Below are 144,179 nucleotides of genomic sequence, written 5' to 3' on the forward strand. Positions count from 1 at the left end.
ATACATACTGGACAGTCTCCCGCACAGCAAAAAACACAAGGCGACACTGTTTTTCTCTTTTGATAGCAATAATAGTAATAACAACAACATCAACATTGTATGTTTTTTTTCTTCCTCGATTTGGATTTTCAACAGTTTTTTTCATTTGACATTCATGTGGTCTGTAAAATGTAAACGAATGAAAGGAATCTCCCTGCGTTCAGATGCACGGAGGTAACAATACGTACCATTACGGTTAGCAAGAAATAGTTTGTATTTATACACCAAGAATAACAAGTGAAAGAGGTCAGACGTTAAACTAATTTCATACTTTTACATAAGTGTAATATTAAAACAGAATGTTTGTACAGAGCTAACAGACAGTATAACTATGCTCACTCTGCGTCATTAAACAGAAGGATTTTGCCCTCTTTGAGTCCTTTTTATGTAGTTTTGTGCTACAAAAAAACACCAAACAGTAATACAAAATATTGTAGCGCCTTCAGTTTAAACATAAACAGTTAAGCACAAAGAGCCTAACAGCTGCGTTATAGCTTCGCCTTGATTAAGGTAAATCATGTCGAAGCAAGTGTCCTCGATGCTCTGGACATTTTTACTACACAAAGTCTGCTAAGTTGTACAAAAGACGACCAGTATTCATAAAACTATCTTAAGAACAGAACGGACAGACTTGATCATCAAGGATTCCAGGGGTATGGCAAAACTGTAGAGCTCCGAGAATTTATGAAACTTTACTTGGCAAAGACGAGCCTCACAAAGCCAGACTATTTTGAAAATAACATATCTTTAAATGAAGATTCAGTTCCTGATTTTGTATACCCAGTGGCCCACTTCACTTCACTTTTGAGTTTCAAAAGTTAGGGATTTGCAGGCACTATTAGACACTTAGTATGTGATAATGTGTGGTGAATCTGGGTATCAGAAAATGGCACGATGTGGAGGCAAAGCCGGGTCCATTATTGTCTATAGCTGAACACCTTGGAGTGTTGAAATTATCAGGGAGATTATGTTTAAACTACTGAAAATATGTAATATAATAATAAAGCAATTTTGCCATTTTCTACGGCCTGTTTTAGATATTTTTTTTGTTTTTTCAGAAACTGATTTAAATGGATATTTTAGGAAATTTGACAGCCAACAACAGTGGGTGGTGTGTTGATTAAATCAGGTTAACTCTGGCAATCAAATAGGTCATACTGATGTGTAGGTAAATGCTAAGATTTTCAGTCATCTAATGGGGCTTCTATTTGAAATAATGGCAGAACAAGTTTTTTCTATTGTAAATACCATAAGTCCAAAATGAATATTTAACTGGTTTTGTGTAACTAGAAAAAGAACAAGCTTGCATTTTCAGTCGTGGTGGAGTTTAATTTGTATGTGACCTCTATATGATGAAGTGAGATCAATACTATGACATTCACTGGCAAGTAATTAATGGTAGAATGCAATATATGTAGCATAATGTAGTAATCATGGTCTCTGCGTCGTGCACCTCTGAATTTCTGTAACTAGGCGCTTCCTGCATGCGCAATCAAAGCTTCTCAGACACGACTCTCACGAAAAATTTACTCATAAAAGCACTAATTACTTGTCTAACGATTTTACAGAAACGGCCAATCCATTTTTAAATACAATAGAAACCAAAACCTAAAATATCTTCATTTGAGTATATAAAGTAGTCTATGAGATACGAGTTTACAGTTAATTGCAATTTTATTCTCGTCATTGAGGAGGTTGGTTTATGGCGTTTTGCTGGTTACGCTCGTTGTTTTCTTACTTCTTCGTAGTACATTATTGTTCGTACGCCCTCTGGTGTTTCACAGAATACTGCAACGAATGGCGCATTGAGCACAAACGACATCTGTTAAATTTCCGTAGGTGTGCTTTACCTTCACACACAAAGGTAAGAACCAAAGTGACAGCATGCGGTTTTATTGTAAAAAGTTTAAGGAAGAAAAACAAAGAAAAAAATCACTTTCCTAAAATGCCAAAAGGGTCAATGACACTACTTTAACACTGATCTTTTAGCAATTAGTAATAAAGTAGTTACACCCTCAATGTATGGCTAAAGACAGGTATTCTAAGAAATACAAACTCAAAATTGAATTGTTCTCTGGCTTGATGGCTTCTGTCTTCAGAAGCTTTATGAATACAGGTCTGGACTAGTATAAACTAACAGCAAAGCACCAGTAAAAACTAGAACACATTTTATCCAGCCAGAGAGCGAGCTTCAGTTAGCAGACTTCACTTGATATTTAAGGCAATGTAAGTTCATAGAATGGTTCCTCCCAAACAAAATAAGAGTGTTTAGGATTTATATATGCTGCAAAGAGTAACTGCAGAAAAGAAATTGTTTGCACATAACTTAAACAATACAATCGACAGCAAACAACAAACCTTCGTGACAGTAAATGGTGTCAACATGCTAACGTGAAATTCATCAAAATATAAAAAAATGAAAGAAACAAACAAACAAAAAACATTTTAAATTAAAAGTAAAGACATCTGAACCAATCAGAAATTACCAAATTATATGAAAATCAAAGGGGACACCAACCCTAAAACAGAATCCACATGTTAATTCTTAAGGCCTGGGCAGTTTAACCGCTATCTGGCTCACTAAAGCTGCAGCCAAACATTTTACTATCCAAAGTGTGTAACTGCAAAAATGTGAAATTCAATTTCCATTTGTTTACTCCCTCAAAGCAAACAATGATCTTAACAAACAAAGAATTCAAACTAATACCAAAATTGGCCATAATCTTAAATATACAGTCGACTCAGACATTGAAATAGAACCAGTTTCTGCAGTGAAACTATTGACTGTTTATGAGTAGCTGATTTTATTTAAGGACCGATAACAAAAACTGATTTATAAATGTTAAGATTAAGCTATGAATCAGAAAATGCACCAACATTTCAACTTTTTTTTAATCTAAATGTTAAACAGTGAGATCATTTTGTTATTTGTAATGAACATTAACAGGAAAATGTGTAAAGACTTTTTCTTACATTTTGCAGACATTTAGTAAAACAATGTAAGGTAGGTAGGTAGTTTTTGGTCATCACAATAGGGCTCATATAAAAACTGCTACAAATAGAACTACGAAAAAGCCACAGTTAGACTTATGTGAGAGACACATTTCCAGTTAAGAGCAGACATAAATCATAATATATTCATCATTCCATCATAATGGTTCATATTTTTCATAACTGTCTATTTCTTTCAGTTCAAGTATCATGTCCCAGAAGATGTACAACAGTTGGAATACTGCATCTAGTCTAATGCTGTCAGTATTATTTCCAAAACTGTACAGGAAAATAAGAATACCTGATGTGGTTTCTGTTTCAGAGTTGATTTCCACTTTAAGACACGAAGAAGAGAGAGAGCCCCTTTGTCCCTTGAAGTGGGGTCAAAGCACTGTGACCCCGATATTATGCTTTGCCACTGTGGTGCTGGGAGTCAAAATGAATATCTCACAGCACTCTTTTCCAACCCCGCCCAATGTAATTGTTCCCACCTCAAAATATGTCAAACCCAGAGTTCACCGCCAACATTCCCAATCCCAACTTTGACTTGGAACCTCTGATTTCCCAAAAAGCTACAGACCTGGGAAAAAAAACTGCACACCCATGTGTATGATTTTTAAAGCTGATTATATTCCCTCTGTACGTTCAGTTTGCTTTTATCCAAAATGCCTAAATACCATGCAGGTGTCATGGGAAATGAAAACGCCAGCTGCAAGCATGCTTATAGTATTTCAACAGGATATTTCAGATTGTATCACAACTGTTTCTAGAGAAATATCTAATATTCTCATTATTATATCAGACATTTCCTTTCTACAGTGGGTCAGATTAAATGGCCTTAGTCAAATAGATGAACAGTGAACAGTGTTAGCCAGTTACCAACTGAGCCCGTAACAGATCATAAGGGCTGGATTATCAACATATGGTTCCAACTATACACAAATTTAAAAGAACCAGACTAAAACTCCTCTTTCCTGAAAGCAAACTTTGGTTTCTTTATGCTTATAAACTACTTAGTAATACAATTGAAAATTTTTTTTAGATGAAGAGCTGTAGGCGAATCATGCCGTGTGCAGCATAAAATCTGATGGTGGTTGTTCACAGAAAGATGGAAAAGACCAATTATGGCCTGACGTCATTATTGAAACAGCAATAGTTTGTTTTGCTGCCCCCAAACTTCTGAGATTGTTGTATTAAACAGCATTTGCTGTTAGGAATGAAATCTTAAGGATTGCAACATTACGTTGGTTTCTGTTTGTGCTCAAACAAAATACAAAAATTCAAAATTAGGATTCAATAAAAGCTAGAATCATTAAGCAGAATCCAAACACATCAAGTATACATGATACGCAGCCCTACTTCCATCACTACCATCATTACTAGCAAACATTCATGTTTTGGTTTTTTTTTTCAACTAACTGTGGAAATGTTGGATTCTGTTGGAAAATGAGAATTGTTTTTCAATTTTCATTACAATTAAGAAGAACTAATTCATTACAACTAATCTCATAATTGGTCTTCTGTACTTCTGCATTTCAGATTTGCTTGAAACAAATATTTGAAACAGCTTTTATGAATATGTTTTTTTGCCCAGGTCACGTAGATAAAATAAGAAAGATTATGTTTGTGGCAAAAATTCACAAGTCCTAGGTGCAAAATTGATATGGGTACATCTACCCTTAGACAGGCTAATTGACATTTAATTTGTGGACACACCACAGAGAGGCACTGTCATTCATCTTATGTAGCAAGAACAAGAAGAAGGATTAATACCCAGGCTGGGATTTTGTTGTTCACTTTTCAATATTTTTTTCAGATTATAATACCACCAGTTTTTCCCCGGCCCCAAGCCCCAAATTTCCCACATCCCACAGGTGATCATAGAAAGTTTTCAAAAAAACACAAAAACTCTCAGAAACTTGTTTGACAGGGTTTCTCGGGCTTGATTTGCTTCAGAATACATTGAGAAATGTTGCCCCTACGAGAAATAACATTCATGTGACCCATTCAGGGTCCATAGACACAGTTTAAGAAATACTGTACAAGAGCAGCTTGCAGCACATAGTTATTTTTCTTATGCCAGCTGTTGTTTTACATCCAACTTCATGTCTAAAGGCTGAAATACATCATACTTTGATTGCCCATTCCTTATAAGGGCTCATATTACAGCAGCATATTACCATTATCTAGACCCATCTTTAGAGAAACCAATATAGACCCCGTACTGGGATGAGTGTGGAACACAGTAAGTTGTTAATTCTGAAACATCAACGGTTAAAGATACAATTAACTGTAATGAAAGTGTTTATTCTCTATTTCACAGTTCCAGAAAGCTTAAGTCTTCCTTGTCTTCTTCAGTACGTGGTCTTTACCGCCAGAGCCAAGACCTGTGCTTCCAATGTTGTGTATACTCTTTCTAAAAGCACCAAGTAGGGCATTGTGTGTTTTTTTTTTAAATTTTTTGGTATATGCACCCACTCTATTATATCTATAATATGGTCTCTACAAATGTCTCTCCCCAACCTCTGCCTTCTCATACCCAAGTGCAGAGTCAGGCATCTTTCTAGAGATGCAGCAACAGATACCAGACACAGGCTTTTTTTTGGAGCTGAAGTGTCAAATAATGGTGTTACCTGTTTTGTGTTTACGTCCACCAGGATAGTTGGATCACCAAGATGGTTGGATGAAAGTCTTACTTTCCAAAATATCTGACTATCTCAGTGGAGTTAGGACCATAGTCATTCCTTGATCCAGGATCCAGAATGGTCTGAGCTGCTCCCATATCTGGCACTATCTCCTTCTTAGATGTCCACACCCATCCCACCAAAGCTTTCAACGTATTCCATTTCCCTCCACCCATATACTATAAGCACCCTATGCTTATCATCCTTATCTGTGTTCCTAAATTCTTTTCCTTTCAACCCCATCCTCCTCATCGCCCTCCCCCCCACCCCAAGCCAGTCTTCTAGTTGGTGGGCGGGGGGGCTCGTGCCGCTAGAGAGCTGTTATCTGAGTCAATTCTGTGTTGGAGTTCCCTGTCCCCTGGTTCTCTTCCCTTTGTTTGGGGTCTACCCCCACCAAGGGGAGCTCCACGTCTAGTCATGCTGGATTAGGCGTCCCTCCTCCTGACCCCCTGCCATCAGCCTTGCAGCTGTAAGCAGCCGCCACCTCCCTAGCAATGCTCCTCATCCTGCCCGACTGTTGGGTGTCGAGGCGGAATGGCGAGGGTTTGCAGAACTCCCGGAAGCAGCGCTTGAAGTTCTCATCCAAGAAGGCATAGAGGACAGGATTCAAGCTGCTGTTGACGTAGCCCAGCGCGATGCAAAAGTGCATCAGGACCAGTGTGAACAAGCTGCTCAGGTTGAAGCCCAGAGACTGAGCCAGGACCATTATCTGGATAGGTGTCCAACAGACGACAAATGCTGCCACTACCACCAAGACCATCCTGGTGATGCGCCGCAGGTTGCGGTCTTTTTCCTTGGAGCCAGACAAGATGCGAACGTTGCGCAGGCGCTTGACCATCAGGCTGTAGCAGATGCTGATGATAGCAACGGGGATGAGGAAGGAGAAGAGGAAGATACAGGTACCGAAGACAGGATCCCAGTGAGTCCTTGGTTCAGGTAAAACCATGATGCACTCAACACCTAGATGTATTGGAGAAGAGGAAGAGAAGAAAAGAGATGAAATAAAAAAGTTAAATATGTGGTGAGAAAAATTGTAATTGCAGACTGAACATGTAGGGTACAGCCTTGTAGCAACAGGATGTCTTTAGTCTAAGTCAGCATAAAGACTGGAAGAAGGGAGAAACTACTAGTATTGCTCTTTTAAAAGTGAAACAAATACTATCAATCATATAATCGGTTCCACTGGAGCTATTTCTTGAGCAGTCACTGACCAATAAAGCTGTAGTGACTCCTGGATTATCTGGTGACTAGTTTGCCAGTTATCAAAACAGCTGTAACAAATCCGGTCCCTATGCTTCTTGTCTGTGTGCTAAGCTAGACAAAGTATTGATGCAGAGGAAATTGATATCCGTTTTCTAATGTGACTGATGAGTATTTCGAAAAATAAACCTTTTATCACACACTTCAATTAAACCAGGATAACGCCTACATTGTTTATTACAGGGACTGAATAATAATTGTTCATTAAAAATGCAAATTACTAATGTAGATTAGGCAGTGATACTAATAATAGAAGACAGGCATGCATAATTACAGAGAATACAAACAAATTAGCATCTATAGTAGGCTATGATTATATAGGTACATAGAAGCAAACATGTGGCAAGATAAATTAACTATGATAGGAGAGTCAGTTTTCACATAGTTTAATCGGTTTACTCATCATCATCATCAATTCAATTAATGAAAACACATCTGTGCTTTCAGCCTAAATCATAACGGAGAACAGCATCCCAGTCCTCCTGATAACACTGAATAAATTCACCTTGTTTACCCAAATTAAACTCAGCTGTTGGACACTGTAGGGTAATCCTCTTATCATGCAGGAAGCAGAGGATCACAAATTAAAGAGAAAATATAAAGTTGACTCTTGAACAGCAGTGTGCGAATGCTAAAAAGTAAACAGTAAGTTTCTTCATCTCCAGATAATAAGAAGAGATTTCCTCAAATCCAAGAGGGGCAGTGTTTACCGATTAGCTCATTAGCTCTTTGGGATATGTTGAGTTTTGGACAACTTGAAATTTTGACCAGATGATGGTGCTAGATAAATAGTTAAGGTTTCATCAAAGTGATTACAGTTAATCCAAAGGAGGGCATGAATGTATGTAACAAATTTGATGACAATCCATCGACAAACAGACAATGCCATTCCTACTGCGATTTTTAAATTTTTTTATTAATTCTCACTTGCGATACAATGAAGTTTGATAAATTTACAGCTTTGAAATACCAGTCATCTTGGGTTATCATTTCATGACTTTAACAATCTTACATTGATTTGTTCATGTGAAAATGTTTCACATTGGCAACATTTTACAATATTGTTAAACTTTCATGGCTGGATAACATTTTATGAAACTTGTTTTGACAAAAAGCACAGTCATCAAATTAAAGAAACGGCTATTCTTGCACTTCTTCAAAATCTGCCATTTGGAACATTAAAGCATTGAACTGCCTACATCAGCAAATTAATACTGTCTTCCTTAGTGAGCCAGAGACAAATTAGACAAATTTTGTTTCAACCACAACTCTGAAGTGAGCGGACATAATAGAAAAACATGTTTTAATCCTGAGGCTGTTTGCAAGGCCAAGAAATCAATTGCCAAAAAACAATTGAAGCAATGAGGCTTTTAAGTGTAGCAGGGTGTTGAGAACTCTTCAACCACTCTCGGTGTGTCTTCTAGTTACTGTGATTATAATAATTATCCTGCACTAACAAGTGTGTCTTAAATTCATTTTACAACTTCCAATAAATCATTGTCCCACTTGAAGCGATACTTTAAAACCATAATCTTCTACCATATCTACAATTAGCAGTGATGTTTTCCATATTTTGAAGTATTAATGGTGCTAAACTCCAAATTCAGAGCGTTACTATTAGTGAGGGATTACCTCCACAAGGCTCTTAACTTGGCGAAAGCTGAGCCGGCAGCTAGCCATTAATCATGCTAGCAGTTAATCGTGCTAGCAGTTAATCGTGCTAGAAGTTAATCGTGCTAGCAGTTAATCGTGCTAACAGTGCTAAATGTGTAAACAGTGTGACACAGCCAACAGTGTTCATAAGGGGAAACCTGAATGTGGCTGTTACGCTTCTGCTAGGACGCTGTTGGTCGCGACGGCGTTAGCAGCGGGTGTGCACACACTGTTGGGCCAGCTACGTAAACAAAGCACAGAGAAACTTGGGTTACAACACACACAGACAGAAAGTGACTTCATTCTCTGCTCAGGATGCCATTACTATATCTTAAATATTTGTTTGCTGCCATATTATTAATGCTCGAAATGTGGAATGCTTTGAATTTTGAATTTAGCACCTTTAATCAATAAATAAAATGGTATTTTTGTCTTATTTTTCCTCCACCAAAGTAACTTCTCATACTTATGATGAAGTGGTTCTGGCTATAAAAGAAACATAAATGCATCTTGTATATGTATGTATCGTGTAAATTGTGTTTGCACCGGTAAGATAACAGGACATACCTACACACACCGCAGAATAGACTGCATAAATACTCAAGGGAGCTGGATCAAACAAATAGGAATAGGAACTGTTGAAAGAAAAAGTTGATCTATTATTCCAATTGGTGGATGCTTTTATCCGCTGCATCTCGCAGGGCCATGAGTGTGCATGATTTATAGTGTGTGGGTGTTCCCAGTAAAAATGGAAGCCGTAGCCTCCACTCCATTACTGCCACGTTCCAGCCATTGATCAAAAGCACAGTAAAAGTCTGTGTGAAAGGACAGGAATAGTAATAACTTGCAAGGCAGTGAAGTTTATGTGTTTTATAAAAATGGCTATAAATGGCTATCTGATCTTAAACCTAAAGGAAAGCAGCACCAACAAATATAATAATGGTATTCATCCCTGTGGGGAAATACTTCTTCCTCATGGAGGGTCCGAGGGCATGCCGACATGTTATAAGTAGAATATAAGAAAAGCAAAGTTGCCGCTCCATTTTTAATCCATTCAACAGTTTTGTTTTCTGGTGTGTAATCTACATGGGTCTGCTAACGTGACCAGATCCTCTTCTTATTTCTACCTTAATTTCATCTTCCCCTTCACACTTGTCTTGATCTTCAGGGAACTGCTTCCTCTTTGTCTCTTTCCCTCCATTCTTCAGACTTTGCTGATACACACCACAACATGTAGACCTGAATAACTACAGATTCAGCTTCTAAACAGCTACATCATGAGCATAAAACTTTTTACAAGGGACTTGTAAATCTCTGTGGAGGTTTTAGGCACAGGAAAGGGCTCTGGATTAACTTTGACCAATCTAGGCATATTTCTCTCAGGCTTTCTACTAGGAGGGAATGAATCAAAATTACTTTTTTTATTGTTTACCAAGTCTACCCGCTGTGTTAATGCACACAGAAACATGTTATTTCATGAAAATGTGTTAATAGGTCCACACCAAATACCTGCAGTTTTCAGTAGTTTGACAAGAGACGTCCAATACCGCATCTCTCATCTCTCTAAGGAGCTGGTACAGTAGAAAGAAATCTCAGAGACTGGATTTATTGCTGTCCCATTAAAGCTCCTCTGCAGTGCTAGGCGCTGTGAGCACCAGTCACTCAATGGCTATTTGAGAATATCATGGTTGATGGTTACAAAAAATCATGTTTGGATTTAACTTGACTAAAGACTCAATTGGCTAAAGTGTGACTTACAACTCATGTGACTAGCAAGTGCCTATTGAGTCACGTGACTGACTTGAAATACGTTGTCTTCGACTTACAAAATCTGTGTTTTTCATCAAATAATGACAAGATAAAATCTTACATGAAATAAGTACTGTTTTGGCGAGGCTACATATATGCAATATAGTCTGATAGAAAGGGACAGGACTAAAGAAATACTTGACCAAATTAAGAGATAAACCATGTTGACTAAGAGTAATGACTAAAAGTTGACCAAAATGTTTTTAGTGACAAAAAGAAAAGAAACAGCTTGAAAGTAATAGACTGTGTAAAGTGATCAAGAGCACGAATGGTTAGGGTCTGGTTAAGTTTACATAACTGAAACACTTGGCATAATGTTAGGGAAAGATTGTGGTTTTGATTTATCAAAAAGCAAACCCAACAGGTCTGTGGCAGGGGGAGAACTTCGGTCTCCAGCTTGGAAATCATTCTACATTCTTATCCACCACCCATACTTCCATACCCATGTCAAGGGCCCAACACATCCCCAATGTTGTCACTGGACACACATGATGTGTTCCAGATTAATTCCAAGGATACTGGGCTGTGCTAGAATGTGTGCATTGAATTTGGTTTGTTATAAACATCTCCCAAATTACTTTTTGGTTGGCGTTTCCACCAAATGCTAGTATACTCAATGTCATCATTTATTTCAAAGAAGTCAATGCATTAGGATGGAACTGAGAAGTCCCAACTGGAGAAGAACAATAATGAAACAATGATCTCAAAGGACATACTATACATGAATATTGTAACCAGCCACATGACTTTAACAGCTAAGTGTAGGCCGTCTCCGTCTCCAGAGAATAACATTCATATTGAAAGATTATAGAACAAGATTTAAATCAAAACCCCAAACTTTCAATAAAGACAGTAGTCCCCTGAGGGATGTTTGTTTGTCTTTTTTTTTTTTTTACTTTCAATTTCAATTATCTTTATCGCAAACTTTTTCCTGCCTCCTGTTTTCCTGCCTACATTATCTCTGTCATCAGTTCCCTCCCTAACTTTATTTATTCCTGTCGTTTTTCATATATATCCAGGGATGTGTGTCCCATCCTGGTTTCCATTTCACAGTTGGTGATTGTCCACCTCTGCTTTCGTTCTTCTCATTTATCACTTCTTTTCTCTCTTTTGCTTTTAACCCACCTGTTATTCTTTCTTTTACTCCAGCTTGAATCATCTCTTTGGCTGTGTCTTACTTTCCTCACTTCATGTTTTATTTCTCGTTGAGTTCATTTTGCTTAAATCTCTGTTCATCAGCTTTTTATTTGGGCTTTTATTTCCCCATTCACATTTATTTCATTTATTCTCTTGTTGATATGTTTTCTCATCTTTTGGACATTTTTTCTAGCTTTCTCTTCTCCTTTCTATGGATTTCTCTTCCTTTCCTTACCTTTTATTCTCTGTAGAACATAACTTTCTTCAATTATCTGCTCTCTGGCTTTTTTATTCTCCCTCTCTCTTATTGTTAATCCCCTGTGCCCTTTCCGTCTTTCATTTTTAATCAGAGTTTAACAGCATTCTCATATCTTTTTCCCTTCTTACTTTAATTTCTTTCAAATTTTCTCACTCATCATTTCTTCCATTTTCATTCCTCTCCTCCCCCTTTATCTTCCACTTTCTATCTGAGGACAATAGCTGTGGTCTGGTGGGTTGTGATTGGGCAACTGTGGGTGACTGTGCTAAGTGGAGAGCAGGGTTGTCCTTCAATCAGAGGATCGGCGTTTCGATCCCCGGCTCCGCTAGTCGCATGTCTTGCTCATGTCCTTGAGCAAGACACTTAACCCCAAAATTGTTCCCGTGGCTGTGCTATACGGTGTATGAATATGATAGAATGTGATAGGCAGGTGGCACTTAGCCCCTGCCATCAGTGTGTGAATGGGTGAATGATGACAAGTAGTGTGAAAGCGCTTTGAGTCGTCAGAAAGACTAGAAAAGAACTATACAAGTAATGTCCATTTACCATTACCATTGGATCCTGCTGGAATCACGGAAGCTTGTTACCTCAGTTAAGCAGCTGCCCCAGTAACTGCTGAGTCCTAACATTCTGATGCAATTTTTTATATTTTACCACAAGAAAATGTCATGGACTTCATGGCCTGGTTTCCACAAGGAAACAAACTTTCAGTATGACAACATTATAAAGAAAATACAGTATGGTCATGATTATACAATCCTACTGCTAATCTACTACAAGCTAAGCCTTTACAAAAATTAAACCACAAATGACAAACACATACAACTTCTCAATTCTGCTTTCTTGTTGAGATATTTCTCTCTGAAACAAAAATGTCAACTTCATTGTAGTTCTCTATTAAAAGTCAAGGGATTATCATTGTAACTTGTAATCGGAAGCGAGACGTAATCGAGACATGAGCGCCGCGTAAAGTTGTGTGATTCAATTAGATCGGTTCAGATAACGTCTCACTAAATGCGATTTAAAATAGACTTGAAGCATTAAAACACAGGGGTTAGGATGGATTGACAAATTGATTAAAATAGGTGCGTAATTGTTCCATGAGACGCGCATGTGAGGACGTCTAAAATGCTTCCAAAAGCGCCTCCTTTAAGGATTGGCTATAAGTCATTAGTATTCAACCTCTGGGGACCATGCATGTCTGTACAAAATGTCATGTCAATGTAAGTCATCTGATTCTAACAAGTATTGCCATAAAGCCAGTATTGCTGGCATCAATTTGGGCTCTGGTAATATGTGATGGGATACCAGTTTTCCACTGCTCATACGTCGAAGCTGCACAGTACAACTACTATCAAGTATTTCCTGGGCTACATAGCACTGTGGCTCTGTTCTCAGACAGGTATTTTAGATGAACTGTTCTTATGTTCTCCTCTTGCTCCTCCCCTCCCCCCTGCTTTTAAGAGAAAATTACACCCTATGTTGCCATTATTTAGGCCTAGAGCAATGGTAACTGAAGTTGTTTTTCAGACAAGCGATAAAATAAGTTTTTCCAGTGCCAAATAAAAAAAAAGTCCAAGGACACACATAAATAGAAAGTGCATTTGTATAAGCTGTGTTCATGAGTCTCAGGCTTGTACACAATAAGCCTGAAGCCAGTTGTTTGTATGTGAATCTATTCACATATAAAGTGTATCTCTGTGGCTTCCAGCTGTGTCAGCTTCTTAAGCTCCTGGTTGACAAATGGCTCCGACAGTTGCTAAGCTGGGCTTATACATGAGCCATGTTTGCTCTTGTTGACCTGCTCTTCCATGCAGACTTTGCAGCTCTAGATGGATCTTTACAGACACTTTCCTGTTGCCTATTGTCCCGACTCTAGGATGTTCAGTACAACCACTTCTTTATAGTTAACCACAGGTTTCATAAAGATACATTGAAGACATGTTCATGTCACCTGGACTGGGATTTGCTCCACAGCACCAGCTCTCTATGACTGATAGCTCTGCGTTCATTTCACAGTTCTCCTGTTTGTGAGAGGAAGAAGAGTTTTGATTGTCTGTCACTACATGTATTTTGACACTGATCCAGATGAAAACTTTCATTTTCTATGATTAAACATGTGGAGGTTTATGCAGCCTTGCTGGAATTTTGTGCGATTTCCATTCCACTATCAAGTTTGACAGCTCTAGGATTGATAATCAATGACAATCCTGAACAACAATTCCTAAAATCAGAGCCCAGACGATAACACCAACCAGAATTAACGAGACAATTTGAAAATAAAAGCTGTGTTGATAGCCTTCATAATCTGTTAATGGGAGTATATTAGCATGTTTTGTCCTGTGTATGACATTTGCATGTCTACAGGTCCTCACACGGTAGCTTCAGGCAAAACATGTGGTTAGAAAAGATGTTGCATGACTGTCAGAAAGCTGTCCGTGTGTGTGTGCGTGTCAGTGCGATTCAGACACTTCCACAAGTTGGCATGTGTTTGTAGGTGTTCCATGCGTGTGTCCTCTATACACTTGTGTATCCATGGGCATGTCTGCCTTCTCAATGTGTGTATTCTGAGTTAGTGTGTGTGTGTGTGTGTGTGTGTGTGTGTGTGTGTGTGTCCTTGGGCGATACAGCACTTGTCATAAAAGTTTTATCAGGTTGTGTCAGCAGTGGAGGGGGCACTCTATTACACAAACACACACACACACACACACACACACACACACACACACACACACACACACACACACACACACACACTCCAAATGGTGTTTCTCAGTTTGTTTGTGTGGGTTGTTATTCCAACAAAGCCAGACTAATATGTGGGGTTCCACAACGGTCCATTATTATTCAATTTTTAGCTCTGTGCTCTAACAACCTTGGTACCAACAGAACATTATACATTATGTGCATCACTAGGCTCTATTGAAAAGACAATCAAGTTTTAAAGATGATTAAACGGTGTGGTGAGGTCAGATCACTAACGTCAGCAAGGTTCAGTTCCTTTCTGAGATGATAATGATAATATTTCTTTAGATATACAGGAAGTCAAACACCCCAATGGGTAAAAGTCCACGTCCATGCTGTGGGCTTCTTGAAGGTATATTGCCTGATTCCCAAAATCAAACACACACTGCAACACCAGGCTTAACGAAACCATATAGCCGGCATTGCCATGCATCTTTTTGTCAAGCTTGTCTGACCTAAAAACAGTACGGGGCGTGGGACTTTGGGTCTATCAATTGACCATTTAAAGCTATATGTTCGATGGAGCTCTGGAGCAGCAACACAGGCACGTATGTGATGTAATCAAGGTAAACACAGTGGACATCTGTGTGTAATGACACTGCATTCTGGTGTGGCTTATCTCCATTCAAAGGTGTTGATAAGGCAGCTTTAATAACACGTGTCTTGCTGCCTTCAGATAGGCGCATGCATTTAATGAACTGAGCAAGAGTTTAGGGTGCAGAGTAATAGTGTTGGAAATTACCACAGTGCACACTTTAATGAATATGACTGGATGTTACTGGATATCTGATAGTTAAACAGCTCATGAATGAACCTCTGATTGTGCCTATGAATGAAACAGCTGATGCCAATCAGCTGATACAAGCTGCATGCTATGCTCCATGTGACATCTAATATATCTGTCGATCACACTTGGCAGGTATATTGCTCAGGACCCAAGGGAGTTCAGTGACAAATGTGGTGCAATTTTCCAGATGGCGGCGCTATAAGTTTTGGTCTGTAACAATGTCACTTGCTCTGTGCGTCGCTAGTTGTGCTACGTTACTAGCTCTGACTGAACGCAAACACGTCGACATCAAACCTATCTGTCGTCTGCAGAAACGTACAATGCCAATCTTTTTCCTGGTTGCTGGGCTGAAAAAAAAGACATTACAACTTTAAAATGTCAACGAAACCAAACCCGCTGTGTGTTGAAGCAGAACCAATGCTTTTCAAACCAAGCGCTATGTAGCTACTCAAACAGTGTAAATTATGTGTGCCTTAAAACCGCAGCACAGACTGACATTTCTGTGCTGCCAGGAAACACACTTTGACACATTCCCTCCAAGTCTTTTGGATGGATTAGTAAGAGCATCTATTAGTGACAGCAGGGTGGCTGCTGATTATAGCCTCCTTCCTGCCACCGTGTCCTTGGGCAAGGCTTTTGACCCCAATTACTGAGAGCGGCATGCCGTGACTTTCCCTGCAGCCAGACAGGTTATGAAGCTGCTCTGTTTGTTTAATGGCGACAGGAAGAGACGGAAACAGGAATAGAAGTGGAGTAGGGTGAACATTAATTATCCCTGAATGCATCCCCTAATTTGTTTGTACAGCTAGCAGTCACATAAACATATAGATGATAAACAAACAGCTACAGGACAAGACCAACAATTTGTTATATACAGTTGTGGTCAAAAGTTTACATACACTTGTAAAGAACATAATGTCATGGCTCTCTTGAGTTTCCAGTTATTTCTACAACTCTGATTTTTCTCTGATAGAGTGATTGGAACAAATACTTCTTTGTCATAAAAAACATTCATGAAGTTTGGTTCTTTCATGACTTTATTATGGGTTAACAGAAAAAGTGACAAAATCTGCTGGGTCAAAAATATACATACAGCAACATGAATTAGCAATTTTGGTGACTTAGAAAGTTGTGTCAATGAAATGAGCTTCATAGCATGGCCTCTTAACTTCTTGTGAGTGATTATGAGTGACTACAGCTGGTGACTTCTCTGAGGCCATTTAAATAGGGCTCATTGGATACAAACGCCCACAAACGCTACAATGGGAAAGTCAAAGGAGCTCAGCATGGATCTGAAAAAGCGAATCATTGACTTGAACAAGTCAGGAAAGTCACTTGGAGCCATTTCAAAGCAGCTGCAGGTCCCAAGAGCAACAGTGCAAACAATTGTTTGTAAGTATAAAGTGCATGGCACTGTTTTGTCACTGCCACAATCAGGAAGAAAATGCAAGCTATCACCTGCTGCTGAGAGAAAATTGGTCAGGAGGGTGAAGAGTCAACCGAGAACCACCAAAAAGCAGATCTGCCAAGAATTAGAAGCTGCTGGAACACAGGTGTCAGTGTCCACAGTCAAGCGTGTTTTGCATCTCCATGGACTGAGAGGCTGCCGTGCAAGAAGGAAGCCCTTGCTCCAAAAGCGGCACCTTAAGGCTCGACTGAAGTTTGCTGCTGATCACATGGACAAAGATAAGACCTTCTGGAGGAAAGTTCTGTGGTCAGATGAAACAAAAATCGAGCTGTTTGGCCACAATGCCCAGCAATATGTTTGGAGGAGAAAAGGTGAGGCCTTTAACCCCAAGAACACCATGCCTACCGTCAAGCACGGTGGTGGTAGTATTATGCTGTGGGGCTGTTTTGCTGCCAATGGAACTGGTGCTTTACAGAGAGTAAATGGGATAATGAAGAAGGAGGATTACCTTCAAATTCTTCAAGATAACCTAAAATCATCAGCCCGAAGGTTGGGTCTTGGGCGCAGTTGGGTGTTCCAACAGGACAATGACCCCAAACACACATCAAAAGTGGTAATGGAATGGCTAAATCAGGCTAGAATTAGGGTTTTAGAATGGCCTTCCCAAAGTCCTGACTTAAAATCCCATTGAGAACATGTGGACAATGCTGAAGAAACAAGTCCATGTCAGAAAGCCATCAAATTTAACTGAACTGCACCAATTCTGTCAAGAGGAGTGGTCAAAGATTCAACGAGAAGCTTGCCAGAAGCTTGTGGATGGCTACCAAAAGCGCCTAATTGAAGTGAAAATGGCCAAGGGACATGTAACCAAATATTAGCACTGCTGTATGTATATTTTTGACCCAGCAGATTTGATCACTTTTTCTGTTAACCCATAATAAAGTCATGAAAGAACCAAACTTCATGAATGTTTTTTGTGACAAAGAAGTATCTGTTCCAATCACTCTATCAGAGAAAAATCAGAGTTTTAGAAATAACGGGGAAACTCAAGAGAGCCATGACATTATGTTCTTTAAAAGTGTATGTAAACTTTTGACCACAACTGTACATAGGAAGCAGAGAAAAGGAAAGATGGGAAGAAAACATAAATTAGATGATAGAGGAGCAAAACATGGATAAGAAGAATGGAGAGTCTGCAAGAGGACAGTTGTGGCAAAGATAAGAGGATAATGGAGAGAATGAAAGAGAATAAAACAAGGGAGGAGGATGAGTTATGAATGAAAAGAATGTGATGACACATGAATTAAAATGAAATGATAGATATATCATCTAAAATGAGATGAGTATGAGAATAAAATGAAAGTAGTGACAGAAGAGACAATAGAGAGACTGATATGATAATGAGTTGAGAATAGAATAAATATGAAATGAAGGGGATGGAATAAGATGAGAATGAAATGGGAAAGAAATGCCAGAGATGAATGCAATTAAAATGAAATTGACTTGATGAGATTGGAACGAAGTAGATAAGACTGAAATGGATGAGGTGAGAATTAAATGAGAAAGTATTCAGATGAGAATGGAATTGAGATGATAATGGCAGTCATAAGATCACAGAGATCAGAATGAGATGAGAAGGACATGAATTTGATTATGTTAAGATGTAAATTAAAATAAGGTAAAGAGAATACAATAAAAAAAGAACAAATAAGAGATGAATGAGATAAAACAGGAGATGCATAAAGTAAACAGGAGAGCAGAGGAATAGCTCAGCTGCCGAGTCGACTAATAAAAATGATTATAGGATTAGGCTGTAGCTGCAGGCTGAGACTGGATCAATATCTAACCACTAGGCCTCTTATTCCCCTGCTAGCTGCGGCATATTACTCGGTTTAACTGCAAAATAGCCCTGATTATAGCCGTGCCATGTGTGGGCATGTGGAGAATCACTGTCTGTTTAAGTTAGTGATTTTCTTTATGTTTAGTGATAACATAAATATTAATAGCATTTTTTTTGGTTTTTCCCCTCTTTGTGCCAAACCATCCCATCTTCCAATCAGTCAGCATTTACTTTTTATGTGCAATAATTCTCAAAAAAAAGATTAAGATTACACAGAAAGTATAAATTAGTATTAGGAGACAGCTTTAAGCTAAAATGGCGTCTTAAGTATGGAGGTAAAAGAGCTTACTAACTGGGGAACAGTAATTGCTGCTGGAGGTTCTGAAATACATTCACGGACAAGCAAGAGCCTGTCCATGCAAACCTTTAAAATCCAGCTGCATGATCAATTCTGAAATTGACAGGCAGGCAGTGAAGAGCTGAACGGTGTGGAACACCAAGATGACCTCTCTTGGAGCATGTTAGAAATCAGTGTTTCTGGATAACTGCAATTAGAAGCAGGCAGCAACCTCCTGTTATGAAAAGTGAAGCCAATGTGGATGTGCCTTAAACTTGAATCCTTTCTAATGGCCAGCAGGAGAAGTTAGACTGTATAGAAGTCTATGAGATAATGTCCCTACTCCTCACTTGATAGATTACCTCAGTTAAAACTGTAATGATCTCATCTATATATGATCTCAATTGTTCGTTTCAAGTCCTCTTCAATGCAGCAAGATGTTCATTTCGTAAATTACGGTCCCATTTACAGTAAAATAGTTGCTTCAGGGTGTGGCAACCTCGTGAACAACAGGAGACTACCACTGCAGTGTTCGGTCTGGGAGTTGTCCGTGTTTTCGTCAAAGAACTTTAACCCTTTCACAGCGTGTTTTCAGTTGCTTTAATTGAGCCTGGTGGAAATAAAAGCATTGGTGACCACTTATGAAGTTAAATTGCAAGGAAAATATAGGTTTGTTTCCCCTGCACTGCAGCGGGATTATGGCATTGTCAGGATATCACATGAAAATAACGGAATCAGATATCACACAAAAATCTATCTTGTCAGGCTTCAGGTAATGCGTTTGTGTCCAGTCAGCCAAAGCACTGACCAATCAGTGTCCAGGGAGGAGCTAGTGGCAGCTACAGGCGTGGCTTAGGTGTGAGAAGAGACAAAGAGGCGAATGTTCGTTTAAAACAATAGTGACGACTCCTGAAGAGGTTTGCGTAGATACTGCCAGTTATTTCAGAAGTGGAAAGTGTTTCTTCATGCTGCACTGAAGGCTTTTTTATTGCTCTTCTCCTGATTCGCTTCGGTAATAGTTTAATTGACAGATGGTTCATACAATCACCTGCCCCGTATTTTTTTTAAACTCCTGCTCTTTTTTAAATAGTTTCCAATGACAGCTTCTAAATAAATTCAAACTATACTGGACATCTAGATGTATTTCACCTTCAAATTAAAAATCATACATATTGGGACCTTGCTCTAGACAATAAAACCCCAAAATACATTTGTATGAATAAAAGATCATGCTTTATTATTTATTAAGAATTTTAACAATTGTAACATTACATTTATCCTCCCCTTTCTAACTTTAACTAACATGTTATAAACAGTAAGGGCCCACACAACACAAATGAGTACTTAAGCTAAACAGGCAGTGTGTTAAAACTGCAGTGGGCAGAAGTTCTTTTGTTCCAAAACAGAATAGAAGCCATAAATGTAGTTTAACAAGCCATAAATCTCAGCAGCTGCTGGAGAGACGTCGAGCTACTAGCAGGCCTATCAATTAACAGCCCTGGCAATTAACAACTGAAAACATATTTGTTCACTTTCTACTTTGGCTTTTTATACACTCTACATATTTCCCCTTTGAGGTCATGTGAAATTCTTTGTGCACCTGTTACCATATAAACTGAGCAGAATCATTTGGATTTTTTGGCCTTTTTAGGAGAAGAGATGCCATCTGTGAGCCGTAAACTCCAACAGCAAGTGTGTCATGACATCCCCGGCTGCCAGCACGATCAGATCACACACACGCACACAAATGCTCATCATCACCCTCACACAACCCTATAAGGCAAATGCCCTGCTTTGAAGTACACACACACAAACACACACACACACACAGACACACACACACACACACACACACACACACACACACACACACACACACACACACACACACACACACACACACACACACAGCTTATCATGTGAATAGAAGAAGGACCCAGCTGGATCCACTCAGCAGAAACTGATAAGCAGCTATAAGAGGATAAATGAAATAAGTCTATTTCAAACTGAGAATGAAGCTACAGTTATCCATCAGGTGTTATCAGGTATCAAAGAGACTGAGAGACACAACCTAACCAAAAGATGTTTTTTTGGCATTGTACGTTCAAACAATAAATATACATTTCATAAATATCATATCATGAGCCTCTTATCATGCTTGCAGAAACACACAATGCAACAAAACTACTTATTTTGTGTTCAAATAATAATGCATCAACTGTATGTAACAACCATAACAATGTAACTAGTGTAAAATTTGACAAAAATAACAACCGCCCTTACCAAATATTCTTACGTTACGATAAAAGCGTAACAATGTTACGTAACAAGCGTTTTCTTTTGATTTCATGCAGGACAAGACCAGCAGTCTCCTGTGAAGGTCCTGTTTGTTTGACCCCTCCCACCAACCATTAGTGGACTTTCTTGCGTGGTATACTCGTCAGAATACCACATAACTTCTAATAGCGCTCGCTCAATATAGTCACTTGTTCTGCACTTCACTCGTAATACTACATAACTGGCTCTGACCGAATGTAAAAACATCCACATTCAACATATCTATGATTTGCATAAACATGCAAAGACAACATTCTTTTCTGGTGACATGGGCTGGTGATTAAGAGTCAAACTTTACAACAGTTACTAACTTATATAAACGTAAGTATTTGGTAAGAATGCAGCAGAAAGTTGCAGCAGCTTTTCGTTAGTTCAAAGGCAGTTGAAGCTCTTTTAATGTATGAAACATGTATCAGTGTCCATTATACAAATGTTCATTGTGCCTTTTTTCAGACATGGCAAGACATTTATAGAAGTAGCCTCAATGCTTGCAGAATATTTGGCACCTGGTGCATGGGGAGGACAGTGAGTTGAATAGTATGGAAGCAATAACTGTCGGAAGTGCGAGGGACTCTTGGCCTCATTGTAAATCCACGAATCAATTCTCATCAATTTTCTCATCAATTTCAACATTTATTAGAGAGACTATCTGCTGGCTGTTATATGATGTCTGTCAGTGCATAAGCATAAAATGTCATAACATTTATTGTGCTGATGTGGTTCGATCATCATTAATGAGAGCTTTAAATATGGTGAAGGAGCACTTTCTGATGAATATTGTGATTGTACAAAACCACTACTACCTCTTATGCCCTACGCCATTAGGAGAATAAAAAATTGTGATTTATTCATTACAGTGGTCTTAGACGGCAAGCAGTATGTGCAGTTAATCCTTTTCTTTGCATGTTTGACCTTGTGCAGCTGTAGCCTTTACATCAATCAGATCTTTATGTATAAAAGAGCTTTAATTTACATGTTTAGTACATTTTGGAAGGCAGCATTTGTTATTTCATTATTGAAGGGCAGAGATCTATCTCACCCTGACAACTATAGGCCAATATCTCAAATTTAAGTTTTCGGTCATACTTTAGAAGCCTTTATAAGTAACCAATTAAAGGAGTTTCTATAAAGACATAGCATTCTCAATGACTAATGCAATTGACTTTAAAGAATACTGTGCTGCATTATTCTAAGACCTACCTCAGACTTTAGACACAGTTGACCACTCTTGCTACAGAGGTTGGTGAACATAGGGCTGTCTTGAAAAATTATTCAGTGGTAGAACGTAAATTGTCAAAGTTGCTGGTTTATTTTCTAGCTTTTTAAATATACAAAATGGTGTCCCATAAGTGTCCATATTAGGTCCTTATAACCTAATAATTAATAATAACCTCAATAATTTGTGTTGCAATGTTATGCGGATGACACCATTATGTATAGTTGTGCCTCATCCTTAGCCAACGTGATTAAGGAGCTGCAATTTGCTTTTGATATTGATCAGAGGAATCTCTATGAAATGAGACATGAACTTCATGTTGATAAAATAAAAATTCTTCAGTGTTCAAGTTGTGTGACCTACAGAGACATTTTAAACAAGATTATTTTATAATCATGCAACATTTTAAAAACAGAATTAAGGATAATCTGAGTAGTGAATGTACCTGTCCTAACACTAATTAATATTATTTGATTAATGCTATTTGTTGGTTTCTTTTAAGTTTGTCATCTCTTTTAAATTATTTTTGAGTGTTTTTGCAGTTTTGAGTTTTAACTCTGTTATCTGTGTTTTTATGTTTTGCTTGTGTGAAACGTTTACGCTGCCATCTTGGCCAGGACCTCCTTGTTAAAGCGATTTTAAATCTCATTTGTGTCAGACTCTCCCACATTTCCATGCTCTCAAGCCACCTTTGAGGCAGTGTTTTTCACCCTTGAACAATCAAAAAGATGAACCAACAATGAGAAGGCAGACTTCATACAGGCTTTTCACACTTATTAAATTGAGCATACGGTTGATTTCCCTAAACAGTTGGTACCAGCTCTTATTGGAGGAGATGGCAATGAAACAGATAAATGAGCGAAAGCAGCAATGAGAATAGATATAGTTGTCAAGCATGGAAAGATATAGCGTCACCATGACAGTTTGGTGTTAAGGTGGCAGATTTATCTGTTCAATCATCAGTAACATAAAACCAGCTTAAACTTTGCCTTAACAAAGACACAATACAATGGGACATTTAGACAAGAGCAGAAAAGACGTCTTTGTGCATTCTGCGGGAGCTGCAGGTTCACAAAATCCTTCCTTCTACTCACAAAGGATGGAAACAAAGACAGGCATAATGTAAACATTAAAAGCCAGATGCCGGTTAGAGCAAATTATGTATATGATAAGTAAATAACAAGATAATATTACTTCTTGTAAGTGTTATAAGATCGCATACTCTCTGGGATATGTTTGGTACAATGGAAGCATTGCGAGCAGTGGTGTTTTTCTATGATGTTTTTCCTGATAGCTGCATCTGAAGTCTGATACATCACTAACTAAATTTGTGGCTGAGAAATATACATTCAGAAGCACAATAGTTAAAATTACACATCACATCCATAATATTGGAAGAGGCATGCATGTCTGAATTCCAAAACCTGTCTCCTACAAAATTATACTCCCGTACAACTTCGAGGGAAAACTATTTTCTCCAGGACTCTAGTCGCAGATTTAAACCACACGTGGTTAATGTAAAATTAAACAAAACAAAAGCGCAACAAAATCACTTGGTTAGGTTTAGTAAAAACAACATCATGGTCTCTTTAGGGAGGTGTGTGGAGCCACTGTCGCTCTGCATCAAGCTGAATTCCCCACTTTAATGTGTTATGGTTCTTCTTATTTGTATAATAATTCATGTGGAACTGAGTATAATTATAGGTTTCTGCTGAGTTGTATTTTCCTCATTCAGTTAATCTCAGTCATGCATATTTAAATAATGTAAATGATGATGTTACGAAGTTGCACGTGTGTTTTTCTACCTTCACTACATTTAATCTCCAATCCAACCCACTCAATGTCATCAAGCTTTTAATAATCAAAACACAACAGCTAATGGCTCATGCTGTTATCTCATTGGCCTGTCAACGTCACCTCTGCTGAATGTTTCAATGAAAGAGATCAAGAGTTGGAAATCTCTTTTTAGTTTGGTAGAAATAAATGTGCACCTGCTGTGTGAAAGTTCATAACAGGAAGCACCATGTGGAGTATCATTTGTCACATGGCAGGGACACGGTTTGAAATCTCTGCACTTGTTTGATAGGAAAGAGGCATCGTGTGACAATGTGTGTTGAGCCTATTAGCCAGATAATGTGCGATAAAAGCTATAAAAACTGGGACAGCAACACTTGTAAATGGGTTCACTAACATCACACCTTCCGAAACAATCTCTTGAAACGCAGCTTGGATATATATGCAGAAACTGTGTTGCACTGGTTTTTTTTGGACATTAATTATACATTAAAATGTATAAAAACACAATCGCAGAACAAATGCATGCAAGGTACAGTTTGTAAGGTGATATATGGCTATTTCTTTCAAAGGCACATGTGGTGAAGGTGCATGCACATGTATTGGTACAGGTCAGTACATGTACATGTAAACTGTATTTGTGTTTGTAACTCTGAAGTACTTACTGTTATGCTCTTGTTCCTCCTCAACATTTCCCAGGACCATGGCCGGTACGCCAAAGGCTGAAGCCAACACCCACACACAGATATTCACCACCTTGGGACAAGATAACATGATGGTGGTGGTAAAACTAATTTTGTTCACTTGAGCTTAAACATTTTAGAGGTAGTATTATTTTATTTTTTTTACTTTGCTGAGCAATTGTTACACTCAGACATTCAAGTAAGCCAGGAGAGTTAGCCGCATACACAATACCAGTACCCTCTTAACTGGTAAACCTCAATGGAATGCTTCTTTTTTTGAGTTTGATTACACAAAATGTGCCACCAGGAGTAAGGATGGACCAATTTTAGCAATTTAGCATTGTACACCTATTACATTGTCAGACTCATGATGAACAAGAACAACCTGGCCTTCATTTTCCACAATTCACACCGGCCTCTGACTGTTGTAGCTATAATGTAGAGTAAGTAGAGATGAGGAGCAGACTACAGTAAGCTCACTTCTGTTTAACTCAACACCTCTAGATTTGTTTTCATTTTCAAGCTTGTGGTCAAAGCTTCAAAAAAAGTTCCAGGCTCTAAAACCAATTTTTGTAGTGGCCAAACCGTGGAATCAGAATGGCAGGGTCCACCACGTGATACCATTGGGCCCAAAAAATACTTTTTCCCATAGACTTACATCTACTTTCCAATATGAAACACTTAAATATCCTTTATTTAAATCATTGGGTCCTAAAAGTTGTGAAATGCACCGATAGCCAGAAATATTTCCCTGTACAAATTGCTGTTCATGTGAGCGAGCTGAGGCCGAGCATCTGGGAGGCGAGAAAAAAACTGTTAAAACCCTGGTAATCATCTGCTGTTATGTTTTAATGTTTTCAAGTCTTCATCAGCACTTGAAAAGGAACAATTCTTAAGATAGAAACTGCTGAAATAGAATACACTTTCTTTTTTCATATCCTCATATGCAGAGATATTCACACAGAATACAGTGCATGGCAATATATAGATGTATAAATAGACCACAAACTTGTGGGTCATGTAACTCCAGATTTAGTCTTTATTTACCATAATTACTGCAAAAAAAATCAATTGTTTGATGTGCAGTAATTGCACAAGACAATGCTATATAGAAAATCTGCTTACTAGTGATGTCTGATTGTAAAAACTGCTAATACACATGCAATATAAAAAAAAAACTGCCCTGTATCTGTTTATCTTTTTTTCAGTTTCCCATCGTGACAACAGCACACACACAGTCAGGTTAAAGGATTGGTAAGCTGCTGTGACTGAAATCTGACCAGACATCAGCAGTCATTGCAGGGACAATAAGGGTGAATATCGCACTTTGAAATGAAAACGGTTTTACCTTGGCCTTGTGAGGAGTCCTCATGTCCAGCGCTTTGACAGGGTGGCAGACTGCCACGTACCTATCCATACTCATCACTGTCAGGGTGAAGGTGCTGGTGAACATGTTGTAGTAGTCGATAGACACCACCGCCTTACACAGAGCGTTCCCGAATGGCCAGAAGCCCAGGAACACATCGGTTCCCTGGAAATATCCGGATATCAAAGAATGAACATATGAATACAGCTTGAAGCTAGAACAACCCCTCTGTAATATGACTTTGGACAGTTAGCAGTTTTCGATATACAGTCAAGGCCATAACTATTTGGACTGTGACAGAATTATTCTAATTTTGCCTCTTTACATGACTCCAATGGATTTGAAATTAAGCAGTCAGTATGTGGTTGAAGTGTAGACTTTCACCTTTAATTCAGTGGATATAACAAAAAGAAATCACAATAACCGTTTAGGAATTACAGCCATTTTTACACAGCCCCCCACATTTCCAGAGGCTCAAAAGGCTCAAAAGTAATTGGGTAAACTAACATAATTGTGAATATAATCATTATTTTTAATACTTTGAGGAAAATCCTTTTCAGTCAATGATTGCCTGAAGTCTGCCACCCATCACCAAACGCTGAGTTTCCTCGCTTGAGATGCTTTGCCAGACCTTTTACTGCAGCCTCCTTCAGCTGCTGCTTGCTCAATAGGGTTGCGATCAGGTGACTGACTTGGCCATTGAAGAATATTCCATTCCTTTGCCTTGAGAAGCTGTTTTCACAGTATATTTTGAGTCATTATCCATCTGCACTGTGAAGCGCCATCCAATCAGTTTTGTAGCATTTGGCTGAATCTGAGCAGATAGAATAGCCCCAAATACTCATCCTTCTGCTTCTATCAGCTGTGACATCATCAATGAACACGAGTGACCCAGTTTCATTGGCAGCCATACATGTCCATCCAAAGCACTGCCTCCTCCGTTAAACAGATGATGTGGTTTGCTTCAGATCATGAGCCGTTCCTTTCCTTCTCCACACTTTTCTCTTCCTATCATTCTGGTACAAGTTAATCTTGGTTTCATCTGTCCAAAGAATCTTTTTCCAAAACTGTTCAGGCTTTTTTAGATGTTTTCTGGCAAAGTCTAATCGGATCGTCCATTTCTGCACCGTTACCAGTGGTTTTCACCTTGTTGTAAACCTTCTGTATTTAGATTCATGAAGGCGTCTCTTGATTGTAGACTTTAACAATGGCACGCCTACCTCCTCCAGAGTGTTCTTGACTTAGGTAGAAGTTATGAAGGTTATACATTCTGCAACCATTTTTCTTCCGTCGTTTTCTGGGCCTTTTGGTGTTGGTGAGCTTGCCAGTGCATTTCTTCTCTTAAGAATATACCAAACTGTTTAATTGGCCAATCCTAATGTTTCTGCTATCTTAATGATAGGTTTGTTATTTTTTTCAGACTAATAATGGCCTCCTTCACTTGCATTGACACCTTTTTGGTCCGCATGCTGAGAGTTCCAAGGACCAGCTACCAAATGCAAATTAAACATTTTGAATCAACTCCAGACCTATTATCTGCATCATTTATCATGAAATAGTGACAGAACAGGCCACACCTGTCCATGAAGCCATTTGTCAGACAATTCTGTAATTACTTTCAAGCTTTTTTACACAGCCCCCCAATGTGGGGGGCTGTGTAAAAATGGCTGTCCTGTGTTTTTTTGTTTATATCAATTGAATCAAAGCTGAAAGTCTACACTTCAACCACAGACTGGTTAATTTCAAATGTACTAGACAATATACTGACCAGTGACACTGCTTGACAAGGTACAAAGCAATGTATCTCTCAAATGATGATGATGTTTTCATATAAATCATAGAACAATTTGTGTTTATGTTACTATGTAAAAATTATGGAGTACACTACGCTAACCTAATCTCACTGGAGGAAAAGTCTCATTCGGAAATCTTGCATGAGTGAGTGTGAGAATGTGCACCAAAGAGTTTTTTATTTTTGAGTACAGAAAGTGTAGCTTAGTATTATCTAAAATATATTCTATGTTATGGCTGAGGGCTGAACCCCCTCTTGAGATTTGAGAGAGAGACTTCTCCTTGAGCAAGGCACACAATAATAAACAGGATCAAGCGACTTAGACACAAAAATGTAAAAAATTGGTCCAGTTTGAAAATTACAGACATTGCCTTTAATGTCATTTTATGATAAGGCAAAAAGAATAGTTCAGCAAACAGTGTAAAAAGTTAAGGGCGATACTTTTAAATACTTAGCAGTAAGTCATACCTGGAAAGGTAAAGTAGCCAGAAACAAAGAGTCAGCCAGAGCCAGGTTAAAAATGTAGATGTTAGTGGCCGTTTTCATCTTTGTGTATCTGAGGAGAGAGAAAGCACAGCAACACAGAAGTTCAGTCAAATGAGGAAGCTTGAGCCAGGCAGCTCATTTCACTGTACGTCACACACACACACACACACACACACACACACACACACACACACACACACACACACACACACACACACACACACACACACACACACACACACACACACACACACACACACACACGTAACACCTTAATCAAGAGTCTGCAGCCAAGTCCAGCGTGCTTGACAGACAGAGACAGTCTGTGGGGTGGCAGGTGCTTAGTACATTAGATTACACAGTGTCTTTGTGAGGTGCTGCTGATAAAATTGCCACTTTTATGTGTGCAGGTTTTGAGACTAAACAGATGGTCTAGCATCAGACTACAAAAAAAAAGATCTGTGTGAAATAAACTTTGACCTAGCTCTTGTGAAGCGTTGAACACTGAACAGGGAAGTTGTCAACACATTTTAAAAAGACGATGAGTGCACCTGCTTGACATATTGGACTGTTTTGATAATGATGGAAAGTTATGATCGCCCTCTCTTGAGCCTTCTGTGGCTTGTATTTACTAGTTTTTCCCCGAGGTGAGGTGGTCTCATTCAGGTGTGGACTCAGCAGCAGCCTGATGTGAAACTATAGTTTGTGTTGCTACTTTCTGTGGTCTTCTTGTTTCCTCTGTCTTGTTTCTGATAGTTGTCTCGCTCCATAACTTTTTTTTTTCTTTTAATACACACACACACACACACACACACACACACACACACACACACACACACACACACACACACACACACACACACACACACAGATGAATACAAGTAATTACTTTCTGCCTTTAGACAATGTTGAATTATACAACTAATAGCCTGGTAAAAATTAGACTGTCTGAGGTGTTAGCATTGAAAAATATCAGAATTCAGTAACTGCAGCCAATTAACATCCTTATACAACTTTACGTGAATCTTAAATAATGTTAAAAAAATGGAAATTGTTCTATTAAAATTAATTCCACTGGAAATAATACTCATTTTATGAGTTTGTCTGTTACTGTAACTACAGATTTTTGCTTCTGCTGCCCTGGATAAAACTTTACAAAAACGCATTGCAGTCAATGTGTTTTTCTCCCCCTCCCCTCCCCCCTTCATTCATTCAGTTTGGCCTCAAGCTCTTTTGCACTTTCCCTTTTCTCCTCAAAACATCCCCTTCATTCTTTCATCCTTTCTCTCTGCCTCCTCTGCCACTTATTTTCCTCCTCATAACCCTCACTCCCCAACATTTCCAATTTTAGATAACATTCATTGTACACAACACCCCACTCTTTATTTAGGTCTTTCACTCATCTATTCCCTTGCATCTCAACATCTGTGTCTTTCAGTCTTTTATCCTTTGATCCTTCTCATTACCTTCCTCTAACTTGTAGTTCTCTCCATCTTTCCTCCTCTTCACTTGTAATCCATCTCCAAGTCCTCAGCTCTTTCTGATTCCTTCCATCCTTCCTGTATTTGTCTGTGTTGTATCTGCATGTTCCAGGATGCTGAATTTAAGATATCCTCAATACTTGTATGGTAATGGAAGCTTTAAATTAAATATCGTTGCTGTTGCATCTTCATATTTTCATAGATTAATGGTTTTGCTCACCCTGTAACTCTGTCTGTGGGTTTCACTAATGAAAAGTATTAAAAAGAGCTCGTCACTAAATCTCAAAACTCCATCTGATCCTCAAACCGTTGGCAAAACCTCATATCTCCACCACGCCTCCTTCTTGGTTAAAATGCCGCTTACAGTAGAGCTGAAAGTAAACATTGACAATGTGATTTTTTCAGACATTGTGTTCCCTTTTCTATGGACACTAGCTAGCTAACGTATTGCGATGCACTTACTGCGCCAGAAGCAGTTGTTTGATTAGTGAGAAACAAAACACGTTTCTTGACATTCGCTGGTGGAAAACCATGTAACTCCATTTGAGCTTTTTTTTTTGTAAAATATTACTTATATATTGAGACATGCAAGTATTTGTCCACATATTAAAAACAAAAAGTGTTCAATTATTTTTTTTAAACAGGCTTTTTTTAATTTCCTGAAAACGTACAATGTTTCCCCCCGACAGCAAGACTTAAAGAAAAAAGCAAAGGGACAAGGAATACTCAAGAACAGCTGCAAGTTGAACTCAAGTAATCAAAGTTGCGAAATAGTCAGCATAGGAAAGACAAAAGGAAATCAGTTGCTGAAGGGCTGTCGAATCAAAAAAAAAATTCATAATATTAATCCAGATAAATCTTAATATTTAATATTTATTCGGTCGTAGACATGCCTGTGGGTCAATCTTGCTGTGATCAGCTAAAAGTAATGCAATGGACCATACACGAAATGTTCATTGCTTCAGTTCACGCTGAAATCAACTTGCACAGAAAATATTGTATTAGAGTCTCTAAACTGAGTCTGTCTCTTCATGTCTTTATCACTTCTTCTGTTTGGTTCCTCCCTTCTGTATTTCTCCCTTTGTCTCCTTTTTATGCATCTTCCCATCCTGTCTTCCAGTCCTCTTCATCTGTTCTCTCTTTTTCTCTCTCCTTTATCCCGTCTGTATCTCACCTCATCGCCTCTAATCCTGCTGCTCTCTCTCTGCCTTTTCGTCCTCCCCCTTTACGTTCCGTCTTGTTTACCTTCCTCCCCTACTTCTCTCTGCGTACTGAATACTTGTTGGCATGCGAGTCTTCAGAGAGAATATTTCATGGCTATTCAGCTTTCCTCCCCTCCTCACATCAAGGACCAAATCAATCCAGCCAAACCCTCCATATCTGTCTGTTTCTCTCCTCCAGAACATATTTTATTCTTTCTTCATAAGTTTCTCAAGGTTTCACTTCTCTTCTGGCCTTCTGTCTCTCTGGGTCAAGAACTATTTCTCTTTTTTTTTTAATCTAAACATTAGCTGACTCCTGATCTTCAGCCCTGTTCCAGAATCTCATTTTCTCTTTGTCCCTTCCTTTCTTTCTCTCTCTGTCATTCAGTGAAAGTATAATTGCATTTCAGTGATGAATTAAAAAAGCTCCTGGCAACAGAGGCAGCAACAGAGAAGAGAAAGAGTTAAATAAAGAGAACAAGACTATAGAGGAGAAAGGTCAGAGAGGCGAGCCCCTGAGCAAAGAGAAGCTACAGTTTGCAACATACGTGGGTAGATTAACACATTATTATAACAGTGAACAACAGTAAATACAAGAAACTGAACCATTCAGTAACAACAAGACTTCTGGCAGTAGATGACCACACAAATCCCACAAAAATGACTTGTTATGTTCACGCGTGTTTAGCAGATTCAATGTTTATATGCAGTGCAGTTCGTTCCAAAAATGGAGGGAAACCATGTTGTTTGGGTGAGATTCTGTGTGAAGGAGCGTATCGGGCTCTTTAGTCTACAGAGGGAATTGCTGTAGAGGTGAGACATACACTATGTTACGCCATGATTTTATCTGCCGCCTATCAGCATCTACTGACCCCGACTGGAACAGACTCAGCCCAACTTGTTCCTATCAGCTGTCACGCCCCAAAAAATTTTCATAAGCAAACACCATTGTACGAGGAAGACCGTGAGATGAGGTTCAAAAACCCGTTCACAACTAATGCCGGAGTGGTACCTAAAGCGTCAAAGTTTGAAACGCAGGGTCACTGAACAAGCCTCTGTATGTGACGAGTTGGGAGAGAGAATGTGTTGTGTTGTAATGTCACACCATAGGACACGTCGACGTTTTTGCATTTGGTCAATGCAAGAGACATAGGACAAGGAGTGACACGCAGAGCAAGTGATGGAGTATATTGGGCAACTGTTATTGAAAGTTACATGATATGATTAAGTACCAGGCTTTGGAATGTTGTGATTACCTCTCAGATAAATGGTGTTGTTTGGCCGGACGTGAAGTGGCCGATTCTTGATTGTAAGGATCAAGAATTGCTTGATGTCTCCCAATAAATCATGATGTATAGCCTTTTTTGCTTTAAATATCACCCTAATAATACTGTCAATAAAACATTTAAAATAACTCTTGAGCTTTTAATCCATCTCGGTGTGCTTGAATAAATCAGCATGTAAAGCACAAGTTTGCCAGACGATCGGAGCAGTATCTTGGCAATAGCCTCATAAAAGCTAAATAACAACAACACAAGTCTACTGTTTCAAAATTAAAGAATACATTAATCAGAGCACTTGCATAAATGCAGCACTCTCAGAGCGATAAATGTATGTTGAATTTCTTTAAAATCAGCAGAGGCATTGAAACAGCTGTTTGTGACACTAGAAACAGCTGTTTGTGGTTCATGTATCTCTCTCTCTCTCTCTCTCTCTCTCTTTCTCTCTCTCTCTCGGTGACTCCCTTCACTTCCTCGTATTTTCCCTTTTGTCTGTGGATTGCTTTAATCGGGGTAAATGGAAAGTTCTAACACAAAAAGAAAGTAGGCTGAAAACGTGTCTGTCTTCCTGTCTGCCTATATATTGACGCTCCATTTGTGCTGGATAGCGCCACACACACACACACACACACACACACACACACACACACACACACACACACACACACACACACACACCGCTGTCCGTTATTCTGAAACAACAGCTAAGCAATAGTCATATCGTATCTCAGCCAATCTTTAAGTTGTTTTTACTATTTTTGTATATAAAGCTTCAACAGAGAGGGATCAATGAGCAAAAAAAGAAACACGATTCGACAATCAGTAAACAATAGGGAAGACCTGACCAATCAGATAAGACTTGACCAATCAGATAAGACTCGACATTCATCAAAAAATGAATGCAAAAGTACCACAAATTACACCAGAAAAAGTTTTGCATCTTAAATTGGCTCTTTTGCCTGCAACAGACATACTGACTCGCAATCCAGTTGATGTAATTCTAGACAGAGAGCTCTTCTGCCAGTTTATGGCGAGACGCACACATTCCAACATATGTCTGATCGTCAGCATGTTAAAAGGCCGCTTCATAATGGACCTGTTGAACAGAGACAGGTCCAAAATCGGCCTCAACCTGTTTCCTGTGGGAAATCGCTTCCACCAGAAACTCCCTTCTGATTTTCATCTGGCCTGGCAGGGTCATGAAAAAAGCGCAACTGATCAGGAGCAGCAGAAAGCCGGTAGCCTGGCTTGGACAGCGTCGAGGCAACTTTCTCAGCTGGGTTGAAGGTCTGACCGGAGGAGTCTGTACACAGACCACTAGACCGTTTCATCTTCTTTAATTCTTCACTTGTTGAATCCTTGACGCTGCAGAAAAAATGGGAGCAGAACTATAGTTGCACGGCTGTAAAATATGTGGACACAAGGGGGGTCCAAGGACACACAAAAAATCTTCACAACTGCGCATGCACACAGGGATAAACCCAATAGCGACAGCTCTTAGAAGGCGATGTCTTTGTAATTTAGAATGAACAAGTTCACTCACTTATACTGAGACCTAACACCTAACAGCGCATTACATATTACTAATACGCTGTCACAAATACACAGACACATGCCATCACATGCAATGTAAATATTAATGACCAATTTTAAGGCAATACCAGTGAGATTAGTTTCTGATTTTTATTTCATTTAACAAACAATGCTGCTGCATGTGACTCTTCACATTCAAATCCTTGTTGTTTTGGCTCGTTTCCTGCGTTTTAATGACATTTCTTTGTTCGCACAATAACAAAGGATCTCAAGAGTCACATTATCAGGCAAATCGAGTTCATCACTGAAGCCGCCTGAGACAGATAACTCAGTCAAACAAACTGAACCAGTTCACTAATTCTGTTTCCACCATGACTGATTTAAATCTTATTATTCTGTTGCTCTCATGTACAGTAAAACACACTTATGCCTCTTTACTTATAAAACAGCAACAAAGATATGAATAAAAATAAACCTGAAAAATCACCTGGGTCCTTGCTATATTCTTCCTTTCTATCTCTCGAGCAATAAAACTGAGGAGCTAGCTTTCAGCTCACTATATTAAAAATGTTGTTTTATGTCAAATTAATTATCCCAAATTATTATATTCCTCCCTCTTGTTTGCAGCTGTTTTTTGACTGACAGTCTCAGTTATCTTTCTTCTGTCCCCCTTTGATCCCATCTTTGCTTTTTCTTCTCCATCTTTCAACTTTATTCGCACGCAACAATGATTTTGTAATTAATATATGCAATGTATGTAATGGATTATGCCTGTGAACCTTTCAGGAAACACATTTGTAGCAAATAATGAGTTTTGCTGAATTTCGTGGTGCATAATGTATAATTGAGAGCTATAAGCTCAACATTGCAAATTAATCTAACAGTGATTCCATTTTTGATCTCAGGAAGGAGATTAACATTGAACATCTATGAGAAGCTGAGTGAAAAAACTATTTATGGTTTATACTGGCATTGCTTGGGATGGTAAATGGTAAATGGACTGTACTTGTATAGCGCTTTTCTAGTCTTTCCGACCACTCAAAGCGCTTTCACACTACTTCTCATCATTCACCCATTGATGGCACATGCCTATCAAACTATCCACATTCATACACCGTATAGCACAGCTACGGGAGCAGTTTTGGGGTTAAGTGTCTTGCTCAAGGACACATCGACATGCGACTAGCGGAACAAACATTAACACATCACAATCAAGCTGCTTTGTGAGTGTGTTGGTGGATCTTCTCAGTAGCCTTGCCTGGTCATTTTCTTCTGGTCCACTGCAGTCTGCAAAAGCCCGTACCAGGTCCAGTAAATTATTTGCATGATCCAACAGGTCAGAAAGTGCAGCCTCAATGTTGTAAGAGGTTTGCCCCATTGCATTGAAGAGTTCACTGGCCCTCTGGAACTGTGCATAAACCTTCTTCTGCAGCTCTGCTACTTGGGATATGGCATCATATACACTGTCAGCATAATGTAGTGTGTTCAGCAGTCATGCAGGTCCTGGACTTTTCTTCAAGGAAGTAGTCCCTTAGGACTTTGGTCAAAGTGCACAGTCGGAAAGGAATGTGATCGCTGTTTATTCCCATGGAACGGATGCACTTTAGTTGTACACAACTTGAATTCCAGATCAGTCATTGACTTGGTGATATCTGTAAAGCAAAAGCACTACTGGATTTAAAGAGTAACTGCGTACTGGGTCCCTGCTCCCCACAGCTGAGAGACTACAGCAGAAGAGAGGATGGACGCTCCAAGGCTGAGGCGCTATAGGTTTGAATTTGAGTTGCTGCAGCCGCTATGGTCTGTATCCGAAGCTGGCGCCCGTTCTCCCCTAGCAAAGTAGTCTCCCAGTGGCGGGAAGTGAGGCAGAGGAAACACGGGTAGTAATTCTTGTCTCATTTGCAGTCTGATACAGCCTGCCTGAACAGTAAATCCACAAAATTCAGTGCCCCATGCCGTGATGTTATTTTCAAAGCTACCGTAGCTGCTTGTCGATGCTGCCTTGAAGTGTTCATCATACGGACGTGGCCGTGGTTTCATCTCTCAAATATTTTTTTTTTACTGGACAAAGGCATAGACCTTGAGTTTCCCTATAAAAGTTCCCTGTAGAGTTTCCTTTTTAACAAACAAATGTCATGTTTCAGTTCAGCGTTACTGGTTGTATCCTTGGCATCTAACAAACCTCTCCAGTGCATTTCTTTCATCATAAAACATTTGCAAAGCCGATTATTAAAGTATTTTAAATTGTTTATATCCATGTTTACTAGCTTGCAGAAGACCAACTACTAAGATCCTATTTACCAAGAGCAGAGTCTAACAGTCTGTCCGAGGTAACTGTTATTACTACTGTAAAATATTCTATTGAATTTCCTTTCAGCAAAATGCTTAAATGAATTTGCCTCTGGTAGAAATTTACGAAGTTTATATTTCTAGTTTGTTTATTGTGAAAGTTAAGAATGGATGGAGTGGATCTGGTATGCGCTGCCTTTGTCAAGGTTGAAAGCAGTAATAAATAAAGTTTATTGTCTTGATCCGCACTCGGTATTGTTGTTTTGCTCATAATCCTTGGTTACACTATATAGTGTATATTTTCAATACTTTCTTTCCGCACAATGTAGTTGGCTAATGACTTTATTTTCGCTAAGAATACGTTGCGTTGTTCACAGCGCAACAGTGACATAATATTGATGTGCAAATGATTTTTTAAATGGATGTTGGTGAAATACAGTGCCCTCCAGAATCATTGGCACCCTTAGTAGATATGAGCAAAACAGGCTGTGAAAAAATATCTTTGCTGTTTATCCTCTTGGTCTTTCACTCAAAATATTCACAAAAATCTTACCTTTTCATTGAAGTAAAATTATTGAAAGAAAAAAAAAATGTTGACATTAAATAAATATTTTTCTCCAAAACATGTGTGCCACAATTATTGGCACCCCTAGAAAATATCATGATTAAAATCTAACTGAAGTATAATTCCAGTCATATTTTACATTTATAAGTTCACCTGTTTGATTAGGAACTCTTAAGTGGTCAACCATGACTTCCTGTTTCACTGCTTTATAAATATGAGGTGACCTAGGCCAAATTCCCTTAGTCATTCATCACAATTGGAAAGAGCCGAGAACACAGTGACGATGTGTGACGAAAAGTTGTTGAGCTGCTCAAATCAGAAAATGGATATAAGAAAATCTCTAAACAGTTGAACATACTTTCTTTCCACTATCAGGGCAATAATTAAGACGTTTAAAGCGACAGGAGATGTTAAGAATCAGCCTGGAAGAGGACGTATGTGTACATTGACCCCACGCACCATGAAGAGGATGGTTCGACTGGCAAAAGAATCTCCAAGGATCACAGCTGGAGAATTGCAGAGGTTAGTTGAGTCTTGGGGTCAGAAAGTCTCCAAAACTACCATCAGATGCCACCTACATCACCACAAGTTGTTTGGGAGAGTTGCCAGAAAAAAGCCTCTGCTGTCAATCAACAACAAACTAAAGCGCCTACAGTTTGCCAAACGTTACTGGGACTTTCAATGGGACCGGGTTATACGGTCAGATGAGACCAAAATAGAGCTTTTTGGCAACAAACATCAAAGGTGGGTTTGGTGTAGACAGAAAGATAGCCATACAGAGAAGCACCTCATATCCACTGTGAAGTATGGTGGCGGATCATTGATGTTGTGGGGCTGTTTTTCTTCCAGAGGCCCTGGACATCTTGATAGGATACATGGTATCATGGACTCCATCAAACATCAGCAGATACTAAATGAAAACCTAACAGCCTCTGCCAGGAAGCTTGAAATGGGCCGTGGTTGGACCTTCCAGCAGGACAATGATCCAAAGCACACCTCAAAACCTACACAACAATGGTTCACCGACCACAGAATAAAGGTTTTGCCATGGCCATCACAGTCCCCCGACCTAAAGCCCAGAGAAGATCTGTGGGATGAGCTGAGGAGGAGAGTCCACAAGCATCGACCTCTGAATCTGAAGGATCTGGAGTGATTCTGCATGGAGGAATGTCTCAGATCCAGAGCCATGTGGTCACCAACCTCATCACGCAATATAGGAGAAGACTCACAGCTGTTATCTTGGTAAAGGGAGGCTGCCCCAAATATTGAATGAAGGGGTGCCAATAATTGTGGCACATATATTTTTGAGAAAAATATGTGTTTCATGATAAAAATGTAATGTTTCTTTCAATTATGTTACTTCAGTTAAAGGTCAGATTTTTGTGAATATTTTGAATGAAATATGATGAGAATAAACAATAAAGACATTTTTTTGCATCTCGTTTTGCTGATTTTTACTAAAGGGTGCCAATAATTCTGGAGGGCACTGTAAACTACTGTATGCATGTATGATGGTGAAAAAGATTCCCTTTTATGATAAATGTTGGTACTTCAGGTTAGATCTTCACTTATCTATTTCTATAGATGGTTTACAATGAGGTTCAGTCAAGGTTTTTACACTGTGATGTTGATGGATTGTTAACATAATGACTTTTTGATCCAAGTAACTAGAAGGCCTTGTTTTGTCAAGGTGTTTCATCCACCATCTGACCTCATTGTAGTGTTTGGATAGGTAATCCATGGTAACTAATGTATAAAGGGCACATAGCAGTCGTGCAAATCATTCTTTGCAGATGATGTACTTTTGACTATAAAGTTGGGTTCCCACGCGAGGCTCATTTTCTGTCTTCACTTTCCTTGCGCACAATCCCATCCTTGCTTTCTTCATCTCTTTCCATGTGGATCTCCCACAGATGTTTATTTCTCTCCATTTCTCACTCTGCTTCTTCTCTCCATTTACAGAGGGAGGGAGGTAGAGGATAAAGTGAGTGAATCAGATGACTCTTTCATCTGCCATGCTGTTCCGTTTCAAATATTAATAATCACTTTGAATTATTCACACGCTGCCGGTCTGCACTGTGTCGACTTCAATGAGCTGTCACACACTGGTAGAAATGTGTGTGTCGGCGCGTGCGCCTATATTCTTGACTTGCTATGTAATAGGCGCCTGTGTGTATTGTGTGAGCCTTATTCTACTTAATAGATCGCTTTATAGGACAAAACATGTGGATTACAGTGTCAACGTACTACAGTACAAAGTACACAATTAAGTAATCATCCATGATATTTGAAAGGAAATAAGTGCTGTATGAATTTTTCTTTCTCAACGGCAAAAATGTTGATCATGAATTATTCTGTATTTCCTGTTCTAATCACTTGTGGTCCAGAGACATATGTTACATTTAAGTTTGACTCCAATAAATTAGGTAAATATCTTGACTTGATTTATACCCAGAGGGCAACACTTCTTCCTCCTTATTTAAGATTCAGTTGGGGTTGGAATAGTGACTTTTGCTTATTACTTCCACTTGATGGTCGGAGTGAATGATAATAGATATTTTTGGTCTTGTCGGGGTTAAGGTGTAAAGATTGATACTACTGCAGGGCACAAAGGAGGTCTTTACTATGTTAGGCTGCAAATAAATAGTTTATTTCTCTTTCTTTCTATTCCCTCTCAAATCCATAAGAAAAGAAGTCTCAACCATGGGACCTCATCAGGTTTGAAGCCTGAAGCTTGAAGCTGCTCCTCAGACAATGAATGGGAGACTGATTTTGTGGATCCACATAATGTTTTTGTTTTGTTTCTTATACCTAAATTTGCTTTACTCTATTGTAGTGTTCTCATTTCTGAAAAAAAAATGTACTCATATACAGGGCATTCTCCTGCTCTAAAAACATCTCCCCGACTTATTTCCCAATTTATTGAAGTGATGACAAGACTTTAGTAGAGAATTGTATTGTAGACTATTTTGAGGTCTTGACAAAAAGACCTTAAAATATCAGATATCAGACGTGTTTTTCACTTGCACGCAAAACAGATACACTCTTATTTGAATCTATGCAGATGTCTGTAGTGGCTGTCTCAGCTCCGCCTGACAGACGTAAACACGACTTAAACATTTATTCATGCTTCAAGTCTATATGTTCAACAATAGGCTATGTGTGTCAACGTGACGTCGATGTCCGGATAAAAAGCACGGAGTAACTGCATCTCTGGCCGCAGAGCAGCAGCTGGGCTGCAGCGATGGAATCAGCTGTGTGTGTATTTCTGTTAGCTGTTAGCCAAACACAGTTTTCCCCCCACTGTGACTCTGTCTGCAGAGCAGCAACTGGGTGTCGGTGATGCGCGGAGGTGCTGAGGCAGTCAGTCACTCACGGACGCACACACACATGCAAGTATCACATGATTCTCCTGGTGGAGATAACAATCACGCATCTTTGTAATTTTTACTTATTTTGGTCGTAAAGTGCTTTTTGCTGGGAGACTAAGTGTATACTTATCAGAAGCCATTTAGGATAATGACGTTTGCAAGGACTCTGGCCTGTTTGGAAAATTGAAGGATGAAAGCTTCGGAGTCATTGTGTGAATGTGATGAAGTTAATGTGAGGTCATATTGATTTTTAGACATGCAACAATCTCTGACGAAAAATATGGACTTGGTGTGCAAAGGCTAAACCATAGGAATGATGAATAGATTTTGAAAATGAGGGCAGTAACCCTTCCCGACTATTTAAAATCTTGCATCTCAAACGATAAATTTGTACACAGACACATGTAAAAACAAAAAAATATAGTTTAAAGGGGAGTTACACTCCTATTTCTTGGCAACCTGATGGTGTCAATGACTTCACATCACTGTTCACTACAAAACGTATTACATGTTTGTTTATGTGGGAATTAAACAACACGTTAATCACTCAACATTTCGCTTTGGAGAGAGAGAAACTATATTTTAAATTAAATATATTTTACATTAAGTGCACATGAGCTACAGACAGGTCATATTTAACCACAATGTGCCACATACATATTCCAAACAATAATAACTTTAGCTAAATTCAAGAGCAGCAGGAAAAGAGCGTGGCCCTCTTTGCATCACAGAAACAGGACTCCTGTGTGCACAACGATATTCTCTTGAATGGCCTCCCAGGGACAACTAGCTAAGCTTGAGAAGTTTGCTACCTCGGAATTTCTTCAAAATGGAGGTGGCCCTCTTGTTTTCCCATCAAGGCTCATCGGGCAGAAGAAAAAATCCAAAGAAAAAGTCACTGCTTATCACTGACAGAAACATCTATAGGATGTTGTTCATCCTTTGTGCTGTGTTTCTTTGACGAAGACCAAATTCCTTTCCTCAGGTTTCTTTGTCTTCACTTGCTGCACAAATGTTTCCAAAGTCAATGAAGATCACAATGAGTCACTCTAAATGAAAATGTGTTTCTCAAATATGCCTTTAAGAGCTTCATTCAGTGTCTTTCAGGCTTTTCATTGCATGTGAATGTCTCTTCACGGCAGGAATAACACTTACAGCTGTAACTTACAGCACAAAGGCTGGCCATGTGCAGCAGGCCTGACCTTACACACAGAGGGATACAAAGATGATGTTAATGTAATCAAAGTGAAAGGAGAGTTTGCCCACACTCCTCTTTTCATCTTCATATACAGAGTAGCTTTTATTATGACAGGAACACAGCTTTAAATGTTTGAAATATTGTATTTGAACTCTCGGGCAGTTCATTAAGTTAAGTTTGTGTGGATGATTCATACTTAGGTATCACATTTATAAAAAAGTAGTACTGCAAGTAGACCTTGGTAGGTTTCACTGTCTGGGCTGTTAGCAGAGTTACCTGCGAGCCGTTGTGAGCCATTGAGAGGCAATCAAAATGCTCCCAATCTTGGGTTTAACATCTCCAAGGGCAGTTCAAGAAGCGCCAGGTAACACAGTCTCCCAAAACCATAATTAGAGAGCAGAATCTTTTGCCAAATTTGCTGAATTAACAGCTCTTTGACTATGAGTTCTTTTCTTTATGGTCTGTCTCTTTCGTCTCATCCACTCCCTCCCTCTGTGCCTTAATGGCACAGATTCCTGAAGACCTTTTATCTTTATCCTTCTGCAGTATAAGCCACGTGTGTCTTCAGAGGGAAGAGCTCCTGGAGGAAAGTCTTTCTCGATGACACACAATCAAATTCCCGGCCGCCAGCTGCTGCAGAGGTGCCTGGACCGTGTTATTATCACAGCTCTCCTCTGGTGACATCATCAGCTCTATTCTTCAAGGTCTATAAAAGTCTCTAAAAGCAATTCAACGAATGTATGATTATCTCTGCCTTGCCGAAAGGGGATTCAAGTGCGCAGCAAGGAGGATTATGGAAACATGTATGCTGATGTTGAACAGCAGAGTCAGGTGTTGGCATCTATAGTGAGGATTACAATGATTACAGTTTAAACATTTAAGGAATTGAGTCGTGAATGCTTACAGAACTGTCTTTTGCTTTTTGGCAGCCAAGAGAAGCATGTCGTATAAAGCATAATAAATATCAAATTATTACATTTAATTTTGCCGTGTACATCCCCGTTGTCATATAGAAACACTCCGCTCACACAGTGGTGCCGTTGGTGTGGCATGGTCACAGCAAATGTAACAGCAGCCGCAATATCTTGAGTGATAGCATATTTATGTGAGACATTCATTCAGTATATAACCAAAGTTATATCATAACTTCCAAAGTCTCCAAGTAGGGGGTTCTCAGGGTTGACAAAATTATCAGAGCCACAGAAGACATTATGCAACTGTTGAACAGTACTCATGACTAGTAAATTGATCTTGGTGGTTTACATTGCTGGAGTGCCCCTACACTGTGGTGATGGAAGTTGAGGTTTTTCCGGGTTGCCCAAAGCAAGAAATCTCAACAGCTTGTAGAAGGATTACCATAACATTTGGTCTGGATACGTTAGATTCCAAGAGGACGATTACTGGTGGTTCAAATAAGGGATATTTAGGGAGAGAAGAAGCACACTTTCCCAGGATTCTCTGGGAAATGTACTTCTTTCTAAAGTACAATTTCAGCTATAGTGAAAACGCATCATGCATGTTTAAAGCAACACTAAATGCCACAATGAGAAATATGCATACACCTATGACTTTCCAACCTGACTGCTTTAATATATTATTTGGTGCTATTAATAATTCCTAAGGCAAAAGAACACCATGTTAGTCAACATTAGAATTAGCTGTGGTGTGCTATATTGGAGTGCCAGTGGACCAGGTGTTCAACCATGTGACTCTTTTTCTGTGAGAGACTCTGGTGGAAGGGATGGAGGTGGCCTGAGCTGACGAATAATGCACAAACTCTACGGAGGAAACAGAACTACATTTTTTGCATTTCAAATAATCAATGCAGTTATACAGCTTCTAATAACTGAATATGTGCATCTCTAATGTTGTACCTTGTGCAATTTCATGTTAAAAAAAAATTTGATTGAGTGATATCAAAGTTTTCATGAGCTTGAACTTCACTATAGCTCCAATAATTGTGAAATGTCCACTGATCTGTCTGCTGAGAACAGCCTCATGGAAGTGATACATCACTATTTGTTCTTTTCTAGGTGATACTTTTAAGCTGAGACAGATTCTATATCCTGTTCAGAGGCTGCTATGTTCAGAGGAGTCCTATGGTAACCTGAACCTTTCTGACTCTATTGCGAGTCAAGCAAGTGGAGATTTTTGGCCAAAGTCCATCACAATACACAAAAGAATACCCTTCCAATTACAGATCAGGCTGTAATGCAGTCATCACCATGAGCAACAATCAACAGATGCACAAGAGTATCTTGTTTAATTCATAGTATCACAAGTATATAATTGTAAAGATGCTGATAAACGACAAAAGTCATAGATGAATGCCAACAAATATCCCTTAGACTTTGCAGTTTCCAAATAAGATCTGAATTCTAAGGCGAGGACAGAAAGATTTATTTTTCATCTTCAAACAAGAGCACAAGAGAGCAAGTGGAGGGAGTTGATATTGAACAGGAGAATGTCAGAGAGATGAGGCTTCAGGCTTTCCAAGCTTTTCATTCCTGAAATAATACTTACAAGTACTGATCCAGGTGGGGCATGCAGTGCCTATAAAGCACTTTGGAAATCCAAACAAAGACCTGGTGTGTCAAAAGAGCTTGAAAACGGTTACTCTCTCTTATTTACTACAGTGCTGCATGTCTTGACTCAGTACAGGTCGTTTCACATCCTCACTGAACACTGATGCAAGAGCACGTCAAGAAAAGCCTTCAGAATACCAATCATGTCCTGCCACCCACCTTAACAAGAGTTACATGTTGATTTAAAATTGTACAGTTGCATCCAAAAAGTTCAGGATTCTAGCGTGGTGTTTTGTGAATCTTTACATTTGATTCAAGCCAGGCTGTCTATACCTAAAATGACAATAATAATATTAACCTGGTATCAGTGGCAGCTGGTGTATTATACACAGTTTTTTTAATACAAATTTGAAATGCTGAATAAAGATGTGTTAAATTGATTAACATAAAAATACTACGTACATTATTCTCAGCCCACTGTAAAAAAAAATAAAAATGTGAGGCGGTGTTGACAACATTTTTTTTTTTACCAATTATAGTCAGAACGGATGCTTTCATTCTTCTGTATTGTCTTAAGCGCTAATGCTAATCTAATTTTAATGACCAATAACGTGAAGCTGTTCAGTGAGGGTCAACTCCCACAGTTCTCTCATTCTTCCCACTCACTGCAGTACCACAAGTCACACTGAAAACACACACAAGCTATTTACTCAGATGCAGAATCAAAAGCCCACTTCATTAAGACAGTCAGAATTCAATCCGGAGAAAAGGAGACTTGAGAAGCACTGATGAGCACACGAGTGGACACAACAAACACACAAGCTTCAACACAACCCATCGGATGCACACACATTAACACCACGACACCAGGGAATTCATCTTCAGAGATGATCACAGATTGAATTTATTACTTTGACACTTCTATACTTGTACAAATAACAAGGTTGATTTTGTTTTTTTTTCGCTTGTGTTTCCACCTCAACCAAGCGTAAAAAACAGTTTTTGCAATATTTTGAGTTTTTTGATAAAAATATCGGCTCAACACTTTCCGCACAATGCGCCTTAATTTGCGGTGCGAACAAATTACGTTGCTTTTTCCGACGTGTAATATTCTCGTTCTGTGTGACAGAATTCATGACACAAACAACAGTTTGGAAAAATATATATTGACGTGCAAATGAATCATGTACATAGGCCTCAACGTTCCTGCAATTCTGATGATAATCTCGACGAAACCAAATACTTATTTCATGATTGTTGTTAGACCGACTAAACTGTACTGTAACATCCCGTTAGTCTCCTACATATACTCCCCTGCTTTCCCTGTTCCGGTGCCATATTGTCTTTGTTCTACCCCGTGTGTGTTCATCGCCTTCCAGCATTATTCTCTCGTGTTTGTTTCTATGGTTTGTGACTTTGCCTTGTTCTCGTTTTTGGGGATTTTTGCCTGCTCCCTGTCGGATTTGTTTGCCTTTACGGACTGACTTCCTGTGTATTACTGCTTGGTGCCTACTACTTTGAAATACTTGAATGGATGTTGTGTTTGTGACAAACGTTCAAACACATTCCAACTGTTAAACCTGAGAGAAGGCAACCGTGTTCTCTTAACAAAGATTGAATTATTTTTTGGGATTTTGTGTGTCAGCACCATGCAGAGGAACAACAAAAGAACACATGACAAAGTCCCCACAACACGGGTCAAACAGGTCAACACACACACACACACACACACACACACACACACACACACACACACACACACACACACACACACACACTTAAAACCACTTCTCGTCTGACTGCAGTGTCCCTAGCACTCTGGAATCATCCCTCCTACGTAACAAATATCTCAAAAGATATAAGAAGCAAAAATGATGTCTACTGCACTGATTATATGCCTCCTTGTTCACTTTGTTTGATTGTTTTAAATGTCATAGCGATGTATTTCTCATCCTGAACCTCAACGAACAGGTTTGCCTTCTTGTATTAATGTCAATGGTGGTGTATTTTTTTCTTCAATATCGAACCAGTGTCCCTAAAACGCTAATTCGGCAGTGATGTCTTGATGTGATTTTATATAAAATGTTTTTTAAAAAAAGCAAATGTTTGTGTATGTCTTGTGCACTGTTGGTTTGGAGGCTTTCTACGTCTGCTCTTCCCATACGACAATCCCTCTTGAGGGCACATTTGCTGTCAGTTATCCAAAGATGCTCTGCTTAAGAGGGTTTTTTTTCCTACTAAAATTATTTTTTTTTGTAGGTATACAATAAAAGTGTTTTCTCATTGAGTTTAAGGATGATAAAAAAGCCGCATACAATCACATTTTAAAAGCTCACAGTGATAGATCTAGGATTTATTTATCGCTCTCCCAGAGTTTGGCCTACAGTCAAATGTACCTGTATGTACCTGATACATTAATGTACAAAAACAAATGCCACATCAAAAACAAAACAGAATATGCAGGTGTTTAAATGCAAACTTTTTATCCATATCACAGATACATGTCTTTATGTTCCACTTTTCGTATTTGTGTATAGATTGGTGCTGGGGCTGGAAATGACCCCAAAGTTTCTTTGTATGTGCTTTTTCAGCCTGACAACTCATTTGATTGTACAAAAAAAAAAGCCTTTTGTGTACAAACAAATCCAAAATCTTTTTTTTGGTCCAATAGTCTACGGTATAATGTCAGGTTGGACAGTACTGACTTCTTTTGTATTTCTTTCTTTAATACACAGACATCAAATATCAACATGCCAACTGGTAACTGTTAATAATAAAGTGACATTTTTCTCAGAGTAAATTCAATAAAAAGCTGCTGAAAGTAATTTCTCCTGATGCTGTTAGCTAAGGCTGTGAGAGAAAATGTGAGAACAGGGAGAGAGAAGACTCCTCATTTTCTCTACCGCAGGACAATAAGCAAAACATTTTAAAAATACTGAGAAATGTCTTTTTCATTCCTGAGGTTTGATACAATCTCACTTCATGATTACAATCAGGTTCACAGGATATTGAACACTCACTGCTGTGCACGTGCACTTTCACAAATAGCACATACACATACAAAAATATATCAAACTAAAATGAATATGCCAACTATACTAGAAGATGCTCTCGATGAAATTGACCGAAATGTGACAGATCTTGTTTGTTTGGTCTGGTTTAACTGGAACTCTTCCTGGATTTCGGCCTTGGAAAAACAACACAAACTGCAAATTTCTGATGACATTCTCAAACGGATCCATTTGGCTGCAGCTCCACAGAGGCTCTGAGCTGAGCAGACAGTCATTAAAAGCAGTTTACACTCCGATTATTCTACCGACTTCTGTCTTAGCTCTAGTAATTCCCTGCCACCAACATTTGGAGTCCTTAAAAGACAAACTCAAGCTGCTTAAAACCTTGATTCGTGGTGCCTTTTATTTCGAGAACATCACTTTTAACCTTTTGTTCTGAAGTGAACATCGCTGGAGAGGGAGCCATAGCTACACAAAGCAACATTTTTGATCTTATCTATTTAAATCACCAAGAACGGCTGTGAGGAGAGGAGCTTGCTCTCATCCTCACAGACTGAGATGTGGAAGATTGGTCCTGCTGGCTACACTATTTTGATGTCGGGTCAGGACACCGATGAGACATTTTCCCTCCAAGCAGAAGGTGAAAATCGAAGGACAACCGGACTGGACTTGCCAGTGTTAGATCTTTTCCCACTCTTCTTTTTTTGATGTAAAAGATCACAGACTGGCAGATTGAAATCACACTGACATCGCTTTACAGTCGTCCTAGATTTGAAAGACCTATCACTACAATTTGGCATCATCACAGTGACCGTCTGCTGTTTTAAGTGGGCTTGATGTGTTTGGGGTTGTGGGCTGTGGGGCTTAATCACGTAGCAAATCAGAAACATGGACTCCAGTTAAAGTCTGGAAATAGGCTACATGAAAGTCAAGTAATAAGCAGCTAGTTATCTATATGAATAAATATTGTTTATTTATATAGCATAACTAAAATATGCTTATTATATTCATATTTAGTAAGATATTACGTACCTGGTATACTGGACTGAAAAAGGACACTCACCTTTTTAGCTCTGGTTTGGTCTCCACCAAATACTGACAGAAAGGTTTAAACCTTCACCTCTGATGACCAAGCTGATGAAAACAAATGTGTTTTATAAAGCTATGTCTTATTTTCAGGCTACTTTTTTTGCCTTGCTTTCTTTATGTTACTGACTATGAAAAGTAATGTGACATTTTTTTACTTGAGCTTTGTTTGACCTCTCACAACCCATGTCCACATTTATGCCATAACATGTAAAAATAGCTCAGAAGTAGACACTCACATGGGTCACGTGCCAAACAGGTCGGGAATCGTTGTGTTGAGACGTGAAATTGAAGTTGCCCTTTATGATTTTGATATAAAAATGATTGGTCATTCAACACTAGTTTTATATGAGCCCTTGAAGATGATGTATTCACCAGTATAAAATCAACCGATTGTTTAAACTGCAAACATAAAAGGTGACAATTAGATTCAGTCTCTCACTTGTTAACCTTCAGAATGATCACAGCTGTGAATTTGCCAGTGGTCTTTCCCGCTCAGTCTCACTGTCACCCTCTGTTTCTCTGTCCTCTTTCTGTCTCAAAACAATGACACAAACACTCTGTCTTGTCCATTCCTATCTTTGTTTGCCAGGAAATCCTCTTCTATGTTGTTAAACTGTAGAACAGGAGGAGCAAGTCATGGAAGGCAGAGAATGCAGTGAAACTCAAGTGTTAGTCACTTTCAGCATATATGAACAAAGTGTTTTTCATTTGTTTAAAATGTTAACTGTCCACTTTGTGAGGAAAAACCCTTTTTCAAGTGTAAAGAAACAAACCTATCTGGAACATTTGTATTGCGATGACGCCACCATCCTTGATTTATTCTAACCACAGATCATATATCACTGTTGTCTAATGAGGCTTGTTGCTAATTTATAACTGAGCGTAATGACAAAATTTGCCAACTTCATTCAAGTTGTCGTTCTCCAAATGTGAACAGCTGCTTTGAAGGTCTTTTTCACAGTACAACAACCTCTGAGCTGAAGTTAGTTTCATGACAAGACCACTGGCTGCTTGTGTGTCAAGGAGACCAAGTTGATGCAACATAAGCATCAGGTGTGTTACTTGTATACGCTGTGATGTGTCTGGATTACTAGAAGACTCTGCCACTTCAAGTCATCAAGTCTAATGTATGTATGATTATTATATTACCTTCATGGTGGAGTGTGGTCAGCAAAGATAGTGCCAGATAGGGCCTCAGGGGTGAATGAGATGTCCACAACTCTTTGAACATTATTAATTTAATAGATTAAACGAATCATTTTGTTAAAGATTGCTTCTGACTCAAGGGTTTATATAGCAGATGGCAACGTTTTAATTATTTAAATTAATTGAATACATTGAATTATTCTTTAAACAGAGGTGTATTACAGAGGTGCCAATCTGATCACCCGCAAGGGCCTGATCTCTGCTAGACTCATTGTTGGAGGGGCCACTCTCTCAGTGGAGCCCCCCACCGTAGGGGGGTTTGGAATACTTGTCTTCCAATGAAAAGCTTCCCTACACTGTGTTAAAAAAGAATCAAATATGTTCAATCTTCAAATTAAATCACAACATATTTGAGCTAATCCCTGGTTCAGCTCGTATTACTAAATGGATATTATTACTTGGAGAAATAAATATTTAAATGGGCTGTCTGACTTTGTCTGAATCACCTCACTTACTCAGGAGTATGACATTTCAAAGCCAATGATGGAGAACAGGTGCTTGCTCAGTATGGAAATGTGAACCCGCTGTAATGGATGAACCTGCTTTTGAAAAGGTTGTTGATCTCCAATCCTTAGTAATCATCAAGTAATTCAGCAGCAAATAAGCCACATCGCTTTTCAAATTATTTGCTAAAAGAAATTTGGCATCGTCTGATCTTTAAATTCATCCCTGGCTCATATAAATGTCCTTTAGTGAATTACGGCGGCACTTATTTTCATTGCAGCTTTTATCTACAGTTCATGCCTCCTTAATACTAGTCTCTACCGAGCTAAACAGTAAATTAAACTCCAATCTTTCGAAATGTTAAGGAACCTTGAGGACTGTACTGAGGAAGCCTTGAGAAAGTTTTTTAGAGCTGTCCTTGACCAAAGAGATTCATTGTCAATACTCATACAATTTTGTCAACTAATCGATTAGTTAGTTCAATTGACAGATCTGTAAAACGGAGTTTACAGATCCTAAATATCGTAAGCTTTCTATTTTGTCAGTAGAAACGATTCACAGGGAGGTCTGTGGATTATCAAGTACTAGTGAAATTGTTTCTCAAATGGCAAATTGCTTTTGACTACTCATTGAAAACGAACAAAAAGTTTGTTCTACAATGTTTTGGATTGTAGCAGATCCGAAGACTAGATGCAAGTTAAGAAAATGAACCTTAACCCTTAACCAGGACCACTACATGCCCAAACCACAACCCCCAATCCTTACACATTCCTATATCCTAAATTAATCCTAAAACTAAAACACAACAACAAAAATAAAGGGTTTACCATAGGGAACGGACCTAGGTCCCCACATGGGACAAAAGTCCCCATGTAACTGTGTGAACAGGTCTGTCCCCACAATTTTTTTATTTATTTATTTATTTTTTTAGTCTGCACCAGAGTATGATTACGGAATTCACAACTGCCCAAACGAACGGCAGAGCAAGGACACCGACACTGGCGTCAGTTTGATGCGCCAGTTGTGGTCTTAAAGAGCACCAATATACTGTATGTCTTTCTTCTGCATTTGAAAGTTCACACTCACCATCTTGCCTCTTCTCTTGTGATGTTTAAGACTCACCATGTGTTCAGAGCTGACTGCTAGTTCACTTGGATTTACTAAACTATTAAACACATTGAAATGCAAAGACCTGATTATAATTTGGACCCTCAGTTACTACTAAACTGAGAGGGCCTGTGAAGACCTTTTACACTGATACATGAAGAATGTCTGCACACACTCACACACACCTTCATGCATAGAGAAGGTGCAACACTGTCCTCATTAACTTGAAAAGAGAGTCACGATCTGAGATCTGAGGACATTAAAGACAGAAGGAGGCTGTACCCTGGGATGAGATGTTCATTAGAGCCACATTTTCTGCCACTGTCAGCAGCTGCATATGTGCGAACGTCATGCAACACGTCCCTCCCACACAGCGCTGCAGCATGCGTACAGCGGCAGCCCTCAGCACCTGGTAAATAATGAATGATTTTTCTATAAATCCTGATGCGGGTTGAGGAAGCACTGAGCAAGCTCGGTCAGCCTGCATCTTCTCATTTGACAGCCTTCCATTGCTGCTGCCAGCAGGTCAGCTTTGCTCACAGCTCTGCCAAACGCATTAGAATGCCGGCTTCATGATTGTTGACTGCCGTCTCCTGGCAAATACTGTGCATTATCATGAAACCTTGCAACTCCTGTGCACGTTACAGCAGAGGCTTTTGTCAGCCCAGAGCAGGTAAAAGGCCTCAATCAAAGTTGTTGATGGAGAGCTGATCACCTTTTTGTTTCAGGATAGAATATAGAGCCATTAACATCCTCTCACCTCACGCCTTCAGTTTCAACTACACACATTTCTTTCTTCATCTGTGTCGTCTCAGCTCGTAAGTAGTTGCAGTGCAAATCTGTCAACGCAATTAAGTCAATTAATCCATCAACGAGTGCTAAATACATCTTTTCTAAGCTGTTCTTTTAAAAATGTGCCATTGGAGGTGAGCCAATAGTCTTAACCATCTGTTATATTCTGTTTTATTAGTAATCTTTCATCTTGCAACACTCATCTAGAAAAATCTTCGAACAATGTAAGCTAAAAACAACCGGGACCATCTCCTCCATGTAAAAGAAGTCTCACAGTGACTGCAGTGCACCGTACAGCTGTCGTGTTTGTGTCGAATTCAAAATATATACAATTCAGTATTTTTCAAAAGTAATTAGGTTATGTATGGGTATGTTAGTTATGAATGTAATCCTTTGCTTGTCTCAAAAGACATTGCGATTCAAGGCTGGATTACAAATCTGAAAGGGATACGACTGCATCGGATACACGGCCATGTACAAAATACATTAACCTGAAGCGTGCAAAATAGTAGGCTACAAATTATGTGTTGTTGTATTTCAAAGCATATTGGTCCACTCAGATGGGAGACGTGCAGCAGCAGTAAGTAAATCAATGCACATTAGGAAACATATAAGCATTGTTAATTAGCATCGGACAACAAAAGGTTGCAATTACTACTTAATTATATTCTGTTAATTTCCCATCATTTCCAGTAACGTCCTCATTCTTGATGTGCACAAACAATTAAATTACATATGAAGGTCTGGCAGACTTTTGCAACGGTTGTAGGCGGTGCTACAAACCTGGCACACCTAATGATAAATGCTCATAGAGGAGAAGGAAAGTAGCCACTAAATGCTTCTTCTCATCTCAGGCTGCTGGAGAGGCGTGTTGCAAAGTCAGTCGCATAGCTGACGGAAACGCAATACAGGCACTGTGAAAGGCATTAACAGATCTGGAAAGGGGTTTTGCAGTTATGAAGATCTGAACCTAAAAGACAGTACCTTTAATTCATGTGTATATGTTTGTCAATATAAGTGTGGGTTTTTTTCGTGTGTGCGTAGGGTGAAATAAGGTTATTGCAGTTTCAGTTCTCTGAACATTTTTTTGGGGGAAAAAAGCCAGCAATGGTTTTAAAGTTTTCCTCAGAAACTTTCACAAGAGTTTGATGGTAGCCATTTTATTTATTTATACGTTTATTCATGATGGCACCAGGTAAGGTAAGGTTGAGTTAAGTGGATGTGAGGACTGCCATGCTGGGCTGGATGCTCCCAATTTCACACTGGGGAGGTTTTACCAAGTCGGACGAGTCAAGCAAGTCAAAGTTTTTGTGATAATTTACTACTGGACTCCAATGACGTTTTAGGCTCGCACGAGATGTGGGTTATAGCATTTTAGGGTATTATGAAAGACTGCAAAAGATGGATGAAGGAAATGGAAATTTATACACGTGAGACCTAAAACTAATTGTCATCGCCGACTGAGAACCACAGCAGAAGGTGTTGCATCAGTGATTGACGATCTGGGAGAGGCAGCATGGTGGCTGCATTGTTAATTGCAGGAGGTATTGTTTGTGTGACAGATAGCTTTTGACAAAAAAGAGAGGAAGGAAAATGTGTACAATACAGCACTTTTTAACTTTACGTAGAGCTCACAGCATTCCTTAACTGCCTTTTCTTCCTATTTATACTTACTTTTTAATGAAGAATTTGTGATTTAAGATCTGAAACTTGTGTCAGTGTTTCACCTACCGTTGCCTTGGGGGGGGACAAAGAAAGAAACAACATATTTGATATACCCAATTCATGTGCACTTGTTTAATTTCAGCTCAGTGTAAACATCTTTACTTTGCTTTGCGCTGCACTCAAGTGGTGTCGAAATAATCAAAACAAATCTGTTCCCAATTGAGAAAATGAATGTGAACAACTCCTCAAGTCGGAACAACGACTAAACATTTATCCATCAGCTAATTTATTGTATTCTCTATGTGCTTGAATTGGCTGGACATTTACAGTGGGCTGTACAAAAGAAAATACAAAAAGCAGTTGATTCTACTGGGATCTTTTTTTGTTTTTGTGCAATAAGCTGACCTGTCTTTGTGCAAATATTTAAAGAAGCCAGTCCAAATATCCCCAGTTATCTCCTCTCTGAGTCTACATTCCCTCCAAGCCATCATCATATCTATTATCACACTATTGTTTTGAGGGCACAGGTGTAATCATGTGTGAGATTAGTCTGGATAGGTTTTGATGGTGCTCTGTGTCTCCATGGATACATTCAAAGGCCATCTAATTACATTCTGGAGCAGCAGTGGGAGAGACCAACAATGCAAGAAAAGTGGGACTTTCGTCAGTGAGTGGTACTGTAAATTGGCGTAGAAGTTCAGGTTAAAGGCTGTTCACAGGAATTCATGAGCAGCACAGAAAACTCCCGGGAACTGCCAGGAATTGACACCGAGATTCAATTTCCAGCAGTTTTACAAGCATGAGAAGCTTGGCAGTTGATCAACCTGGCCCCTGGTCCAGGGGAGGCTATCACATGTAAATGAATATGCTATGAGCTACACAAATGCAAATCAGGATCGTAGAGGTTACACATTTTATTATACGGGGCCGCCTTTCAATCAGAGGGTCGGCGGTTTGATCCCCAGCTCCTGCTCGGCTAGTCATCTCAATGTGTCCTTGAGCAAGACACTTAACCCCAAAATTGCTCCCGTAGCTGCGTCTACGGTGTGTAGATAGATACTGAATTGTAACTTGCTTTGGTTAAAAGTCTGCTAAATGACTGTAATGTAATGTTATTACTGTTGCACTAACTCAGCATTTTAAGAAAATGTCTGGTATGAATTGATCAAGTTATATATAATTATAGACTAATCAGTAATTCTAGACTGCCTTATCTGAGTTATGTTCCTATTCTTACATTTATTTTATGTCCTTTTTTATATATATATATATATATATATATATATATATATATATATAGATATATATATATATATATATAGATATATATATATATATATGTGTGGTTAATATATACCTAGGCTTACTAATTTGTTTATTATTACTATTATTTGCAGTATTATTTTAAGTAAAGTATAATGACCCAGGGTGACCAAAAGCAAAAAATGTACCAACCAATGGGCAGTTTATCTATAGCTACCTTTCTACAATTTTGCTGAACTGATGAGACGCTACAGCAAAGTACATTTCTCATTAACCCACTTTGAATGGATAAATCCACTCACATGGGAATAGGGGTGTCAGTATTTTGGTTCTAAATGGAAAATCGATCAAATGAGCTTTTGATTTCAACCTTCAAAATCAAAAGCAGGATAAGCGATTCTCCCAGCATTTTGTTTTTTCCCACTTTCTTGTTGTATCTTCAAAGACAAAAACAAAAGAAAGACGACGCAGCGCAGCTTAACTTTACTGTTACCGTTTTGAATTCCCTCTGCTGATGAGGAACACTGCCCCTTGAAGGCTTAGAGACCATTCATCTTTTACATAACCCTCCTGATTGGAGTAACTGACTGCAGGTGTGCTCGGGTCTACTCAGGTGGAGACTGATTACTTCAGTTCAGTTCCAGCCAGTTCAGAGCAGACAGTCTAAATAGTGTTAAAGTAATCCTGATGAAAACCCAACATTTCCTGATTCTGCTGCTTCAAAATAAAAGCTTTTAAAAAGTACTCGGGGACATTTATTGTGAAAAATTTACAGGAAAATGTGTTCATCATAGAATTAGAAGGGCTTTATTGGCATCTTATCTTCAAACAAACAAGTCCACCATTACTGCAGGGAGGAAGAGTTAGCCACAAAAAGAGGGGGGGAATTTTATTGGGAAGTATTTTAAGGAAATTAAATATGTTTTATCCATAGTTTTGCAGACGTTTCTTATGTCAGATTACTATCCAATCAGGCAGTTCGTATTTAATTGTCAAGTGTGGACACACATGCGGACACATGCAGAGTTCCATCTGACATATCTGATCACAAAAGTTGCATTGAAAATGTAACCATGGCCCCAGCCTCTGCTGTATCGGTCTTAAAGAAAGTCTGCCTCTCAGCTTCTCAACTACCTTATCTTTCATCCACTTCAACAAAATCATGTTGCAGAGCTTTCCTGTAGTGTGAATCATCTTCACCCTCCTGAGGCGACCCATCCACGTTGAAAAGCCCCACTCGTCTCCATTCATCACCAGCCCGTCCTCTCACATCTTTATCTTCCTTGTTTTGTCCTTCCTCTCTCCCTTGATGTTTCCCTCTCTGCCTCCTCCCTCTTCACATGTAGTCTCTCTCTCTCTGCTCGCTCTGTCTCTCTTCGCCTCCACCTCTTGCTTCATATCTTCCCCTCTTTAAAACTTTCCTCACTTATTACTGTTATTTCTTTCCTTCGTTGTCTATCCACAAAATGCAGAGTTGGATAATATTAAACTAACCTTTTAATAGCTTGTTTTCCTTCTTCATTCCTTCCTCTATCCTCCATCTTTATCTCTTGATCCCTCTTTGCCACCTTGTATTTCTCATTAAAAGAAAAAGAGACATTTAGGTGAAGGATATTAAAAAGATGCGGAGTCAGTCAGAACAAAACAGGAAGTTAAAGTTGAGAGAAAAGGGAGAACTTCCAAACTTCCTCTGCAGAAATCTCTAAAAAATGAATATTTGCAAATATGAGTCTTAATAATTCATTTGTGAGAGAGACTTAGTGGTATCAGCCCAGACTGATATTGCACTTTTTTTCTCTTAATTCAAGGTAAAGGGATGGTGTTCTTTTCCATTATGAATGGCATTGCAAAAGCTGTCCTTCCTCCTTCTTTCCTCTTCCTTTGTTTTTATCTCTCTGCCCACCAACCCCACCCCTACTCGGCAACATTCAATCCCAACAAGTACCCAATTAGGGAGCATGACCCTTCACTCACAAGTCCCCTCATGTTTTCTCTCCATCTCATCTTTTTGATCCCTCCCTTGTCTCTCCTTTGAAATGTTTTCAGTTGAAACCAATACAGTCATCTCCCTTCTCAAGGACTCTTTCTTCTTCTCAGCTGTTTTTTTCTTCCGATCTAATTGAAAACCCTCTACATATGAAGTGTATGTTTTGCAACTCTCATTTGTAACACCAAGATCATTCAGTCCAAGCTTTTGGATTAGCTTTTTGGATTAGCTATCTAATAAGGTCTTTCCCCAAATGAAATCTGCTGATTTGTTTTATAATCGTTCTGCATATAATCCAGAATGATTATATGCAGAAGTGTTTTGCTTGTAATTTGATCGATGATATTAATTTAAGATAACACAGCAGCATCTGTATTAGTTCTAAATATGTGGAGGATCTCGCGTGGAGCAGGTAATAAGCATTTGTTAATAGGTAATGAGGCCCTTTAAGTCTTTAAAATGCTTATCAACATTATTGTGTTGATAAGACTTTGTACGTGTTTATGATATCATCGTAAACACATTCACTGTTCGATATAAGACATTTATAAGTAACTGTCAAACAGTTTATAGACTGCCTTAGAATGTTCAAAAGCATAGTTAATGTGCATATTAAATGATGTATTAACCACTCTTGCATTAGATCCAACAGCTGCAAAAAGTAAGTGGTAAAAAGTGCATATTTAACAGCTAATATATGCATATTAAAGTGTGTATAATCAGCTACAAAAAAGGTTAGCAAAGGTTTCACAATGACATCAAAGGCACGTTAGTTGAATCAATAAATGTTTTTGAAATGCTAAAAACAATTATGAGGCTGATAATGCTTGTATTAACATTCTTAAGCGGTCGATAAATTACTAACAAGTTTCTTAATAGTGCTTCCAAATGTGACCCGTGGCTTATTGCAAGGACCTTTAATGTAAAGCATTCCCAGCTTTGCTAACAAGAGGGGTTCGATTTTTCGACCTTATTTGCTAAAACAGCCGCTTGCTGTCCAAACAGCGTTCTGGGAGTGAAAGAAAGCCCTCCATGTTTGGAAAATAAATAATGCTGCATGAAAATACTCATATGACACAAGGGCGGTGAAATCAAATGCAGCTTATAAAGATTCAAGCCCCACAGTGATGGAACAGTGAGGGAGCGATAGTTATACTAGTCCAATATTGTGTTCCTTTATAATCATTGTTGTCATTTTCTTTGCAGGAATTACTTTTATTATTTTTAACATATCCAATGCAGCACATTAAATACTTGGTGAATGTCATTAACATTTCTGTATAATGATTAATTAAACCGTCTTCTCCACCACATTCCTTAGGACAAATGATGAGGACTAAAATTGATGTTTTTTACAAAAGCAGAATCTTTATTAAATGCAAAGAAACGATCCTTACTGTTGATAGACACACTGTCCCTCAGATAAATCAAGCTGCTTCCAGGTGGTAGCGGTTTAGTAACTTAGACGAAGAAATGAGCATTAAACTATCTGTCTATCCTTCAGACTGACCAGAGCGGTGCACTAAGGTGCAACAAGAATGTGTGTTCATGTTTATAAGGAATGTTTCACAGGAAAGCTAATGTGGGTTGTTGTTGTTGTTGTTTAAAGTCTGTGACTCTTGGGCTGAGTGGCAGGTTGCTGTCTGGCTCGATGTTACTGTCTGTTCTATGACAGAATGCAGACATTACTGCTTTAAGCAAGATTTAATTGGCTGTATCAAAATAAGGTCTCCACGCAGACTGAACTCTAGGCACTGATTGCAAATAAAATAAAGTGAATCTGGCCACAGGTGTTTAATGGCTCTTTCAAATGGAGAAAATCCTCTTTCACCATATTTTCTACCAATTGATTTGTCTCTTTTCTTTTTCCTTCATTGTTCTTTTTTTCATACGCATCCTGTGTCATTAACCTTCTTGTTACATTCACACCCTCTCTTGGTCACATCCTATCTATGTTTTTAATTATCTTCTGTCACTTGCCTCTATTGGAAGCCTTTTGCTCTAACAGTAAAGAACGAGCTGTTGCATGTCAGGCCACTGCACAGGCCCATCTCCAAGTACATCAACAAGTACCCAATTAAACCAGTGATCCACTCTTCTGTCTCCCTCCTCTCAGTTCAGTTCTGGACTCCAAGACCTTTTTTTTTCTCCATGGTATGAGAGCTGTGCTACCGCATTATTCTCCATTCTGTATTATTGTTAATATTAAGTTGCCATTCTACTGCATATATCTATTTCTGTACAGTTTGTCACATAAAGTTATTTTAAAGGTTGGAATGTACATGTTCTTCAGAAGATGTATAAGTTGCGTAGTCACGACTTGACCTCAACTTTTTACAAATTAGGTCCATCCATCCAAGGCAGCAGGCTCAGATGAAAATGAAGCGATATCCAGTTACTGCATGGTCTCTTTCTCACCTCAAATGTTTTCAGACCCACATTTTAGTGTACTGCTTAGCTGTAAAATAAGAACATGGCCGCCATGTTGAAAATAGTCGAGCCAGAACCAAGCCTCGTCCACCTGCAAGCAAGCCGGACGGTTTGGGGTTCCGTCGCGTCTTTCCATTTGTTGGCCGGATGAATGAATTCCAAGCTTTATGCCTCACTATAGCTTGGTAATTAAACACTGATATTGGATCGGTACTCTGTATCGGAACATTAGCAAGTGTGTGGTGGAGAGAGGGGGGGGGGGGCTTTATCTCAAACATGTGCAATCATTTTTACACCGGCCCAATCCTTCATTCTCTATTCAATTCCATTCATTCACCAAAACTCCCACTGCAAGGCAAATGCAGCAATCCCTGGTCCAACATCAACCTTCTGTCTACTGTTGAAAATCAAGGTGTGTCCAGAAGCTTGCTGGTAAAAGGATGAAGGGGAGAAGTGGCGGCGTGATGATGCGATGTGGTTTGGCTCTGTTTCACCACGTGAGGCCCTCATTAAGGGGAATGGCTCACAGTCGCCCAGAGCAGGGATGATTGCACAAGACGTAACCCCACCACGACCGGGTCCTGTGTATGCGTGTCTGTGACAAATCAACCTCCCAGAAAAGTCCAATCTATTGCCGGGGTGAGGTCTCTGCCAAAACCACACGTCGCTCTGTCGTGTATACCTGGTGAAACACTCGTTTCTGGCCAAATGCAGACATCTGCTTTTTTGCCCCATAGTCTGTTCTGAAATCTAATTCATCACCTCATTCAGAACATTTGTCAATGATGGTATTTATGCTGATACATATTACACACATAAATTAACTGAGTAATGAAAGTTAAATGTAAAACATTGGGAGAAAGCCCTTGTTATGTCCTACATATGGCCGTAGTTGTTATTAACCTACAGGCAGTGAAAGAATGGCAGACAACAAAGAGAAGAGACGGAGAACTGCAGAGATGGAAAATGAAGATGACTATGAAGATCAAAGTATAAAAATGGCTAATGAGGGTTTGAAGAAGCCTTTCCTCATTTTCCTATCCGCCATCTGATCTCTCTTTCCCTCTTTTCTTCATCTTCTCTCCACTCTAATATGTCACAGCTCCTCTGATCGGGTCTTAACAAGCAATCAGCTGCACATTTCTTTGACAGAGAGAGAATAGGCAAGATAGTAATACAGACGGGTGCAGAGCACATGTACCAGACACGTTTTGTGTGATTTAAAGCAACAGTGTATGCATAGCTTTTGTAAATTCACAATATTTGCAATAAGCTTAACCTTATCCTGAAAAAGAAGTGTTAATTTGAGTTTTTCTCTTCAAATATTTTATTTTAAACCACAGAAATGTATATAGACTAGACCTAAGTGAAATCCATTCATCTAAATACTGCAAAAGGTTTGTGGTAGTGTAGGTAACTGTTCATAGAGCTGATTATATGGGACAATTATTCATTATTCAATTAGTGAAACTGGTATTTTCTTTTTTCACTTTCAAACTAACCCTTCTAATCCTATGGTGGACTTACTCATTCTATTTCTATGCTGAGCATCCAGTGAGTATAGTTTCTGTGAATCATAGATGGAATTAAAAAGCTATACATATATCTTTAAATGTATTTATTAAAGCACAGGTTCCATAGAGCCTTGTTACGTATGTTGCTATTTATGAACGTACAATGTAAAAAAATGTTTTGCCAACTGGGTTGCGGTTACATATACATGAAGGCAGGCGAGTGACCATCGTCTGCCGAGGCGATAATCGTGCTGAAAGTTCACCAAAGTTGAAAATTGAAAAGTGAGGATTTGCTTCGCCACCTAAGGCAAGTGTTTTTTTCGCCCATTTGCTAGCATTGAAAGCAAGTGTCGGCAGTAGGCAAAGACAAGGCTAGACAACTGAGGAATTTCATGATGTACATTTAGTCTATGGCTGTCACTTTTGCCATCAAAACTGTTATTTTCAAAAATTTCTTTTTAATTTTAATATGGTAAAACACAGCACACAGCTTGATCACAACAACCATTTTGACTTGTGAAAAAAAAGATGTAATTTATTTTGGAACAAAGTAAAAACCTGCGCTGAAGAAAATCCTGGTAACAAATTGGTTCTCGTACACTGCCTGACTGTGTTGAACCACTTAAGTCAAATGTCAAAGTCGAAATTCACTTTAACACAAATTCAGGTAATGGACCCAATCTCATTATATTATACTGCTAAACGAGCCGGAGATAAACAGATGGTGAGAGAGGAGAGGCAGAGAGAGGGTCAGGGGTAGAATCAAAGAATTAAGAACAGAAAAAAAAAAGCATTAAAAAGATTTTGGCAATTATGGCAAATTACTCCTCCCTTCACCAAAGTCATGTTGGAGAGACCAAGAAGACAGGTAAATCCGACAGATATTAATGAAATATATTTCCAGAATAATTGATAAATAGTAAGCCGTTTAAGCTAATGTTTTCACTTTGAATTTAATCAAAGGACTTGATTTCAGACCATATGATCATCATAAAACTTAACTATCATGCACAAGAGGGGAAAAAAAAGACTATTTAAGATGAATATAAAGCATTACTATATCACAGCTGGCTCCTCATTAGTATCACAGTTATAGTTTGATTCTCATTAACTGCACCCTCACTGAGGGCGAGCAGATGTCTTATTTAATGGGAGACTTTTACGATCAATACAGGAAGATGACGTTTAAAACCAAACTCACAGACACACCCATACCTTGCTGGGAAAAGAAAAGACCACAACATATTAAATGAGAGGATGTAATTAAAGATAAATGGTAATCAACGTACTAGCGCTCATTGTCAATGTGAAGTAATGTTAGCGATATTAACCAGGTTCACCAAAGCCCAGAGGAAGAGCGCCAAGCCAGGTTTCGTTGCGGCCAAACCATGAAATTACAGCTGCCTAGTCCGTCACATGATGCTCCTGAAAACACTGGATATTCAGGACAGCTCTCACACCTTCAAGGTTGTGCCATCAGGGCGACTGTGACTCAGAGGTAGAGCAGGGTTGTCCTTCAATCAGATGATCGGCGGTTCGACCCCCGGCTCCGCTAGTCCAGTCAATATGTGGCTGAGATGTGGTACGAATGTTTAATTAGAGTCCTGATGGGCAGGTGGGACCTTGCATGGTAGCCCCTGCCATCAATGTGTGCATAGGTGAATAATGACATTTAGCGTTAAAGCGCTTTGAGTGAAGACTAGCAAAGCCTTATTCAAGTACAAGTCCATTTACCATGATAAACAGTGTCCTGCAGTCTGAAGTTATGTCTGAGGTGATTGGCAGGTACTCTAGATACTTGTGCAGCATGACTATGTACCCTGAAGAGTTAGTTCACTTTATATTTAGCTAGATGTAATTGCGTTGGTGCCAGACTAGGGTGGAAAACAAGACTTTTAGTTGCTCCAGCTTTCAGGAGTTCTGGTAATATAGTGGTAACGTCTAAGCCAGGTGATACAGTCATAGAGGGTTGGCGATAAAGTCTAAGCCTATGGCTTCTGACATGTGGGACCATTTTCGAATGGTCCCACATGTTTGCTTTAGATAATGTTAACATCTGTCTAGTATATAAATTAAGTAGAACGGGAAGAGAAAATGTAACAGAGTATTTAGATCAGATATAAGCTTCTTTGTAATGATGTCATGGGTTTTGGTTACTCAAAGTTTATACAAGGAACTTTCATTTTGTGTTGGTTTTGACAGTCCCTGCAGAAGAAAGTGATCGTCTTTCCGAGCACCATAATCTTACAAGAAAACCTCTTTGAACCATTTAAACCAGTGGAATTTGAAAATGTGCTTCATCACTGACACCACACGGCAGCATTTCATCAAGTTGAGTTATGGTTTCATTAACCGTAACGTCTGAGTAGCAAAGCAATGAGGAAGAGGTCTTATCAGCAGGTATACTTTCTCAATGACACAAGTGTCATGGAATCTGCTGTGTTTCTTATGGGGCCAACAAGGACGTTGACAGATTGTCATCTTCATTGTTCATTAGGTGATACTTTTTGTCTACAATTTGTGTTAAAGTCAATCTCATTTTTGGAATCATTCATCATCAAGTGACAGTTAAGGATAAATGGGACAAGCATTAAGTGCCTGGTGCTTTCAGGAGCTCACAAGAAGAAGAAAAAAGAGCCACAGGACATGGAATCTGATTGAGATGCCCAACTATATACTTTGAATTTGGCTTTGAGTCTTGCTTTTGCCAAATCTGCAAGACCTTCTCCTGCATCAGGTCACTTGGATTTTATTTAAATTACACAGAGGCTGATTATGATTCGAAAACCTTGAAGGTGTGAGAGCTGTCCTGAATATCCAGTGTTTTCAGGAGGAGTTGCTATTCTTTTGAGTTTCAGGAGCGGGTTGCACCGGCCAGCCCGCTCTCACTAAATGGCATACTGTATGAATCACGCAACAATTTTTCAGTAATTTTGCGCGCAATAACAACGTATTTCTTTTCATGTGTTTAATAATTTACCATGTCATCAAAGTGTCAAAGATTTAATGTATACATATAATGGCCATATTATGTATGTAGGCACTTTGATGAGGCTGTTAATTTGAACATTAACTACAATGAAGTGGATTGAAATTAAATTATGAATAAAGAGAGAGAGGGCTAAATGGGAGAAAGACGGAAGGAAGAGCTACAGGGAGGGCTAAAGAGTGTGCATGCCCTGGAAATATGCAGATGAGAGTGTGTCTGTGTCATAAACACAGAAGTCATGTGACAACCCGCTACATTAGGGTGTCTATTACACACACACACACACACACACACACACACACACACACACACACACACACACACACACACACACACACACACACACACACACACACAGTACGACAGATTCATTTGCAGTGCAGAGTAATGGCCTCATAATTCACTGTGGTCATTATGAAGGAGGAAGGCACAGTCATTAGCCTGTGGCACAGACACACACACACACACACACACACACACACACACAAAACCCTGTACTTATATACACGTGTCAAGACAACCTCAACCCTTACCCCAACCAAAACCTAACCTGAACCTTAAAAGCAAGTCTGAACCCTCAAACAGGCCTCTGAAGTTCAGTCCAAAGGTGAGGACAGGCTGAATTGGCTCACTTTTCAAAATAAGTTCTCACTCTCGAGGTCCAATTGGTTCTCACAAAGATGGGGTCGGTGTTCAAGTACACACACAGACACACAAATACCATCAATCCAGCGGCAGAGTTTTCAGATCACAGGGTCAAGGACTAGCAGATATAACATAATAGGTATATCTCTCTCTCTCTCTCTCTCTCTCTCTCTCTCTCTCTCTCTCTCTCTCTCTCTCTCTCTCTCTCTCTCTCTCTCTCTCTCTCTCTCAAGATTCCCATATATGAGATGACAGCTCTTCTTTCTAACTCACAGTTACTTTGTGCATTGTTACATAAAGGGCTCGCTACCTCTAGTATTTAAATTGTTAAATTGAATTTTGAAATATGGACATAATTACGCTGGGCTGCCATACAAAAACTGGAGTCTTCCAGATAGTTTAACAAAACTAAAAAGACGGTATATATTATGGCCACAGGTTTGAATTATTTAGATATGTCTTCTAAAAAATCCTGTATCCCAGTAGCTGTTGCTATGGAGATGAGGCGGGCCAGAAGATCAGAGCTCTAAGAAGCACAGAATGCTGCATAGTTGCTGAATTCACACAGACATACACTAGCCAGCAGTCCTCATCCAACCCCTCTGGCTTTACACTTTAACCCATCTTGCAACTTTCACTTCATTCTTTTTTTTTGTTCCCGAAGAGCAATTGGTTTGACAGCACCGCATACTACAATACCCGAAAGAACAAAGACATACAGTACAGTGAGGGGAAGGATAGGTGACCTGAATACAAATGGGCTGGAAGTCGAACATTGGTCGGATAAAGTGAGACAAAATAAATAGCGGCAGAGTGTGACCATATGAATACACAGGGAGAGTAAAGTGCATAGTGACCTGACATGTTGAATAAATGATTAATTAACAATGTTAACTATGTTTACTGGGGACATAGTCAACCTGATGTGAAAGTGACTCCAAGGGTCCTGACCAAGTGTTAGTATGTTAAGAGTTGTTATGAAAATGAGTTGGTATGCAGTACCGAGAAGAGGGGACAGCAGCTGCTTGCCAAAAACCCACATCCAACAACGTGTCAGGATCGCATTTCAAACGCACCGAAGTTGGAAGAATGACTTTCAAACTTCGGAAATGAGACCATCCAAGGTGGACATGAATGCACCATCGTCTGCGCTCTCCTATAAATTGCTTTATTGTTGTTATCATGATGTTGCATGACTTTCAGTTTCATTCCAACAACAGAGACAGCAGGGCCCCGTTCCTCCTACGTGGTTCAACTAAGTCGATCAAATGTCCTATTAGCCAGCTTAAATTAACCCGATGATTGAAGTCAGGCTATCTTGGTTTCTCAAAGGCTGATCCTCGCTCAAACAATCTTGTTAATTTCAACCAGACTTCACATTTAACACTAACACATTTTCTTGTAATTTTCTTCTAATTTAAAACAGTACAAACTATTCTGTGGCACTTAAAACCATTTCAATAAATAATGATGTCAAGTGTTTCTTATTTCTTTCTACACAATACAAGCATCTAAAACATGTAATTCATGTGTTCAGGGATGCGTGAAGCTGGGGTTGGGGGGAGAATGATATGAAGCGATTAATGTAATAGCAAGAACTTTAATCTACTTTCACCCCTAAGAATACAAAATGTTAAATAATAAACAATGTACCCTTATTTATTTCTTCATTATTATTTTTAACTACACCTGAAAGTGTATCACCTATCAGTGACATGTGCATATGCAGGAGCAGCCTTTACCAATTTGATCAGAATCAAGAAGTGATGTTGCAGAGAAACCTGTGCGACGGATGAAGGAACAAACTAATGAATAAACCGATTTTCATCAGGAGGATCATAATGGCTCTCAGTGAATGCAGATTACACACACACACACACACACACACACACACACACACACACACACACACACACACACACACACACACACACACACACAGTTTAGTAAAGGGAACTGTAGAAGAGATAAAAATATGAGAGGATATCAGATAATGTGACACTGGATGCACCCTCTCTCTTTCATTTCATATCTATTTTTCACTTTGCCCTTTATTTGTCTCTCCTCTCTGTTTATTGACCACTCTATTTTTGCCTCTGTTCCCATCTGCATCAATATATTCTAACATTAAAAAAACTCAAAATAAAACCCCCAAGCTCGACCTTCACATCCACACACACACATACACACACCCCTTGTTTTGGTCTGAATGAGATTTCTCCCGAAAATACAGTTGGTAATGGAAACACACAAAAAAGGTAATTTAAAACTTTGAACCGATGCTGAACTACAAGGACACACACACACACACACACACACACACACACACACACACACACAATGTAACTTTGTGTGTGCATGTGTTTGGTTTTTTGTGATTTCATACACGCACACTCACGCCATCTGTGAGCAATTGGCTATTCATTAAGCTTCATGTCTCTGAGCCAAAGAATGTTTGATGTTTCTTTCTATTCAGAGAGACACGTTTGGCTCGCTACAAGTGGCTGATGTAGCGTTGCGAAATGTAGATATAGAATTTCTACCTTTTTAACAGTCAACTTATTTTTGGGGATAATACACACACACACACACACACACACACACACACACACACACACACACACACACACACACACACACACACACACACACAAATACTTGGTCTTGTTTAAAGCATGACCATTTAAGTGAGTTGTAACTAGTAGTGCACTTTTCCATCACATATACAGATCATTTGGCAGCATCTACATAATTACAACCCTCTGCATGCACGGTGCATTCTCCCATCACATGTGCAACCCACAACTGCTAACACGACAGCACTGGCTGAGCAAAATTGTTAATTTTTTTTCAGTAACTTTTGATCATATTACTGGAGTGAATATATGTTTTAATATGTCAGTTAACCAGCAGATCTTTCTGCTAGTTTTTGCTTGCTAGCTGTCACCATGTGATCAATGAGGCTGTAAGAGGAGGAGAACTCACTGCATCATATCGCGTCAAATCATCTTTAGGTTAAACACGTGCAGTAAAACCTGGTCTGCACTTGCCAAAAGACTCAACAGCTGGTGCATGATAACCAAACTGGGGAGGCTTGATTAGTTTCACTAAGGCTTCTGTGGTCGGCCTTAGGTCGGAATATATGTATTATATATTATACAAAAAATAAATACTAGGAACGTGGACCGTGTCATTAAATTACTCTAATTTTAAATTTATATTCATGCGTACCCAAAGAGCACCTGAGCGGACTTAATCCCTTTATTTCTACAATGTCTGCTTCAACCCTCCAACACTGCAGCTCCAGCTACACTACACGCGTGTCATTCCCAGGCAGCAGTTTTAAACATGATTATTTCAGCATTCTTCCAGCAGGATGCACATTCTCAGGTTGCAAAAATAAGTAAAATTGTATGGAAGTTTATGAGAAAAATGACAATACTTCTCACTCTTCTTCAATACAGAATGATGTTCATTTAGTAAATTGTAGTTGTATTTTTAGTTTAATAGCTGATAAAGCAGGGTACACATTAGAGCGGGCAACCTTGTGATTGACAGGTTTCCTAACACGGCGTTGTCTGGACTTGGTGTTGAGTCTTAGGTCTTCAACCCTTTCACAGTGTGTTTTCAGTTCATGAAAGTTAATATTGTAACATTTGTTCACCTAAAAATGTCAGATTACCACAGGCTCTCTCTCCCCCTTCCCTGACTATCACTATCAAATAAAGAGAGAGGATCTGATATCTGGACCACTCACTGCAGCTCAGAGCACGCTCACAACCCAACTCTGTGGTTCCAAAAACTCAAATTCTAATTCCAGATTTGCTCCACAGCAGATGGTCAAATCTGACACAAACTGACCAGCTACTTTGTCCATCCAAGATTTTAATCAAACAGCTGAGTTTGGAAATATTTTTCTATTTTTGTTATACCATAGAACAGCGAATACACACAAAACACACACACCAAAGGCCTTGGTGACATGCATATAAACAAAGAGTTAATATGACTAATTCATGCTAATATTTTCTGATAATGAGCAAACCAGGAAGACATTTAAAGATGTACCTTAAATCATTTCCTTCTTTATCCTCCCTCCCTCTATTTTCCTAAACACAGTTGACAGTATGTTTACTTCCTTTGAAGCAAATTATAGTTAGTTGTATTTTTTCATAATCTGGGGATTCGAAAGGGACAAAACAGCAATATTCTGATTTATTTTGACAACTTAGCCAATCAGTATACAGCCCTTAATTGTTTTGGAGTGCTGTAGAGTGCTCTCCAGGGACAATACATATTTACTTGACATCCTTCTCCTGTGCCTATTTCCCTTCTCTCTCTGTGTATTATTTCCCTTTTCTTCAACCCTTAGTTCTCCCTTCACCACATTTAAAATCCAAAGTCGACTCAGTCAAGAAGCAACATGCCATTGATATTACGTGTTCTGTAATAATGTGTCTACTTTTTATTCACATTTTATATTTTTTAATTAATTTGCAGGAATCAAACATGATGGACTTGACAGACCTTTTTGGCATCCAGTGTCCCCCTGATTTGTCCTCACACCCACTAAATTAAAGCTCTCAGAAAAAGAATGCACACAAAACTCAGCCATTCAGAGCACTGTCATAGTTAGACACTTGTCCTGTCATTTTTAATTGTAAAAGCATAGCATGCTTGTCAAAACACTCCTCCACAGCTGTAAGTTGGAGGCTCCTTGACAATTTAACAATACTATACAGAAGGTTTATGGCCAGGTTTGAATTATTTCAGTGTTTTATCTAAGAAAGCATGTCTACCAGCAAGAAGAAGCAGGCCAGAAGATCAGAGCTGTAACAAATAAAGTTGCTAGTTACTTTTTGGATTACTTGTTTAGGCTGGGTTGCACCAACAATTATTCATTTAAACTAAAATCTGTTATAATCAAAGTTTAGCAAAACTAGGTTTAAAATGAGTAAATCCAGACATATCACAACACTTTCTTTGCTGAACCGGTATCGTGATAGAAATGTAACGGCAGTGTCATGAAACTATATTGGGTTGAGTCTGTCCATTTCTTCAAGGAACCTAATTATTATGCTCAATCCATCTTAAAAAAGCAGCAATTTTAAAAGTAAAACCTGCTAAAGTGTTAGTAAATACTGGATCAGATTTTAAATTGGAATTTAGAGTAAATTGAATTATTTCTAGGTCTAGTAAAAGCTAAACCTGTGTGTAAAGAGAGGCTTAAATATCATCTTTATTAATTCTTAGATAGTTTTTTGGTTTGGTGCAACATGGTTTAAAGTTAAGCCATGATTTCATCTGTTTAAAAAAATAAAATAAATCCCTTTTGGTGCATCCCAGCCTTGGTCTATAAAATGTCAGAAAATAATGGCCGTCACAAACTTCTTCAGATGTCTTGTTCTGTTCAAGTTAAAGTCTAAAACCTTAACATGTTTGAAACGTGACAAACTCGACATCCCCAACTGAAAAAATTAATTAGTCATAAAAAGAGATTATTTTTATGTAGATCGACTTGATTAATAGATTAGTTGACTAATGGTTTCAGCTCCACTACTGAGATTAAGCACGCCATCAGCAGGGCCTACAATAGAATTTTAAATTCTGTGGCGGTCTCATGCCAAAGAGCCTCTTTGGGATTTACAGTTGCCTTATTTACTTACTAGTTTATACTTGACTGGTATACCAAAAAGCCAAACTTATAAGTTTGGCTTTTTATCAAAGGACCAGCTATTTGCTAAGGCAGTTGCTCATCGTTTGTACTGTTGATTCAACAGGAAGTGTTTCATCATCCAAGCCTTGAGAGTGCTCCAACTATCATTCACCTTACATCACCTACAGAAGCAGATTCCTCTGAGCCTGTTTGTTCCGATGTCTGTTGGTTCAGTTGTATGACACCTTAGATTTTCACAATTTGTGTTCACTTCCTGATTTGTTTTTTGCCCCAAGGAATGATGACATCATTAAGCCTTAGTACCAGCTCTGAGAACTCAACTCAGAAGTGATGCTAAGGCCTGACGATGTCCTAAAATGTACAACATGGATCGGTCTGTTGTTATGGAAACAGGCCCCTTACCAAAATCCTTCCCTGCAGTTTTTTCCCTCACAAAAAAATAAAAACCCTGCTCCATGTAGACACAGCTTCATCCTGCCAGCCTCTCTTCTCTCTGTCTCAAGGCTGCTCTCTGCTCAATTCAGCATGATGTTTATCTCTCCCTGTGGTCCACCTGCTCTTTTTTTGGGTCTGTAGCACTAAACAGATGCACGTAGAAATCCCTGCTCTTAGCTCTTGTTGTTGCTACGAGCCAAAACCACGGCTGCACTGCGGTGCTCTGCTGCAGGAAGTTAAAACTCTTCTTCCTCTACTGTCCTCTGACAGCACTCGAAGCTGGAAACACGCTAAGCTTGCAGCGCTGTCAGGAACAGCGCTAGGGCATGTCTGGGGAAACAAAAAGCAAAAAAGACGCTGTGAGAGGAGTTTCTCTACAGACATGCAACCTCAATTAATGCTGCTCGATTGCTTTTCCTCCATGCCTTTTATCGCTTGTTATTGTTTACAAGGAAGAGGTGGATTGGACAGCTGCTGTCAGCCCCAATTGGTTGCCATCTGTCGCCAACCCTGCTATTTAAACAAAGATTTATGGATTATCCATGAAGAATAGCACTTTTTTCCTTCTCCTTCCCTTCCATAAGACACCTTAACTTTGAGAAACTCAAGCCATACACAGTTTGTGTGTATTACATCTACATTTGCATCTATTGGTTGCAAATTATTGTTTATTTTACTGAGTTTCGTTGCTAAAACCTCTTGCTAATTTTTCTTTTTTTCAATGAGTGACCTGGTTTAAACTGTGTTACCAAGCATCAAAAAGTTGCAGCAGCCAGAGGACGGCGTTCAGGTCATTTTACAGTAAACAAGATCCTCTGATGTAACTCGTATCATTCCCACTGATAGAAAGTGAAGAGACAAATGGAGAGAAAATGCAAAATAGCTGCTGACGATGCTGTATGGATGAGCTAGAATCCCTTGACGAAATAGCAATGAATGTTTAATGGTTTGGATATTTTCAAGTCTGTCAAAACACCCACAAGACAAATGTACCTTGAGAGTTATGGGCTGCTGTTATTATTGCTCCAGTCCATTCTGGCCCTGAAGTCATCCCTTCTCCACATTTGTAAAAAGATTGGAGACAAAATCCACAGAATGCATTCAAAAGTTCAGACAAGCTAAACATTAGGCTTCCGCTCTCTCAATCACATTTCAATCCATCTCCATCTCTGTTTGGGGCCAGATATCAAAGTGAACCACCCACTGGACAAATCCCACAGTTCCTCCGTGTCTTTGTCAAACTTTCTTTCTCTCTTTGTTCTGCTCTCCCACTCTTCCTGCTTCGCTCTGTCACACCTGACACGTGAACTGCACACGCCTGTGTCTGTCTTTTGTTCTCTCCTCCATCGGATGTAGCTCCACCAAGAGGGAGACATTTTACAATAGCTTATTAATTACAGTGTGAATTTGTTTTGTGGGTTGAATGTCGCATAATTCCATCTGGCTTAAAGAGTGACTAAGTTGACTCAGCTGTAACTGTGAAGAATTGCAGAGGCAGCACAGTGTAAAGGACAAAGAAAAGTTTGGAAGGTATTAACATATAATCAATCTTTCCAATAACATACACAAAAAGTGTAGGAAAGCAGCTGGATTTTCAAAGCCGCTTCATTTCAACGACTTTCTGAGCTATATCAGCTCCCACAGAGAAATCACAAAAAAACTGTTCAAAAAAACGTTGCAGCAGAGATATCACCTTTTTTTTTTATTATACTCATTCCTGTTCCTTGTCACAACCTGGGGCCTACATTATCCACAATGTAACTCAACCACTAACTAATTCTGAGGTTATGCTAGTAGTGGCTAATAGAGCCTGAAGTCTGGCAAACTCCCTTCTTTCTAAATCCACACTTAATTGTTGCCTCAAATTACATCACTTGAGGTCATTTATAAGACTCCCCACAATGAGAAAATGGGCAATGGACATATTATTTTGGTAGACAACCCTCAAGTGGATTAAAGAGTTGTTACTTCAATAACAAAAGAAATGAGTCTTTAGAATTGGTATACTTTGTGACACATTTGCATGAATAACTCAGTCTCTCAGACTATCCCAGTAAGAGTGTGAGTTTCCATTTGCTTGACCCTGCTCAGGCTCAGCCTGCTGGCCAAATTAAGATTGCATAGCTTTAGTAATTGCCAAAGACGGTGGCAGTAAACAGAATGCAACCCAAAATACTTTGGACGTCTTTGAGTGATATCTTGCTATATTTTTCAATGGTCTCTTGGCAAGACACAGTAACTCCTAGAGAGCAGTTTTGCCTATTTATGTAAAAAGAAAAAAATTGCAATGTGAACACAGTAGTAGTAGATTGTGAGTGTGTGGGCATGTGTTTGTGTAGGTTAAATGTCACCTCTTCCCATCTGCCTCAAAAGAATGACTTAAGACTTTTCTTAGCTGTGATTATTTCTTAAAAACTGCATCCAAATGGCACATCTGGTGCACAGTGAAAGCAGACTTAATTTACATTTAGTCTCATTTTCTTTCTCTCTGCTGACTCTCTACATGAATAAGAGTGTTGGTTAGGCAGCCTAGTGTTTTGGTACTTGGGCTCCTGAATACATACCTCCTGGATAAGATGCAAGTCCATCCAAGGTAATTACCCACAACCCATCACCTTAATACCGAATCTAGTAGAGTCCCATTGAGTCCCATTTGTGACGGTTCCCTGTCTGGGTCATTTGTTATGTTCTTTTAAGCCAGCAGGACCAGAGATGCTGATCGTTAACTGGAGACACCTGGGCCCAGTGCTCCCGTATAAAGATCCGCCCTCTTTTCAATCTCTCTCTCTCTCTCATACCAACCACCCATGGAGCAGCGTGGACGGCTCGTGCTCCGCCATTGCAAGATATTTGTTGGTTGTTTTGTACAATAAACCCTTTATTGGTGCAAACTGACTGCGTCTCCCTCACTAGTGCCACGGCTGCGGAGCCAGGTCGTGACAAGTTGGGGGCTCGTCCGGGATCGTTTGACATTGGTCCGTTTGCGGTAGTGGGTATGTAGCTTGTTAGTTTGTTGTAGTATTGCTACTGCTCATGCTTAAGCGTTGGTACGTCATAGAGGGGCGTCACTAAATTATAAATTGGGTTTCCCTGGATTCCCTCGAGTGCCTTCCGGGGTGCGTAATTCCTTTGGGGGTCTTATCGCGGGAAACAGGCGCTTTTGTTTGGGAGCTGCAATAAGTTGTATATATTTGTTTGTATAGATTTGAGTTCTGCTTTGCGAGTTTTCCCTTCTGCTTGGTGTGAAGTGCAAATCAATGTACGTGTTGTCTGACTGGCGCACTTAACGTAACTTTGATGCAATCATTTGCCCCCTGTCAGGTTCAGCGGCGTTACCCCTTTGGGTTTCGTCTTGTTTTTTTGTTTTGTTAGTGTTGCGGTGACCGTGGTTAGAGCAATCTTGCTCGGGAGCACATCCATGGTTCTGGAGAGTCGCCAGTTTCTGGTTGCTTTTCCTCGCCACTGGGCTTCAGTGCATAATTACCCACCATCATTAACTGCATGAAGACTAGGGTTGAGTTTTTAGGTAGGTAGTTTATGGTTAGGCAGTCAGCTAGAGGGGCGCACTCGTATGCTGATTAGGCCACAGTCTGTGGTTTGTGCACCACTAGCCTTCACTATTTGTTTCATTGATTTTCATGCACACTGAAGTATGGAGGATGTTGAGCGCTTCTTTGCTTCTCCCTCTGAGAAGGGTTTAGATCTTTGCACAAAAGAGCAACTATTGAAAATAGCAGAATATTATCAAATTGAAGTGGGTGATAAACGTCTAAAGGAGAGAGTGAAGGCCATTGTGAAGTCACATTTATTTGACAAGGATGTTTTGACTGAGAATCCCTCAGCTGTTTTCCCGGAGGCCGCGGGCCCTCCGTCCCAAATAGGATCTAATTTTACGTTTGAACAGCAGAAAGAGTTGCTGATGCTACAACTTGACCACGACAGGTTTAAACAAGCTGAACTGGAGAAAGTATTGGCTGTGGAGAGGCTGCGCCAGCAGACTGAAAATGCCAAATTGGAGATAGAGCAGTTTAGACTGTCATTAATTAAAGAAGATAAGCGGTCAGCTGGTGAGCTTGGTGAGGAGTCTTTAGAGCAACCTGCGGCTGCCTTTGATGTCTTGGGTAACTTAAGGCTCTTGCCAAGATTTTCTGAAAAAGATCCGGAGTTGTTTTTTTCATTGTTTGAGCGTGTGGCTGATGCGCGTAAATGGCCAGATTCATCGCGCACACTGATGCTGCAGTGCATGCTGGCTGGAAGAGCGCAGGAGGCGTACTCCTCGTTAACTGATGCTGATTGTAGAGAATACTCGTCTGTGAAGGCAGCGGTGTTAAAGGCTTACGAGTTGGGTCCTGAGGCCTACCGACAACGATTTAGAAACTTAAAGAAAGGAGAGAATCAGAGTCATCTGGAATTTGCACGTGATCTGACGATTCATTTCACTCGTTGGTGCTCTGCTTCAGGTGTTGAGGACTTTGACCAATTGTGTGAACTGGTGGTACTAGAGCAGTTCAAAGATTCAGTTCCTGTGCGCGTTGCTGCGTACATCAGTGAGCAGAAGGCCACAAATGCAGCTGCAGCAGCAGCACTCGCTGACGATTACGTGCTTACGCACAGAGGCGGTTTTGCTGATCACAGGACTGGTAAAACTTTCCAAGTTGGAGACGGTAGTAGTCTGCGTAATGCAGACCGGATCTGTAATTATTGTCACAAACGGGGACACTGGAAGGTCGACTGTCATTTGTTGAAACTTCAGCCCAAAAATGCTGCATATGGGTCTCATGCTAAAGGTGTTGGTTTAGCCGCACCCGTTTCTGAAGTGAGCCCTAACTGTCTTGACTTGTGGGTACAAGACTCTGTTCCTCGGAGTTTGGAGGCCTACCGACCGTTTATCCATAAGGGTTTGGTGTCCATGTTAGGTAGTGAGACTAAGGTGCCAGTGACCATCTTGAGGGACACAGGGGCTTTTGACTCGTTCATTCAAGCAGGAGTACTTCCCTTGTCCAGCGAGTCTGATACAGGAGACTTGGTTCCTGTTCGGGGTATGAATTTAAATGTTATGTTGGTTCCAGTGCACAAAATAATGCTCCATTGTGTTTTGTTCCAGGGTGAGGCTAAGCTAGCGGTGCGCCCAGCATTTCCAATCCAAGGGATTTCTGTCGTCCTGGGAAACGATCTGGTTGGTGCACGTGTCTGGGCAGATGTACCTCAGCCTGTGGTGCAACCTGTGCCACTGCTGAGTGTAGACCCAGGCAAAAACCAGCGTGATGTCCCTGAGGCATTTACGGCCTGCGCTGTAACACGTGCTATGGCAGCTTCGAAACCTGTGTCTTACTCAGAAAAAGAGAATGTTGCAGCGAAGTTCTCACTACCTCTGTCAAATTTTCCTTTGTCGATATCTCGCAGTGATCTGGTTGCAGGACAGCAGGCTGACCCCTCTCTGAAGGAGCTGTTTCAACAAGTTTGCCCTGAGACTGAGTTACTGGACAGTGCTGGTGGTTATTTCCTTCATGATCTGATGTTGGTAAGAAAGTGGGTGCACCACAGTGGGAGTTTTGTCGGGGAACCAGTGTTTCAAATAATTTTGCCGGTTACGCTGCGTGAGTCAGTGTTAAAGGTGGCTCATGATGAGTCAGGACACTCTGGGGTGAAGAAAACGTATGACCGGATTTTAAGACACTTCTTTTGGCCTCGTATGAAACAAGATGTGGGTCACTTCATTAAAACGTGTCACATATGTCAGCTGACTGACAAACCTAATCAGACTTTGAAACCTGTGCCTTTGTACCCTATTCCAGCAATCAGCCAACCATTTGAGCATTTGATAATAGACTGTGTGGGTCCTTTGCCTCGTTCAAAGACAGGTGCTACTTACCTACTGACTGTGATGTGCCAGAGTACTCGCTATCCGGCAGCGTACCCCTTACGCACCATAACTACTAGGTCGGTGGTGAGAGCACTGTCCCAGTTCATTTCGGTGTTTGGCATACCCAAGGTCATTCAGTCAGACCAAGGCTCGAACTTCTCTTCTCACTTGTTTTCCCAGGTGTTAAAGCAGCTTCGTGTCCAGCACAACCAAGCCTCTGCTTACCATGCTCAGAGTCAGGGTGTGTTGGAACGCTTCCATCAGATGCTGAAGTCCCTGTTGCGCACTTACTGCATGGAGCTGGGTAGAGACTGGGAAGAGGGTTTGCCCTGGTTAATGCTGGCAGCTAGGGAGGTGACACAAGAGAGCACTGGGTTTAGCCCAAATGAATTGGTGTTTGCACACACCGTAAGAGGTCCATTGGCGGCCTTATCTGATAACTGGAAGGAGGCAGAACCTCCTAAAGACTTGATTGAGTATGTAAACGGTTTTAGGCACAGGCTTTATAGAGCAGGAGAACTAGCTCGGGAGAATCTGGGTTTAGCTCAGGTAAAGATGAAACGCTTGTATGACCGTCGTGCTGAGCGTTGCATTTTTAACCCTGGAGACCAAGTACTGGCCTTGCTTCCTATAGTTAATTCACCTTTCCAGGCAAAGTTCACTGGCCCGCATATGGCGTTAAAGCATTTTGATGTTTATGTTGGTGGCAGTGGTACCCCTGTAGTGGTTTACACTGACCACAACCCACTGACCTTCCTTAATTCATTGCGGTGTTCCAACCAGAGGTTGGTCAGATGGTCACTGTTTTTGCAGTCGTACTGCCTAGACATCCGCTATGTAAAGGGGACTGACAATGTGGTGGCAGACGCATTGTCCAGGGCTCCTCTTCAATAAGTTGTTGTTACTATATGTCCCTTTCCTTGGTTCTCCTCTTGTCCCTTCCTAATCATTCAAAATGCTTCCAAGGTGCACCGGTTGCTGCAGTGGGAACCTGGGGCAAAAGAGGCTGGACTGTTTAAAGAAAGACAGGTGGTAAAGTATATTGTGTTTTGGGATTTCAGCCAATTATTGGTATTTTTGAGTTTTTTTTGCTAAAAAATTAAATGAAAGTTGTGTTTTGGTACTGGGTTTCCCTACAGGACCCAGTTCTTATGGGGGGGGTGTGACGGTTCCCTGTCTGGGTCATTTGTTATGTTCTTTTAAGCCAGCAGGACCAGAGATGCTGATCGTTAACTGGAGACACCTGGGCCCGGTGCTCCCGTATAAAAATCCGCCCTCTTTTCAATCTCTCTCTCTCTCATACCAACCACCCATGGAGCAGCGTGGACGGCTCGTGCTCCGCCATTGCAAGATATTTGTTGGTTGGTTTTGTACAATAAACCCTTTATTGGTGCAAACTGACTGCGTCTCCCTCACTAGTGCCGCGGCTGCGGAGCCAGGTCGTGACACCATTCTTTAAGTCTTTGTGAGAATTGGATATCTTCAAATTCAGAGCATTCAGTTGATGCTCAGACCTGCATTGCGTCTGAGATAATTCTTAAAGGGTGTCAAGCTCTTTAAGGTGCCTCAGATATATATGTATAACTTACCTGGGGAGTGATGTATACATATTGTACATACACAGACATTTTCTATAAAAACACTTCTTTGTATACAGATAGAAAACTTCTCACCAAAAGGGGGGACACAGTTTGCACGGCTCAAATCTTGTCGCTAGCATTTGTGAATATTTGAGATTTAAATTTGCAAAATATGCACAGAAGGCTGAGTGATATGTTATTTAGCCTCCACCTGCTTTACATGAGGAGGCTGCTTCCTTCTGACACCCTTAACAAGGGCAAGCTTTCGAGGGCAGCCATCTTTACTGTGGGCAATGGCTGAGAGCTGACATTGTTAAGCAGGAAAGCCAGTTGACTGTGTGTGTGTGTGTGTGTGTGTGTGTGTGTGTGTGTGTGTGTGTGTGTGTGTGTGTGTGTGTGTGTGTGTGTGTGTGTGTGTGTGTGTGTGTGTGTGTGTGTGTGTGTGTGTGTGTGTGTGTGTGTGTGTGTGTGTGTGTGTGTGTGTGTCAATGTTTAGGTTGTTTTAATGCAATTTAGCTTTTGTTGTTTCTGGTTTAATAGGGCTTTTATTGCCTTAATGCAAGCAGCTGGAAAATGACAGAAACGGAGGGAGAGAAAGAGAGCGGATGACATGCAGAAAAGGGCTGTGGGTTGGAATTGAACCCCGGCTGCTGCTAAGGTCGCCCCAGCGAGTGAAATTTTGTGTGTGACGATATGTGGGTGGAAATGCCAAAGAGTGGTGGAATGAGTCCCACTATGTGTGTGTAACTCATATGTCTATCTACAGAACTGCATGTAGATGTCAGAGTGAGAACAGGTCTAACAAGGATAGTAATTATCTACAATGATGGAGGTAATATGGAGACAGCCTTCTAACACAAAAACACTCACACACACTAGCTCACATTTCCAACATATAATTTTCTCTCTTCTTCAGGTCCAAGCGCTTGCTACTGCTTCTCAAGCAAAAACACAACATGGATGTCAAATGGAAAGCTAACCATTTTAGGGATACATTTCCATAATGCCGCCATTATTCTCCAGTTTGAAAACACACAATTACACTGACTCAAACAACACACAGATGTTCACCTACGCTTTTTTCAAATCAAATCCACAGGGGATATTTGACACACACACACACACACACACACACACACACACACACACACACACACACACACACACACACACACACACACTCTACATATCTACTCAACAGGGCATGTGTATACACAAACAGGTAGACACATGCTGAGGGTGGCTTGTGTGTTTTAAAAGATCACTTTAGTTTGTAGGAGCCAGATACCTTCTCATGCTGCAACTTCTGAAAATGAACTAATGTTTTGTCTTAATCAATGGTTTTGGCTTTTGAAAGATTATTAAAGGTCGAGTGTGTAGGATTTAGGATGATCTATAAGCAAAAAACGGAATATGTGAATATTCAGTATTGTATTGTATAATAACCAGGCACTAAGTATCGTTGTGTTCAGTTAAGTTAAAATGAGCCGTTCATATCATAGAGAGTGGGTCCGCAGTATTGCACCACCGTTTTTGAAAGATTTTTTTTTTTTTTTTTTTTAGGGCTTTAATGGCTTTTATTGGAATAATTGAAGAAAGACAGAAAAGGGGGATGATTCAGTTGGTTGCTATATGGAACCAAACCGCTAGATGCCATTAAATCCTACACACCGTCCCTTTAAAACAAAGCAAGGCTTCAGACGGTTGCATATGCGATCCTTTTTTGTGAGTGTGCGTGTTCAAATTGAATGTGCTCGCATTCATATGAGTGCATGATGATGTTTATCATTGATGCCTCTGCTGCAGTGGAGACAACAGCCACTGTCTACTCCATTTCCACCTCCAATGTCTCAAAAGTAAACTTGTTGAACAGGTGAAAGTGAGTACACAAAACCTTTGCTGCCGGGACTACATTTGTGCACACGGAGCAGAACCTCTGTGAAATAACATCCAAAACAGCTGAAAAGATCGAATATTTTTTTGGACTGGAATATTCAGAGTATTTCATCCTTTCAGCATGGATTGCTACAGCAACAGTGATCATATTATCCCCAACTTTAAAGCCTTGGATTTTGAAAAATGTGCTGTCACAAAACTGGAAGTCTGGACTGTAGGGGTTTCTCAACTACTGAAGTGTTTAGACCATAAAATCTCACATGAAGAATTTTCAACAACAGTGGGCTGAAAGTGAAATTGAAGCTCACTGCAAAAATGTTGTTGTCCTCTGTGTAAGTTAGGAGTTTTCAAAGACCAAGTGAAGATGTGCCAGCATAGTGGGATCATTTCATAGTGTTTCCAATGCAAACCAACTTGTTTCAAGAAGTTTGTAGATAAACTCTAGTGTTAGTTTGATCGGAAACAGGTTCCGTTTTTGTGCCTGTAGAAATTCATCTTGTCCTTACCTTATGATGACATACATGACCAGGAAGTTTCCCACCAGGCCGATGACACAGACAATCATGTAGACGACCACAATGGTGACCTTCACGCCTGTTGGCAGTAAGGCTTCGGTCTCATTGTAGGTACCATTGAAGTTGTTCTGGAAGAATGAGTCGTTGTAGAGCTGCAGGTGGCCCAGCTCAGCGAGGAGGAAGTCGTCAGGGAACTCCATCTCTTACCGAGAACGAGGACGTTTTAAACCCACCTGGTGGAAGGAAGAAGTGTGGTGTCACATGTAATATCGTAATAAAGCTAGCGTAAACAATGAGGCCATAATGACTCACTTGTTATTGTGCATTTGAACCAGCATTTCATTGTGGGTACAAATTAAAGAGTAACACTCCGTGATTTCAAGTGGTTTAACTTCTCACATTGCTGCAGTGATGTACAGGTGTACTCTTAGCCCCTGTGACATTACTGGGAGATGTTGAAGATTGAGATCACACCCATAAGTGATGCTGGGTGAGGTCAGAGGTCGAAACAGTCTTGACATGTTCAACACTGTACTTGGTTGAAATGCAATGCAGCTGCTAGACGTTTAACTGGAACAAAGAAAAAACACATCACGCCAGTTGTTGCTCACCTCCACTGGTTGCCATGAAGAACATGAAGGATACTGGTTGATGTCTGTGTTCTTAGTTCTTTACAGACTTCACTCATTTATTTTATATAGTGACTTTTGAAAGTGACTTTGCTGTTGTAAGCATTATTGTTGCTGCTCTAGGAACATTAACTATATTTCAAATATAAATCCTGTTCTCAATTTATTATTTAAGTAATATATTAAAAAGCAATTATTTACTGATGAAAAAGAACCGATAAGAGCGTTGATAAAGAACCAAACCTTTAAGGAGTATCGACAAAATCCTGAAGATACCGATCGCTAGACAAGGCGGGGTGTCTGAAGCTTTCATTGGGACTGCTGAGCTTTTCCCTCCATTTTAATGGCCTCTTTAGTCACAATACTCACCAACAAATTATATTGTGAATGTATCTCTCAAAGAGTCCTTTCTGTCTACTTCTCACTGATATTTCAGAACTATTATTCCTTTGGAATATATCTCACTGATATTGTTGAAGACGCCATATTGATGTGCCAAGTGCGAAAGCTTGACGGGCCTAGCAACAGTTACCAGGGGGGGAGGGGCTTAGCGAAGGATCAATTGTTATGGTCCCTTGAACTTCTCACCTTGCTGCAGTGATGCGCAGTGTACTATAGGACCTCGTGACATCACTACTGGGTGTGCTGCTCTCTTTAAAAGTGAGCCATGCCACAATGCCATGAATCAAAGTGTTATTTTGATGATACATCAAAAGCATTGATAAAGGTAAAGCTCCAATATATTACCATGTGTTTGTGATATTATTGTGGTTCACTGGTTCAGGTCATAAAAAGATCATCTTCATGGTTTCGAGAAATCAACGTTAACTTCACTGCTTTGCTAAATGTAAATAAAGGTTGATGTATTCAGTGGTAGTGTGGATGAATGAAAGGGAAAGGACAGATAAAGGGGAGAGGAGGGGATAGAGAGAATAAAGTAAAGAAGAGAGGGTAAAAACGGTTTGAAACATAAACAGGAAAGAAATGGATAATGTGGGAAAGCACAAAAAGAGGAGGATCAAAAGACAGTAAGGGAGGAAGGAAGACACTTGAGAAGCACGGAAATAAAGTGAAAGCGATGGTAAAGAGTGATTAGATGGTAGACGGTAAGGTAGAAAAGAAGTCGAGGGATTTAGGAAACTGAAAGAATGAGTACTACAACAAAAAAGGAGGAGAGGAGCTGGCAGCATCAAATTTGCTATTAATGCACTGTCCCTTGAGGAATATGTTAACGCCAAGATTTATGAGAGAGAGAGACTTATGGATAGAATGAGGGAGAGAGAGGGGGGGTGACATCAATATTTATGGGTGTTAATGCAGTAGAGAGAGAGAGAGAGAGAGAGAGAGAGAGAGAGAGAGAGAGAAATGATCTACCACCAACAAAAAACAAGTTTCCTCCATTTAAAGCAGAGGTCTGTGTCATGTGTTATACATTATTACCAACAACACATTTCTGATTTCTGACCTCTGTGTGCAGCCTTAGGCCCTCAAGCCCATTGGTTCCTCAAACACATGTAGTTTCCGTTCTTTTGTTAAAAAAAATGCTCAGTGACTTCCTAATCATTGCATTTTTTAGCAATCATTACTCTAAGGCTGACTCAAATGCTCTAACCATTGTTGTGGAAATTGATGTCCAATCATCAAATTCAAAGCCATTACCAAATCCACTAATTGAATCATAATCCTTTTGGAGAGCTTGTGGCTAAGTGGAGAGCAGGGCAGTCCTTCAATCAGAGGATCGGCGGTTCGATCACCGGCTCTGGCTCTGCTAGTCGCATGTCCGTGGGTCCTTGAGCAAGACACTTAGCCCCAAAATTGCTCCCGTACCTGTGCCTACGGTGTAGAAATGTATAGAATCTGAATTGTAAGGCGCTTTGGATAAAAAAATCTGCTAAATGACTGTATGTATGTATGAAATTGCTCCTCAAATGTTATTAGGTTTACCTTTCAAAGTCTTCAAGTAGTTCAATGCAGGACAATGAAAGACGGCCCTGCTCTCCACTTAGCCATGGTCACCATGGGATGTGTCTTATCCCTCACAAACAACCTTTGGCTTAACGCAGAGAGCACAATAAGAATAGCCAAACATTTCAATTTAGCTGTTCACGACAACTAGCTCCTGCTGGTTTAATCTGCCGCCTTTGATGTAAAAAAGGTAAATGAGGAGATACAGTACATGAGGTTTGACAAAAGATTCCCACTGTATAAGCTCTGAATGGTCCACTGTTTCGACCAATCAGAGTGAATTGGGAAACGTCCATCAATGGGCACAACATCCAATCTATTCAAATTGCTGAACAAATGTAATATGTGGGCGGCAATTCCTGTGAAAGGAACCTCCGTTTGTTAGCTGTTAGCAAGCAACACATCAAAATGCTGCCATTAACCAGGCTGCCTCTCTCTCTCTCTCTCTCTCTCTCTCTCTCTCTCTCTCTCTCTCTCTCTCTCTCTCTCTCTCTCTCTGCCCGATCATGAATATTCATCAAATCAAAACAGCAAAGTAACTCTGCTGTGCTGCTGAATTTCCCCGGGGTTACTGCCAGGCTCAATACACATGGGTTATATATATGCTCTAATATCTCTCTTTCATTCTCTCCCTCCCCGTTGACTCCTCTTTTTCCTTTCCTCCTTCCTTTCTCACATCCACCCTCCACATCTAAGACACCGTGTGTTTTGTTTTGCAGGTTTCATCTCTGCTGCAGCAGCAGTGTGTGTGTGTGTGTGTGTGTGTGTGTGTGTGTGTGTGTGTGTGTGTGTGTGTGTGTGTTTTAGCTGCCTAAGCTTTGATGAATAAGCAGTTAAACTTGAGCCTGAAGTGTGGCCATGTAAGGCTGCAGTTGCAATTTGGGTGGGCCACTGTAGCACCTCTACCACGTGTGAGAGGACAAAGAAGCACTAATGAGACTGACGTATTACTGCGCAAGGTGCATGTAGGAAAGTAAAGCTACAGCAACTGTTTTGTGTTTGCTGACTGGTTATTAAGTACTTTGAGTTATTATTTGTCCATCCAAGCATTGAGTTATAAAGGGACACCCTACAGGTGAATAAGGTAAAAAAAACTACAACTACTACTTCACCACTGCACTTACATTAAGGCAATTATCATGAATTCTGTAAGTCTATAATTTGATGTGCTTATTTGCACAAAATTCTAGAACAGAAATATGAACATTGGATGAAGCCAGCTTCAAAATCCTTGTATTATTTTGTTACATCAAAATTTTTTACTGAGAGAAATTTGGATATCTGTATCAATCCATAAATCAGAAAATACACTCAACAGCCATTCAAATCTATTTACTGGAAAGTTTGGTGTATGTGCTGGAGTGTGAGAGCTCTGTACCCACTGACCTTACATCTTATGGTCTTTATGTCTAGCTTTTATCTGACAAACATACATTTGTTATGTGCTATTGTGTGTAGCTTTGCATTGTTTGTTCTTTTGTATATATCTTTGTATTATGTCTTCACCCTGTACTATTTGTTATTGTGCTTTCCTTGTTTTGACCTGCCAAGAGACTACAGACGCAAATTAGCTAAAAGCCATAAACTGGTACAGTCCATCAGATGGTGACATTTATGTTGTAAACTGTACATGGTTCCTTTAAATTAAAAAAATGTTAAAAGTAATTTTAAGAAAACGCCTTTTAATATAGATTAGATTTGTGTTGTAAAATTCCCTACATTTTGCAAGACTACAGCTGAATAGGGTTAAACAATACTTAACTGATTGATCTCACCTTGAAATTTGCCTAGTTGATGACTTGTATTGATATGTATAAAAATACAAATGAGGCATTATCTTATGCTAACTTTTGGTGGACTTAGGACAAATATAAAAACGCAAATGACAAACGTTGGTCAAAGACACACTTGTGTACATTGGATGTTTTCTTTCCTTTGGAAGACGACATTTCTGCAAAATATAATGTGGATCCGGATGGTAATGTGAATACAAGTCGTATAAGTAAGACAAACAGTATTGTGTTAAGAACTGTTTTACATTGATAAAGTCAGTGACATAAAACCTTTGTTTCAGCAGCATTTAAATGAGGGTAAAGCATTGTGAAACGTCATAAAAAAACTATGTTGAGACTACAAAACGTTTAAATTCAATTTGAAGCCCAGTTGCTGTAATACTTTCCTATACAGACACTTAGCAGGCATTCAGACTGAAAACAGCCCTAGGTTAAAACAATACAAGGGGTGAGCCCACGTTATTTCAGGTACCGGCTCACCAACGTAGTTCTTTGAGTGAGACAATGGACTATGGTCCAAAAAATCCAGTTTGAGTAACTGATCCATAGTTTTTAAGGTTTATAATATTCCACTCTTTCCTGGTGCTTCCGCTGCCTGGGCAGTAAACTAGCAGGTGAGTTTTGTTGTTGTCGAGTTAGGGAGATGCTTTTTGTTAAGTTGTCAAACAGCATTATCTTTTGTTGGTAATTTTGCAATCCAGAGACGTCACAAGAACCAAATGTCATAATGCTCATTTTTCTCCAGTACTACAGGTACCCTGTAGGTACCGTGGATTAGGGCTTGAATCTCACTACAAACCAACAAATTATTACATTATCATCATGTTCAAATGTATTCTTGTAAAATTGAGTTAAAATATTGAGCCATGGGTTCAACTTTTTTGCAGGATGACTGATGTTTTGCTCCATACTGGTCTCTTCAAATGACTGAGGCTACATTTTTTTCATCCAATGCGATCGGAATGTAGCCAAAGACCCTCAATGAGATTTGATGAGAGAGAATACCCAGAATGAGTTCGGTAGGAACACAAAACACTACAAATCTTGTGAAAGTCTACCGAGAGGGACCGTCAGAATGGAATAATTGTTACAATGATTAAATATGACTTACTAAACATACACGCAAGAGTCCACAATCCTTTGTGGTAGATACCTGCAGGCTCCCCAACCCCCTCAGAGGAAACCGATAATATAAACAGCTGTTAATAAGCTCATACAGTTCAGGTAAACTGTGGAGGAAGCTGTAGTCTCTGCTTGTTTTCAACCCTCCAGCTTATTCATGGTTGTCTGAGTGGTTAGTTATATAAATAAGACACTGTCCTGGTCCAGTTTTCCTATGTAGCAGCAAATGGTTGGACTACACTGATAACAAATGTTCTACACTGCTTTTGTTTGTACTGTGGCAAAAAGAAGCTTGTTTTGCATTGATTTTAACTCTGCATGTTGCACAGATTAACATCGTGTCATACTGTGTAGCTGATACAACTCTCTGGATGCAAAAAAAAAGTATTATTGAGTACCCCTGACACATCGGTGTTGACAATAACAATATATTGTAGGGCATACCTGGCTGAGAAGGACACAGTTGGCAGTGAAAGATACCAGGATAATTATCTGGCTTTATCAGCAATCTTTCTGCGCTTAGATTAGGCAGCAGGTTACTGCCCTGTAAATGTCTGTGATGGCGGGCTGACATACATCTCTATTGAAGACACATACAAGATGATAGATGTACAGCAGTGCACCTTTTTATGGATTGCTGTTCAAGTACAGTTTAATGTGGATATACCGGTTTTATTCACTGGCTTCTTTAATGTTACTCTTTTTATCCTGTTTTCTAGCTCCTGAACATATCAGTGTCCACATACGATTTATAACTTATTTTGCACGTCTTCGTCAACAAATACCCTTTGTACGTGACCTGTTATTGTGTTTATGGTCTTTTTTTTATGAGATTAGAAGCAAGTCATTGGCTGGAAAGTGTCACATCTCTGCCAGTACTATTCACAAATATACTTTCATCTTTATTAAGCAGCGAGAGACCATGCTTCATGACTTCAATCATCTGCAGAGAGACAACAACACTGGAGACTTTACACTTAGAAAACTTCAATGTCCCCAAAGGGGGAATTTGTGGTACAGCACAGTAAACAATAAACATAATACATACAGACTTAAAACAAAGAACAGACAGCAAAAGTCAATGAATGTCATCTTATAATAAATGAGACATTTTTGCACATCCCTGATGCACAACCTCCAGTCTATGAAAAGACAGAACAACGCTCACAAACAAACAAACTGAGCTGCCTGAATATGTGTTGAATGTTAAAAGCTTGACATTCAAGCCAACATGGACATTAAGTCTTAAGGAATTTATACACTGGGGGCTTTTTTTTTCATGTGAATGCAAATATTACAAGGCAAAGAAGCATTGTAACTTTTTTTTTGGAACAGGTCCAGTTCATTGAGCATTTGCACCTCGATTAAAGGCATCAAACAATCACATTGTGCGGAATAGACGTATTCAAACTGCACAATTTATTGTACACCAACATGGAGGCTCCGAACCAAGACAGCAAACTATATTGCTCCTTTCAATCCTGACAAAGGCAGCACATACCAGATCCAATCCTTCTGTTCTTACCTTTCACAATAAAAGCAGATGCAGAGCCAGTCAAGGATCCTGGTAGTCAGTCCCCTGCCTGCGCAAAAGTATTCAAGCCTTTTATTGCTAAAGTGTTGAGACTGTTGTGAATTTGCATCGTTTATGGTATGAATAGTTTTGGTCCGAGATATTTGCTGGTAAGTATTTCGTATTTCCGTGTTGATTATTCATCACGCCCCTGGTGTGTAAAGGACTTAAAAGCAGCTCAGAATTATAAAAAGTTGATTATCTGCAGATTCATGACAAATAGTAAAGACAGTGTGGTACTGAAGAAAGTTAAGCAGGGCGATAAATACATTTTATTATGGCATGCACAATAACATGTGTTTTATCTTGTTTACAAAAGTGATTTTTCTCCAGGGATACAATATTTTTTTCAAAAGGCATATTTAATCTAATTAAAGTTTGATGAAAGTTCATAATTCCTTTGTCTTTTCTACCCCTAGTTTGTTTTAAAGTAGGAAAAAAAAATCTAAAATCATAAATTGGATGTGTTGTTGAGAAAATCAGAGATTTTATGTTTAGGTCAAATCACCCAGCCGTTGGTAGCTTCGTAACAAGCGAGTAGGCCGAAGTAGATGTTGTGTTGGGATAGTTTGATCAAATATCTATCCATATTTCATGTTAGTCAAACAAACTCAGTGACTAAAACTGTGACTTTAAGTTGGCTGCCTATGTTTGTTTTGTTTCCTACATTTGTTTTAGGCCAAGACTTGCTTTTAATAAAGTTACTACTACAAAGCTATGGAAGTCAAATGATTGCAAGCTGTGCAAAAAAAGCTCTAAAACTAAATTAAGCACTAGGGGTCGCATTTGTAATTTGGAAAACGTGAGGAAAAAGTCATGAGTATATCAAATATTTGAGGACAGAATTGAATTGTTTTACTTATATGACATTCAAACTGTTAGCTCTTCATTTATGTCCCTCACATGCCAAGTTCACCTGACAGCAAAACGCCCCTGGGTTTGACCTGGATGTCAATCATAGTTCTGTTAGACTCCACCTTCTAAGTCACATCAGGTCATTTGCTCTGAGCTGATATGTTAACTGTGAAATAAATGCAAGCCTGTTGATTACTTAAGATAGGGCACCACTTACTAAAACCTGTTAACCAAAAAAAATGCACCTACCACTCAAGTTCTCTAAATCTGTTAAAAAACAAGCTGATCTGTGTGAGCGCTCATAGACCTGGCCTTGGATTGGTTTTCTGCAGTTTTGTCACTAACACACCTCCATACAGATCTGCTGCAACGTCTCTCAGTAGTAACACACGACTCGCACACCCACCCATATGCACACACATAGTAAAATCACAATGAGAAAGTGTTTCGAAAAAGCCCATAAACAAAGCCTCCACTTCACATAAGACCCCCAAATGCAACGCACGCACAGTCATACACAATCATGAACCTCAATCGGAGCAGGTGTTCGAATTGCACACGCTTCAATGCAACAAACTTCCCATTTCTTCGCAATGCAACCTGGTACAAAAACGCAAGATGAAGCGATTTAGTATAGACACGTTTAAAGGCACCACGCGCACGGCAAACGCATTAATGCGCAGACCCAACACTTCGAAAATACATGTACGTCACGCACGCGCCGCGCCAAGCGCCATCTATACAGTGTTATGGCAGCCTCTCAGCTGAAGCAGCTCAACATAAACACAGTGACGGAGTGCAGATGGACAGAGCGCAGTGCGCACTGTTGTGATCCAGGGCACACACGCATGTATGTACGTATATGCACATGTAAAAGCTGCGTGCACGTGCTTGCATCTTCGTGGCTGGCTGTTCATTGTCTTACCTCTCTGGTGGCAACAGCTCCAGAGCTCCCCGCAGACCGCCCAGAGGACACAACGGTTTGGAAGTTGTTTGTTTCCCCCCCTGCGTTACTGGGCACTGTCTTATTCAACCCGCTCTCTCTCTGTCTTTCTTGGTTTGCTTTCTTTAAATTCGCAGTTTCCTCCCGCTGTCACCAGGTAGTAGGCTAGTCAGTGTCAAAATCCAAAATCTCCGTCAGTCCGTCCAGGTTTTCACTGGGATGACGAAAAGAGAGAGGAACAGCTTCACCTCCAGTCAGCATCAGCTGGCAGGCAGACAGAGATCGAGAGGGGGAGCGAGAAAGAGAGGGGGGGGGAGAGAGAGAGAGAGAGAGAGAGAGAGAGAGAGAGAGAGAGAGAGAGAGAGAGAGAGAGAGAGAGAGAGAGAGGAGGGGTCTGCTGGGATAAAGATGCAGCCAGGCACTGCGCTTTGCTTTCTTCTTTTCTTGACTGATTTTTCTCCCTCTCTCTCCCTCGGGCAGATCGATGAGGGCTTTCTCAACACCCCCCTCTCTTTTCTCCATCTCTGCACTAGTAACCCATCTTGTATGTGCATTTGGGTCTGGAATGCAAACTGCTCTTTAAGTGTGTGTGTGTGTGTGTGTGTGTGTGTGTGTGTGTGTGTGTGTGTGTGTGTGTGTGTGTGTGTGTGAGTGAGTGTGAGAGAGAGAGAGAGAGAGAGAGAAATGATCTAGTGCATTCTGACACTTATACTATACCCAGCACGTGCAATCATTTGTATGTATTAACACTGTTTGATCCTGATGTTTGATCCTGATGTTTAGAGCAGAACCCAAAGGAACACATGCACTTATGATCAAAGTAATAGCCTACAACTTCTTACTGTAATCAGATTACCTTTCACATTAGCTCTCTGTCTCCAGTGAAACAGTTTGGCCAAAATAGGTAACGTATAAATACAGTGAGCAAGTTGTAGGCTACACTGTGTACGGTGTGCTGCAGTCTGGTCGTGTGTAGATTAATTTCTTTATTTGGAAAAGACACTTTGCATGGAACAAGCTTATATTGACGTCCAAAACTACGTATTTGACTTTGAGTTGGGATGAGAATGTGTTGGCTAGAGAAGGAAACAGAAAACATATGCTTGAACTTGTCAAACAGAATGAATAAGTGCTCTTCATAATGCCGATAATACCAATATTTATTTTTACAGATAAAGAACAACATAGGTTGATGGTTCGTCTGAACAATATTCTAGATGGGATGGATAACTGGTCCAAATGCAAAAAAAAGTTTCCCTTAATGTTAAAAGATTGCTTATTTAATCTTCAAACCTAAAAAGAAAACCCTTTTGGGTGATCTTTGTCCCATTCTCATAGGTACTAATGCACTTGAACATGTTTTCCATGTTCAGTTTCTAGGTGTAGTCAGCAGATGATCAGCTTAACTTTGTCCAACAAAGTTGCTATAACTATAATTATTAATGTATCTCCTGAGAAAGTGTTTTCATTATTTTATCTTTTTAATAAATTAAGTGTTGGGGTGGTAAAAAACACGTAACTTTATTAAAATGTTACATCATGTGCCCTGTAGTGTACAATAGGACTTCATTAATGTTTTTTTAACAAAAGAAACATGGTAGAATGGTCACTAACTCTAGCTGGGATTCCCATTCTGCCCCATTATTTCAAATTCTGGAGTTTTTAGACATTTTTGACATAAATCAACTTCACTTAGGTACTTTATATTTCAATTTCTTTGCAAATCATGACCCATTTCCTTTCACAGTGTCTTTGTGACCAGGTCTCAGATCCATTTTTACCTCACCAGATACTTTGATATTCTATATGGTCAGTTCTTCAGACCTAACCTCAGCCAGTTTTCACTTAGGTACAGTTAAGTGGAACATCTTTCCTACTTCACTTCACAGTCACGCCTCATTTCTGATTTAAAAAGAACAATCTTAAACAACTTCTCTTTCATGAATACAGTACTTTGTTAATGAGGTATGATACAATATATGAAAACCGTACAAATATTTCTTATTGCAATCCTTGTTTTTCTTTCTTCCTTAGTCTTTTCTATCTCTATTGTCTATTTATTATTTGGGAATTTGTTTTTTTCCTTTCTTTAAAAATATATTTTACGATTGTTTCTAAATTGCGGAAAGCATTTCAGCCGTCTTTAATTTTAATATTAGTTTGGTTCCTTATACAAGCCCTCAGGTTTTTTTTTTAATGAACTCACCTGTGCATTTTCTTTGGCTATTGTATGTATCTTGTCTGTTCTTTTGTTGTATCATATGCACAAAATAATTTAAAAAAAAGAAAATAAGTTAGCATCACATTACATTCTTTGTTTGTCACCACTTACTCAAAGGGCAAAGAGAAATAAACAAGTAGTCAGCAGTGTTTTATCACCGTCACAGTGATTTAAATGTGGTAAGTCATATGTTGTTCTCAAGACCTTAGCCGACCCAATCTGCCAAATTGCTGGTAACTAATTATTGTGTGTACAACTAAGTGTGTGTGTGTGTGTGAGAGAGAGAGTCTTAAATGATTTCCTAGCTGTAACTGTGACAGTTTGATGCCTGGTCAAGCAGTAATCTCAGGACTCCTCAGGGTTCTCTGCTGGGTTCACTTTCTTGCATCAGATTAAGTCATTTGAGTCCTTCAATTCACAAAAACAAGCAGGTTCTGGCTGAGAAAACTCACCTCTTCGCTAAGTCCCTCCTGTTGAACGCAATCATAGTGTAGCATTTGGCTGGCTGCCCAACAGCTATCCGGCTCTGCTCCATAGACTCTAATGCAATCGGGGGTTTTTTTACATTTCAGGCTGCTTTTGTGAATTTATGGTTAAATGTTGTGCCTGGGGCATCAGTAAAAGGGATTACCTTGGTCGTTACTTGGAGTGGTTGGAAGGAGCTATACGTTTGTAAAACATGTTTCTACGTAAAAAACAGTGGGGCTAACGTTAGCGAAGTACTTTAGCACACCATTACTAGTGTTCTATGTATTTTCGCACGCTACTGAAGGTATACTGAATGTTTTTACTTTTTAATGATTGGAACAATGAATGGCTTTGTGATGTGACAATTCAATGTAATTAAAAACGGTTATCTAATACTCTGTGAATCTTCTGTGTTTTGCCTGTGATTTAATTCAAAAACTGCAGATCGAGGTCTGGTGTGGACTTATAGGACCATACCTGTGGTTTTACACAAAGCTAAATAACCACACACAACAATACCATAACAATCAGCTTACACATCCCATTAGTGCCAGTCATTTCTCAAAGCATGCAGACATATTTTAGCTTTTGTTATATTTGGCCAAATTCATTTTGAAAATGAAATGTTAAGATAACACCCCAACCTTAAAATTCAGTGCCTCGTCCGCCAAAATGCACAGTCGACATAGTCGTTTAATCAGATCTCCTCAACCGGATTTTCTCAATTTTCTTGTAAAAGCATCACTACTTTGGAGAGTCACTTCTTTGCTGGCTACATTTTGATTAGAAACATTTTCTCACTCCCAACTCATCAAATACTTCCATTTGGTCAATGGCCCTGCGTGTCACACTATGGTGCTCTAGGAACATCATTTTCACACTGGATTAACTCTAAAGTTAAGTAACATTGTGGATGTGTGGGATGTCACGTAGGTGTCATTGGGATTCATCCGCTCTGTTGAGCAAGTTTCAAATCATTAAGGCTGTGTACGAAATTATTCACTTATTTAATGCTCCCCACTCACTATCCAGGGAGTTCTATTGCTGTGTTCAAGTCAACGCAAGTGAAATTTACAACTTACGATGTGCGGGGAGTGATTTTATCTGATAAAGTGAGAAGTGGCTAACATGTGTGAGGTGTTTACGTATTACTTATAGTGAGTTCAATATAGTAATTTTGTTTTTAGAAGTATACTTTACTTGGTCAATGGCTGAAGCTGAAGTGTGTCGTGTGTTGAGCTTGTAAATAGTGTGATATGAATAAGAAGACGAAAAGGCATGATCATTATCTTCCAGGGTGTTAGGAGTGTAATAGTGTTCATCAAATCCCCTTTTCCTGTTATTGGGGAGAAGTAGAGGTAAAAGAAGATCTATACCACACTTCACCGTCTGCCACGCAAACGTTTGCTCTGTCTAACGAGCATTATTGCCCTGCAGGTGCAGCTTTTCAGGACACATGTCAACTGGTGTGATGTGATTAGAAATCACAACTATAGCCTGCAGATTATTGAACAAGTAACAGTGGATATAAACACACTTTATGTTTTGTTTCCGGGTAAACATCTTGTTTGACTGTACTTAAGTAGAAACAGGTATCCATAAAATAATGTCAACTGAAATGCAATTTGCTTAAGAAGACACCAGAAAATAGTAATTCAAATGTGGATGAGATGGTAGCAGCAAGGAGAAAGTTGGATTTCTTTTTAAAGATGTCTTTTTTTTCTCCCTAACAAAATGGCGCTTTAGTGTGGTTAATTTATTGGTGCTGTCTAAAGGCTCTAAAGGAACCACAGAGGACTCATTAAATACAACAGACCCGACCTCAAACTTTATCCTAATGTATCTCTTATATTATCGTCTTATGAATAAAGTATTAATGAATATACTGGCAGGGTATATATGGGATGTCAGCAATTGTGGCAAAAGTGGCCGTGCCAAAGACGGAACACACACTATCAGAAAATCTGACCAATGATGCAACAGTAATTTAAACTGCAATAACCCCTAACCCCAGTATTCAATTAGGGGAAGCAACGCTGTGATTTTATCAACACACTTTTTGTCTTTTAAAAAATAAATTGATCAACATACAGTCCCCGCAATCAGTTAATTTTTAAAGCTCAGCATCCGGGGGCCGCAGCTTTCTATCATTCAGGCCCATCAAGACTTTCTGGATAAAGTCAAATGTATTGACCAAGTCCTTTGGGTAACTTAGAAACATGGCATTAATCAGTGGAAAATGCATGACAAATGTGTCAGGCAATGTAGGGAAATCAATAACCATGTTACTCTCAAGTGCCCTCTCTGGGCAGCAGAACATGGCATCTGTTGAATTGGCAATTGTCAGGAGGAGCCCAACTGGTAGGTCGTCAATGTTTGGTTCAGCTGACTGCGTCACTTGAAGACAAGAGCAGAGAACCGTTACCCCAGATACCTAAACTATCTCCAGAATCTGCTTACTGCAAAATGAATCTGTTACATATCAGAAGACAGTAAGAGATCCATCAATAACAATATATCACATTTAATAATTATAATTGGTTTCACAGGTGTCAACTAATATAAAATGTAAAATGAATCTGATGTGTATCTTCTAGGCTACAGCAGCTGTATAATTTAGCATTATATAAACAATTGCAGTCAAAATAAAAATAAAATGATGTATATTTTTATGTAGTTGCACATTTAACTTAATGAAAACTTGTGTATTTCAGTCTACATCCTATGTGACAACAGGAAGTCAGTGAGAAATAGCTACTATACATTTCATGTCATCTGCAGCTCAAAGCCTGGAACAGATATATGTAGTACAATTTAGAGAGTATGAATGATTCAGATACACTTTTTTTTTATTTGAAACCTTAAAATAAAACAAATAAAAATAAAGAAAGTACTCAATACTCTAGTTAGAGAAATATGTTCACCTCTGACTCTATTTTAAGGGTAGGCCAGTGTTCAGGATCTCATCAATGACAGGGTGAATGTGGTCTGCATTAACGTTTTGATAAGGGGAAGATTTTTGTCACTCATCCGAACTTCATCTATAAAATCCAATCCACAACTCTAACATAGAGTAATAACAAATATAGTATTTTGTGTTTTATTAACTACGTGCAGTAAATATGTACTAAAGCTTGATGTGCATCATCAACATGCCAGATAGAAGATTCAGTATATCAGACAGTTGCATCAGCTCCAGCCTTCAGAGAAATAAGATTGGAAAGCTAACTGGGTTGCAACACTTACATAAAAGCACTATGTAAAATATCTTCATCAAGCATTTAACACAACTCATTACAGGCATAGAGTGAACTGAACAGTGAGCAGCTACAGCATGTCTTGCTGATGCCTCAGCTGCAGAATACAATCTTTGCTGAATTCTAAACTGGTTAAAAAGGCCAATTAATGCAATTAAACTCCAAACGCAGAATTGAAGTCCTTTCTTAACTATACAAACAATACAATAATAAATTAACAATTATATTATCTCACTTAATTAAGATATAAACAAATGCTAATACTACACGCTCAGATTGAGAAGGGAGATAACTTCAGAAAAATTAAAACAATTTTTTTATTAAAAAATTATTTTCAAATGTTAGTAAAACCTCAATTCTGTTTGGAAGTCAGATTCTCGCGCACAGACTAGAGACACTGGACCCTGACTGTGATTGGGTTATTTCCTTGCTTATATCTCACACTGATTAAATACAAGCCTGAATTTCATAGTTAATTTGCCTTACATAAATGTAGAATGTACTATATTAACGTAATTACATTACATTACATTACAGTCATTTAGCAGACGCTTTTATCCAAAGCGACTTACAATAAGTGCATTCAACATTGGTAATCAAAAGAACTACTTGTCATCAGAAGTCAGAAGTCATACGTAATGTAACGATATTGCATGAAATAAACGTCAAAGCCATGCAAACCGTTCATGTTACTTTTCCTAAAACATGGCCAGACATTGCTTGGCGATGAAAAATGCCGTGGTCAATTTGGTTCAATTAATGGAAAACGTTTACTCAACACAAACATTCCAATATAAAAATTACAAAAAAACTCTACACTTTAACATGAACTAAATCTTACTGTTAACTGGTTTCCACTTTTCACATAATGGTACAGTGCTACACACACAATGTGACATTATTGCACATAATTAATGTAAACCTCTATGCAAACCGTTAACGTTACCGCTACTAAAACAGGCCCAGACATGCATGGCAATGAAAAATGCGGTTGCGGTTTGTTGTAACGTTAGTAAAACTCCAGAAAATGCATACACAACACAAATGTTCTGCTTTTAAATTTAAAAAAATTTAACATTTAATATACTTGCTTATACTTATCAACCAACTTTCACATATGAGGCAGATATAAATTAATAAATGAAGTTTTAGCTCAAATTATATTCACTCAAATGCATTAAATAACTGCTGTAAGACTAAATGCATTTGAATTAAATGCATCTTGCATGTCTTCTTCTCACATGCAGTCCCACGACGAATTTTCAAGAGAAAGTGTATCTATTTTTGATCTATCTTTTTTGGTCGGAATCCCTTCAAAGAGCTAACCTCTATGCCACACTAAAATGTTCCTGAAGACAAATTTCTACTGTGGCTTAACTGTGCCTTAGCCCCAGCCCTTCAGGACAAACATTGCACTTTGCAGGCTCTGAAAAACAGCTTAATAATATGCATGTTGTTTATTCTGTTTGACATCATACTGTGATGTGTAATACAAACTGCAACCCCTCGAGGCCATTAACATGATATTAAGCTGTTTGTTATGAGTCATTTCACATCACTTTAGGGGTTAAGTCATTTATAAATATGCATTTCTTACATACATTTGAGACATGTTAAAGTGCAGAGGGGGAGTAGACACAGATGCAGTGTCTTGCTCAAGGGCAAGGAGGTCCTCTCTCTGGGTTTTTATGAAAGATAACCTAAACCTATATTTTTACAGTCAAATATTGAAGAATTAGTATGATTTTTTTTTTTTTTGTCAGTCTAAAACTCACATTTTCAAGAAATTGGCTTTACATTTTTTTATATGGATGTTGGGAAAGAGGTTATGAAGTTGACGCTAGCAGCTACAGCTTAAAGTTAACAAGAACAGAAATCACAGTTTATCGGATCAGCTGCTCTCTGAACGCCCACAGAAGCTTCACAGATGCAAGTTACCTCAGTGTGAGGTAACTTGACAGTTGATCAACATGAGTGACAACTGTTGGGAGGAGAACTGGACCAAGGGGACGAAGGAAGGAGATAATTTGTTTTTTGCCACCGGTTGACAAGATGCAAAATGTCAAGAGAATTCACTTCTCAAATGTCACATTTCATAACCGTCACACAATGTGTGTGTTGGATTTTTTTAGTAGTGTCCTACTGGAGCAAAATTTAAATGCTATAACTGGCAGCATATATCTCAATTTATATAGTGAAAATATGACAACTGAAGGTGCACTATATGCAATGATACTTGCAGGAAGCAAGGAGAGTGAATTAGTTCTACTGGTTTCCACCGATCAGTTTAATCTTTATTGACTTCAATAGCAGGGTGACAATTTATTAGCCCCCTCAGCTTCCAGCACACTGCTGGTAAGAACCAACTGTAGCCTCGACTCCTTTTTTAATGTATTGCGGTGACTTGTGTTTGCATAACTGCGTAAATTATTCATGACAGAGAGGGGGGAAAAAATCCATTAACACGGAGAGACTGCTAGAGAGATACTGTGGTGAATGGTCTGATAACTGGTTATTAGAAAAATATTGTGTAGTTTTAAAATCTGATAATTCTGGTAGTGTAGTCAAAGGAGTGCTATTGCATGGTGGTAAGAGGACAACAAGAAGCTTAACTATATATTTGTGTTCCCTGTCAAAACGTCAGGGTTTTATGAATTGGTTTTAATGCTTAACTTATATACTTGTGTTACAGCAGATTGCAGACGTGAGATCCAGTTCTGGTCTCAGAAAGGGAGCTCTGCATTCACTGAATGTCTGTCTGATGACCATTGACATATACAACATAGGTAATCCCTCCGGTAAACATCAGCCTGCATCCTTGGTGTTTTAGGTTAAATTGACAGTGTGTAGGGTTTGGTGGCATCTAGCGGTGTGTTTGCAGATTACCAACAGCTGACTACCTCTCCGCTCACTGCTCCCTTTCCAAGACTGCAGTAAATTCAGCAGCAGAGTGCAAACCATGTTACTGCCAGGAGGCTCACGTTACTTCCCTCGTGTGTTGGATAACTACGGTGGCCTTCAGGTAACTTGAAAAAGGCTTTTGCAAGAGTCTGTGTTTGGTTTTTCTGTTCTGGGCTACTGTAGAAACATGGCGGTGCAACATGACGGACCCCGGGAAGAAGACTCCCTATATGAAGGGTTTAACGAAAACACAATTTTAGTTTAGAGTGATTATACACTAATAGTTCTGAATATTATATTATATTATATTTAATATAGCACCCAAAATACTACACACTGTCCCTATGCATTTAATTAGTCCCGCAGGAACACATTTCCCAGATATAAACAAGAATAAAATAGAGTTTATTTAGACTATTTTACAAAATAATGAATATAAAGGTAATGGACCTAGAAGCACGGGGGAGAAAATCAATCAAAATATGGCCAAAAAATCATACTGGCAGTAGTCTAAGAAAGCCAATTAGATGGTAGATGGATGAAGGCAAAATGCCACAGCTGGTCTTCCTTATGTCAAAATGAAGAAGTGAACACACCTGTATTTAATAGGTTATTATTATGAAACATCGGTCTTCTCTGACTCTCTCGGTGTTAAATGTGCTAGTCGGCAGCTGAAGTGTTGCCTGTGGCATCATCCTGGATCAGTGGGCTGCATGTGGACCGATTCTTCTTGGAGTTATAATAAATAACTATGTAATGTTTAAACACCAGGTTTTAATACACTGGATCAGAAACATATTACAAGAAGCCTATGTATCCAGAGGGTTTGGACTTGATTGACAGTAAATGATGCGAAGACCCTATCGCATCACATTATGATTAAGATTAAGTATTATAATGTCTGCAGGTTGTAAACATGCATATTATGCAATATGTATTGGATTTCACCCACAGCCTTTCACTCCTTCCAACCTCTTTCAGAGCAAGAAACTCTGTAGGTTCCATTCACACCAGTGATGTGCGCAGAGGTTTGTGGCTGGTGAGGCACTGACTGCACACTACATAAGTCAGATTTACAAATATATGCACCAAATAGAGTAGCTTAAATCACCATTCAATTGGCAGCTTGCACATTGAGTACTAGTTGTTTTTCATATTTCATATCAGCAATTTTACACACACATAGGGAAGGTACATATTTGATTCCACCGGGAGCGTGTGCGCCACGACCTGCGACCTGCCCCACCGGGAGTGTTTCAGGAGCGCTCAAAAATCGTGAGATCCCGCAATAATCTGTGTAACATCCACGGATGTATAAATAGAACAACAAACACATAAAAGGTTACTTTACCTGTCCGACGTTGAATTGCTGTTGATTTGGTCATATTTACCTGTATTTTGAGACATTTTTAAGCTTAGATATTCAATCTTACATTTTTGCGGTAAAAGCAAAATAGAAGAAGAAGAAGAGAAGTGTAGAAGAAGAGCAACGACAGAACAAGCATAAACCCGACCCGTGGGCTCTCGCTCGCCCTCTTCTTTGAGGCAGAGGTACTGTTTGCCTCTCTGTGCTTTTTCACTGCGGTTTCTGTCAGATCAGCAACACTAAATATGTTCTACACATACGTGAAATACATTACCTATTATATGGAAAGAAAGGATGTATAATAAAAGTGTCTACAAATATGAGAGTGGCGACAAACAATGAGAAAGAGGCACGTGCTCAACCCAGTTAGTGAGGGATTCACAATCTGAGGTGAGGAACAGCTCATTGCAGCCTCACCTCAGGTGTCTCCTCTGTTTGAACAGGACATGCGCTAATTCAGCGATTTTGATAATAAAAATGCTTGAAATGATTGGAATCATACAGAAATTACATTTATAGCACAGATCAGTAGAAAAATATACATTTGTATTTTATTGTATCATTATTTGTTGCCTCACCTGCCTCCCCTGACCTCTGATTTACACAAATAAAAGCAGTCCAGCATATTTACCACCCAGTGGCTCATAGTGTGAAATAGAAGTATGATCTTGTTTGCTTACGATGACAGTGACAAATAGAGAAAGAAACAAAAGATTATAATGTCTGCAGGTTGTAAACATGCCCCAGGAAAAAGCACTGAATAGATGAAATGAGAGTGAAAGACGAGGGATGTGGAGACAGGATGAGAGAGAACGGAGGAAGAGCAGAGTGGAGGGATTATCTGCAGCCTGGAGATGTAGCTTGTTGTTTTCTGCGTTGGTGCTAAATTTGTCTGGGATGCCTCAACATTCAAACTGATTACCATATTAGGGCACACACACACACACACACACACACACACACACACACACACACACATATGGCAAAATTGTATCAGTTGGCTGTGTGGATACCTTGGTGAAGTGATTCAACGTTAAAGATTTCCTACGACAGGAAAAGAGATAAGAAAATAAAAGACGTTCCACAACTGAAGTTAAGGACAGTGGAAACAACTGTTTTTGTTGCTTCTGCTGTTTAGGAAGAAAACATAATGCTGCAGTGAAAGATGGGTCAAGAGACTATTTGTCCAAGACAGAAAGAGAGAGTAAACTAGTAGACCATTTTATTGCTTCTGCAATTCAAGTGAGGTGGATAATGAAAAGGGAATCAAAGAGCAGGAGTGTTTTACTGAAAGAGGACGGTCGTAAGAGAGGACAATAGGAGTGTTTTATTTTTATTGCAACTCATTGCATTATGGATTTTTTTGATAGGAGAGAGAGAGGCTTGTGTGTTGTGTTGCTCCCAAGAATCAAAGTGTTAAAGAAATGAAATGCAATGCATAAAAGGCACACACAAAAAAAAAAAAATACGGATAGGATTGTGTTGCAGAGAGAAAAATAGCAAAGAGAAAGACAGACAAAAGAAAAAATAGTGGTCTGGCAGCTGTTATCCCAATAAAAAACTAAAAGACCCCTTTTACACTTCCTCACTTAACACATCTTGGGCAGATTGGAATCCTGGGAGTCACATTCTATCCAGATGTTGAAGAGGTGTAAATGCATACGTAATCTATTCTCCTCCCAGATGTAATAACTACTTACAGGGTCTGTCCCTAGTGACAATGGCAGCTAAAGTTACAATGAAGCTACTCTGAAATTAGTCATTGTCCTCACTGTCACAATAACTTAAAAAATTACAATGGTTCATCTTACGAAAAGTTACTCATTTTTCGTTCAACAAGTGTCACATGCATATAGTCTTTTCAAAATAAACCTCCGTCCTCACAAGAAACAACTTAGTTAGGTTTAGGCAACTTAACTACTTGGTTAGGTTGAGGAAAAGATCGTTTTTTGGCTTCAAATAACTACAGAAGGGCCGTTATTGAAGTGCGCAAGTTATGTGACAAAAAATGCATGGACTTCTCGTTTCACATGGGGGAGAAACTGCAGTCTCTTGGTCGGAAGATTGCTGGCTGTTGGACCCATCAGCCTCCACGCCTGCCTGGCCTGTGTGTGCTTTTGTGGTTTTTATATTTCCTTATTCATGATTACGAGGATAACAAACAATATAATTTTGTGGGATAGCTATGAATTACGACTTTTTTTTTTTTTTTTTTTAGCTATGAATGCTGGATGAAAACAGCCTGGCTTATACAGCAAGCTCACCAAACTGCTGTAGGGTTAATCAGCTCCCTGATCAGTGCAACCACTAAATAATGTCTGTGAGCAAGAGAGCATTGATCTGTAAAGGTGAGGGAGCAGCTCGAGCAAGATTAAAACACTTTTGAAGTTCGTGTTCATGGATAGATTTTGGCCAACTAAACCCTAATGTTAACTGTCGGTAAATACAGGATGTATACTGAGGTTTGCGATGTCGGACGCCCCTACCACCTCCATAATGTGTTGAGACTATTTCAGCAGTTGAACAATGCAGTCGTTTTTTTGGTGAGAACAATGTCAACATTAAGAATGCATGAGTCACATGGGAAGTTGAGAACTGCCAGGTTTATTAGGTTGTGAAGTGAACTAGGATCTATATCCTGAACTTAAGCCGCATTTTTGACGATAAATGTGTGGTAATTTTAGTCTCGGGACTACTTTCCATAGAACTACAAGCTTACTTCAGCACATTGTTTTCTGCATTTCCATAGTGGTCTAAAGAGCTGCAAAGGTTAGGCAAAATAGTCCATCTACATATGAAAAAGCAACATGACATGGAATGAGGGCTGCAGCCTGCAGTTCATTGTGCCGCTGTAAGGTAGTCCAAATCAAATCAAATTATACAATTTATTGTTCCATTTCCAAGTGTTGAATGTTTGGGGTTTTTTGCTTTCTTTCAAGCATGTTGGAGAAAAATTACTTTTAGAATGATCTGTTCTTATTGTTTAACATACAAGGCTCCATGAAGTCTGGGGCTCCTGTGTGAACTCTCTTCACACTTGTTATCCTCAGATGTTCCTCGTTTAGCAGTCACTGTGACCTTCTGTAGGGGGCGATTGTATATCTTACTAAACGTCAAGATGATGTTTGCTTGTGCGGAAGGGGCAAGTTCAAGACATGCCACGTAGATTTATGCAAATGATTCTGTGCAAACGCACTTGTGTGTTATCCGACGTATAAATATCAGAGACTCAGAGACAGACCTCTGAGCAGCCTTGATACATGACTTGTATGTGTTTCAACTCTGTCTCCTTGCAAGAATAAATGTCCTGTGATAATTACTTTTATATCGGCTTCGAGTGGATTTCTCTAACAAAGCAAAACAACAAAACACCCTCAGATTTGTTCAATTAGCTGTTGCTTCCAGCACATCTAAGAAGGAAAGATGAAATGAAGCCAAAAACAATTTGGCAAAAATGACAATGAGCAACATGAGCATTCATACAGAGTAACAGAGAGGGAGAAACATCTGAGAGAGAGAGAGAGAGAGAGAGAGAAAGAGAGAGAGAGAGAGAAAGAGAGAGAGAGCAAGAGAGAGAGAAAAGGCGAAGCAATGAGGTGAATGCTGACCCGGGACAGTTTAGCGGATTGTTTTCGACAGCTACCAGACAGGTGTAAACAAGTTCTTGGTTCTAAACGTCTCCCCTGTCACTTTTCATTCGTTCTGATGAGATCTGGATTGATTCTGACAGGCAGGGTTATTAAAACACAACACCGACGTATCCCAAATGTCCATAATACTCCTGAAAAATAGACACTACCAGCTGTTAATATGAGAGGGTTGAAGGCGGTGTTGTGTTGCAGAGAAGAGAGAAGTATACAATAAAGACGAATAAGAAACTAGATGTTCCATTCAAACTATGCTGTTGTCTATTCTCACTGTTGTATCCCAATTTCACAACAACTCTCCAGAGAATAGAAGCTGTGACTGTTGAATTATCAGGATTTATAAAACATTATGGGAGGGGAAGTGAGTCCATGGAGAATGGATGACAGGAGAGTAATAGTGAGAAAGACAATTGCATCCTCGACTGCAACGTCAATGTTGTAAGTCACGCCTCCAAAGTTGAGTGAAGAATAAGCATGCTGAATTGAAATGAACACAAAGACAGACTTGTGAAGAAAGAACTCACACAAAAACACTCAAACAATAGATGCCAAGTGTCCCTCACTGAATGTAAACGAGAGGAATAAAGGGAATGTGTGAGTTAATAATAGGGATACTGGGGCTAAATTGCAAAAAAGTGTGCCAATGCTTTGATCCCAATTTTGGTGAATGTCACTGTTTTTAGTTACAATTAAGCTTTTTCTGCAATGACAATACAAAAGTTTAGCCGGGAAAACGATCTTGAGATCCTTTTCTTGCTAGACATTTCAGATTGGTATAGTCATAACAGGGCAAACAGATGCTTTTGATAGCAGACTTTGCAGACCAAACAGAATGCAGCCAGTAGTAATGCCAATTGTTGGACCTGGATTTATTTCATCATGTATTATCAAGCAATTGTCAAGGATTTTGAATAAATAAACCCCTTAAAAGAGATACTGTAAATAAGGCAATTTGAAAATGTCCCATGTATTTGAGTCAATTATTGAGAGCAATTCAGTGTGTTACAGAGAACAGTTGCAATACACCCAGATGCAAGTGTATTACCAGCACGGAAAACAAATTATTGAGTCAATCACTTTGGGTGTAACTGAAGTCAAGGGAGACGTTTTATAATAGAAGCAATTAGCTTTTCACAGCCTGAGCCAGCCTCTTCATATCGTGGAGTACTGTACATTTGATTTAGTAAATTATACTAGACACTATACTGTAACATTAAAGCTCTCTGAAATGTGCTTTAAGTCTTCACAAAAATGTTTTTATTAACATATGATGAAACGGTAGGTGATTGCATAAAGCACTCATCTTTTGATTTCTAACACAGCAAGATTATTAATTACATTTTACTTTTAGATTTGAGTGTTCTTCATTTGTCTGATTAATCTGTGTTTTGCTCTTTTATTTTTATAATAATAAACTATGTACTTTTATTCATGTAGCTTTACATAGCCACAAGCTTCAAAGAAATATTTCTTGATCTCATGGTAATTTATGGGCAGAGCACTCCCCATTATCATTATCCTACCAACATACATACAATATGTTCATGTTCCAATCCAACCTATTTGGCTTGATTGAACTCTAAGCTGAAACATTTAAAATTTGTAAATGTTAAATGGACTTCCTTTCTAGTCTCCTAAACACTCGAAGCATTTTACACTACATGTCAACATGCACCCACACACACATATAAAAGAATGGCAGAGGCTGCTATTCAAGGTGCCATCTGCTCATCAGGATCTAATTTAAATGTTTATTAACACACACTGATAATACGCAGCCTTCGAGAGCAATTTGGGGTTCAGTATCTTACCCAAGGACGATTCGACTCGCGGACTGGAGGAGCCGGGGATCAAAGCGCAGATCTTCAGATTAGAGGATAACCTGCTCTACTCTGAGCCATAGCCACCGAGTGGTGTTTTAAGGATAAAGATTCTGCAGAGAGTGTGCTCTCATGTGCAGTGTCTTGGCATCTGATAAACCTTCCAACCCATGGATGTATTACTCAATGTGGTCTTCCTGGGTCATAAATCTAATTTCCACTTGTAGCAAAAAGACCAGTGATCTCACATAAACAAATGCACAATCTCTTAGAGCAGAGGTCTTCAACGTTTTTCAGGCGAAGGACCCCCAAACTGATAGAGAGATGGAGCAGGGACCCCCTACTATATACAGTATATTGTATAATATTGTGTTTCATATTAAACTGGTCCTAGTGCCATGTATAAACATACCTTGTTATCGTGCATTCAATACTAAGCTGCATATAGCCTATATGGCTGATACCGATCACTTATTATAAGATCACTACCTGAACAGCACACAATCAGCTGGTTGTTGTGTTTACTTTCAGACCACAAACGGCGTATGAGACTGCATTCAATACTAAACTATTCATACACAGGTGCAAGGTACAGTGAGTAGGGTGGCCGTGCCACTGCCATTTAGAAATATACCTTGTAATGATAATCATGCATACAAGCTATTCAAATTGACGTTTTTATTTTAAACATACATGTGGAAACAAAAATGAGTGATGGCCTATTAGTGCCACTGCCATGCATATAAATACCTGTTATCTTACATACAATACTGAACTATTAAAATAATGGACAGATTCATGTTTTTGGAAAAAAAAAAAAAAAAATGGCTAATCAACCAAAATTTCGCGGACCCCCTGTTGAAGACCTCTGTCTTAGAGGCTTATTACCTGGTGGTGGCACATAATGGGTTAAAATTACTTGACGACACCATGGAAAAATGACATTTTAAAGTGAATTAGGATCCTTTGGTTCAACAGATATACATTCCAGGTGTTTCTGTGAGATCAAGTTGTGACCACAACAATCGAATCCTTGCAGTTTTCAATGCATCGCTTTTTACAGTTTGAGGTTGTACTCAAGAAAAAAATGCTGGTGCATATGCATTCAAATTTTTGCTAAAGCACCCTCTAGGGAATACTCAATCATTCACTTGTTTCAGTAATCCAATGATGCCTGAATGTTTGAATTCAAGAATTAATTGAAAAACTTTTGTCACATATATCAAGAACACAATTCAAAGGCAAAATGTATGGCAGCACATAGATTTAGAAAAAAAATTATCGTAATACAAAACAGTTATTGATTCAAAAATAAAAAGTACAAAAGGAAGTCTGCAGAATCTTGTGGTGTGTGAAAAACTTTTTCATAGCATTGAATCCACATTTATGAGTGTCTTTCAGCTACAACCAATGAATGAAACTGACAGTCTTTCAAGCAAAAAGCATGTTACTTTAAAGTCCAGACTGCAACCACCCACATTAATCTGGTTTGTTTGATCTAAAAAAAGACCCAGAAAGGGTCAAACAGACTGAATCTCTTTTATTTCTTCTATAGTTCACCACTATTTTAATGAAACTGACAGCAGCATAATCTGAATGGATGGATGGGGAGAAAAAGAACATCAATTCAAGAAGGATTTGACCCTATGCCAACCTGGGCACTTTTGGATCCAGAGGGTGTTTAAGGGGGCTATGCTTCATCAACTCAATAACCAATTTTAATCTTCCAGCATTAAGTCCAGGAACCTGCCTTGGAAAGACTTTGTATAATCCCTCTCGGACAGCTATGTGACTTCATCTTCCTCTTTTTCTATATTAGATTCCTCCTCCATTTCAAACACTTTTAGGGCAGTGTGAAGATTTCAAAGTGTCATCAGGGCTTCTCCCCTGCATTTGCATTGGCAACCTCTGGTTTAGTGCAATGTACAGTTTAACTGTTAAACTTTAACAAACACTCAAAAAGTCCAGAAGAGAAGTTTCCTGGACAAGAATTTTATGACTGGCACTACAGGTGAAACTTGAAAAATTTGAATATCGTGCAAAAGTTCATTTATTTCAATAACTCAACTTTAAAGGTGAAACTAATATATTACATAGACAAATTACATGCAAAGCAAGATATCTCAAGCCTTTATTTGTTATAATTTTGATGATTATGGCTTACAGCTTATGAAAACCTCAAATTCAAAATCTCAGAAAATTAGAATATTACATGAAATCAATCAAAAAAGGATTTTAAATACAGAAATGTCGGCCCTCTGAAAAGTATAATCATGCATATGTACTCAGTACTTGGTTTGGGCCCCTTTTGCACGAATTACTGCCTCAATTACTGCCTCGTGGCATGGATGTGATCAGCCTGTGGCACTGCTGAGATGTTATGGAAGACCAGGATGCTTCAATAGCAGCCTTCAGCTCTTCTGCATTGTTCGGTCTCATGTCTCTCAACTCCAACTCCACCTGCCCCGTGGCTGTCGGACTCAGTGCGTACTGATAGACGGAGCCTAAGAGAGGCTGAGCGTAAATGGAGAAAAGGCAAACTCCCGGAGGACCTTCTTAACTTCCAAGCTCTTCTTTCAACTTTTTCCTCCTCTCTATCTACTGCTAAAGCTGCGTTCTTCCGCTCTAAAATCCTAACCTCTGCTTCCAATCCTAAAAAACTCTTTGAAACTTTCACTTCACTCCTCCAACCCCCACCCCCTCCTCCTACTTCCTCCCTTCTCCCTGATGATTTCGCCAACTTCTTTGACAAGAAGGTAAACGATATCAGATCCTCCTTCTCTCAGCCCCTCTCTCCCTGTCCAATCCTGCCCCCACAGCTCTCCCTCCCATCTCCACGCCCCTTCTTACCCTTTCTGGCTCCTCTCTCCCCTAACAAGGTCCTCAACCTTGTTACATCTAACCGCCCCACCACGTGCTCCTTTGACCCGATCCCTTCCCCTCTTCTTCAGTCTATTGCGACTGAACTCCTTCCTTTCCTCACCCACCTCATCAACACATCTCTTGTTTCAGGATGCTTTCCCACGGCCTTCAAGGCCGCCAGAGTCACCCCCCTTCTGAAGAAACCATCACTTGACCCCTCTGATGTCAAGAACTTCAGACCGGTTTCTCTTCTACCCTTTCTATCCAAAACACTTGAACGTGCTGTCTTTAACCAACTGTCTTCCTATCTCCACCAAAACAGCTTTTTGGACCCTCACCAGTCCGGGTTCAAAGTGGGTCACTCAACAGAGACGGCCCTCCTTGCGGTGACAAAGTCGCTTCACGCCGCGAGAGCTAACTCTCTCTCCTCTGTCCTGATTCTCCTGGACTTGTCTGCGGCGTTTGACACTGTGAACCATCAAATCCTCCTCTCATCCCTCGAGGGGATGGGCGTCTCAGGCTCTGCACTCTCCCTGTTTGCATCCTACCTGACGGGTCGATCCTACCAGGTGACCTGGAGGGGGGCCGTGTCGGAACCACGCATGCTGACTACGGGGGTTCCGCAAGGGTCAGTTCTGGGCCCCCTTCTCTTCTCGCTCTACACAACATTTCTGGGTTCTGTTATTCGCTCGCATGACTTCTCCTACCATTGTTATGCCGATGACACCCAGCTGGTCTTGTCATTTCTCCCCGGTGACACCCAAGTGGAGACGCGCATTGTTGCGTGTTTGGCTGACATCTCGAAGTGGATGACGACACACCACCTCAAGCTCAACCTAGACAAAACTGAGCTACTGTTCCTCCCGGGGAAGGGTTGCCCGCACCGGGACCTGTCCATCACCATTGATGATACCGTGGTGACGCCAACTCGGACTGCGAGGAACCTGGGTGTGACCCTGGATGACCAACTGTCATTCTCGGCAAACATTTCATCCGTTACACGCTCCTGCAGATTCCTGCTCTACAACATCAGGAGGATTCGTCCCTTCCTGACTGACGAGACGGCGCAGGTTCTCATCCAGGCTCTTGTCATCTCCCACCTGGACTACTGCAACTCTCTACTCGCCGGAGCCCCGGCGTCGGCCATCAGACCTCTGGAGCTTGTCCAGAAAGCCGCAGCTCGCCTGGTGTTCAATCGCCCCAAGTTCTCCCACACAACTTCCTTTCTCCGTTCTCTACACTGGCTACCTGTAAGAGCTCGCATCCAGTTTAAGACTCTGGTGCTAGCCTACAGGGCAGTGAAAGGAACAGCTCCTTCCTATCTCCAGGCCATGGTCAAGCCTTACACCCCCGCCCGACCACTTCGCTCTGCTGCCTCGGGGCGATTGGTCGCCCCGTCGCTCAGAGGTCCTGGCGGCCGATCGACCCAGTCACGGCTGTTTTCTGTCCTGGCCCCACAGTGGTGGAATGAACTTCCCACTGACGTCAGGACAGCGGAGTCGCTGCCCATCTTTCGGCGCAGGCTGAAAACCCACCTCTTCAGGAAGTGCTACCCCGAGCCTTCCACTTAGCACTTATTGTTTTCATACTAGCTTGTTGCACTTATTGTATTCGTATTACTTATAGCACTAACTGTTTTTCTTGTTTCTGCACTGTACTTTGGCTCTGAGTTATGCTCTGCTTCATGCTCTTAGATGCTTGTTTGGAAAAGGAAATGTACTTATGACTTCTGGTGACTAGTAGTTCTTTTGATTACCAATGTTGATGCACTTATTGTAAGTCGCTTTGGATAAAAGCGTCTGCTAAATGACTGTAATGTAATGTCTCATCTTTCTCTTGGCAATGCCCCATAGATTCTCTATGGGGTTCAGGTCAGGTGAGTTTGCTGGCCAATCAAGCACAGTAATCCCATGGTCATTGAACCAGGTTTTGGTACTTTTGGCAGTGTGGGCAGGTGCTAAGTCCTGCTGGAAAATAAAGTCAGCGTCTCCATAAAGCTTGTCTGCTGAAGGAACCATGAAGTGCTCTAAAATTTCCTGGTAGACGGTTGCGTTGACCCTGGACTTAATAAAGCACAGTGGACCAACACCAGCAGATGACATGGCTCCCCAAATCAACACTGACTGTGGAAACTTCACACTGGACTTTAAGCATCTTGGATTGTGTGCCTCTCCATTCTTCCTCCAGACTCTGGGACCTTGGTTTCCAAATGAGATGCAAAATTTGCTCTCATCAGAGAAGAGGACTTTGGACCACTGAGCAACAGACCAGTTCTTTTTTTCTTTAGCCCAGGTAAGACGCTTCTGGCGTTGTTTGTTATTCAGGAGCGGCTTCACAAGAGGAATACGACATGTGAAGCCCATGTCCAGGATCCGTCTGTGTGTGGTGGCTCTTGATGCAGCAACTCCAGCCCCAGTCCACTCCTTGTGAAGCTCTCCCACACTTTTGAATGGCCTTTTCCTGACAATCCTCTCCAGGATGCGGTCATCCCTGCTGCTTGTGCACCTTTTTCTTCCACACTTTTTCCTTTCACTTAACTTTCTATTAATGTGCTTTGATATAGCACTTTGAGAACATCCAACTTCTCTTGCAATTACCTTTTGAGGCTTTCCCTCCTTGTGGAGGGTGTCGATGATGGTTTTCTGCACAACAGTCAGGTCAGCAGTCTTCCCCATGATTGTGAATTCTACTGAACCATACTGAGAGACAATTTAAAGGCTCAGGAACCCTTTGCAGGTGTTTTGGATTAATTAGCTTATTAGAGTGTGACACTTTGAGCCTACAATATTGAACCTTTCCACAATATTCAAATTTTTTGAGATTTTAAATTTGGGGTTTTCATAAGCTTTAAGCCATAATCATCAAAAATATAAGAAATAAAGGCTTGGAATATCTCACTTTGCATGTAATGAGTCTATATGATATATTAGTTTCACCTTTTTAGTTGAATTACTGAAATAAATGAACTTTTGCATGATATTCTAATTTTTCGAGTTTCACCTGTATGTTTGAATCAATCTCATCTGATTAGTTGAATCTGCAGATTAAACAATAATTTATATAAAGTATTTGAAGAATTTCAACCCAACAGGAACTGAGGTACAGGATCAGATAAGTTAAGCAATGAAAGGTGCTGATAATGTTTAGCTCACTTTGAAAGTTTTTCAAAGGTCACTTGTGTAGCTCCAGGCCATTTTCTACATTCATTTTCTGAAACAGAAATCTCTCCAACAAATGAGCACCAGGGTCTCAAAGGACAAGTATCTGTCCATGTTTAATATATTTTAAAGCTTGGGGGAACGATAGATGGGTAATTACAGAGAAAGCCACTTACAGCCTCAGCAGGAAAGCTTCTCTTTCTAGTTTCTATTCTCTGGCCCTTGTTTTGACTTCAACTATATAACGTTTCCTCTGCCTCCAGTTGACAGTGCACACTCTGGCAGCCATGTTGGGCCTCAGTTCTTTGTCACCAGTGGTTGTAAACAGCTGATTAAGGTCGTGCAGGTACCTTTTCAGTGTAGTACTGAATGTACTGTTTGCAATGGAGACGTATGACAAAAACATGTTTACTGAATTCTACTTTGTACCTAGCATTTGTAAATTCCAAAGTAAAGAGTGATAAAGAAGACATGTTAGACTCATTTTGTATAATCGTGATAGCTGAACTCCATGTTGGCGTATGCAAATAAAAATATAGGCTTTGTCGGTTTTTGGTCCAAGAGTAGATCACAAAGCATTAAGTAAGTGCTAATTCAATCTACGTGTGGTTAGTGGTAGTTTCCTCTCTCTGTAAGTTTTTACTCATCAAACCATCTCAGCAAAATAAGAGATTCCATTTTTTTGTCTTTGGCTGTAGAAAGCCATTTGTAACAAACAATTCAATGTAATTTAACAGTCTCTCAAAGTTACATTTTATTAAAATACAATATTATTTTGTCTACTTTTTATGTATTTGTCTATTTCCGTTATCATCTCTGCTCCAGGATTATGTATTTGTGTGAGTGTGTGCACACTTACCTTCCCATCTAACAGTGGACTTCGGCGTTAATACACATTCACAAACAGGGGACTGCTTACCAACAGGGGGCATTTTGGAAGTCCTCTGTTGGTCCAGTTTTAAATCATGCTATGATCATGTTTAAAATCCTATGGTGATTTAAAGAAAAAAATTACCAAGAGGGGACTGGCAGGTGTGTAATTGTTTAAGTTTATGCTCGGCAGTGCTCCTCTTGGCGGGAGCAGAGATTTTAACAACTCACTCACACACATCGTTTTTAACACTCCTCTATAGTGTGAATGGCTTCCAGCTCCAGGCAAGTCTCTCAGACTGTAGTGAGGCAATTAAATAGGCCACTTGGTGAAGAAACTAGTCTTTTGAAAGAAGATTTATCCATATGTTTTTGAAACAAAATATAAAGGCTTAGCTTCAGTGAATACCTTAAGTTTCAAGCTTGACTTTATTAAAGTAGATAAAATAAAGATAAAATTAGAAGTAAAATTGTCAGCGGTAAGAGCCTTTCTTTTCAGTTTTAATCAATCACTAAAACTGATTTGACATGAGTCTTTGACTAGACCTTTTTAAATTTGTTTTACTTTAATGGAGCACTTACTTTGATTGTTGCTGTGTGTTGAGGGACAATCCTTGTTAAAACACAACAAACTTCAAGTGACATTTGAACCCGAGTCATTGCAAATATTGTACAACGGCAGGCACACTTACATGTTGTTTTTTATTTCTTCAAGGTCCCTGAAGCGAGCAAGAAAGATTGTAGCCGACCCCTCTCACCCTGGACATAAACTATTCATGCCACATGAACAGTTTTTTCCCTTCTGCAGTCGGGCTCATCAACAAAGCCACGGGCCCCCACTCACTCCGTCATCCCCAGGACAATTTCCTACCGGTCACTCCCCTGCACATCCTTTCTATGTTTCTTAATTAAATACACTTGACACTTTACATTACACTTACTGTACATCTCACTTGTTTATAGTCCTGTTACCTGTTCGTTTGTGCACTTTATTTTATATTTCACTTTATTTTATAGTTTACCGTTAATTTTAATGTTTCTAATTTTTGCACTGTGTTGATTGTTGATGTCAAATTCCTTGTATGTGCAACATACCTTGGCAATAAATGGTTCCGATTCTGATTCTTATTTAATTAAGTTACGGATGTAGCACTCCGTACTTATTCGTAATACGTCAAAAACAAACAGAATCCTGGATACAGTTTTCTCGAAACATAATGGAGAATGCAGTTTTGTTGCTTGGAAACATACTTTTAAGGAGACCAAACTGCTCTTCACAGTGAAAGGAGACACACTACTGTGCTAAACTCACTTCACAGTGACATGAGTCATTTTGCATCAGGACTAATGGCTGGATGAAAATAAAGGAAGACAAATAAGGTCAATGAGCTCTCCTGAGCCTTCAAAGGTTGATCTGGTTTCAAAGTGAGCGTGATTGTGAGGGGAGGGGAGTAAAAATGAAAGAGATAACGAGATAGACACTTACAGAGATTAATGGTGGTAAAATAAGCAAGATGAATTAAGAAGGCATAAATAAGGATAAGTCAAGAGTTACATAAATTGCAATACAAACGGAAAGCTTTGATTTATTCACAATTATTATTATTAAGTACCATATTCTTTTAATACATAATGCAATACATATTAATTTAAACACAGAGAAACAAACGACTTACCATGATCACCGCAACACACTTCCAAAGTAGATTTTACTAACGTAATCTTCATTCCCCTCTGGGGGACGTAAAGTGATGTAATTTTTTGCATGAACTACGTATGTGCTTGTTGCTGATAATAGAAGTTCTATCCATTTGCAATCAGTCCTCTGCGTTTTAAGGCGCATCTCTGAGTATTTATGTGTCAAGAGCTCTGTTTCCAGAATTATTCAGTTCTGAAATCAAACAATTTGAATAGGTTGTTGTTGGTGACATAGCAATGACAATACAAAGTACAAGCACATTTACTATTTTGTTTCCATTGTGTATAAAGGTATATTCACAACAGTGGTGAGCTGTCAGGGCCAGCAAGGCCTTCTCTGCTGGCCTTAACAGAATCAGAAAGTTATAGCTATTTTGTAATTTAATAATTTTTCATAAATACACTACATGTATTATAATTTATAAAAATATTTTTTTCCCATTATCTTATTTTCTTATTGCACAGCTACTGTCTTCCTCTGTTGCTTTGCTTCCTCAGGGAAACGGAGCTCCACAACCACAGCCCGCCCGCAGACCGGTCTGCGCCGGCCGTTGTAGGTGGGATCCCGGCCCCGCTGCGAACCGTCCGCCGCCGACCGGCGAAATACAACTGGGGAGGCTTGACTGTCATCACTGTTGTCCATAAATCGAGAAGGACTTCTTACTGGAACTGAAACGATGTACTGTACAACTGTGGGATTAAACTCTTTGTCAACAAAGAAAGGAGGATGGAGTTTGTCTTTAAGTGAACAGCATTCAGTAAGTGACAAACTGCGTTTGTTTTTTTACATCTGCAGTAACGTTACTGTTCATAATATTTAAATGGCTCGTGCTCTTGTGTGGTGGAATGCGTGGATCCGCTGCAGGTTTGCTGGATTGATATGTCATGCTTCTGTTATCATATAAATATATGTGACTGGTTCTTATGAGTTTGTTCTTGCCATTGTGTTAATTACATTGATTTTGACTATATGCATTGTCCATTAATGACCCAGCGTCCCGTCATGCATCTGCACTACACTCTGTGTAGTGTTTTGTAGGTGTTGAGCTTCATGCAATATTTTATTTCACTTGTCAAATGTTGCAGTGTTATGTGAATATGCGGCTTTTACACAAAACAAATAATAACAGTAGCTGTGGCGTCATAATGAGGTTATTAGGAGGTAGTTCAACTAGTAGGACAGCACTGAAGGCCCAGGTATAACATACAAATTTTAAGTTTGTCATGAAACTTGCATGAGGAGTAAAGGTCATTAGAATTCAAGTCATCAAAAGTTGTACATTTGTGCCACTAAAATTCGGCAATCCGATTTCATTATGAGTGCGAATATGATATTTTGTCTTCAAGGTGATTTACGTCACTTTAGAAACTGTCTCTTTCCCTGTTCCTATATCTACATGGAACTTTCCACTGTTCCATCCATCCATTATCTCTCCACTTATACAGTGTCAGGTCATGGGGGCAGCAGGCTAAGCAGGCGTCCCTCTCTTCACTAACGTTTTACAGCTCTTCCTGGGTAACCCCGAGGCGTTCTAAGACCAGATGAGATATATAATCCCTCCAGGAAGTTCTAGGTCTACCCCAGGCCCAACAGTGGTACGTGCCCAGAAAACCTTTTAAAAGGAGGCATCCTGATCAGATGCCTGAAACACCTCAGCTGGCCCCCAATCTGTTACAATTGTACACATGTGGAAGTTTTAATGACTACAGATAAGGGACCAGCAAAAATGTTGATGTTCATCTTCTGTGGACCATAAATGTCCACAGCATTTTCATGAAATAGCAGTTTTCGAGTGGTTGACACTTATTAGCCATTGACATATGGAAGTGCCTTTGTTTGTGTGAATTGTGCTGTTATTGTGCATTGTTTCCTTTAGCTAAAGAGTCTGACTCCTGACGTTTAGCTGGCCAACCCGCTAAAAACGGGACACACTCTGTCTCGCTAACAAGCAATGCAAGTTCAGCAACACTGCTATGTAAACAATGAAACCATCCGCTCCTCCTTGTTAATAAGGCAGGCTAACAAGTCCCTCCACACCTTGACAAGTCCATAACGACACAGAATCGTGTGGTCCGTGTTTGCCCTCATGCCACTGAAGAGGAAGATGGAGAGACAGACAGAAACAGGGAGAGAAAGTTGTGAATGAGTAAATGGTAATACAGAGTGTAGAGGTATACTTGTAATGAAACAATAAGGGAATAAAACAGTAGAGAAGAGACTGAAGCAGAGTTCAGTGTTGTGCAAAGGTTGGGGTCATATCTATATTCTGGATCATCGTTGACTTGTTCAATACGATGCCTATAGAAATTATTCACCCCCTTTGATGTTTTCCCCTTTTGTTGCTTTTATATATGAAATCATGGTCTGATGAGACAAAAAATTTGTTTTTGGCCATCAGACTAGACGCTATGTTTGGCAAACACCAAACACTGCACATCACCACAAACACGCCATCTCCACTGTGAAGCATGGTGGTGGCAGCATCATGCTCTGGGGATGCTTCTCAGCAGCAGGCCCTGGAAGGCTTGTAAAGGTAGAAGGGAACATGAATGCAGAAAAATATCGCCAATTCCTGGGAGATAATCTGACTCAGTCTGCAAGAGAACTACGACTTGGGAGAAGATGTATTTTCCAGCAAGACAACGAGCCCGAGCTTACAGCAAAAGCTACACAGAAATGGTTCAAAGACAACAAGGTGAATGTTCTGGAGTGGCCAAGTCAAAAGCCCAGATCTCAATCCAATCGAGAATGTGTGGCTGAACTTGAAAAGAGCTGTTCACGCCCGATCCCGAGCAACCTGACAGAGCTTGAGCTGTTTTGCAGGAAGAATGGAGATAAATTGCAGTGTCCAGATGTGCCGGCCTGATTGAGACATATCCACACAATTTTTTGAAAATTCTTGTCAAAAAAGCCAAATTATATTGACCATGAATTAATGTATAAAAGCAACAAAAGTGTTGAGACTTTAACCTATAACCATTATACTATGAAGCGTCGTTTCTGACAGCTGAGCTACATGGACACATGGAGCTCACACAAAATACTGAGAACAGGTGTCAAAGAAAGCCACTGATCCTCCTCAATGACTGCTACAGCATCCTAAATAACCATTGAACGTCCAATGGAATCCTTTTAAGATCACAGTGAGCATTTTAAATTTCTAAAGGAACAGTGGAACCACCTTTAGAACAGCCTTAGAACACCAGATCAGGTTTCAGTCTATACATTTTGTATGTTGATGAAGGTGAACATTTGGCAGCTTAAGTCTCATCTTATTTATCTCTCTGCTTTTACATGTTAATCGGCACCAAACACACCAATCGACCAACGCAGAGATGCAGGTTCAAACCCCACCTGAGGTATGTCATACAGGAGAGTGTGGTTAAATTCGTCAGCTCTAAACAAAAATAAAAAATGTAGAACCGTACGTTTACAAACATTGTTCGTTGCGATATTGCATAAATTTCATCTCGAGGAGAAAGCAGAGATCGGGTAAGTTCATGTCAGCTCAGGGGTCGAGCTAGCTAGCTTAACAGGTCATTTTCTTTGCTTAAAAAAAAATCTAAAATGTACAAGATAACATTACAGGCAATTACATTTAAATTTGCATCTAAAAGGATCTGAGGTATTCAATTAAGATGCAAATTTGATGTTAATTTATGGATACATTAATGGTGGAGTTAATTTTAAAAAGCTGGTGGTTACATTTGGAGCAGGGGTATTCAATTGAAATTCAATGAGGTACAGTTATTAGAATTTCCTCCCTGCAAAGATTTAAGTTTATAATGTAAAAAATTGCCCTGCAGCTGACATCTACCAAATGCCACCAACAATGTACATTTTTACATATTCTAACTAGTACAGACAAACAAATAGCTTTTCATATTTACAAAAACTAAAATCAATCCTAAGAAAGCATTTATTCTATAAATGTATCAGAAACTGGTCAGGGATCCGGATAGAACCCTTCGGTGATTCCCAATTCAGGGCTTTGCAGGTAGTTTTGCAAAAAATGTAAACTTGTCCATTACTATCAAATTACTTCATCCTTAGGTGAACATGCATTTATTCAGAAAATACCATGGCAATATGCACATTAGATACAAATTGATGCAGAGGAAAGACAATTTAATGAAAGATGGGAAAGCGAATACATGTTTGTGCTTCAAGGAGAAAAAACGGTCTGTCTTCTGCTCTGAGGCAGTGTCTGTGATGAAGGAATGCAATTTACGGTGAGAATTTGACAACAAACAGAGTTAAATTTAGCCTCCAAGAAAAACTAAATTGTCCAAGAATTAAAAGGCAGACTGCAACAATCGCAGCAGAATATATTTACAAAAGCTACAGCCCAGTGCACGATTAAAGGTATGTGAGCAGGTGTGCTCCGACCAGATACATACTTTTACAAATGTCAGTTTGTGAAGAAACACCATCGCAGACCGAGTTCAGGAACTAGTAGGTAATCTAACAACACAGCTAGCTGAAGAGACGAGCAGTTAACTTGTCTTTTTCATTAGCTGTTGATGAAAGCACAGACAACACGGATACAGTCATATATCAATGTAAGAGAGACATGTCAAACTCAAGTTATGTCTATCATAACTGGCCCGACGGTCAATAGGACGCACACGGCAGATATTAAAAGTCCCAGAAGGCACTACAACAGCAAGCATGCCAAGACCTGCAAGCCCAGCTGCACCTTCCCGCCACGCACACTCATCAGAGGTCAGCAGTCATCTATGCTCGTCACTTTTAATTTAATTTAAATAAGCCTCCAAAAAGAAATGCCCAAACGAAAAGTGGACTCTGAAAACGGGATTTCGAGACAGGTGTCTGTTTAGTAGCATAAGCGGTAAACCGGTTTGCCTTGTTTGTGGAGCTGGCGTGGCCGTAATTAAAGAATATAACTTAAGACGGCACTATGAGACAAAACACCAGGAGAAGTACAAGCACGTGGATAGACAGCAGAAGGTAAAGGAATTAAAAAAGACGCTGGTGTCACGCAGACTATGTTCACAAAGGCAAAATCACAAAGTGAGGCTGCCGTGAAAGCTAGTTTTGTTGTGGCCAAAGAAATAGCTAAATCAGCCCGGCCTTTTACCGAGGAAAAGTTTGTAAAGTGGTGCATGGTTAAAGTGTGCGACGTCATGTGTCCAGACAAAAAGCAAGCATTTTTAAATGTAAGCTTAAGCAGAAATGCTGTTGCTGACCGTGTATGTGAGCTTGTCACCGATTTACAAGCACAGTTGATGGAAAAGGGTAAAGACTTCATTGCATATTCCCTTGCTGTGGATGAGAGCGCTGACGTGACTGATACTGCACAGCTGTCAATCTCCATCCGTGGAGTGGACTCCAGTTTATGCGTTACAGAGGAACTTTAGGGAGTGAAATCAATACATGGGACAACCACGGGAAAAGACATATTTGAGGAAGTATCTAAATGTGTGAATGAAATGAAACTGCCCTGGGACAAACTGACAGAACTGATGATGATGGAGCGCCTGCGATGTGCTGTGAAAAGAACGGATTAATGGGGAGGATGCGGGAGAAGATGCAGCGGGAGAAATGTGCAGGTGAGCTGACAGCGTATCACTGCATCATACACCAGGAAACACTGTGCGGTAAAGCTCTCAAAATGGAACATGTGATAAGCACCGTAACACAGACGGTTAACTTTATCAGAGCTAAAGGCTTAAATCACCGCCAATTTTGCTCTCAGTTTTTAATTTTGGCCCTCTGTGATTGAGTTTGACATCCCTGCCTTAAAGGTTCCTACTTAGATTTTTTTTTAAAAATAAAAAATGTAAATAGATTTTGAAAGTTCTGAATCATTTCAGAATCTAAAAAGATAAATGTATGTGTTTCCCTACACCTACTGTAGTCAAGATGTTGTCAATGGGCCTCGCTGCCATCATCTTAGTCTGAGTGGTGTCACTTGAATGGAGACTCATCACTCAGCCTAGCTGCCTTAAGCAAAACACAAGATGGGTTACAGAGCTGAATGTGAGGACCAGTAAGATAGCGGAGTGCTGCTGAAAAAGAGACATGCTCAGCAGGCTTTTCTTTCTATAAATGAAGGTTGAAATACACCAGAAGAGCAGAGTTTACAGAAGCTGTTTTTAGTCAAGTATGTGTGTGTTAGTATATCTTTTTAGAAAATTGTGTGCCCTCGTTGTTCATTTATCTTGCAATATTTCAGTCCTTTGAGCAAATACTGCAGTTCTTCTCCGATGGGCTACTCCCCTAAACACACATGCATGCACATAATACATGTTCACATATCCAGGAATATACACTAGATGAGGATGAGCCCAACAAAAAACAGGCAAGGGCCAGATACTGTATGAGTAATAACCACACATACAGTATACACAGTCATTCGTGTTGTGGTGTACACACAGTCCATGCTGACCCTGATGACTATTCACAGATGAGTCATGAGTTTGAATGGAACATTGAGCATTGATGATGGTGGTGGCGGTCAGGCAAGTGAATAATTGAAACCCCAGTGCACTACATACTAATGTTGAATGTTTTTACATGTTCACACATTAACAATATACTGTATGTACAAAGTGTGCTGAATGCTTTGACACCTCATGGTATTTAAACAGCATGTTAGGAAAGCACACAGTTAATGTGCACACACACACACACACACACACACACACACATTTCATAACTCTGCAAGTACCTTGTGTATATTTTGTGCGTGTGTGTCTAAACACTGAGAAAGAATGTTTACATATATGACAATATGTTCAATTATAAAGGGAAAATAAACTCATAATACAACTATGCATTATTTACTTCTCAGATGGGTTATTGTTTTACTGTGTGAGTCACTATGTGCAAGTGTATGAGCCTTTGGCAGCATAACAGAGCTTGTGGATGTTTCTGGAAGCCGGTGGTTCTGGTGGTTCTAGCGTAAACAGTACTTGGTCACAAAGTTGGCTGCTGTAAAGTAAAAACTGATGAGAGCAAATCCATCTACTGCCTGGTAATATTTAGGGTTGTATTATGGTCCCTACAATAATACCTCTTCTTTATTTGGATTTATAAATATACCCCTCTTAATCTCAAATGATTGCAATAACCAAAGTGAACTAAAATAAAGTTGAACAACTAGAACTTATTGACCTCAATTATTCATTTTATGTTGAAAATCAGACTATTACAGGCATATGCTGGCATCCCTGGGTTATGATTGGCTGAACAGACATTAGACATTCAAAAGAATTTGTGATCGTCTTTTGAATGATTGATTAAACCAAGAGACCCTTTACCAGAGTTGCATCTGTTGAGGCTGCTAATATTTACTCCAGGAACAGGATGTCCTTTTCAAGCCAAGTTTTGATCGATCGTGGAAAAGTTGCTGCCGTAGCCAACGCAACAGAGTGGTCCTAATTCCTAAAGCAGCATTAATCGATTTTTTCGGCTATGAGGGGAAAGATATGCTCCAAAACAAACTCACTGCATCCACAAAACCTTGATTTGATAACTGCTTATGGCTAATGTGTTAGCAATCAACTGGCCTTCACAGAGCAACATAGCAACTTATTCACTGCCTGATAAATGGGAGTACAACAATCACTCTCCTTTAAGTTGTTGTTTGATCTCCACCAACGAATAATAATAATACATTTTATTTATGAAGCACTTTTCAGAGTACCCAAAGACACTTTACATTAAAATCATCATATAGTTGTATATATTGTTTATTTTAAAAGCTTAGTTTGTTTGTATATTTATTTATATTTCTTTTTTTTCGGACGTTATATTTTGTAATAATTTGCCCTCATTTATGTACTTTCTTTTGTTTTTTTCTTTCATTTCAAAAGGCTGAGACACACACACAAACACACCGTTCTTCCATACACTGACTATATGATGTTTGCTGGCTTGTATCTCACTGTTCTTGTCGTCCTCTTGTTGTTATGTCTATGTATTGTCTCTTGTAATAAATAAACAAAACAAAAAAAAATCATATATAAAAGCTATACACTAAAAACATAAGAACACACAATATTGAACACAATATTGGTCACACATTAAAAGCAGTTTTCAAAGGTGGGTTTTGATTTGGGATTTGAATATGGAAAGGTCAGTGCAGTCTCGCATGTGTTTGGGGAGAGAGTTCCAGAGGGAGGGGGCAGCTATGGAGAAGGCTCTGTCCCCCCATGTCCAGTGCTTGGTCCTGAGTGGAAGGGACAGGAGGTTGGCATCAGAGGAGTGGAGCCGACGGGATGGAGTGTGGTGGTGAAGCAGGTCGGTGAGGTAGGAGGGGGCCTGATTATGGAGGACTTTATGAATGAGGTGAAGGACTTTGTAATCGATCCGTTGTGGGACGGGGAGCCAGTGGAGGTTCTGGAGAACAGGGGTGATGTGGTCACGGGAGCGGGAGAGCAGGCGAGCAGCAGAGTTCTGGAAAATAAGAGAAATATCTGTCTCTTAAGCTAAATGATCCACATTATTCACTGTTAACTAGTGTGCAGGTTTATATTGGCACTCTCTGTTGTTGTTGTTGTTGCCAGATATACCAACTACCCTTTCAGACTTAAAGTGGCTGTATGAGATATGTTGATTGTGTCAAATGACAATGTAAAAGTGGTTACTCATAGTAATGAGCCTACAGTAAAGTGTCACCTGATCTTTACAGAGCTTTATATTGAGTTTTTAGCTCATTGTTTAGCTTTCTGGCCCACGACTTTACTGTTCTGTTCAATATTTTCAAGTTCTTAAAAAGACACTGTATACTACCTGCTCAGCAGCAAACAGCAGACAGACACAGTTAGCACACTGGTGAACACAGTGAAGCATTTAGCTGCCAAGGAGTTATATTCCTCTCTGGAGTTGGTAGAGACCTAAAAGAGAGACAATACTTACGTTGACAGGTGTCCAGCAACATAACGCCAAATGAATGATAATGCTGTTCCATAACAGCTGGATGTGTAAATAAGTAACTTTTGCAAAAGAGATCCTCATATCAACTGAAAAGGAGGTGATATGTCATCGTTGTGTTCACAACTTGTTTCCACTGCCCCCAAGTGGCCAAAAGATCAATTATTTTAGATTTAAAGAAGTAATTTAATTAAATATTAGTATTGTAAGTATTTCAAAATAAGAGACATTCAAATGGCTAGCTATGGCTACTGCTTCAAACAGACTGTTTTCTGTTTTACAAAACTCTAAGATTGAGGAGAGAGAGGTGTCGCTGTCCAGCAACATGAGCTATCAGTTCTCCTGTGCGTGGCCCCATGTTGTAGAACACGTTTCGGCAACAAAACTACTTGGTTAGGTTAAGGAAAAGATTGTGGTTTGGGTTAAAATAAGTACATTTGTTATGTAACTTATGTACATGACTTCGGTTGAGTACGCAAGTTATGTAACATAGGTGTTAAACCAGGTCAACGTTGACTTTTGGTTTCACACCACCCTGTTTGTGTGGTCCACCCTGACCTCATCTCTGTGCAGACTTTGTCGCTCTTTACATCACGTTACCTGACTTCTTTAGAAGCATACCCTGCTTTATCATCTATATCGCCCATAATTTACAAAATGAATATCATGCTGTTTTGAAGAACACTTGAAACTAGCAATTTAGATCATAAACTCATGTTCACAATATTTAATGAGGTAATAAATCAAGTGAAAAATCTAATAATTTTCTTATTGACTTCTATACAAACAAACATACTTATTTTTGTAACCAGAGGTGTCGCCCTCTGATGGCCAGTAGAGAGAATGCAAGTTTAGGGGACTTTAGGGCATTGGCTTCACTTTTCAGAACCACAGCCCAGATAGCAGTCAGTTCTGGGCCGCCTGGCTGTCCTCCGTCAGTGGCGGCTGACTGACGGACAGATTATCTATGTATATGCCAGAATTGGTCTAGAGGTGGACGTAGCATTACAATATTTTGTGTAGTAAAGCTTTTACTGGGCCAAAGGTTGTTACATAGGTCATGGCCCAATACTATGCTGTTAGTTTTTGGACCACAACACTGACCGAATGCAACTTCCTGTGAAGTATACATGTCGTTGCTGGGCCAGAACCGATTACACCAGTGGTTCCCAAACTGGGGGGGAACTACAGGGCGGGGGGGCTTCATCACCAACCCACAGACACACACAAACACACCGGTAAAACAATATAAGATAGAATTATAACAAATACAATTGCAAACAAGTTGTAAAGATAGGGCACTATATCATATGGTTGCACCGAAGAAATAAAATCAAGCGGAACCGATGTGACATGCATTGTGTTCCGACCGATGAGTGGCAAAACCAGAGAGAGAGAGATAAGATGGACATATTTGTGACTATTGTAAAGCGCAAATCAGATAGCAGGTCTGTTACAGCTGTAACAGGCGACGCAACCACCACAACAACGGCACAAAAAGAGGTAAAAGCAAGAAAATATAACGAGGCATATCTGTCCCTGGGCGTTACAAGCACTATGGTCGGCCAAGAAGAGAGACCCCAGGGTGTTGTGTTTCTTAAAATACTGGCGGCAGATATTATGAAGCCCACTAAATTGAAAAGAGATTTGCTTATTGAAAGCAATCAGAACAAAGTAAATCCACATCAATCATTGCTGGATATGCTATTTTCTTGTTTGAGAGAACCTGCTATTAAATGTGGGGAAATATACGTTGTTTGCACTTACAAGAAATTAAGTTAATTTTATTTACAAAATGAATATATCAGAAAGCAATTTACATGTAGGAATAGGAATGTGCCTATGCATAGGAATGTGATGCAGAGAAAGCACCGAGTAACCTGCACATCTTCTCTTTGATCATTATTCTATATGTAGGATTTTTTATTTTCTTGCGCAATAATTCAGTTTGATAAACCTACTGTTAAATGGGGAAATGTAAGTTGTTGCACTGTTTCTAACTTCAATTTTAACATTTGGAGTTAATTTTTCTTGAAAATATATGTAAGAATGTAATGTGTGAAAGCACTACTTCAAAGCAATCTAAAGTCCAATCTTTTAAGAAATTGATTTTATTATTGTTATCTTTTTCAGTAAAAGAAACTGAACAATAAACTGTGAAGTGGAAAAGTGAAGTAATATGTACTTATTTTATATAGACTTATACTATGTTGAACACACTTATTGTAAGTCACTTTAAATAAAAGCGTCTGCTAAATAACTGTAATGTAATTGTAATGTAATATTATAAAACGCTAACTTTTACATGATAATCGCTTTATTTTCTTGGTTGAGAACATTGACAAATTTGGCAGCAAATGTACTTAAATCAAATCTAATCCTGCTATAAGGGTGCAGGCCTGTAGTAACACAATGTGGGCCTGTTGTGGAAAGTTGGCGCGAGAGGGCAAGACGTTCTGCCAGTGATTGTTTGTTAGGGTTAGGAATAGGATTCGGGATATTTTTAACACCGATCAGCTACAGAAAATAAAATGCTGATAGTTTAAATATTAATGTAATATGATAATTTTCCAGATAGTCAGAACATTTCATTGAAAGCTGTACATGTATAGTTAAATGTGTAAAAGTGTCTAGTCATGCAACTCAGCAGGCAGGCTACAAAAATGATCACAGGACTTTCTCATATGATTTAAAACTTCATTAAAAAAATGAAGTGCACATCTACAATTTTGGTCATACATTTTAAACTAATTTGCATATATATTGTCTTTACAGATTATTTTGTCCTTTACGCCGACCCACACCACAGTCTTCAAGGTATTATCACGTTAAGCAATTACTTTTTTCCACATCAGCTGCCGTAAGGAAGAACCCACTGACATCGAGGGCTTCTGAACGTGAGGTCGAAATGTTCATGAAGAGGTGGTTGCAGCTGGCAGCAGATAGAGAAGGGGGCAGAAGACGGCGAGCCAAAATCCTAGTAGCTCCATGAACTTGGTGTTGAATGTTGATTAACGTAACAACAGATGAAACATTTTAATGTGTTCAATACATTGTTTTATGACCAAATATTGTAAAATTTTTGTTAAACTTCTATATTTGTTTTTGACTTCTAACAAAAATACACAAATGTATAGCAACATATTTGTGTACCTATCAGGGGTAATTTGTGATGCACTATCCTCTGTTCCTCAATGTGTTTTTGCTTTTTCTTTAGTCTGTCTTTGTGAAAAGCTGAAATATGATCCTGGCTATTTTGGTATTTTCTCTATATTTAAGCAAGATGCAATCTACAATGTATTGCTAATGTTTTTGTGTGTATATAAACACATGGCAATATTTTAGCATTTAAAAACTGCAGCTCAGCGAAATTGTATTAATATTATTAATTTGCAGAAAAACCGAGTATCACGTTTCTGCTTTAAAGACACATGATGAAAGAAATGCAAAAATACCCTGTGGAACAGAGGTTAGCCCAGAGGTGTTGTAGTATGTGGGCCAGAACTGGGCCACAGCATTTTACAATATGTTTAATATTGTTTATATGTTTGTTCATCTGACAGTCATGCTGTATATTGGCCAGTTTCGGACCGAGGACCCGGGCATATACTGAGGCTAGTGCTGGGCGGTATACCGGTTGATATAATTTTTTCAAACACCGCCATACCGGTGCAAAGCCGAAACAACTGCTGTCACTCTTCAACAGGCAGCAAAATATATTGTTCGCCGCGGAGGGCGCTATGGTCGGAGCTAGTTCTTTAGAGTGTATTGAGAGGGACCCTTAATCAATTAATAACCCACAACTAATGCTCTTAACAGTGCAAAACACCTCAGCACAACAGTTTGTGACACATAAACAACTTGTAACACTAATAATTATACAATCGTAAAATTACACCGCCGAACGGCATGCCGGGTACAGCTCACTAGCTAGCCCGTTAGCACAACAGTCTGCTAACAGCTGGGAGAGGCTCCGTCGCTACAGTAACGCTACATTAAAGAACAGAAAAGAGTGATGCAGGATGAACAAAGAGAGACCGGAGATGCAACAGTACAGTGTGTGCCCAAGAGAGTAGCTGTGTCTGCTGTTTGGAAGTGTTTTGGGTTTTAAAAAATCTGACGTAGACCTAAAGACTATATATTGCAAAGTTTGTTGAGCCACTGTTGTTGCAACACAAGCAACTTACTCCATCACCTCAGCAGAAAACATGTGATTACGGTCGTCGGATTTGAGGCCGACAACCAGTAACGTTAGTGCGAGTGAAACAGTGCAGCCAAAGGGTCCGACATCGCTTGAAGAGGCATTTGCTAGAGGCACATATGACAAGAAAAGCAAGAGGTGGAATGACATTATGAATATAGACATGGTCATGGTCCCGCTACAGACAGTCGAGAAAGACGGGCTCAGAGCAATGATTAAAACACTGGATTCAAGGTACATCTGACCGGGGCGAAAATACTTCAGCCATACCGCTCAGCACTAGCTGAGGCCATGTCCATACTACTCTGTTTAGTTTTTGTTTGGAAACGGATCTCCGTCCACACGGCGTTTCAGCCTTCGTTTTCGAAATGATCTCCATCCACACGTCAACCATAGAAAACGCATATCACGTTACCATTAACCTTCACTGGGCATGCGTGTGACGGTGTAAACAGGAAGAAGATGATCTACACCAGGGGTGCCCATTACGTCGAGGTAGTGTGGGTAGATCGCATTAAAAAAAAAATGAGATGTCCTCATGGCATTTGCCACCTTCGGCGAGCTAATTAGTTAGCCTCCCAATTTATTTCTACTACAGAAGCTAAAGCTGCAGCGCCATGATTTGGGGATCTTCCTAAACCTCGCGTCAGAGCTGGAGATGCAACAGAAGCCGTGTGCGCAACTTGACAGTGCGCGCTACACAGAGCAGATTGACAAGTGTCTGTCAGAGTTTGACAAAGGCTTTCAAGACTTTGCTTTAGTCGAGCCAGTCGCTAAGATATTGAGGTGATTCAAAAATTACAGCGCTGTTTCACCTGAACTCGTCGAGTGGAGGATGAGATTTTGACACTACAGGCTGACATTCAGCTGAAGTCTAGAGCTCATGGACAGTTTTGGAACTTACAGAGGAAAGGTACCCAAAAATTTGGAAATGTGCTACCTTCTTGACTGCATTATCCGGCTCTACTTATTTATGTGAGTCAGCCTTTTCCCACATAATGAATATTAAGTCCAAACACCGTTCCACCATGACTGATGATCATTTGAAGTCTGCTTGAGGCTGGCTACCAGCAGCTACTGTCCGGACTATGCAACCCTGGTTGATTCCATTCAGTGCAAGTCATCAGAGTAAGGTATGACCAAAAATGTACAGAATTGTATTGTGCCATAAGGGTTCATGCAGTTATGCAAGGTACGCCAACATATATTGTAAATATAAAGTATAGTCTGTATATATATATAAATAAATAGATATTTAGCATTTTGAATGTAGGTAGATCATTTTGACTTGGTCATTTTAAAAGTAGCTCACAAGCTGGAAAAGTGTGGGCACCCCTGATCTACACACTGCAGTGGTATGATCCAGATAACCACCCACAACTTAGCAATGCTTCATTCCACTATATCTTTGGTGTTAAGTAGCCAAAGTAGAGTACTACATTTAATCAAGTACTGTACTTAATTACATTATCGAGGTACTCTTATTTCACTATTTTGTTTGTGTGTAACTATTTTGTGATACTTGATACTGATGCCTTACATAAGATATATAAACATTTATTTTTGTTTTGTGTTCACAGTTCAATTGACGACAAAGATTAAGGCCGTACGAGTTCGCTACAGACAAGCGGTGGACTCTGGCCATGGATGGGTCGTGTTGCTCTATTTTGAGCTCTGCCAGTCGATTTGGGGAGGCTCTCCATCTACCAGTGCCATTATGGAAGGGATTGAGACTGCTTTCTGATTTGAACCACTGTCAATTCACTTTTCGACCATTACATAGTTTCACAATTGCTTTCAGCTCACAAGCAATCTGCCGTCTTCAACCTTTTATTGGAACTTTTCAGCCTGATGCATAGTTGTTCAGCAGGACAGAATATATGATTCTGTATTAGTGGAACTATCAAGAACTTCATGATTATCAAGTACACCCAACTGTCTGTGACAACAAGGAAATAATGATTCAAACTGGCACCTGGATGCAATTAGGACACATTGGAGGCCTTATTGATTGCTGTTGAATATTAGTGAAACCATCATCTTGAAGAGCCTGGGCAAAACTATGATTAATATATTAGTTGTATAAACACGGTACAGCTTTAAAACAATACCGTTTTGGAGAAGACTGAGCTGCAGTAAGTCTAGTTTAGTTCCGAGGCCTTTTTTTTTAGAAAACAAAACCTATTAGCCTAATCAGATTCAGTCCACAATAACAGCCCAGTCAAATTCAATCAAGGGCCCAGTCAATCTAATCTGCTGTTATTTCAATATACGCCCTGTTTTTGGATGAGCATTTGCTGGCAACAACTAGTGATGAGGGGCAATAACCTAGAAGTTAGAGATTAACAATAATAATTACAATATTTAACAATAATTAAAAAATACAGACAATGGAGGAATGATTGAGGAACATTTCATGTTATGTAATGCATGTCATACATGCCAACTACTTGAAGTTTTACTGAAAGCATGTGTTGAAAATCTATTCTATCTGTTATATAATTTTTTACAAGTTGGAGTGTAAACAAGCAGTAGAATTCTATAGCCTATCTGTTAAAAGAGGAAATGCATGAATCCTAAGTCTAAGCTATTCTTGACAATATGTTACTAGGATGGGATTCCAATACTGATACACGGATTCACTTTTGTACAGTCAGAGCTGTAGCTGAATCAGAATTGTTTATTGATTCTGAGTCTCCAGTTTGGGCTTTGCATTGGCACTAGGTACACCTGGATCTCTGAGGTTGCTTTCACACCTTTAGTTTGGTTAATCAGGTCCTGACTAAGGGACAAATAAACAATATGTTAATTTAACTCTGGTCCGGTTCCTGTTAACACTCATTTTTTACAAAGGAAGCAAGTGGAGTAAACATGAAGCAAACAGACTGACAGGTTACTTGTTGAATGGACAGTTTTGGAGAGTGTCCTCCTGCATCATCAGGACCCACGTGGGGAAATCAAATTCTGGTGATTGACAGAGGGTTATGCAGCACTTCAATGTATATTTATAAACAACTGATTAGAAGCATTATTGGTATAATTAGGCTGCAGGTTGACTGCATGGGATGAATAATGACGGTAGACGGTGGTAGAGACAGGACTGCACAAAAGCGTCCTTGCATGCTTCCAGATGACTGGTGTAAACATTGGAGCGCACAGACAGGCATGAGCTGTCTTATACAATGATTTGGGGCTTATTACTGTGGGATTACTGTCACACAATTTTAAATGGACTTAATGAACTGAGAAAGTAAACAGAGTCTGATACAAGCACGGCAGTTTTAACAGCTTTTGACCTATTAATCAGTGACAATACCGATTCTGATTCGTATAAATAGGTTACATACATGAACTTATACAGATACATTATTATATTGGACAAATGTTATAATCAGCAGATGGATTTATTAGTAGTTTAGCTCTCGGAATAATGTGCTTTTACTACACAAACAGCATCCACTTGGAAGCGGAACGAGATTCACCTCAGCCTCGGTTCGGTTGTTTGGTTCGCACCATGATTCGATTGACGGCTTTCACACCAGTTCAAACAAACCGTACTAACCGAGCAAAGAAAGCTGAGTTTGTTTTAACTGAACCAAACAGGTTAAGTGTGAAAGTACCCTGAGTACATTTAAATGCTACCAGCCAGCCAAAAGAAAGACACAAAAGTGACCATTTGATCTCTGTGACGGACCTGCTACTCAGCCTAACAAACCTAATGATTTTGACTTGTGTTGGGCAAGTCTTTGATGCCTTTTTGCATCTTAATCAAATGATAATTTTCCAGACATGAAATCAATGATACCATTCTGGGAAGTGGACATTTTAGTGGAATATCAAGGTTATGAGGTTAATAATTTCCTCGTCTCATCTTTGGTCACAGCAATCTGGGCATTTGATGCCTGACCTTTGCTTTAATTAACATTTGTAGACTGCAATTTTGGTTGAAGTAGCTGTGTAGTGTAGCATCCCAGGCTGAAAAATAGTCTGGAGTCTTGAACTGATGGTCCATAAATCTTGAGAACCGTAAGAACTATGAAGAAAAATAAGTTATTGAACACTGTTTAGCATTTTCCCTATCCTTCCTCTAACATGCTACATTTGACCACAAGGCGGTGCCTTTGAGCGGAAACAGCAGTTGGTTAGCTTGAGCTGACACCAAAACAGGAAAACCGTAGCAACCTAAAACAACATTTTCCAAAGAATGAGCTTGAACATACCCTACACTCTCAGAGGTCCTTTGCAAGCTGTTCAAAAAATATATAAAGTAAAATAATGTAAAATGTTATACTACTTTGCTGGGAAGCTGCAGTCACTTGTCCTGCTGGTCACATTTACGATGGTAATGATACCTCTTCATGCAATTATGCATATTATCTACATCTATTGTGAGACTATTTTCACACCTTCTGTAACACACTGTAACGGAACAAAGCTGCATCAACCCTGTTGAGTTTGACAATCTGACTTGATTTTCATTATTCTATACCAACGAGCACGGGGTGAGTCTGGGGCCCTACACACACTGCGATGGACGGCTAGGGGATACTCTACCCACTGCAAACTCACTTGTTATAAATAGTGGAACAACTCTGAAAGAGCGCCAAACTGCTCTAAGATCTGCAATAAAACAAAGACAACATTTGTATTTTCAAACTGTGAACCACGCAAAGGTTGTCTGGGACTGTGAAACTAAACCTAAAGGCATACTTGGTGGTCACCTAAATATCCGAAGCATTCTACCCAAAATTGACCATATACAAAACCTGCTTATTGACTCTAACCTGGACTTTTTATGTTTTACTGAGAGCAGGCTTAACCGTGACATACCATCAAACTTAATAAATATTCCAGGATACACTTGCTTTAGGAAAGACAGACCAACAGGGAGAGGAGGAGGAGTTATGATATATATTAGAAATAATTTTAGAAATACAACTGGGTTGTAATCTTGAATGCCTGGGACTGAATATTGTTCTTTTATCCCAGATGAATTTCAATGTTGTTGTTTTGTACAACCCACCATCACACGACATCAGCTTTTATGATGAACTGAAAAAACTTCTCGCAATATGTAATCATTCTTCTGAAAGTATTTTGTTTGGGGAATACAATATCAACTGGATGGATAAAAGTGCTCAACGAAAACTAAAAACAATTAAAGCTGCGAGCAGCGATGAACGGGCCCTCGCATCCTCCCGTACCCATTGCCATCCTCCCAGTTGTCTCCAAGATACTGGAAAAAATTGTAGCAGAGCAACTCATAATACATCTAGAGACAAATCAGTTACTGTATCAACAACAATTTGGATTCAGACCCATACATTCTACTGAGACTGCAAACTGCCATCTAATTGAAAAAATAAAAGGTCTTTTAGATAAAGGCCATGCTGTGGGAGCAGTTTTCTTAGACATAAAAAAGGCTTTCGATACTGTTAACCACAGTGTGTTGATATTCAAACTTCCCAAATTAAAATTTTCTGATCATGCCTCACAATGGTTTGACTCGTACCTCAGGGGAAGAGTACAATGTGTGACAGTCAATGGGGAAAAGTCCACCATCCATGCCAATAGCATGGGGATACCCCAGGGGTCGGTTCTAGGTCCTGTGCTTTTTAGCATGAATATCAACAACCTACCTGAGAGCTGTCCTGGGGTTGGCTGCCAAATGTATGCTGATGATACAGTTATTTATACATCTGCCAGAACATCTAGCAAGGCCGCTGACCAGCTTACTGAATCCTTACATTCTGTATCGCAATGGCTTGAGTCCTCTCACTTAACACTGAATGTAAAAAAAACTGTTTCAATTTGTTTCTCAATACGTAAAAGACATGGAAATGCTAAATTTATGATAAAAATAAAGAGTGAGGTCATTAGTGAGGTTGACAATGTTAAGTACTTAGGAATCATCATAGACTCACAGCTAAGATTTGATAAACAAGTGGTTAACATCAGCAAAAAAAGTTAAATCAAATCTCAACTGCTTCAGATTCATCAGAAAATATCTGCCATTCAGTACAGCCCAGCTCTACATGCATGCCATGATATTCTCACACCTATCATACTGCATCACTACCTGATCACAATCAACTATACAACACATCATATCACTGTATAACCAGACATTAAAAATGATGGACATTTTTAACCAATGAGGTGGCACCATTGTCACATCTTAGAAAAACACAATATGTTCAGCTTTGAAAGCTTCATAAGCTACTCCAACTTAAAGCTTATTTGTAAATGCCTACATGGTCATGCTCCTTCCCTGCTTAACGACTTTGTTACAAGACAGCAGCACACCAGTAGAGTGAACACACAGGCCTCAGTAAACGGGAACTGTCGCATTGCATTACGCAAAACCTCATTTGGACAATCAGTCTTCTCTGTTAAAGGAGCAAAACTATGGAACTGTCTACCAACTGAATTGAAAATGCAGCACCATTTTAATGTTTTTAATAGAGGTATTAAATCATGGCTAAAAGAGAAACAACATTGTTCTCACACCTGTAAACACACGTGTACTTTGTGTATGTATTATCTATTCTCTATTTTAACTTTTCTTTTGAAAAGCCTCCTGTGGACAGGTGTTGTAAATTAGCGTTTCGCTACAAACACTAAACACAGTGCATCTGGTCTCTGTGCATAACTGTATGTTACAATTCTAATGCTACTGTGATGTCCATATCAAATAAAATAAACATAAGATAACATATATGATAAAATGGAAACAGCCCTGCGGTGTAATTACTTTCACAAAATTTGACTAAATGCCAAACATATGGTGGAACTTTGAGTTTTACTGATGTTTGATAGTGTGACATGGAAGATGTAATTAGCCATATTCTGGTGGAACACTGGGTTTGGAGGAAGGGGACGGACAGCGTAGATATTTTCTTCCACCATACTCTCTGTGTGAATGAGCACACTAAGCTTCCACCACCTCTGTCCTGAATTATTTCACACAATGTGGCAAGCAACATTAAATTTGCATTATCCCTGTATTAAAAGAATATGTTTCCATGTATATTCGTAGCCTATAGTCTTGAACTCACTTAAGATTATTTCTGCATCGACACACACCGCAATGTCACTATAATTAACTACTTAGTTAGGCATGAAGTCGTCTATATTTAATTTTTAGGCCCAAGAGCGAGAACTTTGCGTTAAAAATAAAGACCTGTCAGACTCACACTTGCATCAATGTGATAGCAATTTAACACGTTGGTCTCATGTTTGATTAAGTACCAATAGTTACTATCCATTAAAGTTGCAAATGGATTCTGAAAAGGTCAGACCTGGTAAGATTTTCAACACGGGCTGGGACTGAATTGAATGCAATCACATTAAGGCCTACAGAAATTAGAAGCACATCTTCCCACCATCTGAGATCCTGTAATATATTTGCAAATTATAATTTAATAAGCCCTAATTAAAATAAAATCATTCTTTACAAAATAAATGTGTGAATGGAGTTTGTCATTCCTATGGATATAAATACAGTGCATTATTGTACAGTTATAAAAATCCTAGCACACCACAGAGCATTCCTCCTGCATGGCTCCTGACTATAGTAGTCGCCATGCTGTCACCCATTCATTTTTAACCTACTGTTTTGAACGGTATTTTGGCCGTAGCCAACTTGATATTCGGCAAGTTTAGACGGGGTTTCTCCAATTCAGCGATGATTTGGGACAGCTCTAGATTTGTGACAAATTATTAACGTTTAAATGTGTCTTTTAGTCAACAGAAGGTTGGACGACATGCATGTTTGGTGACAACAAAACAGACCTTAATTAAACTACATATTTCAAAAACCAAACAAACCAAAACACTCTTTGAAAATCAGATGTCAGTCACACAGAATAGCACTGGCTCTTGTATTGTATGATATAGCTCAGACATTTGAGGAAATCAGGCCATTGAAATGAGCTTAATTGAAGAGGACAGCAGTGAACAATGGTGTACGGCGTGTATAGACACAGAAACATTGTTGATGTTCAAATAAATAACAAAACAGTGATTCTAGGTGTGTCTGATGTTCTCTTTTTAAGACCAGGGGGTGAAAAGATTTTAACGTATAATTTAAAATGAAAAGTTAACACACACACACACACACACACACACACACACACCCAGGCAGTTACAAACACATAAACAAGTGCTAACGCAGGCATTATTAACCGTGGGCTACTAAATTGTCTCTCTTAGCTCATTTCCCCCTACAGATCACATAAAGGTGCATTGATTTCCCAGTGACCACAGGTACACACATTAACACACTCATAAACAAACCCACACACACACACACACGCTCACACACACACACACACACACATACATTTGCCATCTCAGCTCACACCTACAGATCTCATTGAAAAGAATAGTGATTCCCTACTGCTTCACACACACGCAAAAACACCCATACACACACACACACACACACACACACACACACACATTACATATTCACTCTCACATCACACCTAGAGATTGATTAAGATTAGACTGAGACAACTGAGGTGATTCCCTGAACAGCCTTTTTGAAGACACACATCTGTTTTGTGTTTTCATGAACAATGGACGTGTTGACTCCTTTTTTCTCAATAAAATGTCACAAATGGTGAAATTCATGCATGAGCTTGTCTTTTATCTAAGAGCATCAAACTTCCTAACTTCCTGTAAAACCTTCAACCAGTGACATCATCCACTATTGAGGTAGCAATTTACAATTGACCAAAGTCCAGCATCAAGCAAGTAGAAAATTCCGAAATATTCACTCTGCTGTCTTGTACATCAAGCCTTCTCTGTCCCAACTAATACTTCTCTTGCACTCCTGAACTTGCACTGCTAAATGTTGGGTCTCTAGCTAAAAAGACTTGTTAAATTGTTAATGACATCATTACTGCTCATGAACTGGACTGTATCATACTCACAGAAACCGGGCAGTTGCTGTTTAGTATAATTATAATATTAGCTGTAAATCTGTGTCTTTTGGTAATTATTTAACTTTTGAATGCTTAGGTATAGTTATTAATTTATGTTGGTCTCCATGCTGTCTATCATGCTATTACACTAATAGAGGGTTTTCTGGAAGAATTTGTTGAGCTTTTATTCAAACTAATAATTGATTTTTACCTCAGTATCATTTCTGTTGATTTCAATAATCAGATAAAAAATAATGAATTAGCTTCCTAGAATCATTTGATTAATATGTCACACAATTTTTCTTGACTTTTTTTAAGGTCTTAATGTCACAATAACAGCTGTTCTAGATGTTGCAATTTCCAACCATTAGTGTTTTTTTAATAAATATGCTACTTTGAATGTATGAATATTAATAGATTAATTAATAAACATTAAATTAATGTCAATACAGGTGTTAAATGTATTAATTAATTTTCAAAGTATACATTTCCCGCCTTGCCATCTTGTAATGCCATAGTAAATAAATGTATTGATCATGCTGAGATATGTGGATCACTAAAAGTGTCACTGTGTTAGGTGTAGTTAGTTTACTTTCTCTTTTGTTTTGTGTCCTGTGTTTTATTTAGTTTGCCTGATTGGGTCATTGTTTGATTATCATCTTCTTTATGAAGTAGGTGTGTTTCCCTGTGTCTTTGTTGTCTGCCTTTGTTTGCTGATTTCCCATGTTGGTCCCTCATGGTCCTTGTTGTTTCTGCCCGTCTTACTGATTTGTCTTTAGCTGGGTTCTTTTTCGTGTCTACTTTTCTTTGCTGCTGCCTGCTCCCTCAGTTTTTGTTTCTTGTTGATTTTGCCTTTTGTAGCAGCTTTTGTGATTAAAGCTCACTGTCTGGTCAATTGAACCTGCCTGCCCAGAGCACCTCATCACCTCCTTTGATCTGACATACTTGACAAAAAGCAACATGGAAGAACAGTGAAAAAGTAAGGATGAAAAGGAATCAGCTGTAGAGCTGTATGGTGAAGCGCCTAAAGTCTGGCACCTGTTTGCTTGATTCAATCCCTACCAAACTGTTCAAATCTTTAATTTCTCTAGAAATAACTTTGAAAAATAGCATTTTCCCTACCTTTCAAGTTTGCTGTAATCTCACCTGTGGAAGAAACCCAATCTAGATTAATCTGTAATTCATAATTACAGATTAATCATTCATTTTCTGAGCAAAATACTTGACAACTAACAATATATGTTGTCAAGAGATTGTAGAAAAATATGAAAGCATAAATCCCCGGGGCAGGATCCGTTCACGCTACAATATGATACATAACAGTCTGGTTCAGAGCTATCAGAGAACAGAAACAGCTCTCATAAGGGCAACCAATAACCTTAAGATCAACATTGACTCATAGCGAACTTCAGTTCTAATATTACTTGATCCAGTGTTTGAAGTGGAAAAAAATATGTGCTTGTACTCCCCTTATTCACATGTTGTTGTGTGTATCAGCAATCTAATGCTACTTGTTCCTATTTATTATTTCTTTCGGCATGGTATACTGTGTCAGTTGTGATTTTATTGTTATATTATTATACTCGGGCAATGCATCTTCTATAGCAGTGGTTCTCAACTGGTCTGGCTGCGGGACCCACCATCACCCCTTGTCATTCCAAATGACAAGGTCCAAATTTTCAAGGTCCAAATTTTCAACTTCTCATATGTATTTAATGAAAAGATGGTGCAGTTTGAACCTGAGCTGAAAATGTCCTCTGCAGTCGTAGTAGTAGGGAGCTCTCTTGTTCCTTTCAGTCCCCGTCCCACATGTTTCACGTAAACCAGTAAAACTGCTTTGTTTATGTTCATATCCAACCTGTGGCCCTTTGCTGCATGTCATATGATTTAATTGTTTTTTTGAAGAAACAAACCTTTTCTCTGGAGTTCCACAAGGGTCCGTCCTTGGGCCACTGCTCTTTAATGACTGAAAACAGGTCGAACAGCTAGCCAGTTCATAAGGAGAAAAACAATACAATAAATGAATACAAAAATAAATTAAACATGGTTTAATGGTCAAAAACACGACAGTGAACTAGTGGTTTCATGGACATTATGTGCCATACTGTTTTTCTATTCCAGCACATAACCCCCATAAACCCTCACTTTGCTTTACCTTTGGATATGACATGTAGCTGTTTCTCCCTGCATTCAGTCTTGTCTCAAAGCTAAGCTCACTTAAGCTCACTGGAGGCTGAGAGTAACAATGTATCATAACTCTCAGCAAGAAAATAAAAAAAGCATTTTCCCCAAAATATCAACTTTTCCTTTCTATAATCTGTCTACCCATTCTAAAATATACAATATTAATAATAAACAATTTGAAAAAAAGTCTGTATTTTACAGGCATTGGGACTGTAGTGACTGTTACCAGTTAACGGAAAAGCAACTCAAACACTTTGGTAGCTCCTCTGGGGATATTCCTCTGTCTAACAGGCATGAAGAAACACGGACAAGAGAGTCACCAGCAGACACTCAGAAGAAAACATCACAGGACCCCTAACATTGACTGACATTGGATCTCATAATGCAAAAAATATTACACTTTGTATCAAAGATAGAGAAAAACAGTTCAGAGCAGGATTTATTGTACGAATCTAAACATTATTTTAAAGATTAACGCCATTATACATTTAACAGATTTTTTTTTTTTCTGGTCATGTGAGCAAACTGGTGCTTTGCTGTGTGTAGGCTCAGAGCTGTCTGTGTGTGATATAGTGTGTGTGCGCGTGTGTGGAGAGTCAATTTGCTGCTAACTGGCACCGTCTCGTGGGACTTGTGTGTCACTATGGCAACAATTGGAGACAAAGATCAGGGTGGGAGTGATAAGACAGAGAAGAGGAGAGTACCAGGATTAAGGCTGCATAGTGCCTCTCCATCTATTTCTTCTTCCAGCTTCTTCGCAGTGAAAATAACGAGATTGTGGCCCTTAGTTGTAGGGGTTTCATATTTTGACATTTTCTTTTGTATGCGGTCAATATTTTAGAAAATAGTTGCCTATAAAATGTCAGAGTGAACATGCCCATCGCATGTCTGCCCAGAATGGTGAGTAAACTGTAACTGAAAACATGTACATTTATAATATTAAACAAGGAAAGGAAGAAAAATCATTTAATTTGAGCTCTGTGACAACAGATCAGGTGTTTTATTTAGTCCATACTGGAAGTCCCGAGGTCACAGTCAATACTGAAAATCCTGATTCAAAGCTATTAAGAGGATGAGCTTATTATTGATATGATATGAGTGAAGAGAAAAATGAAACTCATGTCGATTTAAGGGGATTTTTTTGGACACCTCTATTGAATTGAAAGCTCTCCTTTTTCAAAACCTCTTTTCTTGTCACTGTTGTAATGGTTTAAGTATGGAAGCCCATTTCCACCAGGAAAAAAAATGCACCAACACTTTTGCTGTAACCATGACACTGACCAGATGTTTCCAGTTGCTGTTCAATGAAGGTTGCCACCTCAGCCACATCGGTTGTATTACTTCTACCCCAGAGCTGCTTCTTGCTTAAAATCCTCTCAAGGGTGCGTTTGTTTTGTACAATCTCATGTGAAACAGCAAGCATTTCATCTGTTGATAAGCCACGTTTAAAGTAGTCTTCAATGTACTCAAAATCCATTTATGTCAAATGTAGAGTAACCTGTGAAGAGCTGCTTCTATGACTGTTGTGTTAAAGTATCTCATCATTTCTTTTTGGCTGGTGGAAATGGGCTTCCATAGTAAAGAGACACATGGATTGAGGGAAGAAAAAAAGTTGGAATGTCAACTAAAAGGTAGGGAAGGAGCTAGGTAGGGAAAGAGGTAAGAAGGAGGGTGAAAGGACAAGCATGTGAAGTAGACATGGAGGCAAGTCAAGGTGAGGAGGGTCAAAGGAATGGAAAAAAGGAGAGACTGGGGAGACAGAGGAGAGGGGGGTGGGGGTGGCAAGTGGGAAAAAGGACAAGGAGGAGAGGAGTGAAGATAACAGCAAGTTTCATCCGTCACACCTTTCTGACAGGGTGGGCCGTGTGTGTGAGAGAGAGTGCAGACATAAAGTATGTGTCAGCTCAAGGTCTTATACATCCCTCTCTCTGTCTCTCTCTCCCTTCCATTAAACAACGTAAACACACTTTGGCACTACATGTTTATTTAAACATTTCCAAAATGGGTTGATGGACAGAGGGGGAGAGGGGTACGTCTGTGTTGTTGGATTTGTAAGATTTGTATGTCCAGTGAGAAGAAGCCCAGAATGGAATGATGTAATAAAGACAAGAAATGAAACCCATTAGTTGAAAGTAATTGTTTGGTGACCATAACTAGGGAAATAAAATAATAAAAAAAAAGATTGAAAAACCACTCGCTCAGCAACTCACTCACACACGCTCACTCCCAGCATGCACTGCAGAGAGAGAGAGAAAGAGAGAGAGATGCAGGAAGACAAAGTGAGTTAAGAGAAGCAGAGCTCAGTGTCCAGATGGAACGTGAAATATTCATCGGAATATATATTACTGTTTTTTTAATTAAGGAAAAATTAGGTTATGATTCATGGCTTTTGTGCTCACCTTTGCAATCTTGGAATTACTTCACACTCACAACGAGGGGCATCCCATTAGATCTGTGTGAGTGATGAGTAAAGCTAGAGAACAAAAAACTGCACATTAGGTTGATGTGTAGCTGAACTGTAGCTGCCTTTTGAATAATCCGAAGCTGACAAATGATCAGCAGCAGCATTGTATTCTGTTCGAAAAAGGGATTTCAGAGAGAAGCAGACAGAAGGGTCTACATTATGCATTTGTAGAATATATCCAGGAGTTTGGTAGAGGATAAAGCCTACAAATGACAATTAATGTAAATTAACCAATCAAAAATTAAGGAACATCCCTGTACCTGTAAAGCGGGTTCGGTCTTTATTACAATCATTAAAAAGTAAAATTAGCATGTGTATACATTCAGTTAACCTTTAGTAGCTAGCGTGGCATTAAAGCGCCAATGCTAGTTAATGATGCGCGGACATACTCTGCTAATGTTAGCTCCACAAGGTTTTTCCTAACAACGTAACGTTCTCCTTCCAATCTCTCCAGGTAAAGAGAATCAATATTACACAAAGTTTAACCATGGCAGCTTGAAATTGACAAAACCAGCCTGAAAATGGGAGAAAATCTTGAAGTTAAAACAACTGCATGAGAGTCTATGGAGCAGAGTTGGTCAGTTGTCAGACCCTGGTCGAAGCTACACGATTGCTCCACAGTGATTGGTCAGTCTGTGTCTGACTAAGCCAAGGGTCAGATTGCGGAACATAAGCTTCTGTTGGTCTCTCCCTCCATTTAATCCCCCAATTGACTTTATGTCACTAACCCACCCACCCCCCCCACCCTTAAACTCTTTGACTCTCTCTCTCCTTGTCTCATGTTTCAAGCTAAGCAGAGATACAGGCATTCGTGTGTAGACTTACTTTAGGCAGCCACAGCTTTTATTGCTAATTTAGGTGAGAGGTGATCCATCACATGAAGAAGCATGTAATAAATCGCATTTGTGTGAGTGTGTGTCTGTATGTGTATTTATTTTATTGCCAGCCTTGAGATGTCAACACACTCAAAATTGTATGAGGGGAATTACAACTGAAACACACTCACACAAACACACACACACACACACAGAGACACACACACACACACACACAGAAACACAGGTTGAATGATGAGTGGAGCAAATGCATGTTTATCCTTTGGCTTCTGCTGTTCTGTAATTTATGTTGATGGATGAGTATTCAGCTAAAGATAAGAGAGAGAGAGAGAGAGAGAGAGAGAGAGAGAGAGAGAGAGAGAGAGAGAGAGAGAGAGAGAGAGAGAGAGGTAAAGAGTAGATAAAGGAAGAGGATATATAATGGGAAGAAAGGACAAGAGGGACAGAGAGTGAGTGAGACAGAACCAGGCCGACAGTGATGTATCGATCTGACAGATATCGGCAGACATTGAATTTATTTAACAGAAGTCATGACTTATCCAGGTTAAGCATTGTTTCTTCTAGTTACAATATTGTAATTTCACAACTTATATAAACCTTCAATATTAATACTTATTTAACAACCTCATGTTACTTTCACTCTTTGAACCCTTGCATTTTTTGGGGGATTTTAACTGTTATTTTCAGGCTTACGACCAACCAGCCACACCTGATGGACCAAACTGCCCCAGGTAGAAGAAGGAGTAGAGCCAAGATGGAAGCTGAGCTAAGCCAGCAAGGACATCGTTGCATCCCAGATAAAGCTGCACTTGACGAGCGGGCCGCAGCACAGAACGCTGGACTACGGTGGGACGAGAGGAGGTGGACTCTGTTTACCTCATGATGCTTGGTGCTCAAACAGTCAAAGTTTATTTGTTGGTCATGTCAGCCTAGAGAATCGTTGTTGCTGCTGTTAACATTCCATTTGATGCAAATTTGAAAAAAATGGACTCCAGGGCCCCGTTCCTCGTACCTGGATAACCGAGTTAGCCGGATCATTTTCAGGCTCATTTTCAAGTCAGGTTTTTCGGTTCCACGAAGCAAGTTTTGCAAAATCACCATAGCAACACATCCATAAACTTGAACCTGCTCCAGCGCAGGCTAACTTAAGTTAGCTGGATAAGCTTGCCACTCCCCCGGAAAAAAATGTCAGCTCTGTTCCTCAGAGATCCCATTGATGAAGGAGCGATATTAGTTAGATCAGCGTTTTATAAGGAGAGAGTTCTTCGAGATCGCCAAGTCAATGTCCTGTATATGAGAGTATACCTGGCAATAAAATTAATTCTGAATAGAGGAACATGTTCAAGAATAATTTAAGAGATCCATGTTGTAGAATAAAGCCTTTATTTGTACTCTCTTGGTCAGCCTGTAAATGAAGGTGCACAAGAAATAAGAATTTCAGTTCAGTTACAATTCATGCCAAAGCTCACAAATACTTTAGGCAAAGCTTTGCTTTACATGGTTACACTTACCTCCAGCTGCCGATCAAGCAATGCAATCTCCTTGTGGATCTTATACAGTGCTGTGAAAAAGTATTTGCGCCCTTCCTGGTTTCTTATTTTTTTGCATATTTGTCACACTTAAATGTTTCAGATCATCAAACAAATTTTAATATTAGACAAAGATAACCCGAGTAAATACAAAATGCAGTTTTCAAATGATGATTTCTTTTATTAAGGGAGAAAAGCTATCCAAACTTACTTGGCCCTATGTGAAAAAGTAATTGCCCCCCCTTGATAAATCATGAATGAACTGTGATTTTTTGGAAAGCTGAGTTCAATTTCACTATCCACACCCAGGCCTGATTACTGCCAGACCTGTTGAATCAAGAAATCACTTAACCTTTTAAAAACGAAGCCTATTTGCAGGCCTCAGCCCTCAGAACCTGTCTGACAAAGTGAAGTCTGCTAAAAGATCTCTAAAAGCAACACATCATGCCGCAAGAACAGATGAGAAACAAAGTAACTGACATGAATCAGTCTGGAAAGACCCAAGAACAACATCTAAAGAACTGCAGGCCTCACTCGCCTCAGTTAAGATCAGTGTTCATGATTCAACAATAAGAAAGCGACTGGGCACAAATAGCACCCATGGGAGAGTTCCAAGGCGAAAGCCACTGCTGACCAAAAAGAACACAAAGGCTCGTGTCACATTTGCCAAAAAACATCTTGATGATCCCCGAGACTTTTGGGCAAATATTCTGTGGACTGACGAGACAAAAGTTGAACTTTTTGGAAGGTGTGCGTCCCGTTACATCTGGCGTAAAACTGACACAGCATTTCATAAAAACAACATCATACCAACAGTCACACATGGTGGTGGTGGTGGTGGTGTGATGGTCTGGGGCTGCTTTGCAGCTTCAGGACCTGGACGACTTGCCATAATTGATGGAACCATGAATTCTGCTCTCTACCAGAAAATCCTGAAAGAGAATGTCGAGCCATCAGTTCGTGACCTCAAACTCAAGCGCACTTTGGTTATGCAGCAGGACAATGATCCGAAACACACCAGCAAATCCACCTCTGAATGGCTCAAAAAAAGCAAAAAGAAGGTTTTGGAGTGGCCTAGTCAAAGTCTGGACTTAAATCTGATTGAGATGCTGTGGCATGACCTTCAACGAGCCGTTTCTGATCGAAAACCATCCAATGTGGCTGAATTAAAACAATTCTGCAAAGAAGAGTGGGCCAAAATTCTTCCACAGCGATGTGAAAGACTCATTGTCAGTTATCGCAAACGCTGGATTGCAATTGTTGCCGCCAAGGGTGACAAAACCAGTTATCAGGGGGCAATTACTTTTTCACATAGGGCCAAGTCGGTTTGGATAGCTTTTGTCCCTTAGTAAATTAAATCATCATTTAAAAACAGCATTTTGTATTTACTCGGGTTATCTTTGTCTAATATTAAAATTAGTTTGATGATCTGAAACATTTAAGTGTGGCTTTTTCACAGCACTGTGTGTGTGTGTGTGTGTGTGTGTGTGTGTGTGTGTGTGTGTGTGTGTGTGTGTGTGTGTGTGTGTGTGTGTGTGTGTGTGTGTGTATATATATATATATATAAAAAAAATGCATAATGTCACTGAGAACAAGGGGTGTTGTCTACAGTGCAAAATGTGTTATACGTGTTTTTTTTATGTTTAACCAGGTGTAACACGCTTCGGGTTACCACCCTGAGTGTAATGACTCCAGCACACTCAGATACAGTTTATGAATTGATTTATTCACCACAGTTCAGACTTTATCCGGCTGTGCAATCTCCTGCAGTGCCTCCGACAGCACCCGCCGTCTGCTCTGTGGTTTACTT

General features: G+C 39.5%; 1 protein-coding gene and 1 pseudogene across 1 annotated transcript; one reads left to right on the forward strand and one right to left on the reverse strand.

The window, feature by feature from the left end:
- Positions 1 to 4,094: 4,094 nt before the first annotated feature.
- Positions 4,095 to 89,318, reverse strand: oprl1 (opiate receptor-like 1). The gene is made up of 6 exons (XM_068733076.1): positions 89,038 to 89,318; positions 80,167 to 80,408; positions 28,606 to 28,693; positions 26,328 to 26,510; positions 24,962 to 25,052; positions 4,095 to 6,674 (listed from the first exon to the last, which is right to left on the reverse strand). Exons 2-6 carry the CDS (start codon positions 80,373 to 80,375, stop codon positions 6,130 to 6,132), a joined length of 1,116 nt encoding a protein of 371 aa, XP_068589177.1. The 5' UTR covers positions 80,376 to 80,408; positions 89,038 to 89,318; the 3' UTR covers positions 4,095 to 6,129.
- Positions 89,319 to 116,659: 27,341 nt separating this feature from the next.
- LOC137889078 (general transcription factor II-I repeat domain-containing protein 2-like) lies at positions 116,660 to 119,070 on the forward strand (annotated as a pseudogene).
- Positions 119,071 to 144,179: the final 25,109 nt, after the last annotated feature.

Source organism: Cebidichthys violaceus, unplaced genomic scaffold (genome assembly GCF_023349555.1).
Source record: "Cebidichthys violaceus isolate CVI_PGR_0920_01 unplaced genomic scaffold, fCebVio1.0.p SCAF_6, whole genome shotgun sequence".
NCBI lineage: Eukaryota > Metazoa > Chordata > Actinopteri > Perciformes > Stichaeidae > Cebidichthys > Cebidichthys violaceus.

Bases quoted from the DNA above. Each gene is read 5' to 3' on its own strand.
- oprl1 (XM_068733076.1), bottom strand. From the start codon at position 80,375: ATGGAGTTCCCTGACGACTTCCTCCTCGCTGAGCTGGGCCACCTGCAG. The intron at 26,511-28,605 runs GTATGACTTACT...GGATATTTCCAG, and splicing joins TGGCTACTTTACCTTTCCAG to GGAACCGATGTGTTCCTGGG. The intron at 25,053-26,327 runs GTAAAACCGTTT...TCTTGTCCCAAG, and splicing joins GGACTCCTCACAAGGCCAAG to GTGGTGAATATCTGTGTGTG.